The sequence below is a fragment of the Cyclopterus lumpus genome, chromosome 18, assembly GCF_009769545.1.
Source record: "Cyclopterus lumpus isolate fCycLum1 chromosome 18, fCycLum1.pri, whole genome shotgun sequence".
Classification (NCBI taxonomy): domain Eukaryota; kingdom Metazoa; phylum Chordata; class Actinopteri; order Perciformes; family Cyclopteridae; genus Cyclopterus; species Cyclopterus lumpus.
In genome coordinates, this window is record NC_046983.1 from 10,270,917 (window position 1) to 10,415,095 (window position 144,179).

Here is a 144,179-nt window from a genome sequence, read left to right on the forward strand (position 1 = left end):
GGGAGGATTGGCAGTTGCTTGTTCATGCTTAAGCAGACAGCAATGTCCCAGTTTCACCTGTAGGTAAGTCGGGAGGGACAGTTTGTTTCTGTCGCAAGGAGGAGGCATAACGGGTCTACTCACCTAAATGAAGGAAGCGGCTTTCTTGTGTTGTTCATAGCTCATATCCCTGATTTATTTCAATGTTCTGCCTTGGCTTGCAGACCGATGCCCTTTGAAAGCAGACCTTCTCAAAGGAGCTGGGTCTGCGTCCCTGTCACATACCGCACAAAGTGACAGTCTGCCTGTCATTCAAAGCATCTTCCCAGAGCTCCCTCTCCCTGTGATTCTGTTCCTATCCTGCTGACACGGATGCTTTTTTTTTTTTTTTTGAGGGGGGGGGGTTGTGTTTTTTTTTTCAGGAAAATGGGGCCTTGCCTCCCGTTGGGGGTCAGAGACGTTGACCCTAACCTGGCGAGCTCTCAGTCTGCCCGAGATGATTTTATTCAGCCCCACTCAGTGGAACAGCGGGGGGGGGGGGGGGGCCCCGGGTCGATGTGGCACTGCCAACGCCGACTCCATTGAGAAACCCAAAGGCCCCATTCAGAGGCGCCGATCGGGGGCTGCCGGATGTTTTTGATTCACACTGCTGCGCCTCTGTAATATTCAACAGTCAAATCAGTCTGCTAGAAATCATTTGTGTTTCCCCTTTTTTGCTACCCCTTAAAAAAGAGATAGCCTTTATACCATGGTTCATGTCAAACTAACTTCATATGCACATCATTCAAGGTCCTCTTTGTTATTATTTAGCCTGCGGAACAAAGGAGGGACAGAAGGGGGCATCTGGAAAATGAAAAACAATTGGGCCAGGTGCCAGACTCAAGTCAAGCATGTGGGCTCAATAAAGCACACTGTATCGATTCGCAAGTTATTCATTATTTGTTTTGGATGTAGAGAAAGTTCTTTGGAAAATGATTTTTTCGTGTGCAGTTCAGACTCTGAAATATATGGTTTGACAGATCATCAATGACCACTGTATATGATGGTAAATGGCCTGATATTGATTTATTTCCCAGTGCCCCCTCCTCTTCTCGTGAGCAGTTATGCTTATAGCAAAACCAAGCACTCCCCTGAGTATTGGATTTTTGTCCACTCTGCTTTCAAATGTGAAAATGAGGAATTATTTTTGTCCTGGTGCTTGAGTGATGCTTATAAGGGAGCACGGATTCTACTGGATGACTGTAGATAGAGAAAGGATAAACATCACAGCGCACTTACTATCTCCCGTGACAACAAACAACCTGGCTGTTGGGTATTAAGTAATATGCAAGCATCTCAAAATGCAAAAAAAAAGAAAAAAGATGCAGCTTTGTTTATTGCATTCTAAATAAATGGCTGAGGCCCCGCTGTCACTCACAGATGGCACTTCCTTTGAGGGAAAAAAATAAATAAAAAATCGCAGAGCCAGTGACTCGAAATAATGCGTTGGCATGGCGGAAGGCATTTTGCACAACCTCCGGAGGCACTGATCGTCACAGAGAGGCGTTGGCATTGTCTTGGCACCGGCCCGACCTCGGCCCCGGAGTAGTAACTGATAGCCAAGCTGGAGCTTGTCGGGCCTGACGCCTACCACTTTTGACATCTGTCCACGCCATCTCTCTTCCCTCGTCTGCGGCAGGACCGCGAACACTGACCTTGGGATCTCTTCCACTGTTCCTCCGCTGCCCTGGACCTCCCTTCCGCTCCTTCCATGTCCTCATTTGGCACGGCTTCCATGTGCATTGTTCTGAGGCCATCATTTACCCTTTTTAGACCTCACTCTGTGGTCAGACCTGACTTTCAAATTGATGTTCAAGCCTCATTTGGATTTACTGCTTGTATGTAATACAAATCATCAAGTGTGTTTATTAACGATTAAATCATGTTGGAAATGTATTACAAATGTATATTTTCCCTTGGGGAATTATTTGATAAGAAATGTTGTGCAAGCAAAAAAAAAATAATAATAATAATAATAAAAGTTGGTTTGAGATTTTTAACGATAATTATGAAAAGACAAAAGAGAAAGAAAAATGTGAAAGTAAAGATGAGCTGTCACACAACAGCCTAGCAACAGGCTAGCAGGAAATGCTTGAAACGGAGTGCTGCTGTTCGACAGCCTAAAGAAAGGGTCAAGCGTGGCGAGCACATCCAGACACACACGTGGCCATATGGCATCCAGAAAATATGCAGATCACCCGGCTCTTACCTACGTCGAGGGCCGACCAGTTTAGAAGCAGTTCATCTTATCATCTTTCTTTGTACGAGAACCAACACCAATCCCCCCCCCCCCCCCCCCCCCCCCCAGTCTGTGTGTTTCCACGAAGCAGCTGAGATATTAAAAGCGCTAGTTAGACTCCCACATTGCTTGCAATCACACATCCTTGTTTTTGCTGAATAGCTTTATGCTACTGAGTCACCACTTGAATCAAAATCCACACATCATTTGCATTCACAGAAGAGCGCATTGCATTTTTCCCGAGGTTGCATTCCACATCCTTTTACATTATGCTACTGTGACGCATCGCCAGCCCACACCCCTGGCCTCCCTTATGAGGTAATTAAGCCCCTGGTTGTTTGTTTAGCTGTCTGCATGTGTGTCCTGTATAAAACACAGGGGGGGCATATGTTCTTCCTACCATAAACCCATTGGAAACAGCGGGACATGAGTGGTGAGGAGGGGTCGACTGTGAATGTGTGTGTGAGCCTGTGCTCTAATTAGGCAGGCAGAAGTATATTAGCCTCACTGGGCAACAGCCAGCTGGGAGCATCTGGAGTCGTCTTTCATACTCACCAAATTCCCATCAACACACACACACACACACACACACACACACACACGCACGCATGCACACAAAATTAGAAAAGATATCTATGGAACAGCAGTGGGATAAGAGAGCGCAGGTCAGGCGTGACGGGTCGTATGGGCAGCTATTTAAGTCTGCCACATTGCAGGCCTCTCGCACATCGCGGCCCCCGCCCGTGCCCCGTCTGCAGTCCTTGTTTTAGAGTAACGGTGCCACTCTCACGTCTCCCTCTCAAAACTGGAATGCCAACGCGCGAAGAGGGGAGGACCTCCTCCATTCCCAGAAGCTTCTGCGCTCCCAAAGTTGCTTGAAAGAGCTAAAAGAATTCCGTTTCAAAGCGGGGTCAATATCTAAAATAGTCCTCCCCGGCCTCTTGCTCTGCTCCTCTGTGTTTGGTTTCATTAATGGTACAAGAGATGACTATTTTGCGTTCTTTTTCTTTTTCCTATGGTTTGGTCGTTTTTTTGATTATTTCATTCTTTCGAACCCGGTTCTTCTTTTTGTCAAAAAAAACTTCGCAGCCCCCGCTATATGCTTTCTCTCGGTGATATCAATGGCATACTTCAGCTGCTCCCACTCACTGCATTCCCTCGAAGTGTCCACCTCCGGTTCCTGCGTAGGTGCACACTCACCACTGTACAAGATACGTCACTTCCTGTGCGTCAGCGGAACGCATTCAAAGAAATACTGCTGTCACACATTGTAGAGGGGCAAAAAAACCTGAAACAGTGAGTTGGCCCTCTCAGTATTTATCCTATAGAGAGAGCTCAGTGAGCCAGCTGAAATAGTGTTTCTCTGTGCTATTGATTAGCTGGTTATCCCATGAAAAGCCTGGGACAAGACAGCCACTGAGCTCCCTTCCTCTGGCTTATGCCCTGGTGTGTCTGCTCTCTCACTCTTCTCTCTCGCTCACACTTTTATGCCCTTTATTCCTCCTCATCTCTCCCGTTCCTCTTTGTGTACTGTGTGTGTGTGTGTTGCCCTCATTCTTGTGCTATTCTTATGTGTTTGACTATTTCGCTCACAGAGGGGGGGGGGGGGGGGGGAAGCCCCGGCAAGCCGCTTGGCGAGTTAGATCACAGGGACCCAGCTGTTCACAGTCAAGGGCCGCTTCTTTTATTAGCCGCGAGGAGGCCGACTCGGTGGGGCAGTGAGAGGGAGAAGGAGAAAGAGAGTGGGTGGCAGGAAGAGGAGCAAGGACAGCGGGAAGGGGGGGGGGGGGGGCACAGATTTCCCAGCTGTTAGTCCACCAGCTCTGCCCCCCCCCCCCCCCCCCCCCCCCCCCCCCCCCCCCCCCCCCCCCCCCCCTGTCAGAGATTAAGTAGATCAGTGAGAACGCGAGTGCATACACGGCGGCGAGACAAGACAGCTGACAGAGGATGGATTGAGATGGCCCTCCTCGGGGGTGATCGTCGTCGCATACGACCGACCAAACTCGTGAAGTTCTTTGACGGCTGAGGACTGCACAGCGCTGCACACAGCGCCACTGGAATGTACAGTGGGGGAAAGGGACAAGCCAGCGGGCGTGCAGTGCCCCCCCCCCCCCCCACACTCCTGCCTGGCGTCCCTTTTTATTTCCCCGACCATCTCACAAACCCAATGCCGCCTTATCGTCTACGGAGGACTGTTTTACTAGTGAGCCCGTCGTCTGGAGGGACACAAAGGACCTGAGTGTAACATTATATTTCTAGCTATATAACTAGACCTCCACAGTGCCATTTTTTTTTTTTTTTTTTACGATATTATTTTCATTAAGATTGCAGGGTTGGGATTCAGTCTTTGTTGTGCCTCGGCTCTATTTATTCTTCAATTCTAACCACCGTGGAAACAAAACCACTCAAAAGAAGTGGCAGTGATGAGAGCAGCACAGAGTGCTTCCATTTTGTATGATTAAATCCACTGTGACAAGCGAGCCTGCTGTCTTTTGGCAAAACGCGTTGCAACAGGAACCCAGAAACTTTCGCCCCACGTGAGATATTTAAAAGACCTGAATTGGGATTGGAGAAGGGGGTCTCCGGTCTTTTGAAATGGGAAATGGGCGTCACAGTGGTGAAGTTAACTGGAAGCCAGTTCTTCAGAGTGTGCGTAAATAAAATCAAATGAAATGTAAAAGCCAATCCATATCCCCTTTAACCTCGTTTAAGGTTGGTTAGGACGAACCAAGTCGCTGCTAAGATTGTTGGAAGATGGTAAAAATGACAAACATCGAGATCAACATACAGGTTGTCCATTTGTCCTGTACGCACACAATAACTGACACAAAGATACATTCAGAGCATGAGCAGTCAGGAAATATTCATGTTGTGTTTAATAAACGTGGAACCAATATGGACAATAAGTGCTTGGGACCAATGTAGCCCAGTGGCCCCAGACAAGTAATTAGAGTTCACTCTGAGACCTGACTCTAAAATATAGTCATTATCACAGCAAAAATACAACCTTTCCAGGTCACATCATTTTGTTTGCAGCAGTAAAACAAGTTTATTTCTGGATTTAGCCACCATTATAGTTGCCCCGATCCACATGCCGGCATTTTATGGAGCACAGAGTGATTGGGGGCGACTGAGAGATTCAATAAAACAATTGGCTGAAAGCAAGGTAAACCACGTGAGCGTAACACATTTTGTGTGGAATTTTTTTGCTTGATTATAGAATCTTTTCACATGGCAGTGTATGCGATGCATGTATAGAATAGTTTTCATCACCATAATTTAACAAGCGCCTCCTGAGTGAAGCCCCAAACGACAGCACAACATTCTTTACAGGCCCCTTAAGAGCTAATCAGCCACCCTGCAATGAAACACTAGAGTTTATATTGGGCCTTCTCGCACAATAGTCCAAGTGTACGCGTGTTGTTGGGCTCAAAGGTCTTGGCGAGAATGAAACTCATCTTGGTGATAACTGAAGGCAGACAGATAATCTGACGACAGAAAATAGCTCTCAGGACCTTTTCTGCATCAGCGGACTGGACCATAAGGATGGAAAATATTTACCTAAAGAAAATTGCCCTTGGAATGTGAAATCAGCTGTAAGTGTTCAAATCATATCCACTTTCCTTGTGCAGACTCCTGAATCAACAAAGAATGTGATATTATGCTTATAACTATATCAGGGACACCGTTTGCAGTGCGCCATTGGATCTGTTTTCAGTTAAAGACACATACTCTAGTCAGATTAAATTAAACTGTGTAGCGTCGGACTGCATTGCCAAGATGTTGTACAGCGACGATTGCATAATGACTCTACTCAATGACAGGTATTTATAGTATACGCAACAGATTTCTTTCCATATATCAATTCATGAGCAGATGATACTCTAGATGATAAAAACGTATAATGCTACTTAAGCTTTTGGTGACTCAATGGTGATTCACATTGAGCTTTGGAATTTGTAGTCGTCCCTTTTGGACCAAAACCAGTAAAGTGCATCCTCTCATTTTTCCCAAAAAGCATCACTTGGTAGAGGATACGTGGGAGAATCCCACTCAAACGCTGACACTTTCAGCATGAGACGGGAGGGGGGAGGGGGGGGGGGGGGGGCCGTACTCCCAAAGACTATGCACTAGCACACCAGCGAAGAGGAAGGAGAGGATGACCCCACTCACATATACACAACACGACTGGCACAGCTGCCAGTTTATCACACGTAATTTCCTCCGCTCTTGACCATTGACCCCTCCCTAGAGCTGTGTTTGTATTTAGGGCAACCTGCCACTGTCTGAACTGTCTGTTTGAAGCCTCCCTAGAGGCACACGGCGGTGTTTGCAGGAGAAATATCCTGCTTAAATCCGCTGATGGTGAATCCACCCTTGTGCCCAGCATGTGTTGCTGTCCCTGTGTGTACGTCTATCATTGTCTGCTCAGCCCTCTGGTGTTTTATGCATGCTGCTCATTAGCCAGACAATGGACACTCCCGATGAAATGCCGCTCGGGGTCAATATTTCAGCGAAACCCTTGGGATGAAAGAAGGGAGACTGGCAGCTTGGAAAGAACGAGGAGGCTGGAGAGGTTAATGTGAGAGGAATGACAGAGAGATCTTCTGGATAGCTCAAAAACAAAAGACGCAATGTATTTGAACCAATGAGGAAGGGGGGGGGGGCTTTTAACATGTTTTTTCATCCACAACAATCCCCGAATAAAGAATCGGCGAGACCTCAGTTCAACCCGCCAACCTGCTTTACAAGCAAGCCGTCACAGAGTCACAATGCCCTGACCTCTTGCGATTGTGAGACCGGGCGGAAACGAGCACACTGCTCCACGCACGCACCAGCCGCACCGCTGCAGCGCTAACTGAGGCACTGGCTCCATCCAGCGTATGCCGGCTCCCCTCCCCTTACATCACTGCGTCTGGAGGCGGAAGGTGGGGAGGGGTGCAAGATTAATGATGGTGCTAACCGCGTATTTATCATCCGGCTGGAGAGTAATGCGACACCTTTCTAATCTGAATATATTTCATTGGGCTGTTATGGCACCCAGCCCCGGGTCCCCATGTATGTGTGTGTGCTGGTGTGTGCTTGCACTTGTGTGCGTCACTGGAAGTGTATTTGAAAGTTAATCATATCTGCTGAAGTTTGTGCATGAGAATGCGTGTGCTTGTAAAGGCATGCGAGTACTGTGATAGCAACCAGCCGCCATAAACGCTCACACTATCTACCCGTGTGGTAATTAGATAAAGATGAAGTTCCTCTTTCCAGCACGCTGGGGCCACGCTCCCCCGAGATCCTCTCCTCTGATTCCCAGCTGCCTTATCATGTGAACACCTTCCTTCCATCCTCCTCTCCATCTCTGCCTCTCATTCTCTTACTACCTCTTTTTGGCACTCAGCAGAAAGCAAGATGGATGTCTCCCCAACAGAGGTGGGGAGATAGGGAATGTGCAAGGCCAAGATGGGGCCCGATAGGGCCCGCATTCGGCAGCCGCCAGTTAGATTGGCTCTGCTGTGGTCAAGTCTGCCACAACTATTGAAGCACTTTGGAGCAGAAAGTCCCTTGTTTAGATGGTCATTCTGTGCATGCACAAGACCACTCACAAATGTAAAAGCATGCAATAATGTGGCTTTTTGGCGATTTATTAATATTTAGTTACCCAACTAATCAATTGATGTGGTAGAATCTCATAACAGGACAGCAGATGAGTGGATAAAATCTGTTCTGCATTCGTTTTCAAAACCTACTCATGTGTTTGGTCTTAAATATAGGGTCAAAGTGTGGTCATGTGCGTTTGTACTAAGATAGCATAAACATACACTGTAACACTGGTTATAAGAAAAAAAGGATACGCAAAAGGCAGTCACAGTATAGACTGTTTGAACAAACACTGGCCCAATGACTAATTAAATGTCTAAGCCCATAGCTAATTACATTCATTCAGTAGATACAGCCTTAGTCTTGAGACAGTCTTTGTACTCTACATCTTAATAGTATCGAGCATCAGGCTTACATTCCAGTCAACAATCGCAGCGGTGACAAGGTCGACATTGTATGCTGGAAGAGGAGTACACAAAGGGGTTTTCTCTCGGAGATTATGCATCTTGCCTTTTCCAAGTTAATGTATGTCAGACTCTATAGCTTATTGCACGCTCAGTTGTCCTAGTTCATTGTGAGGCAACAAAGAGAGAGAGGGAATTAGATGATGGTTTTCCAGGTGAGAGATTTGTATAAGGCTTATTACCAACTAACCAACTACCCATGCTCACATCACCACAGCAGTAGCTCCTTGAAACGCCTGATCGAAACTCAAAACGATGATTACAAGTCAAGGCTAGGTCTCATCATGCCGCCATCTTCAATGCAGGTACATCGAAAGGTTGCCAACGTTAAAGGAGTTTGGGAACCTTTGTTTAAGATGCATAAGGTAGGCTAGATACTTAATGTGCAAAGTAATAACAAAAGATCGTATCTTTTCCTGATGCCTTTACCAAGTGAATGGGCATTGAAACAGCACCTTCTGTTATCATTGAGGGCTCAGGGACAGACTTCTCTCCAGTCACGTAAAAGATTAATTTATATCAAGTTAATTTCCTCGCTAGTGCAGGAACCTTTTTTTTAACCTCCATCATGTCAAAGAAGAGTAATAGGACGGGTGCTGGGACGGCACTGACTGACTCATGATGTTTCATTGTCATTTCAGCCCTCAGCATCATTGGCTAGTCCTCAGCGCCATTCCCCACCATCGTGCTCATATGAATCCACAGAGGGAGGGACAGTTTATCAGCAGCAGTTAGCAGCTGGTGTCTGCCCCACAGAGTCCAATAGCCCCCAGCTAGCGTTGCCACTTCAGATGCTAGTCATTTAGCAAACAAGTCAATCATGCGCAAGCCAACTGCCAGTGACTTGCCAATGTCCCCAGTGATCCCACATACAGAGATGAGGGGGCAAAACAGAGTCACAGCCTGCTCGGTCATGGAAATCAGGTCAACATGGTCATCAGAAAACTATCTGGGTCCAGCCTTCTGTTCGAATAATTGCTGCTGTTGAAATTGTTTGTGATGACAAAAGATCAGGGGCCCTTGGTGTCAATCAGAGTCCACCTCTGTTCATTAATTTAAGTCAGTATATCTCACAACTAAGTTTAGGATTGCTAACTGAACTGAGTGTCTTTCACAACCATCCCTGCTTTGTAATATGTGAGTAAATGAGCTCGTTAGACATGTCATGTTGGGGAATTGCAAAGGAACCTGTGGCCACACCAAAATCGTTACATGTTGAGAAGGGAATCGAATAGTGTTCTCACTCTGCACTGAACTGGTGGTACTTTTGTCACAATGAATAGATTATCGTTGCTTCTGTAAGAACAGATAACAAAGACACATATCCCTCTTGTATCTCATCTCATGTCTGAGAAACTGCTTTAGATGTGGCACTGGAGACCTAGGGGCTGACACACAGTGGCGTCAATAAAAAACTTGAGTTTGACGATCGACAATGTTCGAGGCATTAACTCTCTTGCTGTCTTTTGTTTTTGGGCTCGAGGAAACTTAACAGTAATGTGTGCTCTAAATGCCCCTTCTTTTGGATTCAATTAGCTTCAAGGAGACAGGAAATGTTTTAGCTTTGCAGTGTTTGACTTTCATCACGTAGCACAGCCTTGTACTCTCAAAGGTTCTCCTTCAGTTCGTAGCTTTCTTTGTCTGGCAATGACAATGTTGCCCAAAAATAGCAGTTGGAACAACTGGAGCAGAATTTGCATCACATTAACAGAAATACTGTACATATCTCCCAAGCAAGTTTTCCTTGGCTAAAGCAAGGGGAGAATGTCTTCATCTATTGCCTGTGACAACAGCAGTTATCAAGCAAAGCAGAATAAAATTACATACAAAAATATGAAAAAGGCTCTACAGAACAAGAAACTCATTATTTTTGCATTTGGTCACCATCGAAGAGCAGGAAAATGTCCACTCAGCTAACTTACACTGTAGATACAGTTGACTTAATCGTCAGTAGGTTATAGGAACAAGATAAAAATAACTGTTTTGATTCAATAAGGAAAATGTCACCGGATTCGAAACTAGCAATTGCTATGAATTCAAGCACAGTCTTCGAGACCACAAACTATGTGTAAAGACGGAACCTGATTGGGATTCATAAAAGTTGGACCAATAAAAGAGCACGGAGATCATCTGTGGAAAGTTCCGATGTTTACTCTCACCGTCAATCCATTTTTAAAAGGGGAATTTCTATTGGATTCACTTGAACAGTCATGTGCCAAACTGTCTAAGTGCAATGTCAACAAAAAGACAAGGTTACAATCTGCTGCACACACAGGCATATGCAAACCCACATAACCCCTCCTCCTCCTCACGGACACACACACACACACACACACACACTTGCACATATACATACTCACATGCATACACAGGCAAATACATCGCTCTCCCTGTAGTGCCCTCCTTGGCAAAATCTCAGTGCCAGTCTCTTAATGAAATGCTCAATTAGGGTCTTTAAATAGGTAATTATGCAGTGCCTAATCCCTTAGCTCCTGGGCCCTATCTCATTTAGATGACACTTGGGCAGGCAAAATGGGAGGAGCAGGAACAGGGGCCTTGGTTTCTGTCATCAAAGCCCCTCAGTGGAGGATCAGGCGGCCCTGTTAATGATAAGGCACATCCAAGCAGTCAGTCAACAGCGACTCCCAGTGAGGACCACTGACAGCACGGGAGACGGCCATGTCAGGCTTGACAGTGTTTTAATCATGTTTTTGAGTGTTCGGGGGTGGCTTGTATTGGGTTGGGGGAGCTTCCAGAGAAGTTTCTAAAAGGACGTTAGATGGAGAGCGATGACTATTCGTGTCATGCGGGTTTATAGGCATATTTTTTTTTTGCAACAATTTCCAAGTTAATTTCACATGAAACGAGTACAGAGGGGAGAGAAAAAAAATCTCTTCCAAATGTCAAATTGTGTATTTTGCTTGACGCCAGGCAACGACAAAAAAAAGGGTTTTGATTTCCTGTACTGACATTTGTTTGAAGGTGGCATTTGATTTCAATCTCCAAGCTGGTGGCTGGAGAAAAGGACCTATTCATTCGTATTCAGCAGCATAATAAAATGTCTTGTTCTAGTCTTACAATATAGCATCGCTGACCGGGGAACTGCTCTTGTTGGGTTGCTAACGTGGCAATGGCAAGCATTTGTCTTAGCGTAATGACAAAGAGGGAATTTTTGCTTTTGCCTTTGGGTGAACCATTGCTTCGAATGAGTTGCACAAGCAAGACCTTTCATGAGAACAATAGCTGAGCCCGACTAAAACACTTTTCAAGGGCATCCAAGAACTTAAAAAAAGTCCAGCTTTTCCAACCTATTAATCAGCAGCACTCGACATCAAAGAGCTTGGTACACTTTGGTAAGGATAGTTGATCCACTGAAATATTGAAACAGCTTTCTAAAATGCTGTTCAATGCTGCCCACCCTGCATGTCCTTTGACAGTCTTATCGGGATGTAGATGGGAAAGCAGAAACAACACAATTTCACCTCTTTCTGTCTATTCAGCAAAAAACATCTCATATCTGTGATAATATTTTGTGTCCCGTTGGGCCTGGCCTGTTGGCACTGATGTATTTTCATGCAAAAAGCTTTTGATAAGCTGCTGGTGGTAATGCCGGCTGTCCGTTCTTTCAGTTGTTGACTCAGGCTTTCTTATCAAATCTGAGTCATGGCAAAAACACCAGTGCGCAAAATGCACTGAAATACAAGAATAGCTGTCAGTAGAGTCCTCATGCCAACGCCAGTTTGACCCACTCTGCAGACGCTCAGACCAGAGTGACACAGGAGAACACGTTTACATTGTGTGAAGCCTGTTGATGAAAGATAATATAGAATCCATATTAGCAAAGCAACAGTTTTGCCTACAGTACTTTAGCTTAGATTAGATACCTAAAGATCGTCCGCCTGTGAAACAGAGGGTCGTACGACGAGCGTCACTCATACAAGCATCCGTGGCATAGTTTTTTTCCGGAAACAGATAGCATACAGTAGGCTAAGCTAATTGAAGGGGAAATACACCCGCGGTTGCTTCCGTGCAGTACAGCAGTCATAATGTGGCGTTACATTTTAGCTCAGGGTATATCAAGGCAAATTAGCATTTAGATAATGGGAGACACTTGGCATTTTAATTATTTTGCTGCCCTATGAGTGTAGCGCGTATGCCCCAAGCGGCTCTTTGCATCCTTCACGTACGCCTAAGTAGTGCATTTACATACCAAACGACTTGGCTCCTGTACAAAAAAGACACTAAAATGTCACCAGCGCACATTGTACCTCGGTGTTCAATTGTTTTTGAGAAGATAAGGAACCATATTGTTGTTGACTTATGCCACATGTATTAGGGGGCAACACAATGCCCAGTCCTGTATTACTCTGGGATTTCCAACAGACGTCTGTTTGTATGTCTTCCGCCATGTCGGCGAGTGGCGGCGGAATGCAATCGTGTCCGTTTCCGAGGTCACTCTGCTTTCCATAAAGCGACATGAGCTCAGGACGGGGGAACAACCTCCGTCTCGCCCTCGTTCCCTTTCTCTCGTTCTCTCAGGCCTCACGGAAGTCAGATTATTCATCTTCCCACAGACCGTCGCTGCGTTGGGGGGTAGATGTCAAAGTGCCCCGGAGCATGTGGTGCAAAGGCTATGCGTGCCTGCTCGCTTGCCTGTCTATTTAGAGCACATGACTTGCCCGCGTTTACATGTGTAAAGCGTGTGTGTGTGTGCGTTGGGAGTTGCATGTCTCCGAATGCATCGATTCACATTGGATGCGGACCTGAGCCTCCGGTGTCTGTGCTTCTTTTTTTTTTTAGGGTGAGGGGATGCGCCGTGTTTCCTATAGTCTCTCGTTTTTTTTTTTTTTACCCCCACCTGCTGTCACCTTTCCAGTCCCCTCCCTCCGGGGGAAACAATACCTTTTCGACTGTCAAGAGTGGCCTTACAACGATTACCTCCTCTTCAGCAGCGGCTGCTTCTCTCCTCCCTCCACTCTTCTCCCCAGCCTTCCACCTCTCTCACGCTGCTCTCTGTCGGGCGTACGAGCGCAGACGGAGCGTGAGAAAAGCTGGCAGCGAGGCACACTCCCTTGCGTCCCTCCATCTGCCTCCACCTCTCCTGCTCTCCACCCTACGCCACACACTCTGCTCTCGCCTCCTTTCTTCCTCTCCCCTTCCACATTTACTTTCCCCCGAACCCTCCTCTCCCTCTCCTGCCTCGTTGCTCCCCGTATCCATTATATTTCCACCCCTCTGCTCCGCCCTCCCCCCCTTCTTTCTTCCTGGTTCATAATATGTAACATGATTTAGCCCTCCCCTGTTCATGCGGCATAAATTTAATCCCAGCCATTCCAGGTAGGCTGTTGCTGCTGCGTCTACCATTCCCCCCCCCAATCCCACCACACTCACTGCTCCCGCAACAAGATTCAGCCTGTTTGCATGATAACAAGTTTTTTTGTGGTTTCTCCCCTGTGATAAATGCTGATGCGCAAGGTCAAGCACGACCCGAGTGGCACACGCTGTACTATAGTTGCCGCCCACGCTGTGACAAGCAAACACAGCACAAGAGAAGGCCGACCAACCGGCAGGCAGTCTTTGGAATAGTTAACACGGCTCACATGCCCAATGGCTGATTGCACAGGGTGCTTGTTTCATCCGCTGCACATTGAAAAGGCATTAGTGGCGTCCATTAGAGTTCAACAGGTGGCGTGTTTTCCTGTGTCATCAAGGTCAAAAGACGCATGCAGGTAAAGATGAAATACGCTGCTTTGCTAGCCCCCCAACCCCCTCTCCGTGTCCTTAAAGCTGCACCCAATAGCGATGTAACCGTGTGTGTGTGTGTGTTGTGTGTTTGTTTGTGACTGCCTGTGTGTGCACTGTGTGTTGGTATTCTTTCAGGGAGCAGCACAACAGGACGCTGGGATAATCAGTCACTAGACTGCAGGTCAGGGTCTTGCACTGTTGGGACCATCCATCTGAACCCAACAGCTGCTGGCGAACGTGGTGAGAGGAAAATATGGGAGAGAGAGAACAAGTGGCGAGGTAGACCAGGTAGAGAGAAAAGTCAAGGAGAGGCTTTTTTAAAACGTGTGGGAGGAGGAGGAGGAGGAGGAGGAGGAGGAGGAGTATTTGTGAGCTGATGCTCCGTGGTGATTATTATAATTTTTTTTACTAAAGCGTCCACTCAAGGTCAGTTTGGGTGGTCTGAATTATCACGCGGAAACAAAAGGGAACCTTTTTTCAAATCGGAACCTTGAACTACGAGCAAAGTCTTTACAGCAGCTTGTATCCTATGAAGATGTGTAGCATCTCCCGGAAGCCTCCCGGAGTTAATTCGCAACGGACACACAACTGAGATGAGACTGCGATAGCTTCGTTGACCGACAGCCGCAGCAGGTGCTTTAAAGCCAATTATCAGACAGACAAATGTCATCAGATGCAATTAGCTTCCTGCTGTGTGTTTTATGTTGGGCGATCATCATAAGAAAACTAGATATGACCATCATTGGCAGCATTTGCAGGCGGGAACTGTAAACCCGGATTTTCTCGAACACAAAGTCAGGCGGTACCACCCGAAGGGTAGTTTATGACAGTGGGAGGCTTGTCAGGCGAGGAGGGAGGGGGAGGGCGAGTAAATAAATAAGTATAGCAAATAAACTCCTCTGATGTGCGCTTGTCAGGGTCTTTCATGTGGAGACTGCACTTGAGGGCATAGCTTAGCTTAGCTTGAGGGATGTTATTACACATGCCGGCTGATCGGGAGCGATGTGTGAGAAACGGCCTTGTCACTCGGTCTTAAATCACACCATCATGAGCAGAGAGAAGAAAGTAGCGTCAGATGAAAAAGAAATGGGTAAAAACACACGGAAGAAAAAAAAAGGTTAGGCTAAGGTTTCTACCATGACGTTAAAGACAGAACTAGTTTTTAAAAAAAAAGATAAAAGATGGCTGCTGTTACCATGTGAAAGACATTGTGACTAAACCCGAACATAACCTCTCTTGATGAGGATGTGGGGATTGGCAAAGGCGGTGGGTGGCTGTCGATGTATGAGGCAGCCTTTGATTAGCTTATTTCACAAATCTGGTCACATGACGTTTTTTTTTTTTTTTTTTTGAAATCCTCGGGGCACTGTGAGTGGGTGCCCGTCACAGGAAGACATCTTTTACTGTTAATGAGAGGAAGTGCTGGTGCACAGCAACCTGTGCCCTTTCACATTCACTTTGACCTTGAGGCCTTAATTCAAGCAATGCTGCATCCTCACGTAGTTTAATCGTATCCCCACCCCGGCCCACGCCCTGTTCCTGAGCCATCGAGGAACAGACAATTACAGGGGTAATTGACACCGTTTGCATCATCAAGGAGGGAGATGTGCGTGGAACCATTTTAGTTTACATAATTGTCATATTTAATTCATTTAAATTTGTATAATGTCCTTCTTAAACTATAGTAAAGCGCTGGGAACATCAGACAGCCTCTTTAAATGAACAATGAAGTAAGAATATTATCAAAATGACGTCTTAATCTGCTATAATGTTTCAATTATAATTTAGTAATTAAATCGTTACCCGGATCTGACGCAATACTACAACAGCGTATTGGCAATGATGTACCATGTTGTTGTTTTTCTTCGACAACACACACACACACACACACACACACACGCATACGCACAGTGAATGGTTCAATACAATTCATCAGAATTAAATATGTTAAACAACCCTTTACTAACAAGCCATGCTTCATTCCCCAAATGTCTACTATTGCGCCTTCATCGGGGTGTTTCGAAGAGTAGTTCAATTAAATATCCTGCCAGCAGGAAGAGGATGACGGTGGAATCTGCAGTCCCGACTCTCCTCCACCTCTCTGCTACTTAACTTTAACTTAACCCCAACTTTCTGAAGCAGGGTCTGTCTCTGTCAGCATCGGACCAAAGTCAAAAAAAGAGGGATCCCAGAGATCATTCCAGTGCTTACAGTAGCCGGCTCACTACCGTAGTGCTCTGTATCAGTGCAGTGTGGGGGGTAATTACTGCATTCTTTAACTATGCTAGTCCAGAGAAATATAAAGCCCTGCCTCATAAAAAGACACTAATTCTTATTTGCTGGGCATGATACTAGGCAACTTTTTACAACCCGGATCACATCCTGTGTAGCTTTTTTACTTTTCCTTGCATGTGCTGGGCTAATTACAGAGGGATTGGCCTTAATAGATTCGGGGGGGCATTTTTATGTCTGCGTTGGCCTGTTAGGATAACATACTGTGAATCCACTACTTCCTTGAAGTTCAATTCAGTTTGTGCATGAGCTTGAAATTAAAAAACAAGCCGTTTAAACATCCCCTGGAGCCGGCCAAAGTTAAATTAGTCGGATCGCACGAAGGATGGGCATAATGCGGTGCAACTGTCGTGCTCAAACCCCACGTTGAATTTGTTAAAAATGGCACCACGAGTAGCACACTCGTGTCAGCACTTGCTCCCCACTGGTTTGTACGCGGTTTGCCAAAATATGACAGCATGTGTGAGAACATGGAAAGGCAAAATTGCCGTGAAGCTGATGTTGTGAACAACTGCTACTTTGGGGACCTCATTACGACTCTGCCCGCATTCGTTCCTATAACAAGTTTATTGCGCTATGGCTGGAATATGAGATAAATGTTAATCTGAATCTTTTTTTCTTTGTTATCATCCTCAATAATATCACTCGACTAAATAGAGCATAATACCAAACACACGCGCGCTGAAATGAGAATACAGACCAGCCATTATCGAGCTAGCGCATAAACATCCCACCCTCCTTCTTTTTCACATTTCTGATAAGGATCATGGGGAAGGAGAAAGAGTAGACAGCTCAACAGCCACTTTCTTTTTCTTGCCCCCCCCTCCTCCCCACCCCCACTTTTTCTAATTAACATTGTGCATGTTGTCAGGCTTTGTTTAATAATGCATGATTGCTATCAGCAGCAAAATCCTTTGAATGAAGCACCACTGAATGGGAACACAATAATACCACCAGAGGCTCAGGAAGAAAGACAAGATTGTTTTTTTCTCTCTCTCTCTCTCTCTTTCTATTGTAATACATGTTCAATGGAAAGCATCAATGCCACCAAATGTATGAAAGTGATGGTGCACAGCGCGACGCAAAATAGCCCTGTTGAGGACAAAATGGGCAAAAGGTGGGGCCACCTTTTGAGGGAGTCCTTTCACACCCACCAATGAGAACGGAAAGGATCATTTGTACTCGTGCGCACGCTCATACATGTAATCAAACACGTATTAGTATAAGCTTTCATACAAAAAAAAAAAAAACACCCGCGGCTAAATCCACTGCCAGATAACGACGCACAATGCATTTGGCAAACTGCTGCTCCTCTGCCAGCTCTGGCGGGTGGCTTGTCTACCGTCAGCACATTAGGAAGGAAATCTGGAGTGCAATTTCCTCGTGCAAATGAACACCACGAGTCAAAACCAAATATAGTTTTTGGTATAAATCAAGGCTTTCAAGGTGTTTTAGCTTCTCCTTGTATTTACTCACATGGCAAAGCCTCTTGGTTGTCTCACTGGTGGTTACACAACATACAGATGGGTTTCGTGATTCGAGAAAGGGGAGTGCTGCTGAGTACTGTTTCCTGTGTGCCGCCTAATGTCATGTCATTATGAGAAATGTACACGTCAATTAACTCAAAGGCTATCGCGACGACTCCACCTGCACGACGGACGCTCGCGCCCTGCAGCGCTAACCCCCCCTCCGCGGGCCTGCTTCTCCGTCCGGTTCGACTCTGATCAAATTCAACGCTTCCCCGCGTGAAAGTTCAGTCCCTGGCGCTGAAACCGTCTGTACGTGCGTACGCATTTGTGTTTGTAAGCGTGCGCGCGTTGGCGTGTGGCGCCGTGAGCGGGGGATGGAGATTGCCTCAAATTGATTCCCCTCGCCGCACGCCACCCCCCCCCCCCCGCTCCTGCGCTTGCTGCTAGCCCCGCGGCGCTCGGAGACAGGTAGTCATGTCTATCTCCCCCCCCCCCCCCCCCCCCCCCCCCAACCCCCCCGACACAAATCGAGTGTGACAGGTGCGCTATCTTCCCCGTCTTTTCTGCCATTTACAGCCCACAGAATTGAAAGCGGGAGAGAGCTAGTGGCGAGAAAGAGGATGATTGGTAACAGGGAAATGAGGTACTTTGTCATCATTGCGCCTGGTGATTGGGCTTAGAGGGGGCTTGTTTCTTTTTTTTTCTTCTTTTCTTTTCGTGGGTGGCGGTCAAATCTGCAGATAAACAGTCCAATCAAATATTATTTCTAGCGAAAGCATTTACACGCACAGTTCTGAACAGACGGTAACCGAAGCGGCAGACCCCTCCCCCCCCAAAAAAACTTCAAAAATATTCTGTGTTTTGATCTCATGGGACATAAAGTGTCTGAAATGGGTCGCCACAGCTGAAACAACAACAACATTCGGCAGAACAATGCGGGCGGAGCGGCTAGTACGCTAACCGGCAGTACAGTATGTCTTCAAAAAGCTCACACACTTGGATTAGCGGCGAGGCGCATTACAAGCCCGAAAGACCACCGCAGAGCATCCATCACTAAGGATCAAGCTCTGAGCTTAAGCAAATGGATGACAGGGATAGAGCCGGTCTGCAGCTAATACTAGCTCACTGTATCACATTGATTTTCACAGCCAACGTAGTGTAGTGGCCCTTCAATAAAGAGCTGAGACATGAATGGCAACACTTAGCCACTCTGTCTTCTCGAATTGTATTTGTTCGAGCGGCGCCGGATGAGCGAGGACGTCTGTGTTTGTGTGTGCTAAAGCTAAGCTACTCCATCACTTTGTATTGGCATGTCAAGCTATTAACCTTCCACTATGGATTACATGTGGCGTCAGAAGCGTGGATATGAGCTTCGGATGAACTGGTTTATTGAATGTGTATGTCATACTGTACTGTAACTAAGCATATTGTATTGTACTTTAATGAAAGGTATGTAAGAAAGTCCAAGCAGTCTCACAGTGGTCAAATATTCCAAACTCTTAATTTAAGAACATTCATGGATATATATATCCTGTGTTTTCCCACATGCAACAGAGGTGCTTTTTTTAACGATGTGAAACAAATATCAACACTCATCTTAGGAGGACTTAAAATGTACTCTTATTACGCAACATGTTTAATTGGCGCTCGCGACCAAAGCTGTGAAGCCAAAATCTTATTAGCCCACCCGTTCGTATACGTGTGGCTTCTCCTCCTCTCTCCTGCGCTCTCCCTCTCACGCACACGGCGTGCACACGCATTGTGTGAAGTGACTATTCCATTTAGAGAACTGTCAGAACATACCCTGTGAGCACATCAGCCTCTTCCTATCCTCTGTCAGCTCCAGCCGAGGCTGTGTGGGGGCATGTCAGAAATGTGCAGGGATAGATAAAACCCGTTGAGCCAAACAGCTTTGTTTCATTCAGTCCCTCTCTCTCTTCCTCCCTCCTTTTTTTTCTCCCTCTCCCTCTCCCTCTCCTTCTCCCCATCCCTCCTTGCCTTGCATAGGCTGTGAATACCCTGCATCTGAGAAATCAGACCAGACTGACTCACAGGGCTCTGTGAGCCAGCGCCACCGAGGCTGCCAAAGCATGCTGGTGCCAAGCTGTCCCACCATGCACAGAGCCAGACCCACGCTGCTGCTGCTGCCGCTGCTGCTGGTCCTGGGTCTGCTTCTCCACCTCGCCGACGCTCAAAGTAAGTGGACCGTTGGCTTTCACGTGGGTGCCTCAAGTGTTGTGTCCTGCTGGGTCGTGGGCCAGGGTGGGATTGGTTCTATTTTTTCATTTTCTTTTTTCTTTTCATCGAACATCATCAGGCATCAATACTTCATGTAACACACATGCAACTTCAATAAATACTTAATGAACGCACCAAGCACACCCGCTGAGCCGTACTGGGGTGAGACTGGTGATACACCGGGGAGGTATTACCACTGCCACTACCAGATTGCTTTTTCAGTGCTCGTGCACACACATTGGGGGCACTTTGCTGACTACCAACCCACACACCGTGAAATGAGACAACCCAGTTAGTTTAGTTGTGTTTGCTGTCGAGATCACAAATCATGTGATGCAATAAGCCATTCAGATGTGTCACTGGGGGGGGGGTGTCACGATACCAGAATGTCAGCAGCCGATATACCAATACCAGTGAAATTCAATGATTCTCCAAACAACAAAACAATAAATCCCATGTACTTCAACATACACTCCTTGCTTACCATTTTGCATACTGTTTTTCACAAATGTATTATTAATTCCTTATGTACTTCAAAAACAGTAAACACATTAATTTTAGCATAGGCTTGGTCCCAAAGTATCAGTTCCCGTGACATCTCTCTTGGGTTCCCCTTGCTTTGTCACATGCAGGCTTATTACAAAGAACCCTCCCTCACACACACACACACACACACACACACACACACACACCTGGAGACAATGATCCATCTCTTCATCTCATCAGACAATCAAAATGTGTTCAAGTCCCTATTTTCTAACGTCATTTTTCCGTCGCCAAAAAATGCTTGAGCCTTGAGAAGTCATTGAAATTGAGTTACTTGACTTCAGACACCTGCCCGCTGATGTGTGACAACAGTTTTCAGACCTCATTGAGCTCTGGTCCTGCACCTCAGCCCCTCCCCACCCCTCTCCCACCCGCTCTTTTCTCTTCTTTTTTTTTTTTTTACACTAAGATCCATGAATCATTAGCTTCTGGAGTCACAGAAGGGATGAATAAAAGTTTTATTGCCCCTCTTTGCGCCGACTCAGTTCAGCAGAATATCTCTGACTGAAGGGATCACTCACCCAAGGTCATATACAACGGAGCCACGCAAAGGGAAATGGATGTGAGAGATTCACAACGTTGCGCTTGAGAAATGTTCCCTGCAATCTGTGCAAATGTGTTTTATTTTTCTTCCCCGCCTCCCGCCACATATGTCTCGCAGCAGGGAAGAGGCAAGCGGAGAAATGTAGTCGCCGTTTATCCCCCGTTTTATGTGCAGCGCCCCGGATTTATTGACACAATTTAATTACGGGACCTTCCCAAAACGGCATTAACAGTCGATAAACGTTACCATTGAGGGGGGCTCTTTAGTAGTTATCTTTTCAGAAAAAAAACTCTCTCTCATCTTGTGAATTTACATAACAACGTTTGATGGGCAAAGAAAACACGACTGCCAGAACCGTCTCCTCAGACAACTGCCTTGGACTGCCTTTCGCTTCTCGCGTGTCCAGACATACCACAGTCACACGTGTAACAGAGACGCGCACAAGTGTAGTCAGCAGCCCCCCAAATCATGACGCCTCTGCGCTCTATCCAGCCCCCCTCCACCCCAAAAAAGCTCCTTCCCTTGGCCGTCTGGCTGTGAGCAGCTGCTGCTACCTCATACCCTACTTAGACAGCTGTGCTGGGTCATCATTCCAAAGCCAAAACAAACGTATCATGCGGTAGCCACAGTGGCTGTCTGTTGGCGACGGGGTGGGGTGGGGGGGGGTGGGGGGTCACAGGGGTGAGGTGCGGTGTCCTCTCTGCAACCAAGGTAAGAGAGCGAGTGTCTGTTCCGCGAGCCAGAACCACTGCAGGCGGTACACATTAGCCCCGGGACTTATTGCACGGCCGGATCTCCCACGTGCACATGTGTTTGTTCCTTCCCCACTCCCTTCTATTGTTTTTCCCCTCCTAATCGCTCTCTTGCCAATTTTCTCCTCATTTCTTATTTGGGTTTTCTCCTTCCTAATGTGTTTCCGCCTGTGTTGTCTGGAAGCAGTGCAATAGCACCTTCCAGCGACTTATCAGCTCCTTAATTTCCTCGACCGCGCCGCTTGCATATGCATACCCAGACGCACTCTGGGGCTCTCTCCAATCTGCGGTGTGCGCCGAGGACAAAAAAGACCTCCACTCAGTTTAGTCGGCTCCAGACGGACCCCAGAAAAAAGAAGGAAAAATAAAATTGCAAGCTGCATTTAAAGGGAAAGCTGCCCTCTGTTGGTGCTCTGGATTCATTTGGGTTTGGAGCTAGCCTCCGGCTGTGGACACGGTGGAGGATATGAGACAAGCGAGAGCAGAAAATGGCTGAGTCGGCCTGCTCAACAGATGGCGCGATCCTCGGAGCCAGTCCTGCTCACCACCCCACGCAGCGGACACTGCAGCCCCCCTCGCAAACAATCCAATCGGGCCCAGAACAAACACACAGTGTTGTTAATGGAAGCTCCTCCAAGGGTTTTCTCTGTGCAAATGTTTCCAGATGAGACTAGGATATATAGCCGGGAAGAACAGGATGGATATGAAAAATTATCTGTAGCGATAGCGGGCTGTGTAGCTGTGCTTCTATGTCGGTTTCTTTTTGTTGTCTTTGGCCTTCTCTCTCTCTCCCTCTCGTTTTCTCCTTCACCGTGTCCCCCCTCGCTCTTCAAATGGGGACCAATTAATTTGTGTGGCAAATTGGGCTTGGCAATAGCTAGAATGAAGGGCATAATTGTCCCCCGGTGAGCCAAGGGGACGGATCGCGAGAGACGGAGGGAGCGCAGGGAGGCAACAAACAATCCCCTCTGTGTCTTTTGCTCGCCGGTAATGCAGAAAGGAAGCGTCTGAGGATGAGAAGAGAGTTTAACATCTCCACCTGGGCGGGGGATGAGTCAGGCTGTAACTTTGATGCGGGCATCCGTACCAAACAACTTGGCCGTTAAATAACTGGAGGGAGTGTTTTATGAGTCGGACACTGAAATGAGGAAAGAAAGAAAAAAAAGAAGAAAAAAAGCCTCCTGTTAAATGTTAAGTGTCGTAATGTGTGTAGAAAGTTTCCCCCCCAAGGTGCCATCTTGTGATTGAGCTGCAGAATGCAAATACATCGACCAAGACAGATTGACTCCTACCTTTACTACTTTTTTCTTCATTTTTCTCTCAATGACCGAATTAACCCCCCAAAAAAATACAGTTTTATGGATATTTATTTCTTTAATAAGATGCATCTGAAGCGAACATTGGCTCGCAAACCCCCCCCCCAATGCACTCACCACCGTGCCACGGTGTGCCGGACCATCTCAAACCTTGGAGTATTATTAGTGTTTTAATTGATTCCCCTCCTCGCCGAGTGGAAGGCATGGCGAGTCTCAGCAAGCCGGCATGCTTCTCTTTAACATGTCAAATGAGTATCGACGGGCCCCCTCCAGCCTCTGTAAACATTATCATGTTAACCCCCACGTGCACGCTCACGCTCGCTGCATCATCTAGAATCCATTTTGAGCCTGCAATCAAAGGAGAAACGCTGCAAATTGTCTATTGACGCGCCACTCCGTTTGAGCCGTTGCAGTGTGAGAAAAGCAAGATATGGCAGGATGTTGGGGGGTGGCGGGGGGGACGTAGTCACATTTTAAACATGATGTTGGTCACGTTCAAATGTGTGTGGGATAATCAGAGGAGAAGTTTCCCTCTTCCTGTCACATGTGGGATCGGAGCCTGTGACAGGAGTCAGTTTTCCATATGTTCGCCATAAAGGCGACAGTTACACATTTATGATGGAGGAGCATCGACTCCTCTGTGAGGAGTGCTTTGTTTAACAGTACGGCAGTAACAATCCAACAGCATCTGCCCGTGTTCAAGTCAGTACGAGTATTCTGTGGGTGGAATGCAGATTATCATAACGATGTCTCGTCGCGGTGTTTTTGGATATCAGGGAGATGCATGTCGGGATGGATAAGAATAACTAAGCATGTATGCGCGAGCTCGTGCACACACACACACACACGCACACACACATAAATAGAAAGGCAGTACTCCCAATTACATGCATGTGCACACAAACACATGCAAACACATGCAACCCCTAGACAGGATCACCTTGTAGCAAGTCCGAAAGCTAATGATACTCTAGTCCCCAGATGACATCGGGCTGTAATATGTATGCTTTATGCATGCCAGGCCTAATATGAATTATTGTAAAATAGTGTTGTATTTGCATATGAGCTTCCGGGCTGTACTGAAATTAGCATTTTTACAACAGCTCAAATTAAATCCCTCTGCTTAATTTGCCTGCATGCTAATTTGATTTAAATTGAGTCTATTCCATTCCCTTTTACTCTCATACAGGACTAACATGCAAACCACACACACACACACACACACACGCACCCACTAATTCAAGCACATACACACATATGAATGCACAGTATGTACTCTTAAGAGCAGCAGCCTACATTGACTCCCCTCCCCCTTGCACATATTGAATTAGACACACAAACACACACACACACGCACACACACACACACATCTTGCATGTTTGTGTACACACAGAGCAGCGAGAGCAGAACTGAACTCGTGGCGGTTTTGATCCAACTTTAAATCACTGTAATTCCCCCAGTCGACCACCTCGTTCATCATTCTGCCGGACACCGTTCAAGTGGAAATCTCATTGTCGGCTCCACTCGTTCATTTCAGAACCGTGTACACGGGCACGTCTTGAAAGAGAGAAAAAAAAACACGGCATCAACATCGACAAGAAGAGAGCATCATGTTCAGACTTCAAAAAGAAGCCGTCGACACACCTTCACTTTTTTTGCCGGCGCTTAATTGCCAAATAGTTGTTTGGATGCAGACCTTGTGACACACGACTGTGAATATGAGATAAAACAATGTTATCAGCGCCATGCAAGATGGGTCTCGCTCGCAGGTTGAACTGAACGGGGAAGAAGTCAATATCATTTTCTTTGGCTTGGAAAATGCCTGCGCCAAGTCCTTGTCAACAATGTGCTGTGCAATTATGTTTAAAGGTTGTATCAGGCCCGTTATTAACTCTATGAATGCCAGGAAATTTTGTTGGCAACTACACCCAAGTGTATTATTTAAGGCCATTAGCCTCATCTATGGATCGCAGTCAATTGTCCTCGCGCTTAAACCACAGAATCACACAAAAGCCGAGCCATTCTCACCACACTCATGACCCGCCCACTCTTGAGAAAAGCAAATAATCACATACAATACGAAGATGTTGTACGGGCCCCCGGTGCAGGTAATTAAAGGCTGCCCCCCCCTCCCCGCCCCCTGGCCACGCTATATCTAAGTGCACTTATGTCTGCAAGACACTTTGACTTGAAAATGGTGGGGCAATTTAACCATGCTGTACCGTTCATGCCTCAGAGTTGGGGGGTATTGACAGAACAAAAGCACCATAATCCAAATTGCAAATCAATTAGAGTGGCAATCAAGAAACTCCCAGAATCCCTTTCTCTGAATCCATATACTTGAATACCTTGACGTGAACAGTGTGATATGGTATGGACTTCAGTCAGCCGAGCACCTCCTTAGCTTGTCCCCTTCGAGCTTTTAAGGTGCCAAAGAAAACGTTAGTGGACCACGTTAACGCTGTGCACACGACTAGGTCTCCATACTTAGACACTCTTTTTCTCTCACACACACTCTCTCTCTCACACAAAGGGTACCTTGTAGCATGGCTTTGAAGCCGGGATCAGCCGGTGAGCTTAGCACAATGCCAGCTGTTTTGCATCTGCTGGGCTTACACTTGGCATGATCCGGGCCTTGCTTGGCATATGTACTAAATCTGATCACCCTTCATACGCCATGCCAGTGAACTGCATAACAATGCAGGTGTTTCGTGACATTGGCCCGGTGACAGTGCAATTAATAGATTGATGCTGTAGCTGCGGTAATGGGATTACTGGACCAGTCAAGTCTGAAATACATCAGCGTTGCCTGCAATGATGATGTTTTACCGCAGTGTGCAGTCTGAACAATGAAGAGCTGCTCAGAGTACATCTACACATCCAGTATTCTAAGAATTCATACTACAATATAGACGTGGAGGCTTAAAGGTGACGACAGTTTGATTTTTCAGGCCAACGCAAAGTCCTAATTTAACTCTTTTTAAATACAAATACAACTCGGAATGGTGCAGTGTACATGATAACGTCCATTATGATTAAGATTAAAACATTCTGTAAGCGGTGGATATTGTCGGACGGCCTTATTTGCATTAATTGTCGATCATTAATCTACCGACCCTGGGTGGACTCATTTAGCACTTTCTGCATATTCCAGAGTAAATGGTCATTTAATGCCGGTTTGGCTAAAGCATGACCTCGCCCGCTGCTTATTTATTTGATTTGTAAATGCTGACCAATGATACATAATTCACACTGTGTGGTTTGAAAACATATATTTTCAGCATGTGGCATTCACTAAGATAGGAATCAAAGAACCGGTCCGTATTTTGCATAACATAAGCAAAACAGGTCAACTTTAAACTATGCGGAGCCAAGACATCAATGTCTTGGCCAAGACATCAATGATGCCAGTTAATTATTTGTCTTTTGATGAACACAATCTTACCTTATGTGTCGGTTTGGAGGGAGCGAATGTGTTTTCTGTGCACTTTTATAGTTTAAAAAAAGGGTTTTTGAATGATATGTCTCAGAATGAATGCATCTACAGAATGTGTGTGTGTGTGTGTGTGAGAGAGAGAGAGGGAGAGAGAGAGAGAGAGAGAGAGAGAGGGGGAGTGTGTGTGTGGCCGTGCGTGTGTGCTTGTGTGGGTAACACCTGGCCCAAGGCTGGCGCATTGGTCTCACTCCAGGGGTCCTACGAGTGCGACACATTGCACTGATCTCAGCGTAGCACATTTGTGTGCCTGTGGGGTTTGTTGAGACTCTGCAGCGGGGTTAATGGTCTAAACCATTCATCTCCATGGAGCGCCTCGAGGCGATCGCTCAGTTGCAGCCAGCACGCTTACATCCCCACCTTCTTACCTACAGCGCTCTCTCCAATGCTCGACGGCGATTGGGAATCTTTATGCCCTAAGCTCCTGTTGTCACAGTGGATTTACATTCAGCGGAGTGATGGAGTGAGTGCTCAAAGTCCGCCTTTGAAGAGTCGTCTTTCTCACCCGATACTCTCACACAAACTACAGCCGTTTTCCCTTTCCTGTAACTCCGCCCTCCCACTTGTTTGTTCGCTTGCTCACTCATTAGCTCACTCATTCACACACTTTACGCTTGCTCCCCTCTTCTCTCTGCACCACCCAGCGGGGTCGTGCCATTCGCGGCGCTGAGATTTAGTGTGACACGCAGCTATAGTGTGGTTTATTAGTTATGGCAATGAGAGTGAAAGCCTCCATTGAGAGGGCGAAAAAAAAAAATGCTCTCACGCCACACCGCCAGACCCACAGGCTTCTCCAGTTGAAACGAAGCCAAGCTCTTGTTTCTAATGGCACGGCGCTCTAAGTGCCCATCACGCTGCAGAACACGGAATATGCATTCTCTCACACACACACACACACACACACGATTACCAAAGGGTCCCTGGACATTTATGAGGCGTTTATACAGCATCCATCATAACATCCGTGAGCAGTCTGTTTCCCCTCAGCTTTAAAACTCCCTCGGTGCAGTCTTTCATGTCATTCATCATTCTCTCATCAACTAATTAATTACCACAATCCCCTCCATCACTTGAGTCATGATGAAAGATATATCCAGTTGAGTGTAGATAATTCATGTAAAACAGAAAAGGGGCAATGGAATCCGGAGTGGTCATTTGGGTTTCCTCCTTCACTAAGAATCTTTCGGACAAACACTCACACAGATATATTCCATCACAAATATTGAGCCCTCTCAAGCTCGATCTCACTCAATCTTTACGCAGTCATTAATCCACTCACCTTCCAACTTTTATAGTGCAGGAGAGCAGATATTGAGGAACGTTGGGGGACGAGGAGAGGAGGCTGTTGAGCAGACCGGATGATGTCAGGATTTATGCCAACATGGATTTCTATAAGTACACCTTACGATTTTCCCACTCTCGCGCCCTTCAGAGTTAGGAAAAAACTAAAATGATGTTCAGACAGTCTGGAAGAGATTCCCTCTTCACTTGCTCCGTCTCCTTCGTGCCACGGCCTGGTTAAGACCGAGATTTCACACCGCGTGAGCTGCTGCCTCTCATTACATGGCACAATTTAATTGCCTGTGCTTTTCCCCCGTTGTGATTATTCAAGGAGAGATTACCATGGAAAGGATAAACTGTAGTTTCACCATTAAAGTCCCACGGGGAACACCTTACGTGTGTTTTTGGCAATAGTATGCCAACTCCAATGGGAGGATAACGGGAACACCCAGGAGACATTAGTCAGTGAGCAGGTAGTAAACAGGACTAGATGAGATCCATGTTGGAAGACAACTGCTTTCCAACCTCAATCTCAAGCAACATATTTTGCCTTGAAATACACAAAGAATAACATGATGAACATATATTAAGATTATTATGATCTCAGAGGTGTTGTTTTTTTACAAGTTAATACAATTCTGCACATGCAGTAGTGGACACAACCACGCATGCATTGATGTATGCAAGTACACCCATGGTGTTGTTCACACTCCCACACATACAGTATGTGATATGTATATGCTTGCAGCTATGCACAGTTGTAGACATATTCAAAGGTTGCGCAGTGTGCATGTGTACAAATAGTACTGTGCTCTCACACATAATGGACACCTAATGGAACCAAGAGATGTACAATACGGCTTATCTGTAATAATATGCTTTCATTCTCCATTACTGCCCACTGATCAGATGGTCTGCAAAATCCACTTTGACCAATGCTAAAAATAACCACATTCTGGGATGTCTACCGCAGCAATGTGCTCTATGCACAATTCACAGACAACATCTTTGTTTCCAGAGAAGGCAGTACTTGGTAGGACACCTTAAAATTAAAATAAATGAAATGCAAATACAAATGTAGGTAAAGGGAAGGGGTCAGACTGACAATCAGAGTGTAGAACTGCCACAGACTTGGAACCTCGCAGAGACGAGGGAGTAGATAAATAGAGAAGAAAGAGCTTAGATGGAGATTAACTGAAAGAATGGATGGATTGACTTTCAAAGACATTCGAACCAGATGAGGCGATAGAAATGAGGGAAAGACAAAGATAATATGAGTTACAGCGATTTCTTTTATGTTTCTTCACTGCTTAGTCAGAACTCTTCTTCTTCTTTTGCAAAGCTTAAAGATAATTTCCAGAAAGTAATCCTGGAGCCTACAACTTTAATCCTACAGATATGATAAGGTTCCTGACATCTAATGAAATCATCCCAACCGTTCTTCTGAGGCTCAGAAATGTGATAATGAAAGTCAAAGGTGTACAGATTAAAGCTATTGTATTTGGGATAGAATATCACCATTTTCATCCTACTTCAAGTGTCTTGTGAGACACAATGAAAGAAGTCAACTTTGGGGTCTAAATTATTAGTCATTAAGTTTAACTTCAACCAACTTCTGTCATAGCTGGTCGTCAACACTGAGAGGCGACATGAATAAATTCATATCCGCGTGCATAAAGACATGTACTATTATCATGACAGCAAATTTAAACCCGAGCATTATAGGTAAAAATAAGAGAACAATGCAGCTTTTTAATGTATGCTGGGAAAGAAAAAGGGAGCTGAAAATCATATTCCATTGCAACAGATCGTCAGGCAACACGCGGTGAAAATAACCACCGTCCAGGTAACTTAGTATTAATCGATTGGTTGCATAGTGACTAAAGTGGTTCAGGGATGAAGATGGGAGTCACAATAATAGCAAACAAATAAGCAAAACAGATCCATGAGAGGGTATTCTTATCTCGAGATCTCGTGGAAGACAGCCACTTTCGTTTCGCCACGCTTCATTGTGTGGCGTCTTTGAAATGCTCGAGGGCCCGTTACGCGGCATTCATTTTGTTTCATCCCTCGCAACAAAAGCTTGACTGACACTATATGAGATAGTTTGTTTCAGTTGCAATGAGAGTAATTATTCAGACGGCGTTGAGAAAGCGGTGATAGACTATCACTGCAAATTTTTAATAAAAGTATTTTTTTCAGGATTCACAGTGCCTATCGGTGCGTTCACGCTGTGGCTGTCTTGCACCGGAAGAGTCATATCTCGAGATTGGTTTTGGTATCGGGGCGGGGGGTTAAGCTTAAACATATTACGTATATATAATAACATATTTAGATACAATAGAGCCTGTGTCCATTACTGGAAGAAGCTGTATGCGTGTGGTCTACTGCTCCCTTACACAAGGCTTCTTAGGAGGCCGATCTATGCACCCGGTCACTGCTCTACATCTGTACAAGATCTGGAAATATTGATCAGGTGATAATTAAATTGTCCATCCCAGCTAGATATGGATTAATAATTGCCTACTAATGCCCTCCTGACATTTTGCTGTATTGACTCGATACTGTTTGCAGCAGTGCTCCGATAATTATGACGCTTGGCATTCTTCATTGTGTCCCTAATGAGACCAATCAGAGTTGGCTCGACTTTTGCCTAAGAATTAGAAAGGAATGAGAAGGAAAGATAGATTTTCTCAGAGGACCCATTAATCAATGATTTGGGCCTTATCACATAGATATTTCCCTGTCTTACAGGACCATTTATTTCCTTACATTCATCATTTCTTGATGTGTAATTAGTGCTATGTCAGGATAAGGATACACTGTCATAATATTTGGGTCCAAATCCCAGAAAGAGGGCATCTTTGGACAAACAACACCACCACGAGGAGAACTATAAATACTGAGATGAGAAGGTGATATGGGCATCGTGCCACATCACTGCTTCGACTTCCTCAATGCCATCTGTGAGTGTTCCTCTTCTGGCATTCTCACCAAGGCCGCTTGGGCTTTTTTTTCTCCTTTGTCCCCGTTTGTTAGGTTTAATTAGGTTATTTACTTGAGCCTCACCTCCCAGCGTTTTCATCACAGTGGGCATTGCAGATAGGGCTTCACACAGGGCACGGGGGCAGATAAAAAGTTAGGACAAAAGATGATAAATGTCGGGAGTGGAGACCGCAATGCAATCTGGCGGCCACGATGCAGAGATGCTCTAATGGCTTCCCAGCAAAGGAAGGGGGAAGGCACTGTCGAGATGGCAACATGATAAATGGTGCCGGGATAGCCGTAAAGGACTGAAGGCAAGACGGAGAGAAAAAGAGAAGTCATAGAAGGAGGAAAAAAAAGATGACCACAAAATGGAATCTAATTCATCTGGACTTGGTTCCCCCTTCTGACAAATACACTGAAGAAGAAGAAGGGGAAGGGAAATTGTTTTTTCGGGACGTGTTCGGCCCCCACCTTGCACACCATTCCACTTTCCTCCCAGCTTGAAAAGGCAAAGGGACGTGTGGGTTCTGACAATGCTCCTGCATTAATCCAGTGATTAATGACAGCGTGAACATGAGCTCACCAAGGAGAACCCTGCTATAAACATGATTCTTCTGCTATTAGCCGCGACACTGCACAAATAGAGTGTTTTTTTAATCATTGTGGACCTTTCGTTTTCACTTGCGTATATAATACTGTACAATATTACATTCCCAAATGGTTTCTAAATGGTAAAATACCATTATCATATAAATGATTCACATAAAGTTACAACATGCCAATATAAATATGAAGATGAATTTACAAAATGGACATAAAATACAGCGTCAGAAGAATGGAGAAAGAGAGAAAGTGTCTCACAGAGGGATGAATGAGAGGATAACACTGCATTATTGCCCATTCAGATAAATGTTGAAGTGATATCCATACTTTTTCAACATATAAGTGTATAAATGGGAACTAATTGAAATGCCACATTGGCTCGTCATCAGTTTGACCCTCTTGAAGTTGAAAAAGTCACTTTGTCTTTCCTTTATGTGCTTTTAAGTGTGCTAGATTTCGAAGAATATTCATGAAGTTAACAATCACTCCGAGTCAATGTGCCGACTTACTATTTAACCTTTAATCTATGTGAGAAAACGGATGAAGCCATTACTTGCTCAGGACCATAGTACCTTGTGGCATTTTGTGACAATGTCATCGGCTTTTTGCTCTTTCTTCCTCGCAGTTTCACTACTCCACATTAAAAGCCAATAGCCTCAGCCATTACTCACAGTTGTGCTTTTAGAATGATTCAGAAAACTGTGAAAGGAGTGGATAGATATTTCGCATATATTTGCTGGGACATTTCTTTCCCTCATCTAGCTGATTTATGACCAGAAGGACGCTTTTACACAAATAGCACATTATCTAGGCTCACAAGTATGTATATGTACATTCATGTAACGCATAGGCCTACAAAAAAACCACACACATTCATGTATCCAGTGGACTGGAGCCCATTACTGCTGGCAAACATTTGCACTTGAGGCCAGCGCCTTTGTTTACCCTCTTGCTCTGTCAACTGAGGCTCAGTTTGGCAAAGGGTGAAAAGGACTAAGAAGAGAAACTCCATCAATCCAAAGGCCACATCTACGGACCCCAACGGTCCTTTACCCCGAGGAGGCTCCTCGTCCATAGAAATCTCCCCCTTTTTTTCAGCCAGCCTCTGTGAAAATATCAGACAATGTTGCATTAAATCACGATGCAGACACAGTCTGAAAAATATAGTATACATGAACTCTGAGAGCCATATTCTTTTACCGACTTATAAACTATCTAATCCAAAATTGTCATGAAGCCGACAGTTTTAAGAGTTTTTTTTATTGGTTTCTGTTTCGGTCAGTTGCTTCACGCATAGAAATTCAAATCTTCATCTCTAGTTCTTTTAACTTACTTTCCAGCCTGAACTCCACAGAAGTGGTGTATTCCACCACCCCTGATCATGTTCACCTTTTATGTGATGTAAATATGGGCACGGTTAAAACAATTGTGTTTTTTTTTCCAAATCACATTACGAAATAGGATTTCAATGGTAGATTTGGACTACTTTCAAAGTTTTGGAACCAGATACTAAGATGGTACATTTCCAGGTTCATGATGGGAATGCATCCTAAAACCTTGGCTCGATAGCAGAGTGTCTAGTAACACCCACACACTGTACACAGAAAGACACACATAGCCCTCCTCTTCAGAGGAATCATCCCCATATCCACACATCAAGAAGGAGACTTTTTTTTTGGTAAGTGATCTGGAGCACTTAATTTAATTAGAGTATTTTAATTATGTCCCCAGAGGGTTGTTTTTTGCTCCTGGGGTGACACCGCACGGTTGTCTTCCAAGTGAAAACTCCATCCGCCAGGCTGACCCTGATACCACCCGACCTCATTTGTTTCCCAACTGTAGCTCTTCAAAGACGTAGCCACACACACACAAGAGCTGAACAGTTTTCTTTCGGGGACCGTAATTAATAATTCAAACCTCTTAGATTTACTGCATGTGGTTTAGTTGGACACATATTGACTCAAACAAGCCTCTATTACACAGCTAATGTGTTGTCCTGCAGTATTGCATGTCACTCATTTAATGCAAAACAAACAAAAATAATTACATTATTTTTCAGTATTATGAATAATTATTTGAAAATGTCATTAATTTGGCCATTTAACATTTGTTTGGAATTTTTACATGTATAATATAAAATGATGCAGCTCAAAAGCAACATTTTGACCACAATTATTTGTTTTGTATTATTAGTAATGAATGCTTTTATGAACTTTGATAGAATGAAATCAACCAGGGAGCCAGGAAGTTGACACATTAAAATAAACTGTTTACATCATTATAAGCATATACATGATACCATGCAATAGTTGAAACTAATGTAGTGCTTCAGTCATTCAAGACATCCAATCACTGCATCGGCACTGAGGCTCGTCCACTGATGGCCATCGGACGATGTTTGTTCTAAATAGCTGGATTAGTGGTCTCTATAAAGGCCGATCATAAAATGGCATCGCTGGAGTATTTTGTTGTGCCTCTATAGCCTCTTTTGCACAGCCTGTTCAATGCAGAACTGTTTTGTATAAAAAGTACAGACAAAATGTAGGGGGCATTGTTAATCGGCTACTAAGCCAACAGCGGTGTTCATCACAGATCTGAATAGCCGTCAGCAAAGCCGGTGTAATGAGGGGGTCTCATTTAAAAGCAGTGTTGCAGTATTTCTCACACATATACACTTGGGCCCCAAAAATATTTGGCGACATCACTACTTTTTTTGTATCGGTCTGAAGCCATCTGATCGACTAGAGAACTCATAACAACAGGGAGGGGACAGAAAAGCGCCTCTCTGCCGGAGCAGCTTGGGACCAGTCCCGCGGCGCGCTGCTGCAATCAGCTCACCCAGGAATGCATCCTGGCGTCGGGCGACAGAAACCCCTTGTTAGACTGACAGGCTTTTAGCGACTGATCCCCAGATACCTCCACAAAGAGAATCTAATTCTGTGAAAAACACAGGAGTGGAATACGATTGCCAACGTTGCTTGCCAATAAATGAACAGTTGACAATCCATGACATTTTCTCATCTCCAGATAAATACTGCTCCACGATAAATAGAAAGCTTGAAATACACCCTGTTATCGGTATGGTCTGTTTCTGCTTCTGGGGATTGATGATCGGCCCCAAAACCCTGATCGAAGCACCCTTAAGCCGTGTATGCAGGAAGCTAGCATTTAAACCTAGCAGCTCAAGGCTCAGTGTAACTAGACTTGGTTTAAACCGTGTAGCTATTTATAACATATGCATCAACAACACCCTGTAGCTACAAAACGGATCACAATTGGATGCGTAACACATGTATTGAGGAAGTAGATCGGCTGCTGCAAAGACGGCCAATGGCGTGACGTCATCACTCTCTTCTACCAATCAGACAGTATACGCTGGTGTATTCGGATAGATCACACTCATTCCAAAATGATTGCCTCAAAAATATTTCAATCGCAACCATTTTTCTTCCTCACGTTTATTGTGCGATAATCTTCCTCCACCGCTGCATAGAATTAGTGGCCTGTGAAAGGTCACTTTGGTCCTTGACTGTTTGTGGTACCTCCCCTCTGCATATTCTTTGTCCCAGTAATAGTTTTGGGGTTTGAGGATAGCCATGACTACGGCTCGCTGCAGAGAAAACAGAACGCAGAGAGATTGCTTTTTTTTTCAAGGTTTCTCAGAAACTGCATTTAAATTGTAGTATCATATTCCAACATTGTCCATATTTCTTCTCAACAGAGTTATGAAATATTCCCTGAATTTCACAATGTGACGGTTGGACGTACAGTAGACATTATAGAAGATTTGGCGTGAAAGGCCTGGTTTTCCCCCCCCAAAAAAGCTTAGTTTAGGTGGAACCAACCTCCTTTGGTGAACTTGGGGACATTCACACGATATCCGAGCTGACAAGGAAGCGAGTTGTCATTTAGCAGGATTGCTGGAGCATGAGCTCGTTAGCCTGTAAGCGCTTGAGAAAACACAGCGCAGGGGATGTGTCACCTCTTCTGGCCTTACAACTGGCATCCATCGGAAAAGGCTTGGCACAACTTATCCATACAATTAAAGTCTGTTTAAATATACAATGCCGAATCGCTGGAATGATTTGCGACATAATCCATCTCTGCTCCTGCAGAGACAAATATGAAGCAGGCTTTTCCGCTCCGTGGTTGAGGGCAAAGGCAATTATGTGTTTATGCAGTAAAAAAAAATACAGTAGGACAGGCCCAAGCATAATGTAATTCTCTCTTGAGTACAGCCAGTCAAATACATTGCTTATTTGATTTTCCATTCCACTTTTCTCCATCCGTATCTTTTGATTTCTGCTACATGGAGTGGAAAGCCAGCAGCTTTGTAGATTCCCATCTGCACATGCAGTCATGGTGATATTTTCATATCAATCTCCCATAAGATTTACTTCACATGTGTGGTGGAAGCGTCTGAATCATACACAATCATTCCCCCGTATTATCTACACGTGATTACATTGGCAGTAAGCTGACAGGCCAAATAATGTTTATCACTTTCTGCCATTTTTAACATCTTTTCAAGTCTGTGCAGCCCCAGCATGATAACTATTGGCCATTTTGCTGCAGCAGTGCCATTTAATGAATCGTTCCATTGCCTAGTGGATAACAGAATGAACGAATGGCTTTCTGTGTTAGTGGCTGCCACTGCCTATCCTATCAGATAATTAACTTTTTGCAAATAGACTGCGCTGACTACCAAACAGAGTAAGCCTGCGCAATTAGAATTACTTATCTATGGTTTCTCTTTTTTCCAGATGTCGGAGGAAAAGCAAACAAGACAAACGCATCCACATTTCATACTTTCTTATTCCACCGTTTTTCCCTCAAATGGTCACAAATATTGCTCTATATTTGTGTATCTATAGACAAATGAACAAGTAATGAATGAGAGAGGATGTCTTATTGAAAGTGAAGCCTCTGTATTATTTTACATCTTTGTTCGACAGCCTCAGCCCAGATGTTCAGCATCTCCTACAGAAGAATCTGCTGTTTTCTTTTACCTCCCTCTCTCTCTCCCCCTGCTCCCCTCGTTTTCTTTTTTTCCTCTCTCTTGCGGATGGTCTCGGGCCAACAGTGGCGCAATTCAATATTTATATGTTTCCTTCTGTTTGGTTTCCACCGCAAAGGGAGGTGGGCTTTCATGTGTCGGATTTGCCACAGCAGCGATTCAGTTCCAGCTTTTAAAGCGTTGGGGGCCATTTGAACAAAGCCATCTGTTTGAGTGGGCCGTTTTATTAAGTGACAAACTGGATCCCTCTACATCGCTAATGTGTCCCGTGGGAGATGGCGGTAGCTTGTGTTTGTGTGTGTGTGTGTGTGTGTGTGTGTGTGTGTGTGTGTGTGTGTGTGTGTGTGTGTGTGTGTGTGAGAGATAAAAAGGGGTACGCGTTTTTCTCTGCAAACATATAGCAATAGTGGCTTTTGCTTCATCTTCAATGATAATTCAACAAGGGGGCCTTTCAGATGCCATCTCATCCCATGAAACACAGAATACGAACAGCGGCACTGTTCCATAAATAACCATGTGATATTTATTTAATGGAACCTTCCAGAATGTTTTTTTTTCTATTGTTCCAAACCCCCAATTTATTAATATTTTTCAGCCATTCGCAATGTTCTCTCTCCATCCCGCGAGAACATTGTAACGCCCGTGAGAGTGTGTGCCACGTGTATGCTAGGTAGTGCACCTTTGGAGCCCCCCCCCCCCCCCCCATCAATCCATCGAATGTGGGACGAGTGCATTAGCCATTCTTTTTGAAGCTGTTGCTGTTGTACTAAAGTGCCCTAACTTCTGCAGAGCTCTTGCCAGAAGCTGAGGCCTTGCATCGCAGTGCCAGCGAGAATGAGTAACGCACACTTAGTGGGGTTAAAGGACGTCCCATTGGAATATGATTTATGCCATCTCAGTCATTGGGCTAAATATTTGACAAGCAACCGTGTTGTAATTGATGATATGCATTTATTTATTCACGGGAGACTCTTGGCGTCTTATGAGCCAAATAAGAGAGTCCGACCCCATCGCAAAATGGACCCGCAGCCCTCGTATCCACATGCAGTTTCAATATTAATGTGTCATTAAGCCGCATTTTTGTATCTTCTACTGAATTAGTTTTACATAATGACTGTTATGAATTTTGCTGAGAGAGCACATTTTGGTGGGGGTGGGGACAGTATAGGAGAAGGCTTGTACTATGAACTTCATTATGTGTGACAAGCAGCACAATATTGATGGAGGAGCGGGTCTCCATCATTGCACTGCATTAAAACCTCTGCAGTGAATTAATGTACTATTCCTGATCCAGTAATTAACAGTCATTCGGGAGCAATATCCCTTTTCAAGTAATCACTAATTGCAATAAGAATTTCAGTTTCCATTTAAGACAAGATTACCGATGAGCATGCAATTCAAATCAGCCAACAGTTCTAATTAAGCTCTGATTCCTTTTCATTCCTTCTGCTTTGTGAGCACATACAATGTGCAGTTTGTTTCCTCAGCATTACAAAAGGCACATTTTTTATCATAATGCTGCAGACAGAGAGCTGGGTAATGCACTGTGATGTGTGTGTGTGTGTGTGTGTGTGTGTGGTTTAGCTTCTCTTTTTCTGTCGCATTGTTTATCTCGGTGTTTGCACGTCTGCATTACGACATGGGGGTTCACATGTTTCTGAACACTATATGGGCCGTTAATGAATCCATAGAGGTGGGGTTACTTCATCAACCACACTACTGCAATCACAATCACATCCATCCCTCTGCACCTTTCTTTATTTTTTTTGTAAATATGTTTTATTGATTTTCACAGTTTTTATCCCACCAGGGACGAGGATTCACACATATCTGAGGACAATTATAGATTGAAATTTGAAACCTCATTTCCCGAACACTACCCACACCACCACATCCGCACCACCCACCCAATGTAGGGTTACAGGCTATATGGAAGTTATACCTTTAGGTCAATTCAGGTACATTTAGGTGATGGACATAATATCAAAAATAATTGCATGAATCGATCCCCAAATAATAAAGTGAGAAAAATAAAATGGTTAATAGCTAAGGAAACTGTTGCTATGGGACGGATCAGTGATCGACATTAGTCTTTGTGGAGAGGTTCTTGTAAGGAGTCGTAGTAATCTAGAAAAGGTCTCCATACTTTATCAAAGGTTTGGCAGGAAGCTCTGAGAGTATATTTCTTTATTTAAATTGAAATACTATGATGATTACATTGTTGCAGTGGACTTTCAGAACACCTAAATGATTAGATAAAGTAAAATGTCCAAGAACTGTATATGACGAGTATTCCCTTTACCCTCGTCCAACATTAGACACCCCTTTCAGTTCTATTTGCACCACTTGCTGCCATTGTGACAATTCATCAATAGCCTCAGAATTGATAGGCTGCGGCTTAAAGATGTCGAATGAGGTTAATGGCATCTTTAAATGTTCCTTTCTTCCACCAGTATGTCCAAAATGGAGCAGGGTATTTGCAGACTGCCACCCAATGTGTTAGGATTAATTATCGCCCTCCACAACCCCACCTCACCCTGCAAGTTAAAGATTCAGAGAGGAAATGGCCCTTTTCATGCAAATTAAATTGAATATGTCAGTCAGTATAATTGTGAAAACCGAGCAGTCTTGGACTGGTGTCTGTGCCGAATAGAGGATCCAACTGAAAGTGGGTGTATTAATGTTCGTCTCTCCACTCTTTGATTCATGCTCTTTAATGGCTTGGCAGATCAAACTTTAGTCATGGCGGACTTGAAATGTTTTGCCCATTATGAATGAAACCCAGACTTGAGAACAGTATTTAAATGCATGTTTGGCTGTAAGTTAAGCCAATATCAAACAAACTTGTAATAAATGCAGATCCACAAGACGCTCTGAACACAACTATCCTCCCAGTTTAGCGGGACGATACAAAGAAATATGATATCATTGGCCTCCGTTACGCAGTCCTCTCAACTTATAGTCCCGCTCTGCAACACGTTCCTTAAGTTCTCCCAAAGTTCTGCAGAAAACAAGCATTAAATTCACTGCTGGTTGAAACCAAAAAAAGCTGCCCCAGTGTGGCGATGATCTCCTAAGAACATCTTATTGATTGATCAGACCACTTCATTTAAATGGTAGTTGTAAAAGGCCTCCAAAGGGGGGCACAATATTAATAAGGATAGTTTATGGTACCAGCAACAGTAGTAAAATGGGCTTCCCACATTGTTGAAGGCTTCCAATTTCCATTTATGGCTTTCCATTAAACAAATACGTACTTCCAGGCATGAAATGCTCTGCCCCCTCAGCCCTGTGGACATGGCTGTTCTTGAGAACGATAAAGGCTCTCAGTCAGCCACCGAATTATTAATATGGCGTTGATCCATGAAAAATAGAGCAAAGGATGCTGTGAAGCTCTTCTTCCTGGCAGCGGTGTGAACAAGGTTACGTTACGACCTCAAGGGAGAACAGGCACAGGCCCATGTCACCAACCTTTTAGCTTGTGACAGGCTTTGCTTCTCATTTGTTTGCTGGCGACAGCTTAGCACTGGATTAACCGCTGCCTATCCTCGGTATTAATTCACGGTTACCTCTCAAAGGAGATCCACATATGCTGCAGAGGTTGCAGGCGCTTCGACTAGATAGCAGTTCTTTCAATTGAGATGGATTTGATTTGATTAAAGGCCAAACTGAACTAATTACATTATTTTCTATCCGAAATTAACATGATTGCAGATCCATCTTTCCACTGTCTTATTGTAGAAGCGTTCGGTCGGGTTTTTTTCCCCCAACACAATCCTTGAAAAATCAGGGTTCTGTGTTAAAAGGTGTCTTCGTGCTGCATGCGACAACGTTTGTTCATAGACCAAATCATTTTAGTCGCTGTCAAGCTTCTCGTCATGGCATTGTTCAGAGGGAACAGAGGTTTCAATCAGCCTTTGTCTACCTGCAGCGATACGAGGAGTCGGCCAAAATGGATGTTTGTCAGCGGCAGACCTAAAATGGGGGTATGATGGTGCTATCAGCGGCCATGTCTGTGAAAACACCATTACCTCCATGTCACGCCTCAATCACTCCCCATTGTGCGATGACTCCCCCCCCCCCCCCCCCCCCCCCCCACACACACACACACACACACCTCCAGTGCTGATCTCCCGTACATGTCCTAGTAGTCTATCTCAGCCGGCGTGGGGAGACGCACCGAGCCATAATGGATGGCCCCGGAGCGAAAACAACCCCAATAGCATATCAATTACCCATCAGCACCCTCTTGGCGGGAGTGACAATGTGCACCCCGGCAAAGTCAACGAGATAAAGTGCAAATTCAGATATAATGGCGCTTTCTGCCGCGTGCAAATTACACAGTGTCAACCCCGCTTCCCACCTGTCAGATCTGTCAGCGCGCCCGGATGAGCGAGAGCCTCTGAGAAGCGGGTGTGTGGGTTTTATTTTAATGTATGTGCGCATGTCATGAGGCAATCAGGTGATTTCCCAGACTCGTTTGCCCCGGTGGAGGCCCAGCTGCTTGCCTGTTTATCTATTCGGCCTTTTTGATGTGCTGACCACACATTATGTCACCTCTCCGTGAGGCCTGCGGGTTAATTTGTCCCTCTCTCGCAGCGCCGCCGCTGGGCAGCACAATCTGGGAGGTGCAAATCAGTCAACAACACAGGCACACGGGCAGGCACAATTGCACACACAGATGAGGTGATTCAGATGGTTGGCATTACCGCAGCTGTGTGGCCCTTAATGGCCTGCTGAAGTGATTGATAAAAGGCAAACAGTTGCTCCGCAGGGGGACAGATGGAGCTACACCTCCCACTGAAGCCGCTACTCGAGCTTTAGATGAAAATACTAGGGGAGTCTGACTAAGCACGACAGCGTTGTTGAAATTAGCCTTGATCATTACGATGGAGCTGGAATATAAATCTCCAAAATCAAAATGTCATCAAGGGGAGAGTAAGCTTCCTACTCGTCCCTCTTATGTTGTTTTTGACATATACAAAATGCGAAACAACTCCAATTCCTGGAATTGAAACTGAATTTGGGAATTGTTTTAATGGCTGACCAAACCTGAATATTATTGGGGAATCATTGGTTGCAGCTCTCTTGCACCGCTATCGGGATCGGAGCCTAAAGCAACCACAGTCGATGGGAACGTCCCTATCCATGTCCACACAAAGAAAACACTGTTCCACTCTGCTATTCTCTCACCTCCATTTTTGCATTTCTATCCTCATTGCCTTTACACTTGACTTGTTGTGCTGAATTGAGGGACCAATTAGGAGCGGCAGGATGCTCACATCGCCGAACAGAGCGCTGCGAGGGTCTTATCAGGTCCGTGTCTGGATGCACGGGGCGCAACCCGCGTTCTGATTGCTGGTTTTTCTAGAGATTAGTGATGTGTGCTACTGAACGGAGGCGCAAGCTTCTGTTTCAGTGAGGAAAATGTCAGCCTTATGTCGTTAGAAGCACTGGATGGTCACGTGGTTTAAGTCCAGTGTGTAGACCGTGGGAGTCGTAACAGCTTGTCAAGATAGATTACTTTTGAATGTATTTTCCCTAATTTTATGAACTCATTTCCCTCTGAAGTGGCATTATAAATTAGGTACTCACTAGCAGCTCGAACACCTAATTACACATAACACAGCAAAGGGTTACAGATAGTAGTAATTTCCATTATAGTCTTCCCTGTACGGTGTAGTGAACAATCTAGATCCTAAGTGAACAGTTTCTATACACCCCACTATACGTTTATTGAATTTGCTTTGGGACAGTATCAAATAGAGACAACAATGGGGGAAGAGGCAATATTTCTCTACAAAAGTTTGCAGCCTTGACACAGACCCAAAATATCTTACCACAATGTGATCAAATCAGCATGTATTTCAACTTCTTTTCTCCAGCGATCGAAACCTTTTCTTTTCTTTCTTCCCCACAAAAATGTGTCTTTTCATCCGAGAATTCCTCTTTAAAACTCCCTCTAAAGTCTCAGTTATACTTCAGAGATTTCACAGTTTTATAGAAATACTCCCAGAGTCAAGATAAGATGCCCTCTGTCCTTGAACTTCTGATCTTCATCACTGATCATCAGTTTCCACTCACACAATGAAGTCAGTACAATCTCTTGTGTTGACGCGAATTGATGAGAGAGATGACTTGCTCTGCCTGTAGCGTGCCTACTAACTATGTGTGTCATCTTTTCTTCTGTTTCTGTCTCTCTCCAGCACCACCAAAGTTTTTAAGAACCCCCAATGACCAAACAGGCGTGCAAGGAGGCGTGGCATCCTTCATCTGCCAAGCTACGGGAGATCCACGACCGAAGATCGTGTGGAACAAGAAGGGGAAGAAAGTCAGCAACCAGAGATTTGAGGTATTAGGTCTATTGTTCTGATGTAAAATGCTCGACAAAATGGGAATGCTTCAAGCACTGCTTTTGGCTCCGCACGCACATAATCCATCGCGCCAAGCCCGGCTCGCTTGCTTTTTTCGCCTTTTTTGCCACCAAGCATTAGCAGGCTCTAATAACCATGCTGGCTAAGCTTTTTTTTTTCTGTACATGAACACGTTTTAATGAGCACGTACACAAAAAGATCTGGGGACCGATTTGTAATTAAATAAAAGACAAGAAAAGAGCAATTGGACAGAAGAAAGAAAACAACAACTTGTGGTGTGACCCAGATACCCACATTAGCATCACGCCACATTTGCCAGCTTAATGCAAAGTGAAAAGGGAAGTAGCGCTTTCCCTTTCGAAATACCCTCTTGCTTTGTGGCATCTTTATCTAAATGCATGTCCTACCCTGCTTATTTTTTTGCTGAAGCTTTGATTTCTGGTCAGCTTTAATCTGTACTTGGGCTCAATACCCATGAGAAATAACACATCATTGCAGAGCGCTGATAAGATTTCTATTAATTTCTGTGTCAGTCCTCGGGACTATCACGGTGTCACTACTTTTTTTTGTATTCACCCTGCGCTCGAAATGCCGTCTACGCTTGCTACAGCAAAGCAGCAACGGCTTAACGGAGCTCGGGGATCTCTTTCCAGCCTTTTCTTTGCATCTCATGCCGACAGAAATCTAATCTTATCAGAGTTCATTGCGTCGCCCGTCGTGCTGAATGCTAACACGCTAGTTTTCATTCTCTCATTGCTTCACACGGCTTGCTGGCTGTCGCCCATTCAATCATGCACTGCCTCCTCATCTTCTAACCAAAAAAAACCATTTCCTTTTAGAGGTCTCGCAACTTCCTTTCTGCTGCTTACTATGAAAGAAGGGCCTTTTAATGTTTTGTTTTTTTTACCATCACCTGCTGTAAAGCTTGAATGCCAACACCGCTATAGCTCGGCCAATGAAAATGTTGAGGTGTATTGTTAACTAACACGTGCGCAGATGTATTGTGAACTTTTAAAATGTTTGTAGGCCTCTGTGGTTGTCTGTGCGTGCGTGCGTTTGTGCGTGTTTGTGTGCGTGTGTGTGTGTATGTGTGTGTTTGTGTGCGTGTGTGTGTGTGTGTGTGCGTGCGTGTGTGCGTGTTTGTGTGCGTGCGTGCGTCTGTGTGTGTGTGCGTGTGCGTGTTTGTGTGCGTGCGTGTGTGCGTGCGTGTGTGTGTGCGCGCGTGTGTCAGCGTGTGCTTGTGTATGGAGCAGAGGTCTCAGGCCTATCTTTATTGAAATCTACCTCCTATGCTTAAAAGAGATTGAGTTATGACACAGGGCTTTCTAGAAATCAGTGAGTATACAACATGTAGCATGCAAAAATAGCTGAATAAGCTACAACAAACACCTGTTTGTGAGCATTTTATGTGTCGTTTGTCCAATACAGTCGGTCCTGTCTTATGTACCACTATCTCACCTCATGGTACAACTGTCCGTAACTGTTTATCAAGCCACCTTTAACTGTTTGTGCTTGTTTCTGTCCCATTAACACAATCCAATGTGTCGCATTTCCAAGGGATAGAGTGTTAACTTTAAGAGTGGGACACATTCAGATTTAAATATCACTCTACAACACGATATCCAAGTAAAAAATTCTGACCACCCGAACTTTCCCCATTCTTAAAGTTAGTCAGCCGCATCAATTATTTAGATAAGGAATAGTTCATGAACTAAAAGACATTACGTCTGAACACATAACAAATGGACATATATACATCAAATATGCTCAGTACCTACATGTAATCAATACACATTTGAATGCTCGCCACATATCCTGATGTTACGTGTATACATGCAAATGTAGAGTATAACCACAATATTCTAGGCCTCAATGTAAGGTAGGCAGCAGCTTTTGTTCGTGTCATGGGGAAGCGCATTGTGTCAATCACCATCCGTGTCGATAGCCAAATGTCCTCGACAGTGTTGTCTTTTACTCCTCTGCGGAAGGCCCCTCCCTTCGCCCGTCGTGAGCCAAAAAATCTCCTTTAACATATCCTGTCTGTCGCACCTGCAGGTGATAGAGTTCGACGACGGCTCTGGTTCAGTGCTAAGAATTCAGCCACTGCGCACGCCCCGAGATGAAGCCATATATGAATGTGTCGCCTCCAACAGTGTTGGAGAGACGAGCGCGACCACCAGACTCACTGTTTTACGTGGTAGGTCTCAGCCACCCCGAAAGAAAAACAATTGCACACACACACACGCACACACACACACACACACACACACATACACACCTCTAACATGCCTTTTTTCTCCCAGCTAACCCAGGTAAGCGTGAGTTTACTTGTCTTTCTGCCCTTTCTCTTTGTTTCTTCCTGTCGCAGCGCACCGTCAATCCCAATTACAGACTCTGGTTACACTCACGATGTGTCTTTTAACTTGATAAGATTTAGTCCATTAGCCGAGTAAGTTTCTGTTTCTGACTTAAGTCATTTGCATACAGATGCTTGACACAATAATTAAGATGCCAGTTAAATTATGCAAATAGCCATCCATTCCTAGCCTGTGGTGGTTTCATGGAAAAAGCTCAGCAATATTTTTCAAATCAGTCATTTTTCATCTCTGCGTTTCAGCTTTGATATTCTTTGGTGTATTCGCATTTGACTAACGAGCATGTATTGTTTATGGTATTGTTCGAGACCCAAGTGGCCTTCAGGCCAGTCCCTTTTTCAGGGACCAGTGGCTGTTAATAGCTGCGCCTCCTCTCCACAGACATGTGTAACAATCCAGATGGGAAAGGTCAGCCACTTTGTTTACTGCCAGTGAACAAAAGAGAATAAAAAAAAGTCAGACGACAAATATCAAGTTGGTTGAAAGTGCCGCTTTTATAATAAGCACTGAGCAACATTTTTATCTTGATTACACACAACATTCCATTCAAAGGCAAAATATGTGGTGGCCCTGAGCTTAAAAGGCTGAGTAATATCTCTCTAAAGAATGACTTGTTTGGCGCTGAATGGAGAAAATGGCTTTAGAAAAATGCCTTGGGCTGCCTGAATGAGGTGTGCTCCATTATGTACCACAATTACACAATATGGCAAATAAGTTTCTATTGAGAGGGGTGCTTCCATCCTATAGGAAAGAAAAGCTGGCTCTGCGAGTCTCTGAAGCCCCCCCCTCCCCCCTCCCCCCAGCCCCCTACTTCTTATCTCACCAGAGAGCCAACAAAAGGCCCCTTGCACTGTCTCCAGAGGCAGATTGAAAGAGAAAGGTGGCACGTCCACATGCAGCTCTCGCCTGTTTACTCTGGAGCACAAAGTGCGGGTGTGTGTGTACGTGTGCACGTTTTCTCACATGCAATACTCTGTGCATTTCCTGTTCCCTTTAGCTCTCGCTCTGTCTCTTTCTCTGTTTTTTTTTCCCCTTCAAATACACACACACACACGCACACACACAAATAGATAGCTAAGGGACGGGTACAGAAGCTGCTCTTCCCCGCTCCACGGCATAGCATTAGCATGTTTATTACCATTTCCATTTTGCTCTTCTGCTCGCTCTCCTTTCCCATCAATGTATTGGAAGGTGAGCAGAGGCCTATCACGGACCAAAAAAATAGAAAAACACGCCGTTATTGAAAAAAAAGAAAAAAAGAAAAGGAGGTGCTCCCTGTCCTCACATTGCCTCTTAGTGGATGCATATAAACTCCAAAAATATTGGCAATGTGAACGATAAGGTAATGCTCAGCACAATTTCTATATACGATATGTGCATTTCACTACCCTCCATCACCACTTGCAATGACGCAACAGGTATTCGACCTCTTCTCGGGTCGAGCATTTACATTTGCTTGACATCTGGTGTGTTGTCGGTCTGACAGAGGAAATGTATTTTTAAGCACACACTGGTCGTGAAACAGCAAGTAATAAACAATAGACCTGATTAATTATTATGAGCACTGATAACAGTCTTGGCTTGATAGACAAAGGAAAGGAAGCAAGATGAAAATTAATTCTATACAAAAGGGGGAAATGATGCCGCAGTGCTGGCCACAGACACGGATAAGCATTACTATGATAACATAAACTCTAGCTCGCCATATTCTTTCAGATTACACTTCAATAGTCATAACGTCAGATGTAGACATCCATAATGCGGCCAAGCTGAATGCTTTTATTTCATGGAGCTTGAAGTAAGCTGACACACTGCATTGTGGGTGCAGTGTTCTGTATGGGCAACACAAGGTTACCTCAAGGAGGCTTTATGTATTATTGAGGAGATCAAAAAAAAAAAATCCTTTCACAGCTACTTGGTACCGTACGATACACACAGCACAGCTGGTTTGCCACTCATCATTCCACATGACATAAACTGCAGTTTTTTTTTTTTTTAAGTCCGATCTGTCACCACGACCGGCAAAACAGGATTTCTCTCTCCTCCTTTGGCCCTTTTCGTGGAGCATGTGACGCAGGATCGGAGAGATAAAGAAATAAGCAAATCCAAATAAGCGCTTCTCCACCAGGCCCGAATACATATAAAGTGACTGTTTAGTTCATTTGGGCTCCAATGGTCTGTGGAAACAACTGCAAAGCATCTGTTGTGGGAAGCTCGCCACAGGGGGTGAGGCCTAATTCCATGAAGGAAAAGCACATTGTTGTAATTGCCATGCTATGAAGAGAGGGCACTTGAGGTGACAAATCCAAAAGCACTGGGAGGATATTAGTATTCGAATGTGTCTCTAACTTGATCGTTAGTGCCATTAGCAATGAACTTCCAGGCGCAGGGAAAAGTGATTTGCATGAAAGGCGAAAACCCTGAAACGTAATGATTTCGCCAGTCAAATCTGCATCACGAGCTACCGCTTTTTTGTTGCGTGGTTTTTCCCTCTGTTTCGATTAACTACGAGATGAACCGACTCATGCGACTCCGTGTCTTTGAATTAAGGGTCGTCTTGATTTGCTATGTAATTGAGAAGGACAGCAAAAGGGATTGAGAAATGGAGAAACAGCATATTTTGGGTGTCATGGCTGGAATATGATTTCAGCGAAGTGGCATTTGATCTAATTTATGAAGATGTCCGGCGTAAAAGATATCTGCGTACGCGTGTGGACTCACGGGCAAGCCTTTTAATATCGGCCGCTAGACGATGTTGGGGCCATTTGGATTTCGTTAAAACAAAATAAATAAGCGGAAATAAACACCCCACAGGGTCTACACTCTCTGGCCGGAGTAGCTCCAGCAGAATGATGTGTGGATTTGAGTGTTGCAGTTCATGATTCAGGCATGATTAAGGATTTATATTGCATCCTCACACTCCCATTATGCTGTCAACAGCCATTTCCTGTGCCCCACACAAACTTATGCAGCTGTGCACGACTTGACAGCGGGAGCGGAAAATGGGAAGCCGCTCTCCTGTGACGGAAAAACAGAATGCATCATTTCCATTTGTATGGAATGGTGCAACGGCTCGGGCGAAGCCATGTAGCTGAGACGGATCTTTCCATATACAATAAAAGGGGCTGCTCCACGATCAGTGGTTATTCATAGACAATGTATGCACTCGGCTCGTTGTCATTGTCTCAAAACTTCATAAAAGACATGTCAAAAGCTGCTTCATTTAAATTCCCATGCCCAGTTAACGGATTCCCCCGGAGATTGCCGGTCAACGCAAAATAAAACAAACGTAGAAAACCTTGAAGAGTGACTGACGATAATAATTCTAAATAGCACAACGTATACCTTAATGCTCATTCCTAACCATCGCATTTTTTTGGAATATGTGTGCTCTCGCACAATTTGCTGAATGTATGATATGAGGCTTGTCTCTCTTACGAGTGCAGAGTGAGGGATGAACAAAAAAAAGGCGGTCGGTCCGCATGCTCAAATTGCTTCGCGAGATAAATGCTGTGTCAGCTGTCTCGGACTGTCGGAGCAAGGGATGCAGTGGGGATGAAGCAAGTGACCGTTACAAAATTACTGCGGGGGGGGGGGGGTTTGGTTTACTGGCAGGTGCTCTATAGATGTTAAGACTTGGGCTGCCACAAGGAACACTTTGTTAGAAAAATAGAGACAACGAACTTCACAGATCATCAATTATCTGTGTGTCCATTAGATGTTTCATAAAATATCCACAGGCAGGGGTTATTGCTTGGGATTTGGCCAATGCTGATTTGATGCTACTCTCCCCTCAATTCCCAACTTCTCTTTCTCTCTCTCATATGTCACAGAAATGGAGCATGTGATGACAAGCTATTAATTATTGTAATTAAAACGAATGAGTTGACTGTCTCCACTGAAATTGATCTCTTCTCAGAAAAAATGGAAAAAAAAGAAGAGAAAATAAACTACACACCCCCTTATGTCTTACTGTGTGGTTAATGGTGGAAGCCAATCAGTTTATGTATTGTATGCAAGATTATTTGAGGCATAACCGCTGCCAACAAGATGGATGTTGGACTTTACCGTCTGCATAGCGTGTGAGGAAACATCTGTTGGAGCCACAAAGGCGCTAGGACTGCACGCTGAACACGATGGATAACTCTGCACACAAATTCAAGTAAAGACAGCCTCCTGAATTAATAATTATTGATTCAGACGAATGAGGAATGTGTTTTCTCTTTTGTTTGTTTTCCTCTCCCCCCCTCTCTGGCTTTAGATGCCACTTCTTCTCCCCCGGTGACCTCGCCGCACTGACGGCGTGATTACATCATGAGTGATTTAAACATGCAAATTGTTTCCCCACATCTTGTGGAAGCGCAGTCGAACAGGAAATAACAAAATGAGGAAAAAGGAAGTTTTGGACACCTGAAACATGTTTCTTTGCTTTTCCAGATCTTTGATATGCATTGTTGTGTATGTTTAAGTAAGCACGACTAAAAGAAGTCTCCAGAGTCTCAATCAGGTATAGCATCACACCTTAGTTAGCGTGCTCCCCTTTGCTACATCCTCCAAAATCAGATCGAAGAGCAGATATTTATTTTTGTCTGAAGTTTTTTTACAAATTACACCATATATGGCAGAGTATACAACACAGCCATATTCCATTAGCTGGCCTTGAGGGGGGCACGAGGTCATAAAAGGAGGAGCATGTAAGTCTGAGCCCGGTGGTTCTAATGTTAGGAGCTTTGATCTCAGCTCCACTCGAGTCGTTTTCTACCAGATTAATTGGGCGCTGCAGGATCGTCCTTAATGCATCTGATGCATTGCAGAAACTTCTCACGCTGTGAGGGCTGCTCGCTAATTACAACCAAACAACTTTGGACGGAGAAAGTGGCACGTTTTGATTTTTTTCATGTGTAATTATTCGTGTTTATATTAATACATTCAGTACATCGAAGACGAGTGCAGTTCATAACGGAATGTTTTATGGGGGGGGGGGGGGGGGGGGGGGGGGGGCAAAACACGTGTATCACAAGTTTCATCTGCGGTAAACCCCGAGCTGTCAAATCTCAAAACACGTGGCCTCAATTTTCGTAATTTCCATAATAAAACAATACCATCCACTGCCTGCTGTGACACCCCCCCCCCCCCCTCCCCTCCTCCCCCTAGTCATATTTGGGGAGAATGGCCGTGTGATGAATTTGAGAAGCCTGATATAACCCCGATTTCCATTAGGGCTAAGAGCCAAGAGGTCCTTCTCTGCAGCATGTCAGCAAGCATGAATAATCTTTATACTCCCCTCTCCTGTAGCAAGCTTTTAGCTCTATCAATTATTGAAATGGCCGGTGCTCGGCTTTCCCGTTCTCAGAAGGAAGTGAACTTGTATGAAGTCGGTTTACGCAGACATTTATACGCCGAGTCTCCCAGAGTACTCGTCTGGGCCTGATGATACCATGTTCAAATAGAAGAGTCCTGGGCCGTGACCCATAAAGATATCTGGTCATGCACAAAATGCTAAAAGTGATTAAAGCTCAAAGGATTTTGTGGAAGCATTCTGGCAGCTGATGGGATGCTTTCTTGCTAGTAACGTACACACACACACACACACACACACACACACAAATTGTCCCCTACAGTCCATTTAACCTTAACGTACACCGATTTCTGGAAATACTCAAATGATATGCCAAGAGACTATCCAAGCCAAAGCCTGAGAAATGTCCGTTTGATCAACCTGACCCACCTGCTTCTGAATGCATAGTACATGAAGCTTAATGAAGCGACTCAGTGTCTCGCTTCAGCTTCTGGCCTTTTATCAGCTTCCCCCTGAAAAGACAAAACCAATAAATCAAATATTATTCAACGGTAAATGTTGATACACAAACATATATTTTATTAAACGTTGACTCATCAAGCATCATATAGTCATCCCAAGTGGGCGGTAACAGAACAGATGTCTCGCAGTATTTGCTTCAAAGTGACAGGGGTGTCTCCTAGGAGACGGTAGTGTGTGGTTGTTTATATATTCCCTTCCACGCACTCTTTATTTGTGAATGTTTAATGCACTCGAGAGGATCGAATGATGCTTGATGGACTGTTTCGAGAAGAAGAGAAAAAAAAGCGAGAGAAAAACAAGAAGAAGACGCTTCCTAAAGTGTGTGTGTTTTTTTTTTTTTAATGGAGTTGAGAGAAAGTGTGCAACATCCATTTTACATTTGTGCTTGGCTAATAATTCAAAGCACTGTCAAATCGTTTTCTCCCATCTCCTTTGAATATTGCTAATAATAACAGAAAAAAGTGCTGACGGCAGATCAGATGACGGGAGCGGCGTTTTATTTATTTTTATTCTTCTTTCCCCCAAACTCTGAATAAAATGTGCCACTGTTTTCTGAAGCAAATGGAACCATTGCTCAAGGTAACAACCAGCAAATGGAATATGCAAAGCGAAATCCTGAAGAGGGTCGGGGAGGGACGGAAGGCAGAGGAAATGGGAGACAGACAAAGACAGATTAGGCGAGAGTCTTTAACATCAAGCATCTTTTAAAGTCTCAGATGGGCTGCGGCTGGATGGAGGGAGTAAGGCAAATTCATAAAGACAATGACGGTGTGTGAGAAAGACATGATTGTAGTTAGAAAAGGTCCTGAAATCTCTTTTACCCCCCTCTCCACTTCCCCCTAGGTGATCTTTACTCAGAACAGTACATCTGGCTGAGCTGACGTGTAGTCTGTAGAGCAAGGAGAGGAGAGTGTTGGGGTGGGGGCGGGCATCTGAGCGTAAATTGAGCTTTGTGCCTGGCTCCCTGCCGGCCTTGCTGCTTGCCCAGCCAGGCCTGCAGAGAAAGCCCCACCGCCCCCCCCCCCCCCCCACCCCCCCCCCCCCCCCCCCCCCCCCCCCCCCCCCCCCCCCCCCCCCCCCCCCCCCCCCCCCCCCCCCCTTCTCCCCTCTCCGCCCTTCCTGCTTCCTCTCTGCTTTTCATCTCCCACTTTACCCATCCATTTTAGTACTACACCCCTTAGGGGCATCCGACACTCACGCTCTGCTTTCATTCTCCGAACTCCTTTTGCTTATGTTGTAAATGGAAGAATATCACAGCTAATCCCGTCATGTTTATGAATGACGTGGGGCCAGGGGAGAGTTGGGGCACCTTGCCAGAAGCGGCGTACATCTCCGTTGCATGCCCTGTGCTTGGCCGATCCAATCTTCCCCAGCAGCGTATGGACCATAGGGAAATGTCTCGGCAGAGGGGGGGGGGCGTCATTTTAAAGCATAATAAATAATTTTCTCAATTTTAACCCAAATCTCATTACGGCTTCCAGAAATCGATTCAAAAATCCACCCCATGATGATCAACAGTGGAGCTACTCCCTTTTGTGGAGAAACATGACCGATGTGCATTATGGTTGGATATGAATATGTGAAAATATAAAAGTTATTGCGTGATCCACAAAGGGAAATGTAATTGTACTTGTTTTACAAAAGTAATAATGTACCATGACAACAGTGTGTCAACTTAAAAGTTTTACAACTAGCTCTCCAATGTCATTCACAATGAGGAACGGCTTGAATTGTTCATCTGTGAAGGTTTTTCTGGGGGAAGGAGAGAAAAAAAGGCTCGGTGATTAATAGATTGACTCGACAATGGTTTCCTCATAATCTCAGGCATTAGGCGAGGTTTTTTTTTTAATGACAAATAAGCAGCATTCAATTAATTATACAATCTCAAAGGGGATTTATGGAAGAAACAATCAGTGCGGGGCAAAGGGGGAGACGATGCTATTTTTCACCGAGACAGAGTGCCATGAACCTCGGGTTGCCAGAGCTCTCCGTGCCTTCACCTTCCTCCTCCTGTATTTTCGGCCCCAACGTTCATCATCGCAGGATAGGGAACACACTGGATAGTGTTTCTCAAGCCATTTCTATTCCACTTCTTCAGGCAACAAGGTGGAAAATACAATTTCAGTGGTAACATTTGGGTACTAGACGGTGCCTCGTTGTCGGGGCCCTCGGGCATTAGCGGTTTTCTCAAAGAGACTGCATTTGTTCAGCAAATTACCGAACTACCTTTTAGAGGTACCGAGCTAACAAGACTTAATGCCACTATGTGTTGAAGTGGGCCTGCTCCTCTTAAAACTATTAGAGTGAATTGGAATTAGCTGCATGAGCCAATTCTGGCACATACAGAGTCATATTCATTAGCATGCTCTATACCTGTTGAATCAACTGATGCCTTGGAGCAGACTTTCATCAGGCTTGCTACACTTCTTCTGTGTTGCCCAATTCTTCGCTGCACAAAAATGCACAATGTTGGGACCCATTTGCAAAACATGTCCCTTAGGTTATAGTTTCTGAAAGCCCCTTTGTGTGTGTAGGCCACAGTAGTCATTTCACAGGAAAACTACTGTACCCGGTAATAGTTTTTATTTACATGTTTCACCTAAAATCACCCTCCGTCATATCCATGAGATGAAAATAGATGACGACTTGTATCCGTGAAAATAGGCCCCATGACATGCATGAGACGCAAGCTGTCATAATCCTCTCTCTAAATGAGCCTCTCCATCAATGTTATTATGAATACGGAAGCGTACATTTGTATCCTCAGTTGAGATAAATGGATCTTTCATGAAGCAAACTCGCCAGCACTCTGACCTGCACTGACACATCTGTGACCCTAAACTGGAACGCTTTGCATGCTTTCCTAACTTAGTTTCTCTAATGCTTTGGAACATAAAGAAGTGTGGCCCCAAGCATATAATTGGGACAAAATGGTAACGATTAAAACAAATATGTCTGGAATGTATTAAAACAATTTGAAGGTTACTCGCCTGTGAACCCTTGAGAAACAACAAACAAGGAAGATGAAGAGTTGTCCCCTACCACACATTAGTGTGGGCCTTATTAGACAAAGTGCTGAGCATTTTGTTTGCTACTATTGGATTACTTAAGCAATATCCAGGAGGCTTATTTGGGAAATCTGGCTTGCGGAAAGCTCCAGGGGGAAACCTAATCTTATTTTAGACTGGACAACATATGTGCCAAACAGCCCTGGGATGTATCAGTGAGATAAATACATGCTTTGGATTCTCTGAGGGCATTCAGGGAAAATTCAGACGTCTCAATTTGTCATTCCTTCTTTCTTGCTCAGCAATGATGCACAGGTGCTTTGGTACTCTGAATCCTGGTCTGCCCTGCTGTCCTCTAAATAAAGTATGCTTTACTCTCACTGTATCTAATCTGGTCCAAGTGTTATACCTGAGACAGCGCTGAGACATCCAATTAATGACGACAATGAGAGCAATAGGAGTCATCTAATCCAGGTGTAGGTTTGTGTGCTGTCTCAAGTAGTATTATACTTAAAAAGTAAGTCAAGAGTACAATAACAAGTCAATTAATTCAATATATTCAAATGAGTGTGATTTTAGGACAAAGGAAATAAGGGATACAAGCTTGAGTCCTATAGTCAAAAATGTATTCGGGGACAAGTGTCTCCTTTGCAAACGTGTATTAGAAAGATGGATGGAGCATTGAGGAAAGTAACTCTGTCTTAGTCCAGGTTTGAGAGTTGAACCAAGCTGCAGGTCGCTGATAAAGCAAAGGGTGGTTTCAGATTTAGAACCTGTCAATCATTCGGCGCTAGATTGCAAAAGTACACCTTTGTACCGTAGCCTTAAGTGCACCTCGTAAGTGGAGCAAGGAAATCAACGACGTGGGTGAAAGTGGTGAAACATTAGAGACAGGGGTCGAGAAAAATAGAGCAAATGCCGTCATAGAATTGGCACAACATGGAATTGCTGTCTGCCTTTGTTAATCAAGAGCTCTTACGTTTGGTTGAGTAATTTTGTTTGTGTGAAAACAAAAGCACAATTAACATTCCCCTCACCCAATGCCGAAAGGATAAAAAAAAAAAATTGAATACGTCAGTTTAACAGAAGCCGAACAGAACATTTTGTTGAAGAGGATTCAGGTCGTCTCTGAGCGGATGTCTTAACTAGGCTTGCAACACATTTTTGAGACCTGTAAACAAATTATAATGGACAATGTTGCCATGTCAATGTGTTCCGAATCAACAACCTCATTTCGGAAAGAAAAAGTGTATGTCACAGAGACCAAACTGTCTGGCCTGAGAGTTAAATGTAACTTTTTTTATCTGTGTGTCAAGATTTCTTTTCTATCATATTACTGCACTTCTACAGGTCTTTCATCCTTTAATTGTCGTGCGTGGCATTTTTTTTCTTCTTCTATTAAGTCCTAATTCAATCCAGGTCAGCTAATGCATCAGCAAGCCATGAAACAAGCCAATTCCAAAACGACGTCCTTGCGAGCTGTATGATTAACATGATGAGCACCCTAACCCTGCTAAATTCTTCTATCTTCTTTCTCACTTTTGGATTTTTTTTTTTATTTTAGCGTGGAAAGAGCTTTAATCACTGTCCCTCAACTCAAATGATGTGCTATGGTGTGGTGGGAGAAAAAGAAAATGGCTTTGGCTCAGGCTGCTGAGAAAAATAAGCAGTGCTGTCACACTCCACGGGTAATGTTTTGTGGCTCATCTTTGTGTTCTGGCTGAAATATTATCTGGGGAGGGGTAGCGAGAATCAGATTGATTCCTAAACTGGGCACGGATAATCTTTAGGCCAGAAGAAAATGCAGTGTAAATTGTAAGAGTGTCATACTTGAAGACATCTGCCCCAAATTCCCACACTTCCATAATCCAGCATCATATGGCAGGGAGGGATCCTCAAACAACAATAGGTCTTGACACACACTTTTCTCCACCATGCTGCCACAGCAAGTGACCTGTGACAGCCTCTTTGAGGAGATTGTATCCACTCAAATACATCTTATTTCGGGCCTACAGGGATTTTCCCTGAAGAATAACCTCAACCGCGGGGTGAAAAGTCTTGTTCCGCTTGGGAAGAAAAGGGTCGAACCGAATCCAATCCTTGTGGAGCAACCACGGAACTTAAGCCAGAATGTGACCGGAAAAGGTTTATGTTTTTATGGCTTCACTTGGGAAAGTTCAGTGCAACAAAAGGTTTAATTTCTTCTCAAATTCCTTTGTACTTAAGCCCAATGTGATTTCAGTGACTCAAAACACATCTCACTTAATTAAATTTAAGTAGAAGATTTACACTCAGCTTCGTTCGCATTTTACTGCTATTTGTTTAACCGATGACGGATGTTGAATTGTATTTGGACATCACTACCCACTATTTAAATGTCAATCGTCATTACCAATACAATGTGATAACCACGAGCTATAGCATATGCGATATTAGCAGACTATGAATATCTGGAGACACCAACTCACTGTGAAATTGCTTCCTCCAAAAGCTCTGCTCTGTGTAAGGTCTACAATACACCGGAGAAAAAGACACAGTGGTTGGTATACTGTCGGTGCGATGCAGGAGAGTGGAACAAGCTTTTTATTAGGTTTTCTGGAGCCAGTTTCCCACAGCTGTCAACATCTGGGTAGATATTAAACTCAAGCAGACGTCCTGGCATTGGTTTTAGTCTGGTCCCACAACTCTTTTAATGAATTGCACTCCACAGAGGTAACTGTATTAGCCCTGTAGTGTAAACATCACATCAGTCTACACAAATGAAAAAGGGCCTTGCTGCAGCACTAACCGAGCTAGCATGTTAAGTGGAACATCCCACGTTTGAATGGTACCTTTATCTGTTGAGACTCAATTAGGCTCATTTAATTAGAGCCTAAACAAGGAAATTATTCCTTGAGTTTGCAACTCGAGCCATTACGACGCAGCAGGTGACACGTTTACTTTGACACACACTGTGTGTGATTGTGTGTGTTTATTGCCAGCGACTGCAATATAGCGGCAGACTGTGCTGACTTTATGCTGCGCTCAAGCATCATTTTAGAAACCGAAATGGCCACTGTTTTTTTGCGCAAGGAAAATGGGATTTCCACTCGTGCTCATATTTTTGTACGAGCGATCAATACATATAATCTGCTAATGGGTTGAGTTTATGTCCACTGGCCTTATGTCATCAGCAGAAATCTGCTCACTGAAGTACTTTTTGAGCCAATGTCCTTTTTATATTCCTCCCATTCTTGGCACCGCACACTCATATGGCCTGATGGCCTGGCTGTGGCTAATGTGTGCAAATTGTCATTGGGAGTCTTTTTATATCAAGCACCAGTGCTCAGCACTTCTGTAGAAGGTGACTTCAGCATTTCTCTCCCTTCTATCTCATTTAGTGTGTAGATCCATTGTTGAATATACAGTATGGGTCTATAAAGCAGAAACTGCCCTTGTCTTATAGGCTGTCCTTGAGATTGCAGTTAGCAGCGAGGTAGAATAAGGAAGCAGAGAAAGTCAGGCGCCAACATTATTTTCTCTGTTTTCCCACATCAGCTTTGACTTTCATATACTGTACTGCGTAGCTCGTGGCTGTATGTTCACACAGCATATTTTAGCCCCAAAACACACTTTCAAAAACAAAGCACTGCAAGCCAATCAAATCCAATTTCTACTCCAATGATGCACATCAGGTTTCCTAAAGGGGTAATAATGAAGTAGCTCCTTACTGATAATTATTGTAACCATAAGTCGGAAAACCAAACCTCTTGACACGTAGCTGAACTGCAAACAGAGCACATGGGAAAAAAACACTTACCGCTTGGCCTGTGGTTGATTAATTATTTCATTCACTCTGTCAAAAACACATCTTTTTCCAAAAACTGATCACCAAACAGGCCGCGACTTAAATTACACGGTGATTAATCTGATTTCATTTGGGTCTCTTGTAAGAGAAAAGCGTCCGCAGCTCTGTTGACGCGAGTTGTTAATCAACGGCACACGGTTAGCCAATGCGTTTAATTCCCCTCACTTTATTTATTATCACAATGCTAATTCTCTTTCTGAAGTAAATGAGAACGTCACGGTGTTATTACTCTTTTTCTTTGGATCTCAAATCCAAGTCCGGCGCAAGAAAAGGTTTTGAGATGCCTCGCGGTTGGAATCCGGACTTTGTGGCCGTTTCCAGATGAGCGTGAGTGCACAACGCAGCTGTAAAATACATTTCTGGGGCTGAGCGAGAATGCATTCAAAAAGGCCAGAAACCTTCGTAACAGATCATTAATTTTAAATGCACTGCCTGGAGTCATATCAGCTGCCTGCATCAGATTTACGGGCTAGCATCGTGTACCAAACACATTCTATAAGACATGGGAGATGGGTTTGGTGAAAGTGCCCTTTGTAACACTTGACCCAGGCCTCATTTTAATGTTTTCACAATGTCAGTGAGTCACACTGTAGTTGATCAGTAATGTAAATCAGGCAGAATTGCTATGATTTTACTGTCCAAATATGTTACAGGATCCAGATTTTGAAAAACGACACCATTTACAATAGAAAAGGAATATTGCCTCACGCCCGTTTCTCCGTGGAGCTGGATAACCAGGCACATCGCACACGCCAGCTTGAGAACAATCCTGGCTTTCTTAATGGACAGTTAAATTATGATCTCTTGAGCACTTTGTTTTAGAAGATATTGCAATTTCACAGGAGTTGCTTTTTAGTTTTTGCATGGATTGTCACATCCAATTACTATATTCAACATGCACTCATGCTTCCGGCTATTGTTTTTGATCAGGTATACATTTGACTCACTGTACAATCGACTAATTGTCTGTTCGACCTTGAACGGGCTGAAGGGAGCTTGGAAAGGGGCTACCTTGTACAATTAATTCCTTTCACCCTCCCCCTGTCTTTCCCGATTTGAATGAGCAACTTTAAATGCGCCGTTGTTTTTGTTACATCCCTTGATAGTTGTGACTGATACTTTTGGAAGAAAGTCACTCGATTTAAATGATCATATGTGTGAATACCAGAGAACTCTATCAATGAATGTGTTTGATTGTAAATACAAAAAGAACACACACAGATATAAAACTTCATGATTGTGTGAAAAAATGATCACATTATTACATGATTTAGTGCGGTTTTGTTTTCACTGCGTTGTCATTGTAAATCAGAAACAGAGCTAAGTGACAGCTAATAGAGTTCTGGAAGCCTATCACATAAACACCTAAAATGAATAGAATCCACCATCCATAACCATGCAACACATTTAATGACTGTAAGGGAGATATGAACGGCGGCAATAACAAGTTAACAAGAAAAAATGGGTATTTCTTCAGGTTTTATAGTAGAATTGGGTTTGTCCTTCAGCTCAACTTTCCTACTTTAACTGTGATGTTAACTAAATATGGCTGGTGTGGCTGAGGTGAATGGAGTGGTTAAGTGGCATTTGTCCTAATTAACAGCAAATCAATTTTGTGCAAGCAATAAGCAAACACAGTGCCAAACACCTACAAACTTTTAACGAGAGTAAAGCCGGGGCAGCTCTCATTACCTTAATGGATACTGAAAGGGATAAATGTATCCTATATATTGCACACCATGTCAAGGACGTGCAGTGATAAACCATAAGGATTCATGGGGCGGGACGTCCGGTATTACTAATAACCGTCCACAGCTGCCAAGAAAATGACCAGTGTTCAAAGTATACTTTATATAGGATAGAAATCCCTCAAATTGGTCCAAGAAGAGGAAAGAGACTGCATCTTTGTGATAGATTTTTTTTAAAACATTTAGCAAACCCAACCGCCTTCCATCGCTGTAAAAACACACGTCAGTTCAGGCAGGGACGCGGAGTTGCATCGGAAAGTTTTGCAGTTCAGTCTGAAGTCACTCATTTGTAATACAGCGTATTTCTGAGAAGATTTATCCATCGAGTTGCTTTCTCGTGCCAGATACCCAAAAGCATTGTTGGAAGGCGGCCATGATTGTCGTGTGGCTGTGTGCAGGCTGTGGCATCTCAAAGCTGTTTCCAGACTGATGTCTCTTCATGAAAATGTAATGAAGAAAGTGTTTCCAAAAAGGTGCAGTTTACGAGAGCAGCGGAAGACACTAATTAGCGATATCACAGCAGGCGAAGGAAAACTTAAAAGGTGCACATAAACCTCATTGGCATTTAGAATGTAGGTCTTGTTTTTCTGATCCCCCCCCCCAAACTTCACAGAGAGGCAGACATTTTGCATGCAGAGGTCTCATGGCACATCGAAAAATTCCACTCGGCACCCTCTCAAAGATCAACGCTTTCTGCAATTTGAATACACTTCCTGCTCAGAGGCAAAACAAACTTACCCCGAGATTTTGATTGCCTTTGTTTCGCTAAAAAAAAAACATGTTTGAAGCCAGGAGCAATGCGAGTTATCTCCTCTCACATCTCAAACGGCAGCAAGATGTAGCCCGGCTCCGTTAAGTCGGTAAGTTGAGACACAGGCAGGGACAAGACAGCTTATTCAACACAGCTAAGCCGCCTGCCACTATCAAAGAACTTAATAAAAAAAATAAAAAGGTGGATAAATGGTTATCCGGTGGCGCTATGGTTGCTTCTTTTCTGTCATTTAAAGAATTTCTGGGAAATATTCTGTTTTGTTTGCCCCTATAGCTTGTTTAACTGAAATGTCTTTCTATCGTCTCATCTAACACTCTTAACAAGGAAGCAAATATTTTAATTTCCTCGAATACAACCTGAACTTCTCCTTCGACTACCGGGTAGATGCCTGAACTCTACTGCTGTCCATTTCCCCTTGTTGTTCATCAACATCCAGGTCCTTCTTCCAACCTTGTCGTTGAATCTCACCTCTGCAACAATGTCTCTCGTCTTTCTTTTTTGTTGTTGTTGCAGAGGACCAGCTGCCCCCTGGTTTCCCCACCATAGACATGGGCCCACAGTTGAAAGTGGTGGAGCGAACACGCACCGCCACTATGCTCTGTGCCGCCAGCGGCAACCCCGACCCAGACATCTCCTGGTTTAAGGACTTCCTCCCCGTCAACACCACCAACAACAATGGCCGCATTAAACAGCTCAGATCAGGTATGTTTCCTCTGCTGAAAGCTTCATTACAACAACGGGGGAGTCTCTCCTTTCTTGTTATTCTCTATCTGATCCGCTCCCCTCCCCTGTTGTCGTCTCTGTTCTTTCATCCTCTTCTTCCTCCCATAATTTAACTTCTCATTTGGCTTTTAATTTTGTAGGTAATGGCATTGTTTCTACTACTTCCTGTCCTCTTCTCTCTGTGCGCCCCGGTGTGTGCTGTCTGTATGTGTGTCTCCCTTCGTCTTCCAGTGTTGTCATAGGCTGTTGGGATTGTCGTCGTCGTCGTCCCCCCCCCCCCCCCCCCCCCCCCCCCCCCCCCTCCCACTCCCCCCTCTCTGTGTTTGCTGGCTTCTGCCCTAACTTATGCCCTCATTGCTCACTGCTGTGACTTTTTTACAATGAATTATTTTGCGGTTTTGTCTTGATTTCCTGTCCACTGCATTGGTGCAGTAGTTGGTTTTTGGATCTATTCTCTTTTCTTTTTTTTTTTTTAGACCTTTGTTTAGTTTTTTTACAATAAATATACAACATTCAGCTTCATTCGGGAATTTGCTAAAGGAGTTCACGTGATGTTAAAATTAGAAACATGCAGAAAAGCAAATTAACCATCGTCCATTTGTTGAAATATTTCATTTTTGAGAGAGGGTTCCTTAAACCTCCTCTGAAAATGAATTTGCATTGCATAAGACACTTCTTTAGGTGGAAGAAAAACATCTATTTATGGACTCTGATCAGCCACAGTAGTGCGTAAACCTTCGCAAGGCTTTTCCCTTACCCCTTGATTCTTTGAATTTACTGCCCCTGCTTTAATGTGTATATGCCAGCTTTGTTTTTATTTGCCTGTGACATTATCCTAATATACCCATTCGCCTGAATACCCCCATTTGATTTCACCATCTCGATATTATCTCAGAAACTATTCTATATTCGAAGGAAAATGAAATCACAGCTTGCAGCTTAATGTGCCCTCGAAAGGCAACGCATTAGCACAACTACTTGTGACCTTTAAGTCGTGTATGTTTGACCACTTGTCTTCAGATTTCACAGCTGTCCTTTGTTAAACCGTCTTGTTGACCTGACTTCCTTGCTGAATTGTTTTCAACAGAACTGTGTAGAATTAACCCGTATTTCTAAATGTGCGACTTTGATTCACGTAGTTGATAACGCATTTTACGAAAAAAAACCTTTGTTAACTAAACTTACCTTAAGCATATAATCATATTCTTATGCTGTCTTTCTTCTCTCTATATTTTTAAATCTACAGAATCCTTTGGTAAGTGCTTAGCTCTAAAGCACACATCACCCCCCCCACTAATTCTCATGTCTCAAACAACTATTAAAATGCATGGCATGCATTTTACTAACAGATAGTTCAGTTTCAGGGCTACTACTAGAGGCACATACACTCTCCCCTCACCCCACGGTATTCAAGTGTCCCACCACTGCCAGCTATAGCATCACCTTTATCTGGAGATTATAATCACCCAACTGTAGCTTATACTGTCATATAAGGACCTGTCCTCACATCTTTCTTACTCACTCACTGACCCACCACGTACTCACTTATCCCTTAACACCAGCAAAGTAGGAATGGGAATTTCAGGAGATTTTAGGGAGGTGACCAGCTCTGTTTAGCTCAGGTGAAGCAAAGGGATCTCAAGTTGTTTAAACATGACATGCTCTCAATCTCATACACAAAGTCGTCAAAGTCTCTCCCTTCAGGAGACGGTCTTCAGAAGCTTTTGCCACTTCCAAAATGGCACCTCCCCGTGGTACACCAATGTACAAGTTCTTCTCTCTGACCTATGGTTTTTTCTATGATGAATCCTGTCTTTCTTTACAGAACAATTCTCTTTCTCTCTCTCTCTCTCTCCCTTTCTCTTTCCTCTAGTACCTTTATTTACGTACCCTGTTAAATCTAATTTGATTCTTCTTCCAAAGCCCCAAGCCTCTATCTACTCGTACTAATGCTTCTTCTTTCTAATCTTATTTGCATTCATATTATCCACCCAGGTGGTACACCAATAAGAGGTAAGAGTGCTGAACTGACGTTCACAGAATGAAAATAATACAAATTCATTCTTGCTGTCAACCCATCCATTCACTTGAATCACCTCCATTTTTGTCCTGTTTACCAAGACCGAAACCCATTACATTCATATGGACCTTCCTTCTTATTTGTCCAATTTTTTTCTTTGACTAAATTTCTATTCCATTTTTCTTTGTCTATGCTTTATTTTACTCCTTTGTATTCTAGTTTCAAGAGCCTGTTTAGCTCAGTTGTGATATGCTTGCCCTGGCTCGAATAAGCATATCCAATGACAATTATTTTTTTTAACTATATTTTTTCCGTTCATTTTTTCTTTTCTTTTTGGCCATAGCGAATCATGTGTCCCTCTTTTTGTCCAACTAAAACAACCAAGCATTTTTCCCCCTTAGCTGTTCTTGTTCAGCACTAAAACATATGCACAGATGCTGTGGAATCACGCAGGCATGCTGAAGACAACATTGCCTCTCCTCTGCTTTTTTCTCCCAAAGAATTCTTTCTATATTTCCAAACTATTTTTTTCCCATTTCTTCTATTTGCTTTCCTCTCCTGTACCTCTACAAAAAAGCCCAAACAACCACTTTTTTGATAAAGTTTCTACGGTGCTTTTTTTTCTCTTTCACCTATTTTTCTTACTTTTCTTGGGTTTGGAGACTATTTTACTTTTTGACTTTTTTTCTTCAGGGTTTGGGGAAGGCAAACAGTAGAGTCTGGCGAGGACCTGATTGGCTCATTTTTGCCGTGTGATGGAGAGTTGTTGATGCATAAAGCCATTTTTCCCTGGGTCATGTGACACCACACTGCTGATCCCATTGGTGGATTTTTATGGGTGTCTTTTGTAGCTTTCACAAGCTAAAGCAGTGGTTGGTTACCTTCTTGTCGGCTCAGGTCGATATTTTGAATTTTGTCTTCTAATACAATTGCATTTTATTTTTCAGCTAAGGGTTGTCAGAAGGTTGTAAGTTGTGCCGACATACATTTCTTGCCAAGATTTGCATGTCAAAACTTTTGTTATTGAGGGTTATATGTTGGTTCTGCCTTACATAATACTTCAATTAACATTTTTCCACATCAATAAGCAGCATTTTTCAATTTTTTGTCTGGGCTGCCTTTTTTTAAACTTACTTCACCTAGATGAAGTCCCAAAATATTCAGTTAGGTGAATATTACACCCGATCCGTGATTGAATATGCTAAAATTCATACCTAGATTTCTTTCTTTTAATTGTCCTCCCTTGTTATGCTGCTTTCTTATACTGTAAACCTTTTTTTGTTTGATCCATGTTTCCCTGAAGCAGTATCACTCATCCCCATATTGACCAGTCCAGTGACATGTTGTATATTGAAGGGCTTGCCCCTATTCTTCAAAGTGAAATTATGACATTCTTTTTGAACATTGGCGATAGGATTAGGGTCTTTTTAGATCCTATAAGCAATCAGGCTTTTTCTCTAACGAGGTCATCGACAAGGTAAATGAATTATAGACAGTAGATAACTTAGGTATTTTTCTTTTGTCTTTTCTTTTCTTTTGGACAATGTGTTTTATTATCTTCCCTCGTTGATATTTTAGCCCTGTTAAATTGTATTACAATGTCTTGCATGATCACCATTTGCAGCTATCCCTCACCTATAAAAGGGTAACACAGTCCTCAGCCAGTGGATCAGGCTGTGATAATGATGGGGGCTAAACTTTAAAATATAGAGTTTTAAGTAAAAGAGGCAAGAACGTAGCATTTCATTAATGCAGTTTATTGGATATTGTTTAATTTCAACTTTCCTCAAACTGTCCAACTACTCTTTGACAGGACAAAGCAAAACTAGAAATGAAGGGGGCTGATGTTGGCCTCCTTGAGGTTGAACAACGTCTTGTCTTTATGTATGTTTTCTTGTGATCACCATGGGAACAACCACATTTTAACCAAACACACTCCCCAACCCCGTTTGCTATTCCCAACCAGGAGCCCTCCAGATAGAGCAGAGCGAAGAGTCTGACCAGGGGAAGTATGAATGTGTGGCGACCAACAACGATGGAACCCGCTACTCTGCCCCAGCAAATCTATATGTCAGAGGTAGGAAACACACGTCGACAACACTGGCATGCTTTCTATCAAACATTATCTTAATGTTCTCTTTAAAATTCACGAGTAACCTTTAAAATCAGTCAATAAAGTCTGCAGGGGCCCATGTCCCGTGAGGCCATTGTAAGTATGCTTTGTTTTTGGTTCTTTTGGTTCTTTTTTTATTTTTGCACTTGACTTACCTGCACTGATTTGAACCTACGGTATCTGCTGTTATGTGTCTCTGGTCCTTGTTGATAATCCTGAGTCTAACACCAATGACTAGACTGCTTGCTGTGTTTATCTACTAATTGCCTCTCAAACCTGACTGTCGGAGGTGGTAAAGGGAGGCCGGCCCTCCTCCATCAGTCCCAACTCTTTCCCCGGCAGCTCCTCTCTGGCCCTTTTTCTCCCTATTGATCAACATAAAAAAAAGACAGCTTTAAAACCCACTAGGTTTACTGACAAAGAAATACTTACAACTGGTGTAAAGCCATTATAATATAGCGTAGTATCGTTTTGTTTTTTTTACATTATCCTACTCTCTATGTAATGTCTTGTAAAAACATAGTCTCAGTTTTTAATTAATAACTCGCTTCAGGATTTTTGCAGCAGTGGCTCGCTTTCAGTAAGCACTTTTTCAAAGAGGCTGTAATCTTTCGCTCTTTTTGAGTCACAATATTTGGTGGAAAGTTTGCTTCTGATTCTCACTTTTACTCGCACAGATATTTGATGTACAAAATCCCACTTACTCTTCCAGTATTGTTAAGTATTATAAATTCTCTATAAATCAGTGGAGCAGATAGATACTGTAGATTTTTACACAATCATTTTTAAATAAATTGTACAATGCGCAACAGTCTTGTGGTTAGCTTTTGTAATATATATAATATATATTATAGCAAAATACATACATTGTACGTCTCATTATAAGCTAACCACGTGGTTTGGGCAAAATTTGTATTAAAAGTAAACAATCCCTCTTATTCATAATGTTTGAGCTTAGACAGGTCAGACTTTGGCTTTTTCTTATCTGGAGACCAGGGCGATACAAGGGGCGACCTGCACCTTGGCGAACAGAAGGTCCTTCGAATTGTTTAAGTAGCATTTGAACACCTAAAACATGGCCTTTTTACTCTCTGTGTTTCCCTTGTTTTTCTCCTTTCCTCATTTAATTTTGTTCTGCATCAAATTTCCCTACATCCCTCAGAGCTACGAGAAGGTTGGTGTGTTTTTCACTTTTTTAACACAAAACATAAATATTTTCATTTGTTTGCGAAAAAAGAACAACAAAAAAATGTCTTTTTACCTCTATTTATATCACTTTTTTAAAAAAAATCTTTGTCACTCATTCAATGTTCATGTTGCCATCGAGAATGCCCCTGGTCTTTGTCGGAGTGCTTGACTTTTCAACAGGTGGTGCATGTTTGCATCTTTGAGGCGGGGTGGTCAGGGACGATATTTGCACATTTCTGAGGATCTATTTGCATGGTCACCTGTTAATGCTTGAGCTGGTCATCCCCTTTGCTCTGCCCTTACCCCGAAACCCTTACCCTGTCAGTGTTCCTGCTTGGTTCCTCTGATGACTCACCAACACAAGAGGTCAATGGGATACAAAATGAACATAACTGTAATAATTCAATTAGTTCAATTTTAAAACTAATGTGACGTAATGTCACGTCCCTGATTGGGCTCTTGGCCTAATAAGGGCTGTTGTACATAGATGCAGATGAGCACTACATAGAGCCATTTATGCATCACTGCACTAAAATTGTCCCTGTGGTGCTCTCTCTACGATTGAGCTTTCTCAGGGATAAAAGTATGTGAAAGCAAAATCAATCCTTTTGTTGAAATGGGCACTAAAGTCAAGCGCCAAGCTGTAAAAATAACCTTACCCTCAGAGAGTACACACTTCCTCTGACTCGGATGTTTTCCGCACAGGAAGTCATGAAGGGATGATGTATTCAGAGCGTCATCCACGAGACTTGACAAATGTAATGATATTCAAATGAGCAGGGTAATATTATGTCTGTGGGGAGCGTGATCCAATTGGATATTAATTAAATATTGAGGGAGAGAAACGTTGTATTTAATAATGCAAGCAGTTCCCCTAGATTTTCCTCTCCAGAGAGTTAGAAGCAGACTGCGGGAATTGCGTCGAACATACCTGCACAAGTAACGAGTTTAGAGTCACAGGGAGTCCAGTGTGTTTGAAAATATGGATCCACACGTTTAAAAGTGACATGTTCCAGAACAGCTTCAAGCTTTCGCTAAAGAACTGAATAAATGAACTAACAGGAATCTATTTACAACACCATGAGCAGTAACACTGACTTGACTTTTACTTCCTATTCTCCCTAAATGTTTTATAACAATACCCAGTAGTCCCCGTCTGTGTCCCACCGACCTATGGCCCCTTAGTCATCTACATCATTTACACATACGTAAAAATCCTCACGAGTAGAACCTGAGGAGGAGTAATATGTTGTATTTTTTTTTTTTTCGTTCATTACTGTCCTAAGATGTTATTGTCTTGTTCTTCAAGTGTTTTTTTTTCTTTTGTTCTCCCAGGACCTTGAGCTTGTACTAGTCACATTTACAACAACGTAGCAGCACCAAGACTAAACCATCCCATTACCCAGTGCGCTGCCACGTCTTCCTTCTGACCCCCGTTAGCACTTCTTTTACCCTCGTAGCCCTCTTCCCCCTGACTCCCTCACAGAGTCACATATTGTTCTCCGTATGCATGACGGACGATTGCTCCCCTCCAAAAGGCCTCGGCGGGCGTTCCATGTGCATTATGAATGTTATACATTTAAGTGTCACCTTTTCTTTGAAGTTTTAGCCTTTCGTGTTACTTTTCTCTTTTTCTTTTGAGAATATTTTCTTGGGGGGGAATGTGTATCTGCTAGCGCTGTCAAATGATGTGATTATTCGGATTGATAAAGATTAAATAACACTTGGTGAAATTACATGAAAAGCACTTTGCCAACAAAACAAGATTCAGTGTTACACAAATCCTAGTTAAACTAAAACCAGCATTAAGAGACAAGTATACTACACACCTAATTACTCCAATGGAAGTTATGCGCATCCTTCTGTAACGTGCAAAATGATGACTTATGATGTACATAAATCATGAAAACAATGAGTCGTTGAAAAAGCTTCTCTCAAGTGATATGCTTTGCAAATGCATCCGTCTTATAAATAAATGGGTGGCTTGTCTAGATCCTTGATATGCTCATAGGTAAAATTACATTTCAGAACTTTCAGTCTGAATAAGCTCGCTCAGCCTTTTATCTGAAACTGTCCCGAGGCCTGCAGTCATGTCGAAAATCATTTGAATTAACGTCAGTTCATATTTTGATTTTGATTCATTGACAGGCTCGGACTGAATCGTACCATCAGAGAACAAAGTGTAGCGAGCCAACCTTAATGCTTTAAGGGCCTGCATAAAATACTGCGATAAGCGTTAGACTTTTCAATGGCCATTGAATTTTAAAAGCATAAAGAAAGTATGCATAACTTCTACTTTCATTCTCTAAGCCAGACGGAAGAGTCTAAAGCCATTTTTAAACGTAAAGGCAGGAGAGGGAGACATGTTGAGGGTGATTGTGTGTTTTGACGTTTTATTAACATTTGACAGCGCTAGACCCTAAAAATCGCAGAGAAACATCATTCTCCTTTGATGCGTGCGCAACTTCTCGGTGTATTATCTATGTTTGTGTGATGTGAGAATGTGAGGAGGCACATTTTCTCACATCAGCTGGAAGCGCGCAGCCGAAAAGTTGTTTCTTTGCATACAACTGCGGAGCGCTGTCGACTCTCCAGAACGTGGTGTAGTTTCTGCATATCTGTTCTGATGGTGATGCAGTATTTAAATGCATGGCGCGCGTGTTGTTCATTCACCATTGAAATATGTAAGTCTTTGATCAAATGTGTTTTCCTAACTTTCACCAAGCAATCATAAATGATCTATATAGAAACCAATTGTATTTGTCTGCTACAATTTCATTTTTAACCAATGTTATTATATAATCTTTAAAAGTGAGTTTTCTTTTGGCAACCTTTGAGGAGAATACAGATTTTTTTTTCTTTCTTTCCATAAATGGATTCAGTTGTCTCCCTTTTCTGCTGGGTTTTCTGGGTTTTCACGCCACATTTGGTCTTTTTCAGTACGCCGGGTGCCACCACGATTCTCCATTCCACCCACAGACAATGAGATCATGCCAGGCGGCAGTGTCAACATCACATGTGTGGCGGTGGGCTCTCCCATGCCATATGTCAAGTGGATGCTGGGTGCAGAAGACCTTACGCCGGAGGACGACATGCCAATCGGACGGAACGTCTTGGAGCTCACAGACGTCCGGCAGTCGGCCAACTACACCTGTGTGGCCATGTCAACCCTGGGGGTGATAGAGGCTGTGGCACAGATCACGGTGAAAGGTAAAGCTGCGCTTCTTCACATTTAAAGGCAGAGCAGTGTGCTCAGCAGCTTGCTCCTACAATACTACCATACACACAAAGGCTGTAGCTGGACTTAGTTCAGACAATTGTGCATGCAGTTAAACAATAAATGTGTATATATACACATATATATACAGTATATATATATATATATATATATATATGTGTATATGTATATATATATATATGTACAAATATATATATGTACAAATATATATATGTACAAATATATATATATATATATATATATATATGTATACGTATATATATGTACAAATATATATATATACATATATATACAGTATATATATACACACGTATATGTATGTGTATATGTATATGTACTGTATGTGTATATATACATATACAAATATATATATATACATATACACATATATATATATATATATATGTGTATATATATACATATACTAATATATATATACACACACACACACACTTTTTAAATATAGAATTTGTGTTTTGTTTTATTTTAACTGCATGCATTTAATATATTAGTATAGAATATCCAAGCAGAGACTATGGGCAGTGCTTTAAAGAAAGTAATTGAATTGTCTCCGCCACGGTAACTCATCTGTGGACGATTCCTTAAAGCTTGAGACAAGCCCTGGCACCAGCATCACCGCATTACGTGTCAGATCGAGAATATAGTGAAGTTCTTATCTCTCAGCTGGAGAGCTATAGAGCCACGAGCTCACCATTTCTGTTAAGAGGTAGAGGAGGGGGGGAGCGAGTATTGTTTGGTGTCCTCTGTAGGAACGGTACTTATCTGAGTGTAATCATATCTACACAGCAGCGTACCATAAAGATACCACAGATTGGTGTCGCCATGTCCACGTGCACACAAGGGACATGACTCTCATACGCACCCCTCAGTTTAGTTTTTCCTAGACATAACAGAGAAATATTAGTCACAATATAACAGTCTGGCGGCAAGCTCCCCCAGAAGCATACTTGAGATGGCATATAAAGACAATCTATTGCCATGATATCTTTTGCCATGTGCCATGGTGTGCGGAATTAAAGCAATAAATTTAACTGCTAAATTATTAAAGCGATAAACACTGGGAAATCCGAGATTAATGACAACAGCCCTCTCAGTTGAACATGGGGTATGCCAACCTTTAATCTCGCACATAAGTTCATACGAAACTTTAGTTTTGTTACAAATGTAAAGTAGAAAAGTGAAATAACACCAAGAGGATCCACTCAATAGAAGGCACACATCATATATCTTATGACTCCAGATATACAATATATCACCAGTGTCAAGTGCAATGGGCTGGAAAAGTAATGTGATCAATATAATTCAACCATCTACCAATTAATATAAAGTGTCTATGACACATAACATCAAATAAATTAAACCACAGGTATAGCCTTGCTGTATACTTTGCATTCCTATTCGTATTTATGTAACACTTTTCATCACAGCATTGCCCAAGGCTCCTGGCATTCCTGTGGTGACAGAGCGCACAGCCACCAGCATAACATTGACGTGGGACTCTGGCAATCCGGAACCGGTGTCCTACTACATCATCCAACACAAGTCCAAGTACTCAGAGGACTCGTACAAGGAGATCGATGGCGTGGCCACCACTCGGTACAGCGTGGGAGGCCTCAGCCCTTATTCGGACTACGAGTTTCGGGTGGTGGCGGTGAACAACATCGGGCGGGGGCCCCCCAGTGAGAGCATTGAGGCCAAAACAGCTGAGCAGGCGCCCAGCACGGCACCGAGGCAAGTCAGAGGTCACATGCTGAGCACCACCACAGCGGTCATCCACTGGGATGAACCGGAGGAGGCCAACGGGCAGATCATGGGTTACCGAGTCTACTACACTATGGATTCCTCCCAGCACGTCAACCTCTGGGAGAAGCAGATTGTTCGAGGGGCAAACTTTGTCACCATCCAGGGCCTCATCCCCAATAAGACCTACAACATCAAGGTTTTGGCCTACACCTCAGTGGGCGATGGCCCTCTTTCCCCAGACCTTCAAATAATCGCTAAGACGGGAGGTAAGCATGGTTCATTTTTATTTGCGGAATCTATGATTGAACACAATTATACACTTGGAGTGTCACAAACATTTTGAAGCCACGTTATTGTTGTCATTACATTACATTACATGTCATTGTCACTGATCCTAAATCAGTGGTTTATAGTTGCGATCACATGATCATCTTCAGGATTTCTACAAACATCTAAATTGGCTTTTCTCAAATATATTTTCTCCAAATAGTTTTGTATTTGTATCCAAGTTGAAATGCTCAGTTGTTTACTCCTTCTGAAAGTTTGTTTTTCCCCTCGTGAAGTAACTTAGTGCAAAGTGGCATCTGTGCCAGTATGACTGTGGTGATAATGAATAGTGCAAGATGTAATGATAAATTAATTAATCTCTTTATTTTTCCTCGTGCAGTTCCCTCCCAACCAACCGACTTCAAAGGAGAAGCCAAATCAGAAACAAGTATTTTACTGTCATGGATTGCCCCAGCGCAGACTGGACAGGAAAATCAAATCACAGGATATGAACTTATGTACAGGAAGAGGGATGACAAAGAGGAGGTAATAAGTTCCTGACTTGACCCAAGTCGGCCTACCATTAGATTTCATTTATATTATAACAAATACAACATTTCTGAATCGCACAGGAATCCATTACCAAGTAGTGGTTTGATTGTGTCATGCAATCATCCATAATATTTCATGTAGATTCATAAAATGATCATTCTTCTTGTGGTTTCCTAATACCAACACCAAAAGTACTAATTGACAAGTTATATATATGATCATAATACCAGATATGGGAGGATTAAGTGGGTCTAATTTAATTTTAAAAAATTAAACAGCGAAAATAAATGGGTATATCTTCTTATATAACAATTAAATGGCAGAAGGTACAAGTCCAGTATTGTTTTATGGTAACTAGTTATGAGCAGTCAATAATCAAACCAATAATGTTACACCATTGTACAGAACCCTAAAAAAATACCGCCAAATGACTGCATAATTGGTGTTTTTTCAGGATATCATACAGTCAAATGTTATATTCATATCAGAAAGCAGCATACTTATTACTTCTTTTCTTTTCTTTGGCACCGCCTGCCGTTCTTTGAACGCTCACATGTCAAACTTCCTCCTCAGAAACGAATCAGCTTTGAGCCGACCACAACATACCTGCTGAAGGACCTGAAGCCCTTCACGACGTACACTTTCCGGCTGGCTGCCCGTAGTAAACACGGAGTCGGAGCTTACACCAACGAGATCTCTGCAGACACTCCACAGACACGTAGGTCTTCTTCCGTATCTGACAGAGTTTAAACTATTTGGGAAGGAACACATTTTCAAATGCATTCTAAATTGAAGTGTGCTGCAAAATTCCCCCCTCACACAAAAAAAAATGACAAGGATGTCAGGAAGGTTTTTTGAGCACAGATAACGTGAATATGGTTTTTCTTTAAATGGCTGATGCATTTGAAAAGATGTAAACATTTGAAATAGTAAACAAGTGTTACCTGACCATGCAGTATTCACTTTGAAAAAGGTTGCATGGACAGCGTACCCAGGCTTTCCTGTGAAGTCCGGAGACAAGGTTACAAAAACTACCCCCTCTCTCCACCTTTGTTGTGCCAAAACAGTCTCGACTGAATATGAATGACGAAGCCGTGAATTATTAACATGACTGCCCACATCTGCATTACCAAAACGTTTTTTTTCATACGTGAAAGGGCATTTCAGGAAGCCTTTGTCTCTTGACATTGCATGTCAGCCAAAATTAAGAGTAGAGACATTTTCAAAATGAGCTTTCTATGTAGCTACACTGCCAAGAACCACTTGGGATATTTCCCCCCAATTTCCCTATTGTTTGTACTCAATTCAAATTAGAATCAAGAAAGTTTGTGGAGTAACGATATCATAGAAAGCTCAAAGCAAGTATTGTCTCTGTAGTTAACATTTCCACCCAAAAAGACCCCAGATTTATAAAAAGTCAAATGGAAACATTGGATTCTGTTACAAAATCAAAGTAAATCCAGTGCAGTTCAACTCAATTTGATTACAGTCAGAGGATTCCCCTTAAAGCACACTAAGCTGTTTGTCTTTGCACATTAACATAAATCTGAGGTCTCTGAAGGCCAAAGGCAGGGATCAGGTGGGTATACAAGCTCAAACTCTGCCCAGATGTTCTGAGGTAAATGATGAAAGAAATCAAAAAGTGCATGCCAATGTTATCAGACTCTAATAAATCAGTCATGTCTCCTTGGGAAGTTCTCTGTTGCACAATCAGGCTTTTACCACAAACCAACAGGCTTCGGAAAGGTTGGTGACAAATACAACATTTTTCTATTTTCAAATAGTCAAAGCATCAACCTTTATGTTTTTGGATTGATGGTAACTGCTTGCCAAATTTGTCTTAGATATTACTTCATATATTTTGGTATGGTTTTATCCTAAATTATTTCTAACGTTACCTTAGAATTTAAATGATAGAATATTAGGATATGTGATTTTTTATTTTCCCTTTTTTTTATCTATACATACATATATAGATATATTTTTTCATAACAAAGGTAGGTTACATATGTTAAAGCTGTCCTTTTTCCAATCAGCACCTTCCATTCATCATCAGTGTGTACACGTTTGTGTTGGTTTTTGCCTTTTGTGTTGTGTCTGTATTTTCTACATTTTCCATGATTTAATATACATTTTTGTTTTACATAAGTCGTTGTGCTTTTTACTCATTTTGTGTCATTTTATTTTCCTCTTCTTTTTTTTTTTTTTCCTTTGTTTGGTCAATTCCACCATCATCACCCCGATCAAACCAAACTGAAACTCCTTTGAAACAACAACAAAAAAAATCCAACTCAATGAACGGCCTGACCAAACAAAAACCCCTTCACCTGCACCAAATCCAACACATCAACCAGAACCCTCAGGCCCACCTCAGGAAGTCAAGTGCTACAGCCCCAGCTCCACCAACATCCTGGTAAGTTGGCGGCCACCCCCAATGGAATTACAAAATGGGATCGTAACGCAATACACCATCCAATACGCTGCAACCGAAGGGGAGGACACTACTGCTCGTCAAATCTCCAGCATCCCACCGGAAAGCTCTCAGTACCTTTTGGAAAACCTGGATAAATGGACAGATTACCGCGTGACGGTCACTGCGCACACAGATGTCGGGGCAGGACCGGAAAGCCTGCCACTGCTCATCCGCACAGAGGAGGATGGTATGTGTTCGCTAAAACAAAGAGCTGAAAATCCAGTCAACCCCTCTTAACCTACCCAATGAAATACTAACAACCTCGCCTATATCTACAATTTCCTCCTCTTTTCTACCCATTCTTCCTGCTTCTAATAGAAGTGACTCTCACCATCTGATACTTTTAGACCCATTTTGGACAGTGCACTTTTTTTACCCACACAAACTGTGACTCACTTTGCAAAAGCACCTCTTTTTAAAAAAAAAAAAAAAACACTTTTTTACTTCTTTTTTTTTTTCCTACGCTGCTCAATTTCAACACATGGTATGACATTTTCAACTGCAGGCCTCCGACTTCCAGTCCCAACTGTCATTTTTGAAATATGCTCTTCAGTGTTTTTGAACGGCAGCATTTTTGCATTTCTCACTTTTTGTGAACTTGGCAAAAAGGACAAGTTCTGGACAGTGGGAATAACAATAGGTGGAAGACATTTTTGAAGGCCGTTTTTCTATATATTTTTTCTCCCCTCATGTGATAGAATCATTTTTTTATTCATTTTTTTTCCCTCCCACCATAGCCAAAATTCTTGTAGTGCTTCAAGTATTTGAAACACTTGAAGCCCCCCTTTGGCTCCACTTTTCTATTTTGGCAAAACACATTTTTATTCCATGTTTTAGAAATCCACTCGACCCATTTTTAATGTTTCAAGATTAGGTCAGTTGTCAGACCTGTTTTTGCTGTTGTTTTTTCCCCCTTACCATTGTTGAAATATTGATGTCATGCAGTGCTTTGTTGCAGTTTGCTGCACTTTTGTGATTTTTTTTGTCACTGCAGCATTTTGCACTACGGCTTTTGGGGATGGAAATAAAAAGAAGGCGAAGGGGTTCTCTATAATTTTGACCTTTTTTTCTATCCCACGGTGTTCCTCCAGTTCCTAGCGGGCCACCTCGTAAAGTTGAGGTGGAGGCTGTCAACTCCTCATCAATTAAAGTGATCTGGCGTTCACCGATGCCCACCAAGCAGCACGGTCAGATCCGAGGGTACCAGGTGCACTATGTCAGGATGGTTAATGGGGAGCCCACAGGACAGCCAGTCATCAAGGACATCCTGATTGATGATGCCCAGGTACAACACCCTTTTCCACCAGCCACCACATCTCTCAGACACAAAGTATCGCTTTCTCTCTCTCACCTCTTACAGAAAAACATTTTAATTGGAGTGGGGGAAAAAAAAAACTCTCCTCATATCAATAATTAAACAGAATTGAAAATAGTTACCGTTTAACTGCTGTGTCACTAATTACAATTCTCCTGGGTGCAGAGAAGTTGTGCACATATTTATTTACAAGTCTGTGTTTGATTATTGTTCATTATTTTCAAACGACATACACATTTATTTGGTGGTTGCAGACAAACTGTGTGTGTATATTTTTCTCACCAGTGACTAGTGTCTGTACCTGGCCTTATTTGTTGTCTCTTTTCTCTCCATATTCTGATATCATAATCAGTGGGAATATGATGATTCTACCGAACATGTGAGTAGTTAAACTTGACAGACTTCGAATCTTGTTGTCCCCCGCTGTCATCCTCTGCATGAATGGCATGTGTCTTTTGTGCACTATAGGAGTTCAAGACCTCAAGCATTTTAAGCGTTAGCTTGAGGGTCATTTCAGCTTCGTAAGATATTTAGACAAAAGCAGATGTAATCCTTGACTCACACTAGTACTGACCTTAAACGTTTGAAGTCTTTTGGTGTTTACTGACGAAGATATTTTTGCAACATACAAAAAAAAACATACACTTTGCCAAGAAATGTACTTAGCAAAGATGATCAAGATTATTCCTTTCCCCGCAAGCATGACTCAATTTTCGGTACGGCTGAGAGAATGTGTCTGTTGTGTTTTTTCCTGATGCATATGCTGACCGTCACATACTTTCATTCTTGGATATCAAATCAGATTTTTTTAGCTCGCTCCATGCTTGTATTTGCAAATCAGCAAGTGTGTGTGTCCTGCAACTTAAGTCCTGAATCTTTACAGGAAATGATCATCACAGAGCTGCAGGCTGAGACCACATATTCAGTTACCGTGGGAGCCTACACAACGAAGGGCGACGGTGCACGCAGCAAGCCCAAACTGATCACCACCACTGGCGCAGGTACTGTAACCGCGACCGCTGACCAATCTCCTGTGGTTCAGTGCTAAACATTTTTCCTCTGAAACGGCATTTCTCCTCTGAAAAGCTGTGAAACTGCAGGCAATAAGGGGAGAAAGTGCGAGGCAGATATTCTTGTCATTGAGAGTGTGAAGTGTGAATGCAGCTAATTGCTGTCTCATTCGGTGCAATAACTCTGCCCCACTGGTGTGACATGGCACCGCTCAAGGCATTTTCTAAATAATAAAAAATGTAGGAGGAGTGAGAAAAAGCAGGAAGCCCAGTCTTTTACTCACCTCTTTTGAGAGTGTTGTACCAAAGTAAAATGACTTGCAACACATAGACAGATCAACTGATAATGAATGCCTGTCTACTGCAAATATGATACCATGGTTCTCCATATTCATAACTATTTGTCCTTTTCTCCACTGGTACCATCTTAGTTCCTGATAAACCTCGGCTCATGGTCAGTACAACCAACATGGGCACCGCTCTCCTCCAGTGGCATCCCCCAGCATTAACCCATGGTCCCCTGCAAGGCTACCGCCTCCGTTTTGGCCGCAAAGACGTGGATCCGCTGACTGTCATTGAGTTCCCCGAGCGAGAGAACCACTACACGACCAAAGAAATCCATAAGGGAGCGTCATACACTTTCCGTCTTTCCGCGCGCAACAAGGTGGGCTTCGGTGAAGAGACAGTCAAAGAAGTCACCACAAATGAGGATGTCCCGAGCGGCTACCCTCAGAGCATTACAGCAGAGGGTGCCACCACCTCCACCATTCAGGTTAGCTGGCAACCTGTTGTGCTGGCAGAGCGAAACGGCCAAATAGTGAAATATGCTCTGCAGTACAAGGACATCAACAGCCCACGCAGTCCCTCAGAACTCTTCATCACCGCCCCGGAATCAACAGTCATCCTGGATGGCCTTAAGGCAGATACCACTTATGATATTAAAATGTGTGCCTTCACCAGCAAGGGCTCTGGTTCCTATAGCCCAAGTGTCCAATTCAGGACACAGCCTTTGGATCAAGGTAGGACCAGTCCCTGAACCTTTTTTAAGCTCTTTCCCTTTTAAAATCAACTTTTCCCCGCGCAGTCCTTTCCAACTACAGCAGCTTCCTCTGAAAGCATCAAATGGCAGGAGTCACCCACAGGACGTTGGTATTAGCATATTGTCCAACCATTAGTCTTTCTAATCTAAGAATGATTTATGAAACTCTCATGGAGTAAGTATGTATGTCTGTTTTTTTTTGTCCTGTCGGTCAATCAAAGCTCAGTCATTAATTTAAGGGTTGGTGTTGGTAAGAAGGTAAGAGGACAGTGTTGAGTTCAGTGTAGTACTGCCTGGTTTTGAGGAAGAGACACTCTCAGGTAAGCACTAGTGTAGATATATTTAAAAAAGGATATTCTGAGTCTAAATCACCTGCTCCCCCTTTCTTTTAGCAGTGTTTGCAAAAAACTTTCATGTGAGAGCTGCCATGAAGACGTCAGTGTTGCTGACCTGGGAAATCCCGGACACCTACAACCCTGCTCAGCCTTTCACTGTAAGCAACCGCCGAGATAAATACAAAATGTCCATGTGTATTGACGCACCCTACGCAATGCTTTGGCACAAAGAATGATTAACGTCCAATACCAAGAGCTCACATGAAGCATCAACTCATTGGCATACAGATCCTTTACGATAATGGGCAGAGTGTCGAGGTGGATGGGAAGCTAACACAGAAGCTAATCACGGGTCTTCAACCTGAGACACAGTACTCCTTCCTCCTGACCAATCGTGGCAACAGTGCCGGCGGTCTGCAGCATCGCGTGTCCACCATGACGGCCCCGGACATTCTCCGCACCAAACCCTACCTGGCCGGCAAGACCAACTCGGACGGTATGGTGACTGTGGACCTACCATCAGTGCAGACATCTGAGAGAGTGAGGTGAGTCGAGACGAGGAAACTGAAAGGCTGCCCCCCCCCCCCGAATGTGAATGATTTTAATCATGTGCTGACGAGCCCCCACGTTGACTCGCATTTGCTGTGTTACTGCGCACAGAATAATGACCTCTGACCCAATGCATTGACCTGGAGTGCTGTTGATTCTTACTATCTTGATTTGGTTACTTCCCTACTTGTAATGATGCACATGTGGCAGAAAATGTCTCTTTTGTTAGATTCGTGACCTATTTCTGAAGTCCATTGCTGAAGTCTATATTACTCTTTAGTATTTCTTATAGATACATAATGAAACAAATTAAAGTAGATGACTTGATAGCTGACCTTGTCAGGGGGAATTCTTCCAAAGTCATTTATATGCATCCCTACATTTCAGTGTATTATCCACTTCACCTCAGTCATTACACACTGAAACAGCCCGACTCGTGTAAGCGCACTCCTCTAAGCCCTATGAAGTCTCTTATAGCCTTTCAACAAAGCCCAGGGTTGTCAGAAGGCCAAGCAGCACATCTGATTGAAGACTGATTCTTCAAACCCATCTTGGGTTTTTTGATCTTGCTGGATGCACTTGGCCCACCGTCTCTCATGCCAGAGCTTAAGCTAATTAGTTTCCCATTAGCCTGCCACACGGCCTTCCTGGCTAATGCTAGCTCATGCAGTGCCCAACCAGGAAGCCCAGAAAACTCTGGCAGAGGCTGTTATCTCTCCGGCCACCCTGATGAAGGGATGAAAATCCCTCTAATTCCGTATATCTTTCTACGTTCGCAGAGGTCTCCTAATTAGCCCACAGGGGGCCTCAGTGAGGTGCAACTCTGTTGCCCGACTTCTTTGAACATGCTCAAATTAAATTAAAAAGAGGGAAATGGCCCCAATCAAGAGTTAGAGACTTTCTTTAATTATGCCTCTTTTTTTCATCAGTTTCTGGTAAGCAGACTCACCTTCTATTATAACTCAACACAGCAGACACCGGGCAATGTTGTATTTGTTGTAGGGTTGACCAATCCCATACAAATACAATTTGTGTCTTTGGATATGTGGCAGTAATCTTTGACCTACATTTTTCTTTCCAGGGGGTATTACATTGTGGTTGTGCCTCTGAAGAAGCAACGCACCGGCAAGTTCTTCAAACCCTGGGACAATCCCGATGAGATGAATTTGGAAGAGGTAACTTTGAAGGTTGAGCTTGATTATAAGTATAAGAAAGTATAATTATTACATATTCTATTATCCAGTTATTGTTCACAGCTTCTTAATAGGGCCGATGTGTGATGTGTTTCTTAAAAACTGGAAAGGCCGTTGAGGAACACGAGATGAGTCTCGCTGATTGACGCAAATAGCTGCAGAGAGCACTGTTCATATGGAAATGAGAACATGAAGTAGCCATCGAGTGCACTGCTCAACCCCCATCCCCTCCTCCCCCTCCTCTTTGTGTCTGTGGTAATTACCTGAAGAGCTGCATCAAGCCCCCATGTCCCTTCTCATTCCATGCAAACGCTAGGCTACTGCGTATGTAACACTTGGCAACTCTGTGCATTGCAGGTATGATTTAATGTGAAAGCTTTTATCACGATGCATTCCCAGCTGTGATTACATTTAAGCGTTCCTTTATATGCAGTGTCAAACATTGCACGCTAATGGTTGGAGACTTTCGGTGCAGCATATACTGTCCTAGAAGTGTGTAGGAATGGAAACTTTAAAAAATAAGTTATTCCCCCTTGGGTTACATAGAAATTGAAATTCTGGAAAGCATCCATATTTGTGAATCAAATCCTCTGGCAAATTATAACTTTTTTTGAAACTGTGTTTTTTTTTCTTCAAATATGTATTTCTTTATTTTAAAGCGGTATATGCTCAACTTATACAAATGATGATCTCACATGTTGTTCACATTGACACACGTGTCAATCTTGAAGATGCATACTTCTTGATCTCAATAAATCTCACAGGGCAGAAAAAAGAAAGACACAGCAATTTGGAGTCAAGAGATGACTTTTATGCTTGAACAAGAAGCAATCGGCTGAAACCGCTTGAAATAGCTGAGATACAATGTTCAAGTCTTTAGTATAATTAGCACAAATATATAACACGTGTCTAGGGGGCTAAAAGAAAGAAAACACACATGTCCCATCTGGCATTGGCTTCACAGCTCATGCCTACAGGCCCGTGTCTGTAGCCTTGACCGATTGCCCGAAAGTCGCCCCTCTGTCAGAATTTATTTGTTTGTCAATATTGGCACTCACCTTTTCACAACTTTTCCCAAGGGCAGCTAGATTTAGCCCCGTTGACAGGAGAGATGATTGAAGACATTATCGGGCAGCACCAACAGCCCGGCAGCCAAAACAGAGCACACACGAGAACGTGAATGACAGCCGCACAGAGCGAGAGCACGCATGCACACAAACACACACACACACACACACACACACACACACACACACAAATCAGAGATATGAAATCAGACACCTAAACAACTATCAGGGCTTGATTAGCATAATTATGATCCGCGCTTTGTGCTGGAAGTTTATAGTCAGATAGAACAGACTTGTATGAAGGGCACACTTGATGTGTTTCTTTCATTAGTAGTATTATTACCGTTACGGTGTATTTTTTAGGGTTACATTATGTAATTTCTCCTCACTTTACCTATCTTAAATTCAGATTTCTAAAAAAATAAGTTGGAAAATGTATAATGTTACTCAAATCCATTAAAAATGTATTTAGTCATTTTTTTCTTTTTACTGTTTGAAGCTGTTGGATAATGCTCATCTGTTTCATACGCTGGGAATTCACAGATCTTTTAATCTCACAATCTTTTGTAGTCCAAAATACAGATGAATTAAGTAATTGATCTTTTCTATAATGTTCTGCCTGTTGCAATCAGCATTGTCAGCTCTGCAATCAGAGAGACGTCTAGATAGACAGATTTGGTTTGTGGAAATGTCTTTATTTTTGGTGTGTGGTGAAATTTTTGGTGTGTCCCTTTGTCTCATAAATTATCTGCCTTTTTACTCCTAGCTGCTGAAGGAGATAAACCAAACTAGCAGAGGCCTCCGGTTCCAGAGGCAGGCGGAACCCAAAGCCTACATCGCGGCCTACTTCAAAGTCCTGCCCAACGATTTCAACCTGGGAGATGGCAAAACCTACAGGGGCTTTGAAAACAAGCAACTCCAGAATGGCCAGGAGTACATTTTCTTTGTGCTAGCAGTTTTGGAAATGTCTGAAAATGTAAGATTGCTTTCTCAAACATTTTTTTTTATTTCAACTTCGCGTGCCTCATATTTGACTTGCGTTCAGATGTGAGCTTGTTCGCCTTTGGGACATCCCGTGCCAGTAATCTCATGGTCTTCGTGCTCGGGAACTGTGCATCTTGACGGAGGGTCGGAGGATGCCTCTGGTTAGATGTGTTACTCTGAGTCTTTGTGATGCTTTGACTTAAAATCTTAAAGCTGCAGCTGGCCTAAGAAGCTGCCCCTTGCTGCTTTGGGGAGAGAAACCCCTCAAGACCTTTGCGGATCGCAAGAATACCTCGATAACAGAGCTCCTCTTTAATTGCGTCCTACGTGCGGTCTACCTTATCGCAGCTGCTGCAGCGAGTGTGTACTTGTGCATGTGTCTTTCTGGACTGAAGACCCGAAAGCTGCATGATTAGGCGGCTGCGGGCGCGATGAAGGATATGATGGGCAGCGGGGTCTATAGTGCTGCCTCGCACTCTCTCCGCTAACCCTGGGTTCAGGTAGAGCAAAGCGATAATGGCAAATGGATGGAAAGCTCTAATTTGCTCACTGAAGCATATATTTTCTTCCCACTAGACCTTTCTTTTAATCTCCTCGTAAAATGTGAAATAGTTCAATCAAGGCTCCCTGTAAAATGGAGATATTGAAGATAATTTTGATTGGTCAAGCTGCAGCTTAGCAGAAATTACACAGCAAAACTTTGAATTGGCTTTGAATTTGTATTGTTGGTCATGCTGTCTTTGTCAGAGTCTTGTTAGATATGCTCTGTAGAGAGGGTACATTAATTGAAGTCTTGCGGAAGTGCTTTGAATATCCTGAGCTCTGGATCCACTATATCTCCCAGCAGTTCTGGATTTTGATGAAACATTGTGGAGAACATTTTTTAAAACCACTAGATCATAGATAACAATTATGGCACAAGTAGAAGGACGAGGTCCTGTACAAAGAAAGCAGCATATGACGGTCGGTCCCAAAAAATATATAACATCAGTTTTATGATTGATTGACCAGTGATTTGCCTTTCCCCGGCTCAGATCATGTATGCCACGAGCCCGTACTCAGACCCGGTGGTGTCGGCCGATATCGACCCCCAGCCGATCATCGACGAGGAGGAAGGCCTCATCTGGGTGGTGGGCCCTGTGCTAGCGGTGGTCTTCATCATATGCATCGTCATTGCCATCCTCCTCTTCAAAAGGTGAGGATGTTAAATTATTATCAGCATACAGAAATAAAAACGAAGATGAAATTATAATAACTGTATAATAAGTGAAAGAAATGCACTGGAATCCGACTCAGACGGGACAACTATATTAACACTTAACGTAAATGCTCCATACAGTACACTTTGTTGTCCACTCCCAAAGTACGTATCGCCCCTCCATTCAATATTTTATATCCATGTCATCAAGACACTACAACATAGGAATCTTCAATCCGGACATTAAATGGAAGATCTTAACGAAAAAGCCCGAGGCATTGATCTTCAGCCTATCTATGACCCCCACTCTCAGCAGCACACACACACACACACACACACACACACACACACACACACACACACACACACACACACTACACTCTCTGATGAGTAAATCCAAACATACAGCTCCCCAAACTGCCATCTTATGCAGACGCAGCACAATTCTTCACACAGACACGTGTGTTGACTGAACGTTAATCAGACACACACACACTTTTTTGTTGCTGTCTGAAACCCCCCCACACACCTCCCCCAAGTGGTAGCGAGACCTCGTGCTGTCACTGCTCATCAGTGGACCGTAGGAGGGAGGGGCTTCGACTATCCGCTGCGTGTCACTGCATGTGTCTGTATCCCGAGAAGCCCTGGAGCCTGGGCAAGCACCCCCCCCCCCCCCCCCTACCCTCCCCCCTTTTATGACGACCCATTCCACAAGGGAGACTAGCTTTTGATCCCGACTCTGACCTTATGACGGCCTCCTGCTTCGCCAGGACACACACAAGCGCCTAGCTGACAAGTGTGCGTCCACACACTGACTTTTGTCCGTCCGTCCTTCACTCTCTCGTCTCTTCTCACCTTTTGCATAAGGCACATTTCCCGCAGTGTTCAAATGTCCAGTCCTAAGCAGAATTTCCTAGTAGTACAAGAAGTAATTTTGTGAGGGTAAGATTAGCAAGTGACGAGTCAGCGCACTATAATCAGTAACAGCAGCAATACTGAAGACAAAAGAAATACATCAATAGTAATGTAAGAGGTTTACGCGTACAGCTTTATTCTCTTGCACCTTATTGTCCTTGGATTCCATTTAAATCGATTACCGAGCCACGGTCACTGCCACGTTAGGGAACTTTCGGTGCATAACCAGGAGATATTTCTCATGTCAAGATCAATTTTTATGTGACAGAATGCTCCTGTTGTGCAAAACAAAGGCCAACAACCATGTTGTGTCGACATGGGAATAACAATATGCAGCTTCACCAGGGAGAAACATAAATCAGAGCCATTCGTGCAGCTACACATAAGAATAATTGAAGTCAAGTCATGTCTGCTCCCAAAACCGATTTTTTTAAAAAGCGCCAACGTGCATTTTAATGCGGTATATGCTCAACTTATACAAATGATGATCTCACATGTTGTTCACATTTACACACGCGTCAATCTTGAAGATGCATACTTCTTGATCTCAATAAATCTCACAGGGCAGAAAAAAGAAAGACACAGCAATTTGGAGTCAAGAGATGACTTTTATGCTTGAACAAGAAGCAATCAGCTGAAACCGCTTGAAATAGCTGAGATACAATGTTCAAGTCTTGGATGCACCTGGGAAACTGGTGAAACAAAGAGCCCCGAGGCTGCATAATTGGGCATACATTCTTGAGTGAAGCATCACTAATCTTGCACGCAAAGGAAAAATTGGGATGTGATTGGTACCGTTTGTCTCTTATATAGTCAATCACTTAATCTAAAGAAACCTTTCTGGTATGATCCAGCATATAAAGCCGACGGTCTTTCCGACCTAATGTTGTGTCGATATTTCTTTCCTTGCTGACCAATGGAGCAGCAAACCAGACAGGTAAGAGTGAGAGAAGTAGAGCAAAACTAACTCCCTTAAACCCCCTTTTCTCCTCCCGAGACTGTACATATTAAATACAAACACAGGAAGATTGGTCACCCACTGTAGCGGATGTCATTCCTGAAATCATGCTATGTGCTGAATCAACATGACCATATGTGAAACCCATCTTATGTACTGTTTGCAGTTATTCATATCAAAGACGCCAGCCGCTATTATTATTGAGAAACGCAACAAGCACATACAGGTTTTTACTTTCCCTACTACTATTAAACTTTAAATGTACCATGCCAAAAATATCCACCATGTTACCTTTCTATTGTACATATGTTGTAAGTGCAAACTGTTATCCATGTCAGTGACAATGTTCAATGTCGTGTCTATTCCTATAAATGAACAAACCCCATTGCTTTCTGTGAAACAACATCTGGTGTCAGTGGTGACAATGTAGTGCACTGAATATTCATGGTGGAGAGATTCTCTACAAATATCATTTTTGTATTCAAATTACTGAAAAATAAACCTCAAATAAAAGGGAGAGGATAACACTGTACAACACAATGTAATCCAGTACAATAGCCCTTTATTAAATATACCTCTGTGAAGTGTCCGACTTGTTTCTGTTGTTTCTCACTTTAAATCATCTAACTGGACCAATTTACAGTATAATGCAATCTCAACACCACCCTCTAACTATGGCTTCAAATGTTCTATAGAGTTGACTTGACACCCTATCTGACACTTGCAAGACAAAGTGAACATTAGGTTTCACTTAAAGCACCATTTACTGGTTAAGGGCTATTGTATTGAATTGATGTGATGCTGTTATTTAGTGCTGCAGGCCTGTCACCTACTCAATTACATATTTACTCTATTTATTGGACCACCAAAATCACCAAAAGAATAAATACAATCTGCTGTTTGTTGTGCAGAAAAAGAGCAGAATCTGAAGCTAGGAAAGGCAGTCTGCCCAACAGCAAGGAAATGCCACTGCATAATCCCACGGACCCGGTTGAGCTTCGACGCCTCAACTTCCAAACGCCTGGTACGTATTCCGAATGACGTCAGGGATGTCTCCATCCACTGTAAATGTAAAACTGAATGTGCATTGTGAAGAGGGATGCCGATGCAATGGATCGCTCGCTTAAAAAGGCAGAAACATATATATATATTCCTAATGAATGATTCTTTGTTTGTAACCACTGCTGACATTGAAACCTAATGAGATGACGCTCCTAAAAAAAAAAAAGCACCCGTCATTTCGACAGTGAAATTGGCACGACACAAGTGAGCAGTTTGGACAGCGGACAGGTGCTTAGACACGGGCGCAAACTGACAGTTTGCCCCCAAGAGACGCTTCTCAGTGGAAAATGAGGAGGCAGAAATGCAAGCTTGAAAGTTTCATGGCAGCTGTCGTTTTCCTCTGCACCTGGGTTATCCAGGTCATCGGGACTCGTCCTGCTTAGTCACAATAGCGCAGCCCTGCTTGGACGGTATCCTGCTGCTCGGACACGAGAGGCACCGTTGTGGAAGTTGAGAGAAATACAAAATGTGTCATGGAATCCGTGTCCCATTGTGTATGCAGGCCAATGGAGAGCGAGGAAAAAAAAGTGGTTTCGAGCTGTAAACACAAGTTATCATTCGCTGCGACCTTTTCGTGCCGAGCGGTGGTCAGTGGTGATGCTTTGACTCAGTCGTGTGCCTGGGGAAACAATGGGAGTCACAGTCCATTTATCATCTGGAGAGGCGGTATGCATCTCTTACCCCCCCACCCCCACCCCCGTCCTGACCAAGAGAGAGACACACTAAACTGCCGTTTGAGTTCCTCTGGCACCGACTGGTTTGGGGACAGGCGTCCAGAGACTGCCAATAATGTTGTATCACGAAAGCCATATTTTGCAGGTCAGCTTGTATGAGAGGAGGATGAATTATCCCTGCAGGCTCATTTTTGAAGAAAAAAAAGATTTTGCATATTTATGTAAGCTCCTCAATGATGTCAGGGCCATTACTGGCTGTTTCATCCTGGCAAAGAGGTATTTTCCCTTTTGGCTCAGAGTGATCTCAACCATCCTCCAACAATTTCACTCACCTCTCAAGCCATAATTTTTCCCGCAACTGCGTTTCCGAGAGCTGGTTTCTTGGCTCTCTCGCTGCTCAAAAAAGGACCAAACATTTTTTTTTTTTACGACCACGTGACCACTTTCTCTCAAGTCCTGAAGCCCTTCTACATTAGACCACCTCTCTGCCCGACTCTCTCTCTACCCTTTCTTGCACCTCTTTTCCCCTAAATGGACATTTTCTTCTTAAGGATGCTTGATGTTTGAGTGATTTTGTGTTGGAAATGGTACTTTCATTGTCCCCCAGTGGTTGAAATGGATTTTGAGTAGCTGACTGCAATAGAACCCCCCCCCCTTTGCCGTCTTTCAGAGACGTGAGAGTAGGTGGGAAAATGAGGCACAGCAACCATTAGCTAATGCCCACTTGTGCCAGCAACCAAAATGATAAATCACCTCAATCGAAAGAGAGAGAGAGAGAGAGAGAGAGAGAGAGAGAGACATGCAACTGTAGTGTCAAAATGTCACCTGAATACTCAAGAATACCTTTGACCACAGGCTAGATTGTGAACGTGTGTACAAAAAGGTGTCTTTGCATAGATCAGTATTGTTCAAACACTAGACTTTTGATAGTTTTCCCAAGCTCTTAAATACACTGATGGCACGCATCCATATCCGACAATGTCAAAGTCAAGTGAACTTAACTGCAGACTGAAGTAGTATATCACCATGTCAGCATTCTCATGTTAAAATGAATGTCAATAAATTTCCCATGGTTGGTTTCTTTCCATGAAGTACGCATGGTGCATCAGCCAAGCTTTGAGCATGACAACTTGTTTGTTACTAATAAATGTCCCATTAAGAATACACATCATTCAGCTACTTTGTGTCACATTTCAATTTCTACCTTCTGCTTGTGAGAAAAAAAAATAGTCATCACATTGCCAATGACATCTGCAATGTGTTTAATTACACCGCCGTTTCCTCCACAGGTTCAGGTGCGTCCAGTCACCCCAGTAACCTCCATTTGTCAAGTTAGTTGTTCTCGATTATGCACTTGACATGATTTTATTTGATTCTTTTTTTCGCTTTATTTTCCTTCTTCTTTTCTTTCTGCATAGTCTTGTATTCCCATCCCAATCTAATCCATCTGGTGGTAATGCAATGTCATCACAGGAGGCGGAGTTTGAAAATGACATGTCATCGCTCAAAGCAAACATCAACAACTGGCCTAACAATCTGAATGTTTTTCGTTGTTTTTTTTTGTTGGGTTGTTTCTTAGTGTTTGTGTCTTACTGTCATGCTAACTATCCACCGCAGCTTTCCGTGTGAATAACGTTTCTCCTCTCTCAATAGGGAGAGTCCCAGTGGGGCAAGTGTGCTCGATGACCTCTCATTGGCTTCTGTGTCCATATTCTCTTTATGAGCATGGCCACTGCTTTGAGTGAACAAACTAGCCTAACCCGAACCACTTTTCCATTCCCCCTGTTAAACACACATGCTGCTTATCTAATGATTCACTGTTGGCTTGTGCTTGGGTGATGCCATCATACAAGACGAGTGACTGACATTCAGTCCATCTAATTGACAGGTATGGCAAGCCACCCTCCAATCCCAATTATGGACCTAGCAGATCATCTGGAGCGCCTGAAAGCCAACGACAACCTCAAGTTTTCACAAGAATATGAGGTAGGTGTCAGCCTAAGTCCCAATGCTGATTCAGCAATTGTTATAAATGCCTTAGCAAGAGTGTTGCAGCATACAGACAACAACAATACTGTCTAAACATAAAACATACTGTCTAAATTTGAGATGCAAAACTGGAGTTTGAGTTGAGAGAAGATGTGTGTGACCGTATTGCGTCACGAGTAGCCAGTTTACAAGCAGATTTCAAACCAATACAAATCTAAACCATCTGCAGACGATAGCCAGCGGTGCAGCGATTGCATTTGGACCAATGTGTTCCACCTCCTCTGCTCTCCACACAAATTACTTTACTGCAAATGCAAACCAGAACACTTCCCATACCCCAAATCTTGGCAAATTGCCTACAGATTTGGCATATTAATGCAGAATCTTATAAAGAGTATACCCATGCTACCATATACCAGTCCAAGCATGTCAACAATTGGTGGATGGCTGCCCAAGAGGGGAATTAGGAATTATTTTTAATGAGAAATAGCTCAACCGGAGATCTAAAATCAGTCAGTATGCCCTATTCACAGCATGCATTTTTTTTTTTTACATCACAAAGCAGGAAACACACTGATGTAATTAATAGCTTTAATAATGGTTGCATTCCATTTTTAAGTCCAGAGCACTACTATTGTGCCTGGTGGCTCACTGAGAGCCGTGAATGGAAAATAAGTCATTATTAATGTTAGGAGCAGCTCTGCTTTTCCTGCTATGACTAATCAAAAATGTCTGCTGGGATACGATCAGTCGAGTAAAAATGGCAGCGTCGTAGCCACGAAATACCAACACAATATGCACAGAGGGAACATATGAATGCATTCATTTGGACTATTCAGTGTTTCAGCTTTTAAAAATATGATCAACCATTTATAGTAACAGGACTAAAAGTCAAGGGAAGCACTACACCTCACAATATGAATGTGGTGTATATATATATATATATGAAGATATTTAGCCACTAAACTCTACTAGAGCGGACATTAAAAAGGCTACAGTTCAGTGACACCTGCCCAGCCAGTGAATCATATCTACACTTTAGCTGAAGTCTCATTCTGGGATGTATGGCCACTCTCAGAATACAAATGCATAACGGAACAAAGGTAGTTACATTTATATATCCTGCGATTAGACCTTCAAACCTTGTGGGAAAGAGACAATAGAAGTGTTTTCTTCATATTGCCCTTGTGTTGTAGATGAACTAAGGGAGCCTGAAACACTTTGTGAGCAAGAGGTCCTTTTAGGGGCATTTGGCGAGATAGGAACGATGCTCTTCCTTTCTCTGTCCATTTCTCTCTGCGGGTCCGGCAACAGCCCCAAAATCTATGAGGTCACCCTATGGGTGGCTGCCAAGCTGCCCAATCATTACTGCAGCTTAAGTACATTGAATTCCAATTTCATAGAGCTTATTCGAGAGCAGTGGAAAGCAATTTTGCGAGCACAATGAAATAAAGATTTTTATTACGCGCAATGTTGCAGCCCACTGTTTCAAAATATTTTGAAAAATATCAGGCTTAGCTAGGGGTTTGTCCCCCGCATATTTGTGCTTTAAGTGATTTCTGCAGATAAAGATATTGTTGCTGAAATGTGTTATTGTTGTCATATTGAGCTTATATGCTCTTAAATACCTCCTAATGTGTTTTCTTCCATGGTCAAGTTTGTCAACATTAAAATGAATAATTAAGCTTATCTTTATGCTTTTATTGCTCCCATGAATTACCATAAAGAAGACTTACAAGTATAATAATTATGATGATAATAAGCAAGGTCAGTGTAACTAATCTATTTGCAATGTGTCCTATTACACTTGGGTTTCTACTTTCAGTGGAGAGTAACTCACAAAAGCAGGTTGCAGTCATTAAAAACGCAAGCACAATATTTTCCCTTTAATGTGAGATGGAATGCGGTCTTTCATGCCATTGTCTTTTCCCTTTGTGATATTATATTTTATGGCTCATTTATCGGTGATGAGGGAGCATTGTCAATCTCTGCTTTACAAAGCTAAAAGAGGGCTTGGAAAGCAAATTCTGTTGAACTGGTCTCAAGTGTGGTATTCTAGTATGTGCCATAAAGTCCTACGACTCAAATGAGGAAAGCTGATGGAACACAAGATGTTCCTCTGTGACCAATTTGTACTGTTTGTTTTTGTGAATCTAATCATTTATATGTCGCAATTATTTCATGCCAAAGACAACAAATTGACGCTTTCAGTCCAATTTCCAACCGTGAAATGCTCTCCTCCACCTTTAATGTAAGACCGACAATGTCAACATAGATTCATGTGTCTGTTGACACCCCCTTTTCTACAAGACCGGGAGAGGCCAGAACAGATTCTACTTAAATTAACTGGGGAAGAGTAAAAGTCGGGGGGGAAGACTATTCATCAACTAAATCCAGCTTCCAGTCAGAGAACAATAATCATCTTTGAAAAACCTCAAATACGGTTTGGTCACAACTTCATTTAAGAGGCTCAAGGTTACCAGTATGGTATGCCTAGCGTGAACCGTATGTTATAGCTTGATTTGTCATGGAAAAAAAAAGATTTCTTTGAAAAACATGGCCAGCCAACTTGAAGAAGCATGGCTTCAACTGACAAGTCTAGGAATGCTTGCGAGGTCGTGCCACGTTATTATTTCCCTATGTAAATGCCGTGTGTGTTAGTCCTCGCCAGTTTGGTGGAAATAGTAGACTTAAAATATCCAGTCTTATATATTATTTGGCCTTCATGGGAAACATTATTCATTGCAGGGCAACCTAGAGATGAAGCAATCGTTGATCAATATTCTACAATCGTTGTGCAGCACATATGAGGTCTAACAGCAGCACTCAAAATCCATATTATGCAGGACTTTTAACGCCACATTCATATTTTTAGTTAAATGTGTCATCAGTGTAGATACATGAAAAAAATAGATTGGAACTCAGAGCTGTTGACTTTTATTAACTGCTTTCCTTAAAGCCATGTTGGTAAAAAATAAAAAGGGGGCCTGGTAAACATCTTCAATCATACACGTCTTCAAGTGATTCACGCCTTCAACATGATTCGAGTACACTCTTAAAGAGATGAAAATATTATAACGTCGTATTTTCAAGCTTTATAATATTGCTCTTACACCAACATCTCATGGGGTTGAATTCAATCTTAGCAATGAACTATTGGGAAATGTTGATATTTTATATTATACAATATGTAACACTGTTACAAAAATGTCCTTCTCCTTCACAGTCCATTGACCCTGGTCAGCAGTTCACGTGGGAACACTCCAACCTGGAGGTCAACAAACCAAAGAACAGATATGCCAACGTGATTGCCTACGACCACTCCAGAGTCTTGCTCTCTGCTATTGACGGTACGCCGCCCACCAACTCCTGTATCGATTCTACAGACAGCCAGGATCACTGTATCTTTTAGACCCGAGGAATGAACCACGCTGTGCTTTTAAATGATATTCATAAAACAAGCGCGTCAGACTACTTCTTTCCTTGCATGCCTCAAGTCCTTTAGAAACTGGACACTTTCCACTTTTATTGCTGAGGCAAGCACTCAAGTCAGATTAAACAATCACCTAAAGTGAGGAGATGCAAGTTTACCAGCATCTATTTTTTTGGGACTTTATAGCAGGTGATTCTTTTACATTGTACGTAAGCCATGGCTTGTTTCTTGGGCATAATTTCCATAACGAGAACAGTGAGTTCACTGGAAAATAGACATCGTAGCTTATTATAACTGTTATTTATTCTCATTTTAAATTGCAATACACATTACGGGATTTGTTTGTACACACTATAAGACTTATTTGTGGGTAAAAACATGGATATGTGTTTGCCAATGTGCTACCTGACAAAGAAACGCACAGCAATGCCCTAAATAAAGTGCTTACATCGGTCGCAGTGACACAATCGACAAAGTTAGTAGCAGAGTAGCAGTTTGTGGAAAAGACTCAAGTCAAGATGTGGTTGCAGAACTTCACTCGAGCCCATCACAAACCTGGTTGGAAGCAGCCCAGTAGTGTTTGGCCCTTCTGAAGAATGAAAGGCCATTTTGAAATGCCGAGTTAAGTGCTGGCTCTTTCACCAGTTTCTCGGATGAAACACACAATTGCACATACACACGCGGCTATTAATTAATCGCCCATGGAGGGCGAAGGGAAATAAACAAAGAAGTAAATGGCTAGCGTGACAAAAACAGATAGATAAAAGCTCAAAGAGCCCTTTTTTTTTCTTTTTGCAGTCTCTCAGAAACAACACACAGCTGAGCGTTGATGGAACTCCATTAGCCGGGAGTTTAAACACATCTGCACGACCATATTGGAGCCTTTGTGCTGTAGCAAGTGAACAGTTCTCAGTCAGGGTGGGGGGGGGGGGACCAGAGGGACGTAAAGCCTTTTGGCAAGCAATGCGCCTATTGTTTACTTTGATTGAGTTATTTGAATAAAAGGGGATTTGGGATTTGACATCAGAATTTGAAGACAGCTACTCTCAGAATGTATTGATGTGAGGACGGATCAGCAGAATCTTTGGAACACATGCGCACACGTACATGCGTGGACTTTGTCATGACATCACTGTATTGTCTCTACTCCTGACCTTTGTCAAGTTGCCTGACCGGAGGAAGCACGCGTTGAGCAGGATTAAACGTGTTTCTAAAGTTAATCCCCAAAACTTTGCCTACCCTTCGTTTGCCAAAGTGTACAGTTTCTAAATGCAATTAGTACATATTAGTATTTGTTGGTTATTAAATTCAAAATCAAATGTATGCCGTTTTTTTTTTTCATAACTATCTGTTATGAGGTAAACCAACGTGGTAATCTGACAAAGTGTGAGTAGACATCTGCTCGCACGTGCACGATGTCTTAACATGAGCACTACAACAACAACTGCTTAGAATAATCATCATTATGAACATTACAGTGTTGTACAATCTGTTTCCTTAAAGATTCTTTTGAAGGGTGCGGAGTACTGAACAACGCTGGAGCAATGTTTATTTCTCAATAAGCATATTGACTGAGAGAGAATGGTTGCATTTATACAAATCCTGAGTGACGGAGAGCACAAAGGCAAAAGCCATTTGCAAATGTAGATTAAACAACTTGCCGCGTTCTCATTAATCCACAGTCATGTCTCTTTTTGCTTCTTCTTTTCCAAATTGAAAACACACTGGGCTTAATTGCATTTATCCCTTGCCCGTCATGGAAATGCACTGCCGCCTGGTTGTTTGGACAACTACAACAGCGAAAGCGAGGGCGAGAGACAGTTGAAGAAATAATGCGGGCTGGTCTTTAGAATGTGTTCATTCTACATTTTCCGTTCCTTTTTTCTTTTTTTTCCCCGTCGAATAAGTTACCTGGGAGAAAAACGGAGTTTGGGGGGGGGAGAGGGGATGCAGGATGGAGAGTGGGGAATTTCTCTGATACGTGGCGTGCATGCAGATGAGACTTATCTTGGTCGACCATGTGTGCACGAAGCTCCTAAACTGCCAGTCCTGAAGCATTGACTAGCTGTCAGCTCCGTCTCTTCCGCCTGGATTCGAAAAGGCTGCTGTGCCTTTCATTTAATATAAGCAAAGGGAAGGAGGAGTGAGGAAGGGAGGGGAGGCGGGGGGGGATTGTTTTGCTAGTTTTGTGTTGGTTTGTTTTCCTCAATGTGATGTGATAGACTTTTACAGACCAAGCTTTATCTGTAAGTCAGTTGCAGATATGGAATGGGAACGCAAACACTGCTGATTTAAACGTGTTGTTGATCGCAAATACAAATCCTAAGACAGACCGTAACACCCGTGCCAAATGTTGGTGTTTTATGCTATTTTTTTCTCTCGATTTAATACTCACACGAGACGTTGGCTTAAATAAATTCCTTTGCGGAAACACTGAGGAAATCCTTAAGCGTTGTCATCTGAACCTTATGCGGGGGAGAATCTGACATAACCTCAAATAATTGCAGGGCAAATCAAGACCAAATTAGGAAGCAACAAAAGCCACTATTTTGTAACATTCAACATTTTCCTTTTTCACCATTGTATTTGGAGATGTTGCCTTTTGATTCTAACCGTCTACATTTTCTGTTTTTTTTTTTTAGGTATCCCTGGAAGTGACTATATCAACGCCAACTACATTGACGGCTATAGGAAGCAGAATGCCTACATTGCCACCCAAGGAGCCCTGCCAGAGACATTTGGAGAATTCTGGAGGATGATCTGGGAGCAGAGGAGCGCGATCGTCGTCATGATGACCAAACTGGAGGAGAGGTCCAGGGTAAGAGACACAAATACAGACACAGACAGATTTACTCTGCGGTGCTCTATATCTATTCGAATGAAATGGCCGGGTTGAGCCCAGAAGTGTAGGGAACATTTGTTCTATGTTGTGCTTTGGAATGCATAACCCCATTTTATAAAAACAACCCAATGATTTAAAAGCCTGAGCAAAGTTATTTTCACATAGAAGATTTGCAGAATGGATTCTTCCAACTTTGTTCACCCCCTCCAAGTGACACAAACATATTCTCCAGGCAAAGCCAAGTTCCACGCTGTTACTCACTGATATGCTCAAACCTTTCTCTACAAAAACTCTTTGTTGTTGTTTAGTTTGGATTGATTAGAGGCATGGGTCCATTCATTAGTCGAGCACTGCTGAAAGAACTGGATTACGATCAGTGATAAAAAAAGACTCCAACACTGAAAAGCTACATTGCCCAGCTGTGTGCATTCAGGACTCCTTTCATGGTGGCACGGTCAGCCCTTTCTCTGACACATCTCACAATGTTTGACTGAGCACATGAACGCTTGCACAGACTCCAGAAGCTACTGACCTTCACACTTGTATGCCTTTTCTAAGAGCCTGGCATCGTGTTAACGACGGGGTGGACTCAATCCACACAGCCGTTTTCACTCAGTATCTGTACCATCTGCAAAGCAAATAAGCTCCGCTGTCTGGTGCTTTATATATTGTAGTTGCAGTAAAATGCATAATTCTTCAATTAAATGTGCTCTATGCTGTCTGGTGTCTGTTTGACGCCATAGGTGCTTTGTGATATAAGAGTGCTTCTTGGCTCTGTTGTAAAGGCTTCCTGCAAGACATCCCCTCACTCTCATCTGTACCATTATGTTGTTTGACATTTGTAGTGCATAATGTGATTTATTCACTGCCAACACACAGCTGTCTTTCATATAAATCCGTCATATCATTCTCTGGTAAAAACTCAAGCTGCAATTTGCATGTTGCGCATATCTAAAGCTGGAGTATTTGCGAGCATGTGCTGTTGTGAATGGTGTCACTGGTGTCCCAGTGTCACAGCCACTCCATTGCTACTGGTGTGAGGGATACAACAACTGCTGGGGAAATTAAATGAATAGATACATATTTTAATATACCGATGATACAACTGATGTCCAGTTGTCATACCCTTCGACAGTGACAGAGCACCTGCATTTGTTCAGCATGAACACATTTCAATTGTATTGAACAAACGGCTATTACCACATGAGTTTAATGGACAATATGAAGAAGAACAAGGGAATTGAAATCCAGTTATTTCCTCCCCATCACCTATAGGCTGAGCAGTAATGTCATAATGGAACTGTTTTTTTTTATTGGCCGTAAACCAGGAAACAAAGCTCTGCACTCAAATGGCAATAAAGCTGAGCCGGTGATATGATAAGAAAGTGTGGTTACTTTTGTAATTATGGAGTACAGCAGGGCAATTAATAACTCCCTCGGCTCTATCCAAATATTTCAGGCCATTTAATTGATTGCTCAAGAAGGCTTGAGGTGAATTTGGAAATGTATTTTACCATTACTTGTCTTTGTGTAACACTGTGAATGCGAAATGCTTTTTTTTTTTTTAAAGAGCATTTATACTTCATAAATACACCTCAAATGAATAAAGGTTCCTATCCATGTGTCTCTCCATTGCAGGTCAAATGTGACCAATACTGGCCAACAAGAGGCACAGAGACGTACGGCCTCATCCAAGTGTCACTTCTAGACACAGTCGAGCTGGCCACGTACTGTGTCAGGACATTTGCACTTTTTAAAGTAAGAAGCATTTGGATGTTCTTGTCTTGTAGTAGCGACTCAGACCCCACAACATCTTTCAAGTCCTTGATGTGAGCTGTTTTGGTCACGCACCTTTTCTCCACCTCCATAATTCAGAATGGCTCCAGTGAGAAGAGAGAGGTGAGGCAGTTCCAGTTCACGGCCTGGCCGGACCACGGGGTACCGGAGCACCCGACCCCGTTCCTGGCCTTCCTGAGACGGGTGAAAGCGTGCAATCCTCCAGACGCGGGGCCGATGGCGGTACACTGCAGGTAAGAAACGACATGGTATCACAAAAAAACATCCTGAAGCATGAAATTGATTTGTTCTTTTCCATTTGCTGTAATGAATATATGAATACATATGACAAAATGTTTTTTTTAATTTTTTGTATCCAAGTCATTTGTCGACTGATAAGATATATATATATATATATATATATATATATATATATATATATATATATATTTTTTTTTTTTAATGAATCAGTCATGAACCAGAAAGAAAAATGTGAGCTTTAAGTATAATATTTGATTTTGAGTACACTGTGGCCCAAACAAATCAGCCTACTAGCTTTCACGGAAGGCACTTAGAATCGGAGGGTGTTTTCAACATCACAGCTCAAAGAGTACTAGTGTCATTGCCCTGGGCAAACTCAAACATCTCCTCCCACTCACTGACACACAAACACACTCACGCAGACCTGTTGTGTTCCTTGCTGCACCACTAACATGTCGCACATCAGCAGCCCACAAGTCCTCGGCTTATCCCCTGGGTTATTGCATCCGAAACAAATAACTTTGCTTCCCTTAACTACACGAGCGGCCACACTTCCAACAGAGAGTCAGAGGGATATAACGGAGACTTCTGGCTCCTTTAAACTCAGCAAGTCATCAGAGGCTCAGCACAGAGAAAGTCAGTGACTGAAGGAGGAGGAAAAAGACAGTAAAAACAGCCATAGTGAGTGTAATAGATACCAACTTGTGTCATAAAGTGACAAAAAAAGGAAGGGGGATTACTGAAGAATTAGAATTACCACATGCTGTAGTTAATTAGAACTAGTTGCCGAATCGCTTCAAATTGAAAATCCTGACTTTCTACAATGAAGCAGAATGCAGGAATTAATGTCTGCAGATGGGACTTTTTTAATTCCTCTGGCTCCCTATCAGATACGGTCCTTCCCAAGCTCCAAATCCTTCCAGAGGCTTTTTTTTCTTCACTTTATATTTGACCACCATTTTAAATAGAGCAATCTTCTTCTTTTTTTTTTTTTTATCTACATACTTGCAAAATAATGTCTGGAGTGGTTATGCAGAGATATAGCGTAGATACAAATATTTAGTATAGTAGAAGCTAAAGCTGCCCATGCAAAAAGGCCTATAATTAACAGCATGGTACAGTCTTTTAAATAGTTGATTCATTAGTTTGGGGCACTATTTGCATCTCACCATGTGCCAACACGCTGTGGGGCCTTATGCAAAGACCATAAAGAGCTCAACATGTGTTTGTTTAACTGGTGGTGTTAAATGTAGAACTTAAAAAAAAAGGAAACTGCACACTGTTCCTATTCTTTGTAAATGACTAATTAGAACAATGTGAATTTATTATTTATTAACAGTCGTGATATCCTGATGAACACAGATCCTTAGATACAACCAGCCAATCATTACATCTGTACTCCTCCACACAAACAGGGAATTTTAAGACACTAAAATTGAGCAAATCCATAATCTATACCACATAAAGTAAAACAACTCTAACTTGTCGAAAGATTCACAATTATTTCCATGTATTTGAAAGCTAATGATAATGACTCAGGGACAAGAAATGTTCCTAGAAATAGAAATCTGAGCATTTCTTTACTCAACAGTAAATATGGATTTAGTACATCATTCCAGCACATGACAATAAGCACAATGCATTACTGTGATTCAACTGTAGCACACTAACTCACAAGGTTACATTCCAGTTTGTCTTTTCAAATCTGACCGCAGACCCATTATAGCATGTTTCCTGGGTTGCTTGTTCCTGCTGCTTTCGCTAACCTACAGGTCAGGGACTGTTTTGCTGTGGTAGCTAAAGGTCTACCCGAGCGATGTGAGGTGATGGAAGAGGTTAAAATGTCATGGAGAGCATTGGCCTCGCCCAACGACTTTTGAGGAAACAACCCACGGTGTCTGTATTAATGCGGTAGCCGGCACATATGGAGAATGTAGTCGACTTGCCTAACAATGACGGTATGTTAGCTGCCAATGACCCATACGAATATCTAGATTGACAGATTCTAATACAAGAAGGAAACGGACTACTCAGAGTGTTGCTGCAAAACTCCACCTGGCTGTCCTAGTGGTATCGTCACAATGGATTAAATAATTAATAATGTAGATGTTTTTTTCTGACTGAGATGTGTGCACCTGTGTGAACTGGGATGTGATGACTTGAATCTTAGTTTTGGTTTTACTAAAGTTGTTATTATCTGCCACTGTTTTATGTTGTATGTCTGAAACCTTGTTAAATGTACTTTTGCTGTCTTGGCCAGGACACTCTTGTAAAGGAGATTTTTAATCTGGTTAAATACATTTTAAATAAATAAACTGCATCTCCAAGTTGGAAATGAATGAACTTTTTTTTTTTTTTATTCACATTTTGAAAAGTAATCAAGGACTAAAATGATTATTGACTCCATTAACAGCAATGAGGTGATCCTGGTGAATGTGACCAAACGTGTGCGTGTCCAATGGGCAGCGTGGGGAAATGGTGACAGGTTAGCTGACGGCAAGAGATTTGGTCACAATACATATGTAATTACTTCCACTGCTGCTCATGCTTTATCTTCTCGGGACTCATTGCAGCTGTATTTGAAACTAAACTCTCTCTCTCTCTCTCTCTCCCATCCCATATTCCCTAAACTCCTGGAAAGCATATTAGTCTGACACTTAATGTGTGTCGACGGGCCAAAGCAGCTGGTCTCGACTGGCTGAAAAGGCAGTGTCAGGTCATTAGTGCAGTCAGACCGCCAGCTCCCCTTCAACTGCCAAATGGACCGACGGCTTTCTGCACCAACACACACACAGACACAGACACACACACACACACACACACACACACACACACACAGACACACACAAACAAAAAACATCACTTGTTGATAAAGGATTATCGCACGTGTTCCCAGCATTTATGGGTCTTGCATTTCAGAATAAAATAGAATAAATAAAATAGTCTTTTAGAAAACTAACCACACAACTTCAAGGTAACTGGTGGCATCTCTCGCTGCATAACACAACTCCACCTCCCCCCCCCCCACCTCACCCCCATTCCTCATCTTCCTCTGTCTCCGTCTCCCTAGCTCAACGCTGTCACTCTGTCACTTACTCTCTCGCAGGTCATCACTCTCCCACATTCAGGTCTGCACTGCAAAATGTTTTTTTTCCGATTGGAAACAGCTGGGGTAGAGGCAGGCATCTCTCCTCGTTTCTGCATCTCTTGCCCAAGGGCTGAGGCGGTACTCAGACCTGGAAGTGATTTGTTCTTTGAATATCCTTCAGATACTTTCACATTTCCCAACAGCCTGATTCTTTGACTCTCGATTTCGTAAATCGCCCCTCGAGGTTTGAAGAGTTTTGTAGCAACACAAAAAAAAACAAAATTCAGTCTCATCCAGCCAATGTCAGCCATTTTGAAAGTGATCGTCAGATCATTTGTTAAAGCCAATGACTCCCATACGTGTCTTTGCAGCATGGCACATTAACCAGACTTGGCCCCCGGGGACTAACTTTACTCCCTCTCGAGTTTCCCTTCTCAACTCTTCCCCCCGTTTCGCAGCGCAAATGAAAAACAAATGCGCCATCAGAGGGAGGAAGCACGGGAGCATGGCTCACACCTCGTAGGCATGTCAGCTTAATGGATTGAACAACCTTTTTACTTTGGAGAGCCAAGTGCAAGCTACTGTCTCGTCGGGGCCGTGCTTCGCGCGATGCGGGAGGGGAGTTAACGAACAAGATTTAACACCAACCCGTCGCCCCGCGGTAAATAAATTGTCATCAGAAAACATCCTCGATAACATGCGATATTAAAACACGTAATGTGCATTTAATGGGAACGAGCACATTTTTAAACCGTCAGCAGACTGCGGACTGAGTGGTATGTCTTTAAGAAGAGGTCAAAGGGAAAGAGTAAAACATGTTCCCTCTATGTAGGAGGGCTTTGTTCACTTGTGCACACACGCTAATGCAACAATGTGCCGATGTGAATCTTAATGAAGAGACCGGCCTTTCAGTGCCTCTTCTAAAGCCTCTTACGTTATTAGGGTGCACTGTGCTAATCTAATGGCATTAATTGAAGTCAGCTGCACTTCTCAGAAGTTGCTGTGCACATTAGCGAAGCCCTACAACAACAAAAAAAAACGTGTGCGTCGGTGTATCCACATTTCTCTGTGCATTTGTTGTAGTGGCACTTTTTGGGAACGGTGAGATAAAGGTTAAATGTTGCTGTTGCATAAGTGATTAGCCCTGATGGATTGGAGAGCACAGGTGGGGTCCAGGGGTGGGGGGGTGGGGGGAGACTAGATTGCAAAGGCAGCAGTGAGCCCTGCTGAAGGCTGTGACTGCCAAGCCCTCTTCTCCACACAGTGCCACTTCAGATGTAATTACACTCCAAGCCAAATGGTCCATCCGACAGTGGCAAACTTGGCGCAGAGGGTTTACCTTTTGGCCTCATCAATGGGAGAAGGGAGTTCTTCAAGGCCGTGTACTTAGAAAAGACACCTACCCTTCCACCGGACTGGCCCTCATTTGTAGAAGTTATGATATCAGAAGCTCAAACTTGTCAGAAGAGGGACCTTATACATCATGTTTCTATAAAATGTATACCTTTTTTTATCACGGTAACCTCACTTTTCTTGTACTGCTACGACTGAGAATACTACCCAGTAACAAGCTTCCTTCTCCATGTTGTTTTTGACGCGCAGTGCTGGAGTGGGACGCACGGGTTGCTTCATCGTGATTGATGCCATGATGGAACGTATCAAGCACGAGAAGACCGTGGACATCTACGGGCACGTAACGCTAATGCGTGCCCAGCGCAACTACATGGTGCAGACAGAGGACCAGTATGTCTTCATACATGACGCGCTCCAGGAGGCCGTCAACTGCGGCACCACCGAAGTGCCCGCCAGAAACCTATACGCCTACATCCAGAAACTGACACAGATAGAGGGCGGAGAGAATGTCACCGGCATGGAACTTGAGTTCAAGGTACAAACTGTTTAATGGAGCCAAATGCCCCAGTGTCATTGATTGGGCATTCTCCCTAAAACTTTTCCAGTTCTCATTAGGCTCGCTAGACAGTGTGGGGCCTGTGGTTTCCTCTCTATCCCACTTAGTTGACCTGCTTGTGTAACTCCACATAGGATTAATTCTCCATGTCTGATTTCCCCTTCCCATAGCTCCACTTTCTTGGGTTACAGGGGTCTTGGTTTACATAAAAACGGCAAACAGAGGTTTGCCTGACCACAGAACCGGAGGGACTTGAGCAATATGCTCAGTCTGCCAACCCTTCTTTTCCAGCCGTTGCAGTCTTTTGTTAAAAAAAGAAAGAAATATGTGCCGCTTGCGCGGTGTTGCCTTGCTCGCCACGCACCTACTTTCTTGCTCTGTGATGGATGCCGATTCCTTGATGAGATAATTAACAGGTTAGATTACAATGGGTCTGTCCACTTCAGGTTCACTTGGGGTTTCATTGCCCTGTCGTCATAACATGCGATTCTTTTCCCTGCAGAGGCAGGCTGTGATAGTCATCACTGATGTAATTTCTGTACTTTATGGTTAGGTGAAATAGTATAAAACCACAGTACACTGGAAACCATTCAAATGTAGATCTCATCTATCCACTATGTGCAGCTTATTATTGTGAATTCGTCATTACTCCCGTGTGAGCAGGAAATACTGTGATTGTTCATAATATTCAGCTCTTTATTAAGTGAAGGCCAACTTAAATGTCAAACAGTCAGTCACTAGGGGAATTAGAAAATACCAGAATGTCAGTGCTCAAAAATCTCTTTTTTCTGTCTCGATGCAGCGTTTAGCTAACACTAAAGCCCATACATCACGATTCATCAGTGCCAATCTTTCCTGCAACAAGTTCAAGAACCGCCTTGTTAACATAATGCCATACGAGTCCACGCGAGTGTCTCTTCAGCCCATTCGAGGAGTTGAAGGCTCCGACTACATCAATGCCAGTTTCATTGATGGGTACAGGTAAGTGCTAACAGACTCCATCCAACATCCATTGCCGATGAGATAGCCAGCACACAAATTCATTGTACTTCAAAGTGGCTCGACATTTTATAGAAGCTACATTTACTTTTTTCTTTTTTTTTAATTAAAAGAGCCAGAGATTAGATGATAAACTTTTCCAAGACGGGAGATATTAACCATGTTTTGGCCAGTCATCTGCAATATTCAGCATCTTCAAACCATTTGAAACTCAAGTGTATTTCCATGCTGATTGTCTCAATGTTTTCCATAATGTGATTAATGCATTCCCACAGGCAACAGAAAGCATATATTGCCACACAGGGACCACTGGCAGAGACCACGGAGGACTTCTGGAGAATGCTCTGGGAGCACAACTCTACTATTGTCGTAATGCTCACCAAGCTTAGAGAAATGGGGAGGGTATGCCAACGCTTTTTCTTCTCCACAGTTTTTGGCAGATTAACCTCCTTCTTCTGGCTACAAACACAAAGGCATATTACAAAACATCTTCTATGGAATACCATTTATAGATTCAGCCATGAGAATAAAAGCTTTCAAGCTGAAGATCCAGTATGAATTGAATGAAAAACATTCTGGGAATGAACACAATGGATCCAGTGTATGAAGAGAATTTTGTGGCTCATTGTGGCATTCTATTTTTCACTCTACAGGAAAAGTGCCACCAGTACTGGCCAGCGGAGAGGTCAGCCAGATACCAGTACTTTGTGGTGGACCCCATGGCTGAGTACAACATGCCCCAGTATATCCTGAGAGAGTTCAAAGTGACCGACGCCAGGGTAAAACATTGTTTCATCCAACAAAGTTTAAAAATAAGAAAATGGGACATTGTTGTTTGAACTCTAATTCCACTGCTTTACATTACAAATTACAGTTTGGTCTACTGTACTGCCTATCAAAGTCTGGTCCGTGACCTTAACATGTGTCATTGGGGGCATTACCAAAATCAAATAACCATTTATTTATTGAGAAATCAAATGGCTATTTGAATTTTTTCGAAATCCCATTATGCAATTGCTCAATCACATGGTTTTATTTACCAAGAACGAAGATTTGTGTGACGGTGTTGAGCATGTTCGATAGCACCAGATTTAACATTGCAGTAGTCATTAACTCCAAACGTTGGCTTTCTATCAAGTATTTGTTTATACCAAACTTTGGCCTAAAGTGTAACATAAGGATAAATATATATTTGTGGGAATTATGACACATGTCAAAGTGTAAAAACAAACGAGTGCCGGCAGCAGCAAGCTGCCAGAGTTTTTAATTCCATCAAAGGCTTACACAGATAAATGGCACTGACTCCTTCCTTTGTAGTGCACGTTACACTGTCTCGTCAATGGGATTGCTCTTCTTATCGAGGGGATACAATATCACTTAAGTAATGCACACCCTCAAAGTCGATTCTCCAAGCACCCTGTCGAGGGGAGCACATCAAAGGAATTAGCATCTTCAGTGTTCATGTTTAATACATTCAGGGGAAATGACAGGCATCTTTAATAACACAACAGTTTCTCTGATGCTTCACTTGGCATCTGTGGTAGCACTGTAAAACCCACAAAGGGGTGGTTCATGATGGAGATGGTCACGGAGTGAACTGCCATGGGTTGCCATGGGTTGGCCTCCTAGCTTCACCCCGAGTTGTCTTCCTTATTGTTCCATATTTCTGACTGACGGTCCATTTTAAGAGCTGCTTCTGTACATTCTCCATCTCCCCCCCCCCCCCCCCCACACCTCCCCTTTCTGGTCCCAGGATGGACAGTCGCGGACAGTAAGGCAGTTTCAGTTCACAGACTGGCCTGAACAAGGAGTGCCAAAATCAGGAGAGGGCTTCATCGATTTCATTGGCCAAGTACATAAAACAAAAGAGCAGTTTGGCCAAGATGGGCCTATCTCAGTCCACTGTAGGTAAGTGATCAACGAGTTGAACTGTATCACTCGCACTTCGAGTGCAAACCAAAAAAAAAAAAAAAACAGTATAATGGTACATTGTTTGACATGACTTGTTCTACATCTATCTGGTTCCTCTGGCCTCACCGCTGACATTTCTGCCCTCTCGCACAGCGCGGGCGTTGGTAGAACCGGAGTCTTCATCACCCTCAGCATCGTCTTGGAACGAATGAGATATGAGGGCGTAGTAGATATCTTTCAGACAGTGAAAATGTTACGGACACAGAGGCCAGCTATGGTGCAGACGGAGGTGAGGTGGTTTTCTTTCTTTTTTTTCTCCATTAAACTTGCAAAGAAAACAGAAAACTGTGAGCTGAAATCTTCTCTTCTATGCTTCCAGGATCAATACCAGTTCTGCTACAGAGCTGGCTTGGAGTACCTGGGAAGCTTTGATCACTATGCAACGTAAAAGACCCAGTATTGGAAGAAAAAAGCAGAGGGCCCTTTGGAAAGAAAACCCAGTGAGCCTCTCTTCTGAGCCATAAATTCCTGCTTGAGAAAGTACTCCTTAACTCCTTGCTAACAACTCATTAAGTGTTGGATGTGTGACATGACTTGTCAAAAAATGAAAAAGATGATTCCCGGAGGACCAAGTATTTCCCAACCCCAGTAAAAACCTCGCCTTGATACGAAGTGAGGGGATCCTGACTGTTGAAGCATCGTATGGAATTATCTTTTCTCTTGCTTCAAGGATTCATTTTGGGGCTCATAAAACTGAATGAAACCAACACGACAAAAATATAAATGAACAATAATGACATCGTCAGAACTGCATCAGTGATTATGAACCATTACGAGAGACATTGGAGGCACACAGAATTGCGGAGGGAAGCAAAAACTTGATGCACATTGTAAAGAAAAAAATTAAAATCAGTTTCGCAATCAAGTACACGCAGATAAACCATTGAAAAAGAAGACAATGCTTGGTCCACAACAGCAAGACAGACTAAAAGTAATAATGAATAAATACCACTTTTCCTGTCACAATGTTCATCATCTAAATTTTGGAGAGGGTAAAGCTCAAATGATATATGAAATAAATACAAATTATTGATTTAGTTTTTTAGTACTTTATTATACAGCTGACGTGCTTTTTTTGAACTGTGTGAATTTCCTTTTTTTACACAAATTTATTGCTTGGAAAAAAAAGTGATAAGATGTATTTACGTACATGTTTTTTTTTTTTTCTTTCTTTTTTTAAGCTGTAGAACTGTTCTGACGTATGTGCTATTTAGCAGAGAGTCTCTTTGCCTTTTTTTTTAAATTTAATTTAATTTTTTAGAAAAGAAAATTGTTTCTAGTCGTTTCCCTCATTTTGCTGCACTTGGTGCACAGAACAGAATTCGCACTACCAAAATGTAAGTTTGTTCAAGAGTTCTTTTTCTTGATTTTGTTTCTTTGTTTTTTTGTCCATAATCGCATACATGTTAATTAATTACTCCCATCTGAATAACTGGGGCTTTGTGGAATCAACAGGGATGAGCAAAGTATAAAGTTGCTGCTACCGATTATCTTAGTTCGAGAAGGATGACAAGAGAACCTGAAGAATTGGATACGATATATGAATTTATAAATAATATGGTACAGATTGTCAAATATATGTGAAATATATATTAAAGCATAAATATAACATTCTAAATATAGACATAATATATGATAAAAAGTATATGAAAGATGGACTGTCTAAGAAAGCTTCCAGATTGAGAGTTGTGTGCTATGGGGGAAATGAAATGAGATATTTCACTGGAATGCACATCAGTAGGACACAATTGTATTCTGATTAAGTGCATCTCTTCTTGTGCAATAAATACGTGTGTGTGTGTTCAGATAGGGGTTCGTGTGGATATGACATTCACTCGTGACATTGTTGTTTCACCCGCAACCGAGGAGTGGGAGTGGGAGTGGGAATGTCGGGCGCCGTCACTGGTGCATTTTTTTTTTTCAAGCTCTCATCCAGTCTGTAATTAGAGGCAGAGGGGTCACACAGCCGCAATCACCGCTCCACACAATAGGGCAAGGTACAAAGACGTCACTTTCTTGTGGTCCTTTTCAATGCGTTCAATGGTAATATCTTTTCTTTTTCATTTTGCATTTAGAGTGCCTTATATTTACGCCTGTTTTTTATAATGTTTCATTTAACATATTAATGTATCCTTTGAGTAATCTAGGCATTTAGTGTAACTGTCACCACATTAGTTCATTTACCTTTTTGTATTCATTGTCACAAAATGAGATTATATATATGCAAATAAGAACATTTCAAAGCAATTTTTTTTTCATTTTCAGTGGCCTTAATGTGGCTGAGTAAATACGAATATAACTATTTATATATCACTGACCTCTACAGAAAACATTCAAGAATACACATTAGTTTACAAAACATATATTTAATAATTGCAGCCATAGAGACAGGGAGGATAATGCAGAACACTTGGTCTCAGAACTAAACGGGATAAAAAGGCACATCATTATGGCAATAAGCTTTTCACAGATTGTCACATTTTAAAAACAGACGACTATCCGATTTTAAAAACTGTCAAAACTAAAGAAATTGATATGGTTCAAAAATAAGTCATCACCTCAGGGTTTCCTTTTCATGCCTTGGGTTTGAATTCGTGGGCCGAGAAACACAATCTGCAACAAATGCTATTCTGTTATTCTGACCATCCGAAGCGGTGCGTCCTGTTCCTTTTTTCATGGCAGTTAGGGACTGGGGTTACGTTTGGTTATGTTTGGTTATGTTTCAGTCTTTATGTTGAGCAGCATCTTTAACTTCTCCGTACCCCCCTGATAGCTTTGTGGATGTGCATTCCAGGTGCTTTCTTTCCCTTGTAAACTCAAGCGGCGATGCGTTTTATGTTTGTCAACTGATTACTTTTGTCATCATTTTTGAGATATAAAAGTGCTATTATTTAACTTCATGGTAGCTAATGTTACATTATGTTCCAAGTCTCAGATGTTTATTTTCCCCCATCTCAGTGTTTCTTTTCCTTTCCATGTTTTTTTTTTTTATTGATTTTTCACATGCAGGGTGTGATACATTGCAGAATGGCCAAAGTTGGCCCGGTAGAAAGATTTGCACTTTCTCTATCTTTGTACTATGCACTGCCCTATTGATTCTTAACCCGACAATATATTACTTGAACCCATCTATAAAAAGAAAATCTCCTTAAACGTTCACTTTGTGTGTATGTAAATAACACAAAAAAGGTATCAACTCTTGAAAAAGACAAAGAAAAAAAGAAAAAAAAAGTTTGTGGCGAAAAAGAGCATCCGTTCTGATGCCATGGTTACTCCAGCAAAATGACTTCAGAAAAAAAAATCTGTCCCCCAACCATCTGTTCTTGTGGCTTTGCCATTCAAGCTTGGAGTGTCATTAACAGAAATAAACGTTGTGTTCTCTCTGCTCTCTCTATCTATCTCTCGTCTGGATGCATAGAGTGAAAATTAAATAATGAAATTGTAAAAAAAAAGAAGAAAAAAAAAAAAAACGGCTTGTTAAAAAGATCATACAATTACCTCTGATTAGTTGTAAGCGTAAACTGTTTCTTTTTCTGAATGAAAGGAGTGCTTTTTATTTTCTTACTTAGGTTACATTGGTGGCGAAAGAAATCTGTATGAAAAATCAGTTCTTTGCTGACACAAGTTCCATTTGTTATAAATTAATTCTATTAAAAAATGTCAGTGTTATGCATCGGCGTTTCACTTGTCTCCCTCCGCCTCACGTTGATTTGAAAAGACGGATGGATCTATTTTACCCCCTACTGGTCTGGGCTCCTCCGTATTATCCACACTTCTCTCATGAAAGAGGAAATTGAGCCTCACCACATTTGAACAGATTCCCATAACTCTGTTGTTTCTGTCACTGATGTCAGCGACGATGAATCATCAGGGGAACCTTTGACAGATGTGCAATGTTTTCAAAGCTGCCTGCCTTGTTTTTACAAATTATGTTCACCATACCAACAATGTGGTATTGTAACTCAGAATTAAAACCACATTGCATAACATCCAGTGCCATTGCACTACTTAAAACACTGTACTTTTTTTTTTCTTCCATTTTGCTGTTTGTTGCTGCTTCTTTTTTATCTTTTACACTTTTTTTTGTCTTTTCACCACAGATAGAATACATATATATATATATATATATATATATATATATATATATATATATATATATATACAGAAATGAAAAGCAAGTAAAAATAACAACAACAAATAAAGGGGGTCTGGTTTGCTCTGTCCTCTCAAAAACTTGATAAAGTTTGTTACTGCTTCTTATCTATTATGTAAATAACTATTAAGCTAACAAAACCACACACCAGTAAAAACAGCAAACTCAAGTTAGGCCAAAAATAAATGGTCAATCTAAAATCAAACGTAGCATTAATTGACAGTTAATTATGACTACACAGGTTTCGATAGATACTGGTTGGAGAGCCATCTTCAGCTAACGCTAGAACAATACAACCATACATAATAATATATAAATATACATAGATTGTTGTGCACATGTGTATCTTTTCATAACTATAAATACGTACAAAATTAAAGTACCAGTACCAACTCCACAGATTTAAGTCTACACAGGTGGCGTATATATATATATATATATATATATATATATATATATATATATATATATATATATATATATATATATATATATTCTGTCTGGTATGACATTGAGCTTTGTATATATTATTCCCGAGTCTACTCTTTAACATGTTAATGTGTAACAAGCTGCACAACGTATTAGTCCACAATAGCAGATCATAGCAGCTCTAAAATGTAAAAGATTAAGAGACTGTTTGTATGAGCTGTTAGTTATTTGCTTTCTGTTTGTTTTTCAAAAACACACCTCTGAATATGCAACTTAACTTTATTATTGCATCTGCAAGCAAGCAAAGTGCCTCTGAAAAGCCAACATGACAACATGTTTAGAAGAGGATTCACCACACCATGAGACCTCGACGGATTCCTCAAGTATCGCATCACCACGCATAACCAATTGCATATGACACGGAGGAACATTTTCACAGATTACAGCATGGCAAGAGCAATTATTGCTTCATCCTGTTTTTGACAATTTGATGGAAATTGGCCAAAAATGGTATTTTGAATGTATTGTGCAATCATGCCAATGCAGATGTCTGCTTCACGGCAGACAAGAATACAACAAAAATACGGAACTCCGACTGTCGTCAGCTGTTATTCGTCACCGGAGACTGCACTTCAGATGTGTCGAGCAGATGTTTTGTCTTTGTCCCTCAGCGTTTTGTTTTTTTTTGTGCAGAAATTTGAAACCGATTCACAATACTGCGCACAAGTAACTTCACATGTAAGCCCCCACCCCCCCCCCCCCCCGTAGAAAACGACAGCTTGCCTCGCCCCCCTTGTGCTTTTTTTTTTTCTCCACGTGCTAAATTTGACGTAACGTGTCCAAATGAAGGCACCGGGAGCATCGCGCCGTTGTCAACAGTAGTGAGTGGGATTCAAGAACTAGACTTTGCTTTTTTGAGCCTCTGCACTCTACTGCGGCTGGAAAAACGATTACATAACGGTGCATTTAAAGAATGAAATTATATGAGATGTAATGATATTAGATCAATAGGTTTGACACTCACAGCATCCACCACCCGCTGTCTTTGTCATGCTCTATTCCTGTGTTGGTCAACAATCATCTTTTACCACCTTTCCAACTTCAAGCATAAGGTTGTGAGTCACTTTCAATAATAAGACACTGTTGGCAGTTATGATCCATAGGCATCCACCTTCATGTTAACATTGCTGGGGATATATTCATTATATGCAATGCTGCAGATGCACATTAAATGCTAAAACTAGGACTTTACAATTAATCTAATAATTCCAAAAACGTAAATGGATATCTTTGTGATCACATTTTAAATCATGGCACCTTTTTAACAAACAAAATCCTCCATCTCTGTGTGTGTGTGTGTGTGTGTGTGTGCGTGTGTGTGTGTGTGTGTGTGTGTGTCTAACCTAACAGAAAAGGCAGTAAAAATGTGACATAGCTTGCGTGAGAGTATTGAATTCAAGGTAATGTACTGGCTTAATATTTATTTGGTAGAAAAATATTTTGCAATGAAGAAAATCCTTTCAGTTGTCGTATTGTAAGTAAGCTCTAATATTTTATTGAAATTGCATATTTACAAAATATTTCACTTCCGTCTGGCAAAGGAAAATTGGTCATCTTCTTTAATGATACACTACAAGAGCAGCCTGCTGAACAGTAGCCTCACAGTTTAGTTCTGCCTTTTTTTCACCCTTGACAAAAACGTTATTAATGAAGTACAAACAAATATAAATATGTCTAAATTGAGAATCATGATTCAATGTTTTTTTCTCCCACCCCTACTCCTCTGTGTTCCTGGATCGTGTCCAAGCCGCACGCCATTCATAACCTCTTCATACAATTTAGTATCCAACACATTCACTCTTCCAAAAAATGTTGTAAAATATTACCTTATTTACAAAGCTTTTCTACAGCATTATTAAAATACTGCAACAACTCAAAAATAACTCTACTTTGAACTGATATCCAAATGCTGCACAATGACAACCTTAGCAGTCCCAATACAATAACAATATATGGGCTTATATATATATATATATATATACACACAATAACAATAACAATATATATACACGATTCCAAGGTTTAATTAGGTGTGGAAGTGACTGGGGTCATTATTGTAACCAAGGCAACATCAGGCTTTGTAATACAAAATGTGACAAGTTATTGACTAGTTATTCATCATTAAAATAATAAATTCTACACCATTGGTAAAATAGAATTGAGTAGATCTGCCCCATCGTCACAGATATCCGATCCAGGCCCGATTTGGGTATCGGCGTCAGTATCGCTGCGTCCCGAGCCGTAATACTCGTCAAAGGCAGAGCTCTCATCCTTGTCACCACTTTTCTGTCACAGCCACCAGCAGAACTAATATTAAAGTTGAGAGCCAAGCAGCTGAGTAAGCAGATATTGCACTTCCTGGATCCCTGGCTTGAGTGGACTAAAGGCACAATGCAGAACAAGTGGGGCAACTCTGTGCTGCATGGACAGCTATGGGTCCGCCAGTAATGCAACCCCAGGGGCCTTCTGCCGGCAGAATAGTGAAGGCTGCTGTGCAGCGGAGAGACAGATACTATGCCCTGCAGCGCGCTGATGATAATGATGATGATGATGATGATGATGATGATGATGATGATGATGATCCATATGGGGATCCTCAATTCAACAGGCTCCCGCTTCAATGATGAAGAACCCCAGATCAGAGCTGACACTGCAGCCGCGGCTACATTGACTTTGCCTGCACGTCACATTAGAGCGACTTCACAAGCGAGATGAGGGTTTGACCTTTTGGCAACTACTGCAAGGGAAGGAGAGGAAGACCAACACGAAAAGGCTGTTGAAAGAACGCAGTTATCATGTGTCATTATACATTTCTGTTTGCCGTTGAAGTGCCCGTTGTTTCTCGCTGAAGCTTTGCAAAATGGGTTAAGAGAGAGAGAAAATAGGGACATGATAGAGACGACTTGAGTAAAAAAAAGCTCGACTGGAGAAACGACAGAGAAAGTGAGAGATGGCTAGAGAGGAATCCAGCATGAGCCTGTAACAGTGTGCCGCAGTGTAAAAACCTCTGAAGGTTAATTTCTCCCGCTCAGCATCTTGCCAATATTCCTGTGATCAGAACCTCCGTCGGCCAGCCATCTGCTTCCCCTTCTCTCTCTGCCGCTGCACCTCTCATTCCTCGTTGGCTTCATCTGGGAGCGGACATGCATCAGGGCCCGTTTAGGATCTAATCTCTGAGTGAAGGATGTGATGGGGGGGGGGAAAGGGTTTTGGCATCTCGTTTCTAGTTGGCTTAGTTTGCTGTTGAAGTTGCATACATAGTCAATGAATGTATGTATCAATAACTTTAATAGTAATGCCAGATTACTAACTATAGTGCATCTCCGCGTGAGAGTACGGCAAGACATCTACTCAAGTTGCAACTAATAACTCTTTCCATTATTGCTTAACCTACTCATTTTTTTTCTCAAGCAAAAAAAATGTTCAGTCAAATGCCAGTAAATGCCCCCACAAGATGCCAGAGCACATTGTTTGGTCTGATCAACGGTCCAAACCCCAAGTTCAGTTCACTGTCATTAAAGACTGAACATATATACCTTTTAAGAGATGGAAAAAAACAAGAATTTGTGCCATTTTTACATAAAAAAAAATGGTCAAATGCAACTGTACGTATATTCAAGTTTCCTAATATGATCTAAAAACAAACCACCGGCAACCCCGAGGACTGACGGACAACAAAATAAATATATACAATATATAGGCTCATTGAAACCAATAGGAAGTTCACAGCACACATCAATTATCCTGTCAAGCCTGAAAAAAGAGAACAGGAAATATAATTTACGAGCTCCCCGACAGGTTTTTGTTGCAACCTAAAGCAATAATACACCTTCAGTTTGGTGCTCAGCTGCAATCTTTTCATACACTGCAACCCCACCAAGGGGATAAGTACTAAGGGTATATTTTTTCCTGTGACCTCAAAGGACACAGTGTCAATTATTCTGGGTATGGCTCTGTGGAGGACTTCATTCCCTAATCAAAATAAATGGCCAGGGCAGCAGAAAGTGAATGTAGCTAAGCTCCCAATATTCCTTCGAGACAGGAGGGGGAGTCTGGGCCACAAACAAATCCATTAGAACCCGGTAAATAGGATGCATCAGCACTCTTGGCCCATTTGAATGTTTCTGGCCCCGTGACCACCCCTGCATAGGATTCTTCTATTTTAGACATAGGGCCTGATAGCAAGAGTTTTTTTCTCTCTTCTTGCACACCAGCCTGCAGTCAATCTTACATAATACATTCTGATGATAAAACTCTTCCGTGTATGGCAGCTCCGCTAACTGAAAGTGGCTGTGACTAACTCAGTGTAATGGGAAAATTCAACTTCCTGCATATAACGGGAAAAAACCCGTGTGTAAGTTCACATTTTAATGCAACGCTGTAGCCTAATGTGCTCTTAAGCAATTCATGGATGGGTTGGAGGTGGTGATGGGGATGCAATTAAAATGAGCTGTCCTGAAATTAAATGCCATCCCCCTCTTTTTTTCTTTTTTTTCCTTCACCAGCTGGCAGTCATTTTACTGTCAGGGTGTATATAGTTTGGAGACAGTTCTGCTCTAAGGCACCGTTTTTTGCCACAGCAAGAGTGCTTTTAGGGGTCTCCTCACACACAACAAGGCTTTCATACTGTCCATCTTCGTTCTAATGTCTTGTTCACAATAGTTTTTCTTTCAAAATGAGATCAGGGATAATATTAACCTGTCATCTTGTTCTACAGAGGTTTAGACAGTCAGGTAATGATACGCTCAGCCACAGAAGCAAACAAAGAAAGGCACCTATTTCGACAGTGGCGAGAAATAATTAAGAACTATCACGTGCGGCTTCAAAACTCAATTTCAGCTTCATGCTTCACCTCATTATCGAAACATTCATTTACTAATATTTTTCACACTCAAACCAATTCGTTCTCAATTCTGAGGTGGACAAAAAAATGATACACTTAAGGTACTGCTTCAAAAGGGGCCTACTGAGTCATAATAATAGCTATCTCGCCCGGCGCCAGGGAGGCAGTTAAAGCATATCCACTATCGAAGGCCGAGGCTAAGAGTCGCCAGGCGTTCGGCGCGGTCGGTGGCAGATTCCATTTCCTGCGCTAGGCAGGGACTCTCACCTGAAGCCGCTGAAGAAAATTGTTGCCATTTAAAAAAAACATTTAGTGCCACCTCTATCTGCTATCCCTATGGTTTATGAGTGGGGCGATCACTGTATTGTGACATCAAAAGTGGGAACTCATCGAGGTGGAATGCTAACGAGTGTGAGGAATCCTGCTGGATTTAGTGGTTGGCACAAGTAGAGCCAACAGACAATCTGGGTCCGGTTTGCTAAGATGAGAAAAAGGTGGCAGATGGAGAATGGAATTAGACTGACAACAAAATGAAGTCTTCTCATTGATACCACACCTTTGACAGAAACTTGCGTTGCTTGTTCAGGTCACACTACTACAAGCCGACTGCCAAACACTTCCAATCAAACAATCAATTCAGTATAGTACTACTAAACGGGCCTAAAACTGTTACCTTGAAATAAGCTTTTCTTTCCCTCATGTTGTACATTAAAATAGGACTGAACCGATTCCCCCGAGAGCAAGTAAAGCAGAAAAGAGGGTATGGTTGACTGCTACAGCTCAGGGCCATACAAGAGCATTTAACTAGCAGAGATTAACTACTGTATTCCCACTGGTGGCCTAGATGTCCTAGTGTACTGCCTCAGGGAGGAGAGATACCACAGAGGGGACGGTGGAGGGAGTACAAGAAAAGGGAGGCGGGGGTGGCGTGTCCATGTAGTGCTGACAGTCACCTGAGAGTAAAGAGTGACAGGTAATACAAAACAAAAAAAAACGCCCTCCATTGTTGTTAGTAGTACTGTGAGGTTGTGATGGGTAGCAACTGCGTTTCTCTGCTGTGCATATTGAGGATATTAAAAGAGAAAAGAAAAAGACAAATGGTGGCACATAGTGACTTCTCCCGAACTCTCCAATTGACTTGCGTTCTATTTTTAATGCAAACATATACAACAACAAAAAAAAGATGCCATAGCAGCTGTGTTTACCACTCAATTTATTCCCTCCTGAACACTGCTTCTCACTTTCCCACCGTCTTGATGCAGCATACCTAGACATGGCAGCACTCACTCTAACTCAGATGGACACGTTGGTGGAGCCTACTGCAATTGCTCCGGATCCATCTGTGACAATTCTTTCAGGCTATTGCTTGTTAGCATTCATAACATCACAGCCATACCCACTGGCATTCATGTTATAAATACTGTATGCTATACATTCAATTCAGATGCCAGGGTGATTGTATTACCTTTAGGTTACAGTGCCGTGCAACCATCCGTCATCCAGTCAAAAATGACAAAAGTCGCACTCTCCAATTTGCCCTCGACTGTACGTCGTTTCTGAAGTGTCTGCTCTGTTTTTCGAAGGAATATAATAATCAGATAACACTTTCGGACCCTCTCAATACAACACGCGTCACAAACAATTGCAATTGTAAATGTAACTGCAGTTTAAATCGTTGCACAAACACAAATCAACGATGTATGACGTAATCGTCTACTGGCAAGGCGAGTTGGTCAAATGTGGGTAATTGGGACCATATTGTCCTCACAGTCCTTTTTCAAGTGCCTTCAAGCAACTGAAACAATTAAGACCTCCGACTAGGACAGTGGACGCCTCTGAAGGAACACCACTGAGTTGTTTATTATATCAACAGCTTGCACTGTAGGCGTCCACTATGTGTTGTATGAGCTTGTGGAATATGTAAAAACGGGAAACACACAGAAGCGCTACTTTGTCTTTTGGCCTCCCTCGACCGCCCGCCATTTCCCCTTCCACCCTCCCCCTCCGTCTCCGTCTCTCTGCTTCCTTACATCTCCCCTCTGTATTTCTGCCTGGAAGTGGAACTGATCGTTCTGGCTTCCTCCATCACTGCAAAAGCTCTTCTACTTGTGATGCAGAGCAGGCAACAAAAAAACAGCACAAGAATATGGCATGTCTCCAGCAACGTCGGTTCAGAGAGAAGGAGTGCAGCATTTTGTATGCAGGCAGGATTAGCCTAATTGAAGTGTCAGCCTGAGAAAATTGTGGATGCGTGTGGGTTAATGTCTGGGTAGAGCAGAAGCTTCACTCATCTTGGTGATGATGAGGAATTTGCAGGCCTCATTTGCGTGTGTGTGTGTGTGTGTGTGTGTGAGAGTACAAGTCTATGTGTGTGTAGACCCCACCCCATGGTGATGGTGACTGTAAAACCTACCGTCGAGTGTATTTATGATGCTGAGACAGCAAGGTGGAGGCTGTTGGCTGTATAACTACTTCACACGAACGGGTCATTACATTAGGAAATTCACAATTAAAAACAGCCGCAGTCTTGATTAATCCAATTTATGTGCAAACTTGCAAACAAACAGATGAGCACACACACACACACATACACGCACACACACGCCATAGCCTGTGAATTCTGTTACGGCAAATGCAGCGCTCCTACATGTATTGTTCTCTCCCTCTGTCCGTTTCTAGCAGCGTGATCGTCAACGTAATTGAAATGTGTCAGTGTGACAGCGGTAACCGAGAATTAACGGCGAACCTACGAGAGGGAAATAAAACAATACAGGCCTGGCAGAAGCAGCAGTGTCCCCCCCCCCCCCCCTCGTTCTAAGTATACACAAGAGCTATTATTGCCTTGTCAAGGCATGGCACCAAAATGACTACCTTAAACAGGTCTCGCTCCCCATGTTCACAGCGTATCCAGCGGTGAGGATGTTGAAGGCTTTAGTGCTTTCACTAGTCTTTTAGAGGTAAGGATCAGAGTTAGTACTATCCTGAAGTCACAGCATTTCACACAACACGTAGCTTTCATTTTCCCTGGTAAACAACTCTGTCTAAAACTTCAGTCTGAAACTTTTCTGCTATATCATTACAGTTGACCAAATATTGTAACAACGGAGCTACATTACCATCAATTTGCCAGGTTAAAACAGAGTCGTCGTCCCCCCCCCCCCACACACACACACAAGGTACTTTGAGTTCTAAATGTAATGCATGTTGATCATTTAAACAGCTTTAATAGTCTCAAGTGTCATGCAATTTAATGTATAAATGATTAATTAATTCCCAAACAAGGTAATAGTCTGTTATTATAAATAGCAAAAATATATATGTAATTAATAGTTCTGGAAATATATTATATATATATATGATACATTTCTGAGAAGTCCGACACATAATCTTAGCTTGTATGTAAAGTACAGCCAGGTACAGTATCTCAGTACAACCCAAGTGGACAACTTTAATAGAATAATTATCATTTCTGTGGACCTCCTTAATGGAGTTCATATGGAATGTCTTCACATTTAGTTTAAGTGACTGAATTCGATCAACAGCAACAGCAATATTAGTGCCAAAACAAGATATTGTATGATGCAATGTAGGCCACAATGACCTCAAGCCCAGACCTTTACCATCTAGTACTTTTTGTGATATGTGCTTTATGTATTTATTGCTAGATTTTAAAGCCTATATACGATGACACATATATAGTGCAATATATAGCAGTCCGTACATAGTCTAGTAGTTCTTTATTCAGGCAATAATTCTGTAATGATGTATTCCAATTAACCAATCAAACAGTGGTTCCATTAAATATACAGTATAACTCACATACTTTGTAGGAGCTGTTTGATCACTACACAGCAAATGGCCATTCTAAAGAATCCTAAGTATAGATATGATGTCATTCAATATAGGATGGATGTTTTTCTTGATAAAGTCAATTACCTTAATGTGCATGAGATCAGAATGGTGGCTTTTCTTGTGTCCACTATGGGGAGGACCACCTTGCAGTATAATATTGCTGAGTCATCTGATCCTGCAGATGAGGTCAGCCTTAAATGCTGCTGGAGTGAGACAGCACCAATAGTGATTTCACTGAAAGGTGCAGTTGTCAAGGTAAAGACCTCTGTCAGCCCTTCTGCACCTAATGGCAGGACACCCACTGTCAACTCAGACTTATACTGAATATAAAGTATGCTATGGGCACAAGTACAGGAGGCTAAATGGCTATTATTCATAAAATAAAATGTTACATCATAACTTGCATTTGACTTAAAAAATGAAAAATATGTTGACCTACAGAATAAGAGCATGCATCGCAGATGCCGTTGCCCTTCACCCGGCTGCATTCCAAACTAAACCCATTTGAGCGTAACATGTGATTCATGTTCATAACAAAGATGATGAACACTTCCAATAATGACGTACATCTTGAAGCCCTATCCGAAAGCACCAAGACCACTTTGCAGTAGGTAAAAAGCTAAATTACAGTTCATTTACACTGATGAGAATGAGTGGGCAGCACTACTGCAGCCAGTATCTTACAAAAAGAGCCTGGCTCAGAGTTGGCAGAGGCACGCGTGGGATGGATTAGTGTCTTCTTGTTTATTGCGCTTTAATAGGATTTGATTTTGTAGATTGTGTTGGCAATTCCTCCTCCTCCGAACACAGCATCTGAAGGCTGAGAGATATAGAATATGGATTAAAAATGCCTTCTTTCAGAAAAATGTGCTTCGAGAGGATATTATCCTGCCGTTAAAGTATTCTTATGAATATGAAAGTCAAAAGTATGTATATTTGTGTTAACATGCAGAACCAAACAATGACAACTTTTTAAAAAATGATGTTGTGTCTTTTGAGCACACCAGTGTAGAGATTACAGTAGCAATTCCACTCAGATTTTTTTGGATTATGTTACTCTCAGATCAGATGAGCCAGTTAAGTGTTTCCAGAAGGATCCATTGTAGAGTCAGACTTTGTAAAGCTGTCCCGAAATAAGTTTTAATGAATGCCCAATGGCATCTGTCACATTTGGAGCTATTATTTCATATTCAAAAATAAACTGCTTGTCCACAGAGTACATCCTGTAGCTTCTATTAGAAAGTACTTCTTAGGATAATAAGAACCAAGTCAAGTCTTACCATCTCTGAGATACCTGCTGTGAATACTTTTTTCAATTTCATACTGGATTTTTTTTTCTCTGGTGGAGTAAATAAAATGCCATATTGCCAACACGACAGCAAGGGCTAACCTAACACTACATCTGCAGATAGGTTGAAAAGGAAGTGACATTATTGATACTGTAGTGTATGAACACACTGAGGGCAACAAGCTTGAGGTTAAAAAAAATCTTATTTACTGAACAACCAGGCAATGTTTTGATTGAGTGCTACACCAACAGCTCCCCCTGGGAGATATTTTGACAGTCTGCTCTCTTTGTTGTGAGCTACACATTTGAATATTCCGCTTATTATTTGAGTGCATGATAAGGCAGTACTCCGACGGTTCCCAGTTCAAATAAAATGTAAATTTCAAATGATTTGGTCTCGGAAGTTCAAAACAAAGAAAGCCTCAGATGGATGCCTGCATTGGCGCTGCAGTAGAATGTTAGTGGAATGAGACATTGGCTTTGCTATTTGAAGTGGATAGCTTTGGCCCCTTAACTTGACAGTCATTTTATTGCACCCATTAAACCCTTAAGAACCTCAAGTTGTTAACATGACAGCGGCAAAGACAAAAAAAAAAAATCCATGATCTAGTGGCCCACTTCCATCACAAGAGAGGCAGGGAAATGGGCAATGTGTCATCACAAACACTTTTGTAGTGTGTTATAATATTACATGTAAAACCCTAAATATAGCTTGGGGTGTCGATTTAGTTTGGACAGAGACATAATTGGCTTTGGGTGTCGTCCAAACTCTGTTTAAGTAAGCCTCCATATGTAAGCCATTAGAGATAGTTACTCCCCCTTTTTGGCCTTGCTCTTTAATGTAACGAGGCAGTGAGAGAGCTTCCTTTCCACTACAGACTTTAAAACTTTTGTCATATTTTTTTTTTTTTTACCTTATCTGCAATAATTCCACTGACAGCCTGCAGATACATTCAGAGCTGTCTCAGAGCTACAATGACAGCTCCTGGAAATCCTCTGTGGGAAAGAAACTGTATTTTTACCCCCTCACCGTGGGATAGGGCTGACAAACCCTTAAGCCCCAAACCTGCTTTGTGTATGCAGATTCCTCAGCAATATTTAAGTATGCAACTTAATCACAACAATTACATGTTGCAATAACCAGTATCCTGCATACTGCGATTATTATTCCTTACAGTCACGAACATGTGACAGCGTGTGTCTTTTACATGAGCAGGGATTGGAGGTTAGTGGAGTAGAAACCGTGAGCGGGGATTTAAAGAGAAAATAAATGGAGGCTTCTCACTTCATTTGCTGCAGTGTCTCCCAGCGCCAGAGAAGGGAACCCATCCTCTATGTAACGTGTCAAATATGTGCTCAGGAGTCATCACAATATTTGCCACATTCTCTTTCCCTTTCTGACTTTCAGAAAACTTTGGGCATATCTCATTTGCTGGTGTATGTTTGACACCAGCTCATAAAAGTCACAGATATATGTTAGACAGACTGTAGCACTGTGTCATAATCATACGCTAACACACACACACACACACACACACACACACACACACACACACATGACGACCCCTTCCAATACACCTGTGGCCCTAATGGGCTGCCTTGTCACTCCTTCTGCTACTCATATGTGTCTCCACCCTCCTTCCCGACATCCCCTCTCTTCAACTGTCTCGGGCAGCAATTTTGTTTTGCTTAAGTCCCCTGAAAAAATAAATGGAAGACATCACCCGAGTTCTCTGATGACTAGAGCCAGTTGGTGGGCCAGCCATGTCAACATATTCCTCTGTCTTTAAGTTTGTCAACACAAACACTACTGCAAGGTTACATACTGACATTATCTCTGCCCAATGTTCATTGTACTTTAGAATGATAATTTAAAGACGGGATACTGACCAAAACAAATAATGCATCCAAATGTAATATATTCAGGGGCGTATTTCCTCACCACCGATTTGACTGGCGCAGGGTGGTCTCCCTTTTTTTTTTTTGTCGTTTCAAAAACTGGTCTATTGTGTCACTGTATCCGAGGGAACATTAGCTCGCCTCTTCCTGATGAGGTATCCCCATTGGCATTTTGATATTTAAACATAACTGGTCATTGGAATTATGCATTTACATTTTTTTATTCATGTGCATTCTTGAACACATTTAGATGTAAAAATAAATACCTTTGGTAATTGCCAAATTAAAATAATCTCTACAATATGAAGAACATTAATACGGCTGAAAACATCTATTTGCGATGTAAAGACATCATGGAGTAATGTCGTCCTGAGCACTCTCCTGAAGTCACTCTCCCTCAGAGGGTGTTGTTTCTCTCTGCTTTGATTACATTGGCGGGCCGGTCATGTGTGCATGTTAGTGCATCTTGGGTAACGCAGTCCGAAGTGTGGCGCCCCCACGCTTGAAGTTGCCCCCTCCCCCCCCCAGCAAAGGGACATTTGCTGCACAGCATCAGTTCAATACTAATAGGGGTAAAGTTGCTAAAGTACACATACTATACAGGACTGTGGCTCAGTGGTGAGCAGGGTTGTCCTTCAATCAGATGGTCGGCGGTTCGACCCCCGGCTCCACTAGCCCATGTTGATTGGGCAAGACACTTAACCCCAAATTGCTCCCGTAGCTGTGTGAAGGTTAGTTACTGATGATGTGCATGGCGGAATCTTAGCCCCTCCCATCAGTGTACGAATGGGGGTGTCACGTAGTGTTTGAGTGGTTGAAAGACTAGAAAAGCGCTGTACAAGAAAATTACCATTTGTCTTGACATATACAATTAAAAATGGGAACACTCAATATTTCAAAAAGCCAAGTGTAATTTCTTAAGATATTACAGTTTGTTTCATACAATGTGTGAAGTCAAACCAGCAACTTAATTTAGATGATCGAAACAGACACTGTAAAACAGTTAAAACAGTGTAAATGATATGATTGAGCGGTTTCAATCAAATACCTAATTAAAGTACTAATGTGAGCACAGAATAGTGTAACAACCTGAGCTTTAAAATTACCTTCTAATGAGTTGATACTGCATTCTGTGTGTGTGTGACGTGGACTTTTATTCATTCAGGCTCACTGCAGACTCTACAACACCATTTTAAAGGTGATTGATGAATTCTCTGACTTTTATTGCCCTGGTTGGACAATCATATGGTAATCATCAGTCTCTAAAAAAAGAAGAAAAAAAATACAGGAAATCCTGAGTTTCCTTCAAAAATGGAGTGAGAACAGCTGCTGTCTGCGCAGTGGGAACTAGCAGAGGGTAAACTGAAAGGGAGGACAATTTCGGTGCGGAAACCGGGCATGTTGCCCTGTGATGTCATAGTCCAAATATAAGGCGAGCATTCAAGTTATAAGCCAAAGGTCTGTCAGCTCTCACCGTTATTTGGGATGACATGTGCTTAAGAATGCACCATGACCCCACTGTGGAGGAATGGAGACTGGGGAAGAAAAGAGGGGAGCAAGTACAGTGCAGAGAGGCCAAAGCTACAAGCAAACAGACTCTACTGCACAGAGAATAATGCACAGACCTTACTCAACCTAGTTTAGAGCAGTTGTGTTTCAGTTAGTGAACTCTGTATGCTAAACCTCATATCTTTGCATATCTGTGTATCATGTAGATCTTCAGTCAGCCAGCCAGGATGAACTCCAGTTTATTTTATATAGCCCAAAATCACAAATTACAAATTTGCCTCAGAGGGCATCCCTGTCCTTTGACCTCACATCGGATCAGGAAAAACTCCCCAAAAGACAGAAAAAAAACCTTTCACTGGGGTAAAAAAAAGAGACGAAACCTTCAGGAGAGCAACAGAGGAGGATCCCTCTCCCCGGATGGACAGAAGCAATAGATGTCATGTGTACAGAATGAACAGCGTTACAGAGTTACAACACATTCAATGAATATGACAAGAAATTATGAATAATTAGTAGTAGGCCTGGACCACGATCCAGATTTCCACAATCCATGTAAACAAAAGGAGGTAGAGAGGAGGGGCATCGCCAGGGCCACGGAGGCAGGAGGCCGTCCCATTAGGCAGAAGGCATCGCAAAAGAGGCGGGGCCAATGAGGCATGAGGCCAGGCACTTGAGGCAGGAGGCACAAAGAAGGAGGCTGGGCCAATGAGGAAGGAGGCCAGGCCCAGACCAAGGGGCAGGATGCAGGAAGCAGGGGCAAGGAGTCAGGGGGCAGGGCCCAGGAGCCAGGACCGTCTCCAGACACAGCCAGGTCCAATGGACCCTGAGCGACGAGAAGGCACAAAGACTCCGGGGAAGAAGTAGAGTAAGTAAGGTGTACTGGAGAGATGTGGAGAATGAAGAGATATTTATTGTATTATATCATTATTAGTTTTTTCAGGCTCTGCCTCACCTGCCTGCACGTCCCTGCTCTATATAATATATAACATTTGTGACATATTGCCAATATACCGTCCAACCTGCAGTGACTCATAATGTAGGACCTATTGAATGATCTAAACAGGTGCAAGTATGAAGCACAAAACCAAATAAGACACCTGTGTTCAGAAAGATAAACAAAACACCAATGCTGTGAATTCACAAAGTGAAAGAGATTAAATTAAAAATGTTGCAGGATTTTTTTTTTTTTCCAATCAAACGCTTATGGACTTGTACACACACAAACAAGAACGAGCTCTCTGTGTGGGAGCCTTCTGTTTGTCCAGTCTGTACACAGAAAGAAAGTAGTCAAGGATAAAGAGGATTCTGAGGACTGTTTACAACAAATATCAGTGTTTTCAACTTTATTGGGTGCTATATGTATCTGAGGGATTACCTGGGATCGATAAACTGGAGAGATGTTTATCCTCAAGTGTGTACTTTTCATTATGGTTAATACAAGCGGGCGTTTCTACTTTAGCTGCACTCAAGAGAATATTTCCTCCAGATTCTCGAGGACAAAACAAGTACGAACACTTGCAGTAACACACATTTCTGTTTCTGGTACTGAGGGATGGTGAACAACTCAGGTTAGTCCTGGAGACTTAAAAGTGTTATACGTTTCACTTTAATGTTGTGGGTTTATGTCTCGCTGTGATAACGCTGAAAAGAAATGACCCTTCCTTCTCAGATTCATCAAAATATGAAATAATAATGAATCACAAAGAATAAGCGGAGTTGTATAGTTGTTCTCACATAATTCATTTGATTTTAGCATCAGAAGGAGTCGTTTGCAAAGTGAGACCATCACCCTAAAAATGACTTTAGGCTCTCAATGAAGAGACAAGAGAATACAAGTATCCCCTGGTTAACACCTTTGCCGCTGGCACTGAATATATTAATTGCGCTCGATATTAACGATGCAAATTAATGATCGCACACATGCCTGGGTGGTGTGTAAACTGTGAAAATTGGTACGGAGTAATCCCCAGCAACAGAAAGGACTGTGTGTTGCTATAGAAGAAAGAAAAAGCCTGCACACCTACGTCATTCTCTCTTCCCAGAGGATTATCAACATCATGCAAACATAAAAAAAGGTAAGAAGCAGACCTCTGGCCTCCACAATCAAGGGAAAGAAGCAGAGGAAGGAGGAAGTGAACATGTGTTCTGTTGGCATAATGTCCGACTGCAAACATTAACCACTGTATGTACATAAGAGAGAGTTGTCTTGCAGGAATTGCACCAACAAAAAAAAGAAAAGAAAATCACATTAAAAATCTCATTAAAATTGGGTAATCATGCTTTGCCTCAGGACTGGGGAGGAGGGTTCGCGAGAGGAAATGCTTACAAGTTGAATCAGCCTGGGGAAGAATACATCTGCTTTTGCAGCATGCCTTAATGCTCCAGAGTATTATTAATGTTGAGAGGAAAAAGATCCCATGTGGTATGAAAAAAGAAAAGAAAAAAGGATGTTGCCTTTCTTATCCTGCATTAGGTCATCAACTGATTTACTACTGCGGCTGCTTGGTGGTACAGTAGAACGCATTTCCCAGCATCGTATCCCCCACAGAGGATAAGACAGGTGGCTTGGGGAAATAAACCTAGTGTGGGAGAGCGGTCACTAAAAATATAATTCAGACGTGGTTTCCAAATATTCTTCTCGTATAGATTTCGTTCCTCGGAGAGAAATCATTGCGCTGTACGTGAATAGCAAAACATTCAATAAAAATAAAACCATAAAATGTGACTTTAAAAAAAAAAAAAAGAAGAAGAAGGAGGGTTCCTATTCTATTCTGCAGCTGGATATATTAAAATGCCACCCATCAGGGGTCAGATGAACCACAAGGTTATTACAGCAAAAATCATAGATTTCCTATATGACTGGCCTGAAAGTCATAATATTATTGCCTACATACAATTAACAGCCCCGCCCCCCACCCCCCCTGAGATTTTTGTCGGAAAATGTACATCAATAATGTCTCTTTTCCTCGCTGTAAATTAGGAAAATCTTTATTTTTATCCCAGTTAACACAGCATGACCAATGCCGTTTCACATCTCATATGGCAAGGGTCAAACTGATTTAATAAAAAAATAAAAAAAACAAGAGAAGAAAATAAATAGTGCTGGAAGTATTGAACTGATTTCCTGCTGCTCGTTCCCCACTTATTCCTGGAATTGCACATGTCCAAGTCCCACTCGCTTTGGCCTCCTGCAGGTCAAGACCATGAATTCAAATAGCAGCCACCATTTCTGTCCCTTTTTGTATTTTTCCCCATTTAGGTAATTTCACAAAAGACATCGTTGCTTGGACGTCTGTGAGGAGAAAGCTTCATTTATTGCGTTCTATAAAACTCCTCCAGAGTATACAAGGGTGTGACTTCATTACTCATGAAAGTCAAGTATGGATGCACTGCGTCAAATGTAAGTGTCTTTTGTAGATAGTTTCTGAAGCTCTGAGTAACTCCGCTTTCCCACTTAGTTCCTGTTGTCACGCCTGTCAAGCTTTCCCCTTCGAGCACAGCATACAGTATATGCAGTCTGTTCTTGCTTTAATCAAACATACACAAAACCATATTTGGGTGCGTATAGGCTTTATTATTCAAACTGTATGTTTCACTTTTAATTTCAAAAGGCATAATGCATGTGGCAACGTATTATACATTTCAGGATGAGGGATGAGAGCTGGCCGAGATTTTGGAAAACCTTAAAAAAAAAAATCTCAAATAGCAAGTTTCGTTGGGGTTGCTGGAGTCCAAAAAGTCTACACAGCAGGACAAAGACAGCAAATTCCAAACTCCGATATATAGTACCATCCAGACTGTGCTCTCATACAGTAAATGTGCCAGTCCAGAATTATGCTTTTTCTAGGTAAATGTAGGTGGTAAATCATTCAGCTGGGTGCTAACGTATGCAGCTTATGATAGAGCAGAGCTTTTTTTCTTGTACTTTTGGTTTTGGTAGAGCTAACTAATAAAAAAAAACAGCACTGTGAACTTTCTATCGTATCACTTTTACTACAGCACCAGGCACACTGCCTCCGCATGTGGAGAAATCCAGAACTAATAACCAGTTACAGTTGCTATCATTTTGCAGATGCTGCTTTTCAGGGGATATATATATAAATATATATATATATATATACTGTATACACACAAATACATATATACAAATAAGTATACATACATACATATATATTTATATGTATGTGAATAAATATACAGTATATACATACATACATACATACATGTATATACATTTACATATTCTTAAAACATATACATTAATATGGATTGATGGATGGATAGATGGTAGTCATTTTCAATAACTATATGCATCATTTCTGTGTGCAGAAGGGACAGGTAATATCAATCTGAAGCTTCATGATTCCAAGAAGCCTGAGGATGCCACTCAAGCCACAGGGAAACATCACCCGTCGCCTGCCTTTTGGCGCTTGACTGACATTGATTACAGTACTCACTATTACTTTTAATTACGCCCATTCATGTGGACGATGTATGAATGGACCACACACACGCCAAACATGTTGAGATTATAGGTAGATTGTCAATTGGATGGATGGGAAGAACATCCTTTTGTGCTTGGCCCAAAATGAACACAACAATTATAGCATTTATACAGCTCACACCGAGAAGGCTATCTTGGATATCTCTACCATTACCTCCCAACAGGAAGAGGAAAGAACCTCCAGTAAATCAACCAGGCCAACAACAGTGGAGCATCACACACGAGGCCGCTGTAAACTCTAGAGACATTAAGAAGAATGTGGGGACCTAAAGTGTGGAATTTATGACTCCGAGTTTATATTCTCATTGCTGCAGCGGGCCTGCTTTGAAGGGAAGATTGATTCCTCCTCCTCATTACCGAGCTATTCAAACTCTCCTCGAGATTATTCCCCCCCTCATAATGATGCAAATGGGGAAAGATAAACAAAACAAAAACAGATCTGATAAAGCTGGAATCGCATCGTTGCTCATATGGAATTTGCAGTCGTGTTCATGTGAAGGCGGGGTCCCGTTATGCTTTGGCTGACTTGGGAGGACACAAAAAAAAAACAACACGGCCCATATGTGTTTTCTTTAACTATTTACTTATGTTTGATCACAATTAAACAGCAATGAAAATGGGCTCTTATGGCACTGACATGACCACTTTGGTGGTTTCTTTCAAGGTTGCTCTGTGCTAACACACACAAAAGGCATGTAGAAGAAAGTATTACACAAAATCAACAAGAGGCCATTTCCAAACTAAACACTTTCTGCTACATCAAGTTCTGGAGCTCAACAAAAATGGGAAGCCGTCTTCAACGTGAGAAAGACCAGTTTTCTCTGGGTTTTTTTTTTCCCCCATGAATCATCCTTCCTGGAATAAAGCTTGTGAACCGTAATACCCCCAGCAGAGCGGAATAGCACTCGCATGCAACCCCCCCAAAAAAAATCTCATAACACCCGCCGTGATTTCTTACGTATCGTAAATTAATTCTGGAACTATTAAGGTTGGTTGTTTGAACGGAAAGGGAAGTTATATGAACTAACTGGAGAAATCATGTCGCTTGATAACTGTAATTGCCCCTAATATCTCTGAGAATGTACTTGAGATGTGTTCTCTTTTCAGAGAAACACCCTCATTCAATAATAGAAACAGCTGTGCGAATGATACATTAAAGTTCAGCAGCACATGTGAACTGCCTCATTGATCACACAAAGAAACGGGGGGGGGGGGGGGGGGGGGGGGGGAAGTGGGAATGTATGCCCTCCTAATTACATCATAAATGCTTGCATTCAGCTAATATGCCCATGGTGTAAATACTGTATGAATTCATTAGAAGGGCAATTTAAAGTTGAAATGTAAAAACATAGGTCAAACCTCAAGTAAGCTGAAGAAATGGGCAATTATATAACATTAAAGATTAAGCAAATGTATGCTACAAAATGATTGAGTGGGTTCCAATTCCAGATGCATGTACATTGAAAATAATATGTTGAGCTATAAGTCCTATCATCTTTACCTGGCTGTATTCAGGCTTCTGTCTCATCTCCCGGCCCCTCAGTGTTGTGCTTCCTTCTCATTCATTTTTAATGCATTGTTTCAGGTGCAGGCGCGAGAGGAGCAAATCAAGGGGACATTTAGCACTGGGAGAAAGGAGGTGACTATTGAGCCGATAAACCAAAGTAATGAAAACAGGAGCTCCAATCTCAATGCCCTCCGCAGGACGTTTGTCTTTTTCTCATAAGCGGCGCGCCAAATTCAGTGGCTCTGCCTCTCGTGAGCCACGAGAGTGTAAGACTCAACATTGTAAAAGCGTAAAAAAAAACTTGGGCCCCGGGCCTTTAGTGTGCACGAGTTCCCACATTTCTTGTGTTCAGGTCTGCAGCTGCAGTTGTCCGGTGAACATTTTGGTTTTGTGGTTTTTCCGCTGGTGTGTGTGTGTGTGTGTGTGTGTGTGTGTGTGTGGGTGGTCTAAAATTAGCCAATTTGTGGGGGATGAAACACGTAGGAAATTCACCATGAGGTCATTGCCCGTGATGGGTTGAAGGTGTGTGTGTATGTGTGCGTGTGTGTGTGTGTGTGTGTGTGTGTGTGAAACCATTCAATGTGCAGCAGCACACATTTGGCAGCATAAAGAATATAATGTGCCATCATTCATCTTCTCACATACACAGACCCATAAATGAGTACGGTCTGACCTAACTCTCCAAATCGTGGTTACTGTACACACAATGTGATTATGTTGACATCATAGCACTTTGGTTATGTGAGGGCCGATTACCGGCCGACCACACTGTCCTCCGACTTGGCCAGTGCCGGGGACACACTTACGTAATGGGAGAAGCTGTGTGGGATCAAACTTGGACTCAGCGCTGCTTCGGAAACCGGAATAAAAAAGTGAATCGCTCCGTGCCAGGGTGGCACCCTGAAACAAAGACTCTGTTACATGGAGTTCATTCCATCTAGATATATTAGTATGTATTATTAATATCATTAGTATTTGGAATATTTAGTTTTGTTGAAAAATAACATTGAATACGATGCTACAACCCAGAGACCATACAGGTTACATGCTGTTTGTTCAATCCATTGAACGGGAGTTTGCGTCCCGACTATTTCTTGGCTGAATTGAACGTGTGCACGGATTATAAACAATTCTTTCGCCCCATAGTCACCAAATTAAATATTGAACCCATTTTTTTAAACAGTCCGAGACTAAAATGGCAGACAATTTGCAGATAAACAAATGAGAGGAGAAAATGAGCTTTGTTCGATACCCGTCTCTTTCTAAGAAACACACTCTCACAAGATCTGACACTAGTTTAGCAAACTGTCAACTAAAGTCTGCATAATTGTCATAATGATAAATATGGCTTTCAGATGTGTAAATATCTCATTTCAGCAAAAGAAAACATTAATGTGCCCACTTAGGATACAGGAAGTGTATGCCATTTCATACAATTGGCACATTTTCTCTGCAGAACATTATCCAGTTGGGGTTGACCATAACGCGTAATTGTTAAATTACTTAAAAATGACTCTTAATCTGATTTTGTGTTGCCGTTGTACGTGTCTGACACTTTTGCTGTCTTCATTTTTCTGATTATGTTTCAATGCACAAGTTGATGATGCTGATTAGATGGAATGAACAAGGAAATTAAATAGTGGTGATAAAATATAATGATCATATTTTTCCCTGATACATTTTGTGGTTACGCCATTAGGGAAAGTGTGGCAGCCATTTGGGCTTAAAAGTAATTCTTTGGTAAGAGAACACACATTTCCACAGCATAACACAATACTTTAAACCCCTCGCTGATTACAATTATCATAATTTTACCTAATTGTCGACCTGGGTTGCATGAATTATGCTATTTTTGAAGCTTGTGTGGGATGTATACCTACAGTCTGTCAAGTTGACAAGCGCCAACACATTTTTTTTTGAACTGCTTTGTTGCTCTGCTTTTCTTCTCAAAGAATACCTCTTTTCTCAAACCAGACATTAGCACAGAAATCCCTCTTTACCGAAGTCGAAGCAGGGGCGACATTACACTTTAAATGCTGATGACGATGGGAATCATAAAAATATTGCTAAAATCCCTTTTGGGGAACAAGCATCTGATTTTCTTAGAATAGGATGGATTAATCACCGCCTACGAACAAACATGAATCACAAATTTGCGGCGTAATGATGTCAATTCCAAGAGTTTGTAGCAAATGGCAGGCCACCTGCTGTGAAAAGACAATATATTCAGCAGGGGGCCAAGATCCACAGTGTACTCTGTTATGAGCACACTTAATAACAGACATTTTTATTATGGAAGTTCAATATAAAAATGGTAATGTATAATCAACACTTTATGAGATTGATGACATTTGCCAATCAACCGCAGATGAACTGAATCTATTTACAAGTATTTTCTCACCTCATTGTTAAGCAGAAGATCTAATCTATTGAATGTCAAGCAGGAAAATATCAGTAATTACTGGTCGTGCTCCTTTGCTTTTCCATGGTTCATCAGTTTGAAATGACGAATCAATTTGAGCGTGTGCATTCTTTCACCGATCTGAAGAGAAAGAATATGCATTTGTTTTCAACGCGCTATTTCAGGGCTAAACCAATATTATGTTGTTGTTTTTTTTGAGGTGTTTTCTTTTTCGTCACGCTCAATTTGACACGAGACAATAAACTGTGCAGACGTGCAACTTTGCACCCTCGTCGTTAATGTCTCATGTGGCGACATGCCGACAAAATGATTAAAGTTCCCACCACCCTGATTTATGTTAACTGAAACATGATACACATTCTTCTGAAACTTGTGGTGCTTTATTTCCAAGTGACGTCTTGGGTGTACTTCATAGCATTATCGTATACGGCCTTATGAGCGAGAACATTTTGTACTAGAAATACAGTATCGGCCAGCAAGACAGTAGAATGCTCATGTCAAACAATAATGACGCCCACAAAATTAGTATTTTCACAGGTGGCAAAATTGTGAACGTATGCTATAGGACCGTAACTTGACCCGCCAGATGGTTTGTTGATACAGAACTATCTGAAAAGAAGTCATTGGAAAAGGGCACGCACTTACTAAAATGACATAATACTATCTGTCAATCAAAATGTCCACAAAGCCAGATGGGAGCAAAAAGCCTTCAATGCCGTTCTTGGCTTTTCTTTCTTTTCCTTCTATTGAAGTGGAAGTAGTCATCGGGACGTCACCCACTGGTCCCAGTTTGCCAACTTGGAATAAGCCCGTCGCCATCTTGGCCTTTTTACAACCGATTAACGGAAGTTACCATATTTGTATTGCGGAGGAGTGACGCAGTGACGCCAGATACCGAGGGCTCTGGTAGCGGCAGCGACCTGTCAATCACAGTCTAAATGGGGACCATCATTTACTAAATGAACATCATGCTGTATTGACGAAGACTTGAAAACTAGCAAATGAGAACATAAACTCATGTTTACAATGTTTACTGAGGTAATACATCAAGTGAGAACTAGGGTAGGGTCATCATCACCTTCACGCGATCCGACTTCTTTTTTGCAACCGTCGTCGCCCCCTGCTGGACACTAGAGCGCGTTTTTCGACTTCACTCGGCAAAACTGGAGGTTACTGCCCAGTAGCCGTGGACACATCTATGCCCCGCCCGTAGCTGCCCGTATCTTTTTTTTTTTTTTTTTTTTTAAGGGAAAAATTGATTTTTTTGGACAATATTATGTGAAATAGCTTTTAAATTAAAGAGTTTTTGGGATATCTCTATATCATTTGCAGGTTTAGATCTATATCAATAAATGCAGGTTGAAAATGTGCATTTGATGAGTTTAGTAATGGGTAAGACTGTCCAGCTTCTCTATATTATATATAGGTATAAAGAAATAAAATGTGGGGCTGCGCCCGAGATGCATCATTATGAACTACCAAGAGAATGCACTATCCATGTTGTCAAAATGTCCTTGCTGAGAAAGCACTTGAATCAATTATTTGACAGCAATATTTGTTGAGCAGAGGAGCAAACAAACAGCTGCAGCCCTTCAGAGTGACACCCACTGGGCCTGAAGTTTCACGAGAACAGCATACCATTAATTCGGATGGCTCACATCTACATGTCAGATGCTGTTTGTTTCAGACACGGAGTTGGGTGAATTTGGCCCCTGTCATATCAAGTCAAGTCAGTGGTTTATTGTATCACTGCAGCCAGATATAAAAAGCATATTCAACGCCTAACTGGACTGTATTAGCTTTTTGCAAAAATAATTTATTATCTGTGATAGCAACAAAAAAAAAAAGGTAGAAAGTAAATGGGAGTAATGCTTTTCACTGTGGTTATAAAAGGCAATTCTTTCAACTGAGAGGCGTGTTCTTTCGTTTCCTTAATGCAATGGTGCTTAATGCAACCAAATATGCAGATTCCTGAAACTAAAACGAGTTTTGCAGTGGTTGATTCGCTCTCAATCAAGACAGGCTGTAACCTCTGTACAGCAAAGGCGGCTTAATCACTGTTTTTGTATATAAAGTGTGTATCTTTACAAGCTAATTTGCATCTTTGCCATCTCCATGAGGTTTTGGAGAATCTGCCGAAGGGCTGTGTTAATTATGACTAATTTTGCACTCCGTCTTTTTGAGAGGGACCCAATTTGGTGTCTGGCCCCTTAGCGTCCTTAACCTGCCATTTACCACTCATCACTACAAAGTAAACAGCCTGAACAATAGATAATCAGAGAGGGGAATGACGAGGAGTGTGTGGCAGATGCGCCCTCTGCATTGCAGAGATGCGCCGCTTCTGCTTCAAATCAATCTGCAATTAGCGCCATTTCACCGCCGCAGCTGTTATGGACCGATGTATTTCACTGGAGTGATCCCCTTTTTTCTGATCAGCCCCAAACTAAATTGCAGATCCTTCCAAGGCCTCGGCCAAAGAAAGAGAGGCAGCGCGGGTGAGACAGAAAGAGACGGATGGGGAGAGAAGTGATGCATGAGAGGGAAAGGATGAGAGAGGCTGATGAGAAGGAGAAGGAGAGAACGCAATGACTGAGTTATCGGAGTTCAACAGCACAGGAGACTGCTGCTAGGTGACGTTTCAACAGCTGAGCGCCTTTTCACAGCTAGGTTTGATAGAGTTCTTTGAAAGTATGGAGACAAAAAAAAAAAGAGCAAATTCCGTATTACTTTATTCTCTTGAAGACAGGCACTCAATGGAATATTGTTGCAGTGAAACACCGGACTAGTTAGTCTCATAATTGTCTCGCCTAGGGCAATAACTAGCTGTTTATATTCTCTATTGAGCATACCACATGCACAACAGTCCAAAGATCCTTTAGCGCACATATTGACATGAAGAAGTCTTGACATGTTGGAGTGGGGAGTTGGACAAATGAAGAACATTACCTGAATGAATTGATTTTTGGCCACTTGTGGGCAACAATCTGTAAAGCCAACCTCGACACATTATCACTTGATGGATATTGCAGAAGAGTGAGCAAACAGTTGGCTTTTAAGAACATCAAGCAGACAAAGAGCAGCATAAGGATTAACTTGGAGATTTCAGGAAACAAATGTAGGTCCAATATCCATGCTCCTTCTCCATCCTGGTCTCCAACACCTCCTCGAGGAAATATCTGGCTCACAGCACAATGTTTACGAGCCTGTCGGTATAACGCTGTCTGTCAGTTGTGTGGCGCTGAGCAGGTAGTGCACAGCAAAGTGGGTTCATCCCACTGTTTTTCTAAAAAAAACAGCTGTCTCATGCAGCTGGAAATTAGGTCGATAAGAGCGGTCAGACTGAAAAAAATAATGTGTTGAAAAGAGCAAAAACACTCCGTAGAGATGAGAGAAAATTGGATCCATTGTTAATGTGAACATATTCACGATAGGACCATTAACTTAAAACATTAGGACACGTGTGGTGCTATATTTTAATTACTTTAACTTGTCATGTTTGAGAGAAGGATAATTGGTCCCTGAACATACACTAACGTATATGGCATTCTTTTGACCTTTTGATCCATTTATAAAAAAGGAACTTAACTAGCTCACGACCACCTTTAGGATGCATTGGACCGTTGCCTGCCAGCCAGGCCTTATAGCTTAACACTATTGTGTGACTTAATGCTCCTGTGGCTGAAAGGGAGAAAATCCCTGAAGCCAGGTTCAAACATTTCGTTGAAAGCCTTGCCAGAGGACTGGAGGCAGTTCTAGCAGCATGGATTTAGAATGAGGTGTTATTCAATGAGGAGACAACGGTCCTGGTGAAAACTCCACAAGCTGTAAAATAATACGCAGTATACATGCTTTCTGTTGAGTTTTCTATAACTATGCTTCTGAAAAAGTGTATGGAGGCTCCAAGTCAACAGATCCATAAAACATGTAGCATATTTTTCCTACTGTTAGAAAGCCAAGTTCTTACCTCAGATAGCACACAGAGGTACAATTTCCTTTGATAAATTACACCCAGTGCGCCAGAGCAGTTAGGGACCACAAGCTACAATTATGGCTGGTCTCAAGTCATATTGTCCCAGTCTTTATGGAAGAAATTATATTTCTGTTTCTATGGAAATGCATTTATATACAATATATTGTAATGCAATATAGTATAGCATTGCAAGGTTGAACAGAGTGTTATATGCAAGATATTAATTCCTTTGGATTTCTACAATCCCCCACAATCTAAGCAATGCTAAGAACATGAAATACAGTATATATATATATATATATATATATATATATATATATATATATATATATATATATCGATGGGTAGCACTGTCATCTCGGAGTTACAGTTCATTATATTGATGAACTGTGGGAGCTGCATTCACATGCTTTGAAATTTAGCAGGAACATTGTATTCATGTTGCACAGCAGTGCAAAATTAACCGTTTACAATAAAGTCAGCACACTTAGTGGTGCAAGAAATATGATTGCAGTGCGTTTGACAATGTCCTGAACAAATGCAGAAAGGTTGTGGGCCACAACTCTCTGTGGGTAACTGCTCAACCTGTATTTTTCTTTCTTTGACTGAGATTCTGAAAAGGAAATCCAGAGGCTTTACAGACTAAAAAGTCCCCTGCACAGTAAATTACAGCTGTGTACTTTCTTTTTGTGCTAGACCACTTAACCTCACACTAACAGGAACCCAAACTACTGTATATATATATATATATATATATATAATTTTAAAAAATAAATATATATTCCACTTATTGATCTTCTCCTAACAATACAAGCTGCAATCATGTACAATGTATCCATGTACAAAGATACCAAATGCTCAGGCCTCCTTTCAGTTTTCTGAACATTTCTGAGACAGATTTTACTCGGACTGACATGCAAACGATGAGGCAAACATGAAGGTGACGTCGACACCGAGTCATCTTCTTGATTACATGTTTCTTTGTGATAACCAGAAGTCCTTCGATGTCAGAAATGAGCAACACACAAGTGAAATATATATATATATCTATATATATATATATATATAGATATATATATTCCCTTCTCTCTCCGCCCCCATCATCTCGCCCCATTAAGTCTGTGAAACTCAAGCCCTTATCAGCAGGTCCCTGAAAAAGTATGAAATTAAGTTCTCAGAAGAAACGTTGATAACACGTCAGCTGACTGGCAACAAGCTACTGATTTTATCTGCTGGAAGGAGGAAAGTATTAATTAAACAAATTCAAACTTTGTCCTCTTTTTTCCCCCTTTGCTCATGATACTTCACACAACAAACACGATCAGATTGTCTTGAATGATGAAGACGTAATGCTAAACAACAGACGTAGTAATGTTCTGCGTATGAATTACATAACAAAACTGTACCTTCTTTTTTTTTTTTAAATGATGTTGGCCTGACAAACACAATCTTAAAAATCACCCCAAAATTTATTTCGATATGCTCCATCTTATTTTTCACAGCAGATTTTTGATACTGGCCGTAAAAGGCATGATATGAGTCAGAACCTACATCAGACTATGGGTTTTTTTCATCGCTGCAAAGATGTACGGCCTACATTTTTTCCCAAGCCGTTGCTGATGGCACTTTGGGAGGAAAGTGACCGCAAGTTGTGACAAAGCAAAGAGGAGCAGCTTTATGACCTACTGCCTTGTCTACCATCTGAAGGGATCAATTAGTCTTCCCTGTGTAATAGCTGCGGAGCCGAAAAAAAGCTTTAAAATATGCTTAACAACAAGGTTCCAACTAGTCACACTTGTGGCCCTTATTACAAGTGTATTGTACCCAGATATAAGAGCAAAGAAATGCGTCTACTCGTGTTGAAATTTGAAAGAGCCATTTCATTTTATTCAGCTATAATTTATCTCAACTCCAGCTTTCAGACATATAAATGCATGTCCCCTGCTGTTTTGTCTGGACTGCAGTGATTGTCTGGACTGGAGTGTTGGCAGATATGCCGACACCAAAGCGCCATATTTAATGGATAACACCGAAGAGGTAAACATGTATCTTTCTAGTCAGATAGTCTTTTCCCATGCTATATGTCCACTCTGAACATCACAAAGTCCATCTTGTGAGCTAAATAATCAATGGCTTCCCTTATGGCTGCCTCAGGGCTATCTGGCAGCGTACAGGGAGAGGGAAACATTGCATGTTTGCCCAGAAAAAAACAAAACAAAAAAAAAAATCAGTCTGTCCCCACTTGCCCTCAAGGATGAAAAAAATGCTACGGAACCATTTTCTTCCTTGACCAACTTTTTTTTTTCTCCAATGGGTGATAACTTGTCACTGACTTCCGGGGGGACAAATGTTAATTGAGAGTGACACCCTGAGATGTTCTTTTCCAAAAAAGGGTCATTGCACTGGGAAATAACTGCACTTAATCAATCTTCAAAATGTTTTAAAAAAAAAAATCTATAGACAGTTTTTTGGCTGTTGAAAGAAAGCCCTTTAAGAAATGCTATAAGAGAAGATGAGAAAAACTAGTGCAGCTGGTATAGTGTCTGCAATGACCACTGCTTTTTGATATTTGATTGAATCAGTACAACCCACAATTGCCCCCCGCGTCTAGACCACAAGCATATCAAAACACATCATTCACTTGCACATCTCAGGCAACCGATACATGCTTCTTTGAATAAGTCCAGCTGTCTGCACCGGCTCCATGCCGGCTCACATCTCAGCTGCGCCGAACGCAAAAGGTTGATGCAATAATAAATAGGCACTGAATATATTTAGGCAAACTATATGGGAGGCCCGCAAACTGGGCAGAGCAAAGTGTGCGGGCCTCTCGACTCCCCTTCACTTTGCCCAGCAGCTGGGAAGCGAGACGTGGGAAGCCCCCCCCCCTATGCACACACGCTACCACTTGCCCATTGTCGACACTCTGACTGCGGGCAGAAGATCTTTAAGATGGACTTTCCGCTCAAGTGATCAGATCGGACTTCTGTGTCCAGACGTCTCCGATCTGTATGCCTTGGTTGCTGTGTTAATGATGTTGGTGTCAGTACCTGCATAGCTACACACAGTCTTAATAAACCCCGTTTCATGATTATAATAATTGTTTAGCTTGCTATACATCCGGAATCATAATTCACCCCCATTCTCTCGACACTAATATCGACATCAGATTTCAGGATAAATCCGAGCATATGACGTCGGGACACTGGAGTAGCTCACTTCCTGTTTCCCAGGCTCCCCATGAGATGTCTCGACTGTGGGTGCCTTTAAATAAGCACACGTCGATATTATATTTTCAGAGGTTTGTCATTTAATAAAGACAGTATAATGTTCGCATTCCTACAGTAATACAACGCAACTGCCCCAGGTGGCTTGTGACTGACCTGGGGATTCAATTAATATGTTACGTTGTAAGTGTCTTGAAGTGGCCTCAAAACCACTGAACAGAGAAAACCAGAAGAAAGAGACGTTTGCACTGGGAAGTTCAGTGAAAGATCATAAAAGGAGTGAGAGGGGAATATTGTATGGCTGTCATGCACAACAATAAGTGTAATATATGAAAACACTAGTGTACACTATGTTATGATACATATTCTATACTATATCAATCACTCAAACTATAAGGATAAGCTGATTAACACACTTACATATTTTTAAAAATTGCTGACTTTTTTCAACCTGCAAATGCTTACACAGCTGTACGCACTAACATATCCAATTTCTTTCCATTTAATTTCAGACAGACTGTGTCTGTGACACGTTGAAGGCTATGGAGCAGTACACTATGCATACATGACTACATTATTCCTAAAAAAAAAATAATTACATTTTAGGTGTACTATTACCCGATACTGACAGTAAAACTAACGTAACTCACACAAAAGGCACATTATTTTCCGATTAATTTCGAGATGAGATGGCACATGCTGTCAAAAGTATGGAGTGGCAATAAAAAGCAAATGGTTTAAGTGTCCTTTTCCAAATGGTGTGCCCAATGAGGCCTTCCTAACCTCAGGCGAATGTTATTTCCCCACTATTATTCCCATCTTATTTAGTTGGAATGGAACATCCATTCTTATTTCACATTTGCTCAGAAATCTGGACAAGGCAATCGCATATCTACCGCTGGGCCCCCATATTGTTAGAAATTACGCTTTCAATTTACCTCGGCACAGCCACACTGTAGCTCGCTTCTTTTGTGATGATCAGCGGGGACAATTGAAAACACAATGGATCTTTGAGGACAGGCTGTGACTATTGTGATTGGCATCATAGACTGAGTTCGATGAGGGTTCTTGACTACAGAGGTTCATGTGTAGAAAATGGGGTAATAAAACAACTTGCATTGCTTTGCTTCAATAGAATATGTTTATTAACTTGCATTAAGGAGGAAACGTTGATGAACAGTAAATAAATATCTATCCGTATGAGAGATTTATTTGCAGACCATTCCATAATAGTAATAGAGTGAATTGTAGTATCGAAAAAAAGCACCATTCTTTCCGGAGCCACTGCGAGTCTTCTTCACTCTTGGTATTCTTCCTTTGTGTTTGACCAATTATTGTTGTCCATGGCGAAGATAAAAAAAAAAGTTTAGACGGTTATACATTTCGAAAGTCAAATTGTGACAAAAATCTAATCTGATTCCAAAGCATTTAATAAAACATTGAACGAAACCAGTTGTGTGGCACAAAGTATGTCATCTAATTTGATCTGCTGAAGGGATACTGGCAGGTGCCCTTGTCCAAAAGGGCACAGGAAGTGGCAGCTTGTATCACTCCACTTGGACTATATTTGTACAGTATTGTATTTGTATACATATAAGTGCTGCCATTCGGTTTAAGAAAGGTTGTGCGGTTTACCTGGAGGATGAAGGGTGACGACCCTCTCTGCCATTGGCTCGTGTCCCTACATGTGTTGCAGGTGGGCGTGGCAGAGGGTCTTCAAGAGAGTGGAAACACCTGAGGTAATCAGCTGTTAAAAGGCCCTGGAGAGCTCTCTCTTTCTCCGCCCTGAGACCCCTGGTTGTAGAAGAGTATGGTTTGACCCGACACTATACAACATATCACACACACTTTCCACACATGCACTCATCTCCAACCACTGAAACTACTGACTCCACACACCACTGTTTATGCAACCTAAATTATGATTTTGCTAGCTAGGTTAAATAAAACTATTTCTGTTGACTACTTGCTTGTGTGTATCCCCGTTTGTTGTCTTGGCCGTGCGGGCCCGGTTCGTGGAATGTGTTTGTGTATCTGAGGGAGAAATCAGGCAAGTCTACTTCCTAAGGTGACAGAGAGCTCATGTAATTATTTTGCAGCCACAAGTATGAGGGAAATGGCAGTCTCTTTTATATGTGTGTGGATTCAAAGGAGGTCAGTTGAAACTAGTGTAGAAATATGATTTACATTGAGACAGGCTGCTTTAGGTTGGATGGTTTTAATATTACATGAACTAATCAGTTATTTTGTTGAAATCTGAAAAAAGGTTGGTTCCTTTTTCCTCAACATGGTATTGATAACATCCCAAATACCTACTTATATTCTGCTCAATAATCCTCCTATCCCATCCGGACAAACATATTGTGCTTTACAGTTTGTCTGAGTTTTAGTTTGTTTCAAGTTTTATCATCTCATCATTCACGTTGGTAGGTCAAGCAGGACTCCACAACCTCATCGGCTGCAGAGTAAGCACTTATTAATTGTATTGTGGATATACATAAAATAGACAAACAAGATTTCATATTGGGCAAACTCTGCGAAACCCTCCTCGCTCTTTGCTATTCACACAGTGTTGGGTTCTACTATATTAGACTTGAACTTGGGTCCCCAGTTGTTCTGATCTGCCAATCACCCAAAAGCAAATCCCCATCTGGGTGAGGGAGGTGCATTAAAACAAGCATTTATACAATATATGTCTGCAAAACAGTTGGCCTGCTGAGTTAATTTAAAATGCTTGTTTGTTTGATTAAATGGTAAGTGCTGATTTAATTAACTTGGAAATTCTTATGTTGGACATATATTTGCTTCATTTTTGCAGCAGGTATTAAAAAAGATTAAAAGCCCATGACATTAGCTGTGAATAACCAGTGTTGCTGCCACAAGGGCCCCCCCACCCCCAGCGAAAGAGGATTCGGCCGAGTAGGTTCCTCCCCCATGTAAAAAGAGGTCTCTTGTTATGTGTTGTGCCCTAGAATGCAGAGCTTCACAGCTGACTGGGTTCCATCATCATTCCAGCTACCTAATGAGTGATTGTTGTGGGCTGATAAAATTAAATTGCAAGCCTCGCTGATTTCGGCAACAGGTGTTTTTCTCTGTCTCATAATAACATGAGACAAGGGTTTTCAACACCTCCTCAGGATGATAATGTATTCTGGTATACCGATTCTCTTGGTTTGCCATTCCCCTCCCTTGTGCAATGGAAAAAAGAAAAATGTTGAACCAATTATGCTTCATGGAGGTTCATTATGAGAGATGATATTCTCAAAATCTTTAAATCCTTAAGATTGAAGTTTAAATCCAACTTTGTTTAATACTTTTTAAGGTGCTTTATTGTTAGTGGCGGAGTCCGCCATTCCCACGCGGTATTTAAGTTGCGTCCCACGAAAGAAGGATTCACTGTAAATGAGGACTGCAGGTAATCGATCGGCTCATCGCTGACAACAGCCTTTCTGTTTATCATTTGCTCTTTAATATTATGTCAGAGCTGTATTAAATGACTGTTAAAGCAAACAGAACATCCTTGTGTAACGTTGCCTCACATTAGTAGTGTTGAACTGGAAAAACATGGGGCGGCCTCTATTGTGAAGAAAGCTACAGGAAACAACACATTTAAAAGAAAAAGAAAAACTACTGGCAGTGTGCAGCATGATGGAAAAAGGCAGATTATTGACTGACTTCTTTATTAAAAGTTGGTTGGCTGCACAGTAAAACAGGCACATCAGTTGCTATCTGTTATATTTCCTTGTAACGACTCAATTAGTGTTTGACGCACCAGAACGTTAGGACCTGTAATATTAAACCGGAGTGGCAACGGTGGCAGAGAAAGTTGCTTAATACTTAGGACTTCTTCTAACAATTTTATGTATTCTTATTCATGCTTATTTATTATTGGCCAACAGAAGTAAAATGACCCTCCCAGGAAGAGCGTCCTCTCTTGGAGTACAATATTAATATTGCGTTGGTTCAATGAAGGTTTCCAAACTTCATCTAATAAAATGATATAGCTTTATTTAGAGAAGCCAATTAGTGTAGTAATAATTATAATTGTATCTATATATTGCACTTTTTCAAAGTGTTTTGCGGATTAAAAGATTACAATCTTTTAACCCATGTAAGCCCCCCTACATACACAAAGTAAGAACATGAGTGCACATATCTAGCAGCAGTATTTCCATACATAAAATGGAGGTGCAAAATACTTAAAATAACTAAATAAAACGTTAAAAAGTTGTGTTTCTTCAGAGTTACTAGAGCCACAGGATACCCCGATAACCATTTGTGTCACCAAATCATCTTCAGGATTACAACTTTAAATTACTCAGAAAACAAAAGTTATTGTGTCCAGGACTTTCCCCAATCCATTAAAAGCAATACTAAACCACTAATAAAATGTAAGTATGGAACCGACACAGTATAACTTGTTGTTCATATAGTGAATTTTTCCAAAGTTCAACAGCTGGTTTTGCTTCTCCAATCCACTGGAATTGAATTTTTCAATTTTGTTTTCCCATCCAAGTTCACAGCCCGTTTCTTTGTAAATAGGAGAGACTGCGACTCTTGTGAATATTAAGTTTGCATTGATGTGGTCTCCCACCAAAATTTACACCACCAGTGTTTTCACATTTGACCTCCATGCGCCACTCTCTCTTTTTTTTCCACAACTACTGTTTTGTGGCACTGTTTCTGAAAACTTGATTGTTTTTACATCAAATGTAACCCAATTATTAAAGTCCACTAGAAAGGGGGACGTTATATATTTGGATCTCAGCCAATAGGTGACAGTAAGGACTCAGGTAGCTCTATATAGAAGTGCTGTTTCTCTTCCTATTTCTACCCGGGCTACGGAATTGACATCAAACCTGCTACCTCATTCAACAAAACTTAGATTGTTCTTTCATCCAAGACACTTCTTAATGAAATCATATCTGCAAGTACTTAATATGATAATCTCAATTATGATCAATTGTTGGGGTATGAATATACCATGACTTCTGTAAACAAAAGTAGTTCTGCTCAGTGGCAGGATTCACTTCCAAGCCTTCAGAGAAATAAAAGGTTTTAATAGCCT

The 144,179-nt window shown here is 42.3% G+C and overlaps 1 protein-coding gene across 1 annotated transcript; it reads left to right on the forward strand.

The window, feature by feature from the left end:
• The first annotated feature begins 19,909 nt into the window (after nt 1–19,909).
• Nucleotides 19,910–108,825, forward strand: LOC117747892 (receptor-type tyrosine-protein phosphatase delta-like). Its single transcript, XM_034557393.1, has 37 exons — nt 19,910–20,015; nt 42,805–42,950; nt 45,028–45,169; nt 61,057–61,245; nt 62,513–62,521; nt 63,262–63,279; nt 65,253–65,363; nt 66,562–66,573; nt 69,528–69,797; nt 71,274–71,855; nt 72,257–72,402; nt 72,982–73,126; nt 74,763–75,068; nt 75,973–76,166; nt 76,549–76,575; nt 77,080–77,197; nt 77,638–78,225; nt 78,638–78,738; nt 78,869–79,125; nt 80,211–80,304; nt 82,156–82,365; nt 83,408–83,568; nt 85,412–85,423; nt 86,356–86,468; nt 88,470–88,511; nt 89,069–89,166; nt 92,396–92,519; nt 95,245–95,420; nt 97,083–97,202; nt 97,320–97,474; nt 102,172–102,457; nt 103,281–103,459; nt 103,753–103,879; nt 104,131–104,256; nt 105,231–105,385; nt 105,542–105,677; nt 105,768–108,825. The coding sequence occupies exons 1-37, from the start codon at nt 19,910–19,912 to the stop codon at nt 105,834–105,836; spliced, it is 5,850 nt and encodes a 1,949-aa protein (XP_034413284.1). The 3' UTR covers nt 105,837–108,825.
• The last annotated feature ends 35,354 nt before the right edge of the window (nt 108,826–144,179 follow it).

What these genes read in the sequence shown, in the direction of transcription:
- LOC117747892 (XM_034557393.1), top strand. Translation starts at nt 19,910, where the DNA reads ATGCTGGTGCCAAGCTGTCCCACCATGCACAGAGCCAGACCCACGCTG. An exon ending in TCAGCAACCAGAGATTTGAG is followed by an intron (nt 42,951 to 45,027) that starts GTATTAGGTCTA and finishes TCGCACCTGCAG; the next exon opens with GTGATAGAGTTCGACGACGG. An exon ending in TCCTGATTGATGATGCCCAG is followed by an intron (nt 76,167 to 76,548) that starts GTACAACACCCT and finishes TATCATAATCAG; the next exon opens with TGGGAATATGATGATTCTAC.